Raw genomic sequence first — 144179 nt, 5'->3', positions numbered from 1 at the left:
TATGATAAAGTACAATGGCATGTTTCAAATGATAATATAAAACAACTGTAAAATTTGTACTATGATATTGGCACAAAAATCCAGGATAAGTATAAATTATAGTGTTTAAAAACAGATCTTGATCTTTATTTCTAGAAATACTCACTCATTAAAAACCTACTTTAGATCTAACTGAATTTAATGAATCTAATTAAAAATAGTAGATGTTTAAGTACTTAGATATGTAAAATTTTCTTGTATTTGACATCAATGAAAGTTTAATGTAAAAGGTTAAAATAGTAACTGAAACTTTATCAAAAATTAATCTTTGTGACTTCCCCCTCTTTCCACTTTCCTTCCTTTTTTTTTTCATTTGTCCTCACATTTTTCCCAATTTAACAGAATATGTTGTTTATTTTTTCATGAAATTTGCTTACATTCTTTTTATTTTTTGACTTTGACATTTTATAAAGATAAAGGGAAAGATATTTACATGTTAAATAATATGAAAAATACAATCAGAAGTGGATTTTAAAATGAATTATACATTTTGTTATGTATTAAAAGGCTATAGCTAGTAAGTAGATCCTAGGATATAAAATAATTACAATTTCCAAATGATATATGGCAAATTACAGTAACATGTGAATGAAAGGCGGGTAAATGATGGGACTTTGGCATTGAGGTAATAACATCCCAGAAGTATTTGGAAACTGCTCTTTAATTTTTTTAAGTGCTTGGGAAAGATGGGTATTATCTTGCCATATATATTGGGTCTGAGATGGAAGATTCAAAATCTGTTCATTAATAATTAGCTTCATTAGAGCTTTCACATGGCAAAGTAAAAATTAGTCAGACAGAGGCTCTACTGTTAGCATTCTTCTCCCACCAAATTCCCCAGTTCCTGAATTCTAAGTTGTCCATCCTGTTCAGTATAAGGACATGAATGCTCTTTTTAGCAATTTCCTTGTACCTATATTGCAAGGATATGATCTATTTCTAATATCTTATTCTTTATTTCTTACCAGGATTTTTTAAAACTCAGAGTTCTAGCTAAAGCAATGAAACAATAAAAGGAGATCAATAGGATACAAAGAAGAAATAAAGATATCACTATTTGTGGATAATATGATAGTATACATAAATAAGCCCAAAAAATTTACCTGAGAACTTCTACAGCTGATAAGCAAATTGATTGGATATAAAATTAACTCAAACAAATTAGTAGCCTTCCTTTTTACAAATGATAAATGACTGAGAAAGAAATTCTGGAAACAACACCCTTCATAATAGCCACCAATAGTATAAAATATCTTGATGTAACTCTTACCAAGCAAGTGAAAGATCTGTATGACAAGATCTTCAAATCACTGAAAACAAGATATCAAAGAAGACCTCAGAAGATTCAAAGATCTCTAACCTTTATGTATTGGTAGGATTACTTAGCAAAAGTGGCCACTCTACCAAAAGCAATCTACAGATTCAATTGAAATCCCGATTAAGATTCGAACACAGTTCTTTACAGACATGGAAAGAGCAATTCCCAATTTCATATGGAAAAACAGAAACCCCAGGATAGCAAAACCAGTTCTTAACAATAAAAGAACTTCTGGGTGAATCATCATCCCTGACCTCAAGCTGTACTACAAATCAATAGTGATAACAACTCCATGTTATTAGGATAGAAATAGACAGATTGTTCAACGGCATCAAATCAAAGACCCAGAAATAAACTCACACAGCTACGGACACTTGATTTTTGACAAAGAAGCCAAAACACACAATGGAAAAATGAAATTATCTTCATTAAATGGTACTTGTCTAACTGGCAGTCTGTATTGAAAAAAAATGAAAATAGATCCATATTTGTCACCTTGCACAAAGCTCAATTCCACATGGATCAAGGGCCTCAACATAAAACCAGTTCACTGAATCAAATAGAAGTAAGAGTGGGAAAGAGTCTCAGACTTATTGGAATGGGGAAATTTCCTAAACAGAAGTCCAGTGACTCAGGCTCTGAGATGAAAAATTGATAAATTAGACCTCATGAAACTGAAAAGCTTCTGCAAAGGAAAAGACACAATAATAGGACAAATTGGCAATCTACAGAATGGGAAAATATCTTCAATAATCCCACGACTGATAGAGTACTAACATACAAAATATATAAAGAGCTCAAGAACCTAACCTCCAAAAAAACCAAAATAACCCTATTAAAATCTGAGGTACAAAGCTAATCAGAGAGTTCACAACAGATGAATCTCAAGTGGCCAAGAAGCACTTGAAATGTTCAAAGTCCTCAGTGATCTGGGAAATGCAAATCAAAATGACCCTGAGATTCTACCTTACACCAATCAGAATGAGTGAAATAAAAAAATTCAGAGCAAATATGGAGACAAACTATGGAGCAGAGACTGAACAAAGGCAGTCCAGAGACTGCCCCACCTGGGGATCCATCCCATATACAGTCACCAAAACATAGACACTATTGTGGATGCCAATAAGTGCTTGCTGACAGGAGCCTGATATAGCTGTCTCCTGAGATGTTTTGTCAGAGTCTGACATATACAGAGGCAGATGCTCACAGCCAACTATTAAACTGGTCATAGGGTCCCCAATGGAGGAGTTAGAAAAAGGACTAAAGGAGCTAAAGGAGTTTGCAGACCCCTAGGAAGAACAACAATATCAATCCTACTATAGCTCCCAAGGTCTAAACCACAAACCAAGGAGTACACATGGAGGAACCCATGAATCCAGTTGCATATGTAGCATAGTATGACCTTGTTGGACATCAGTGAGAGAAGAAACCATTGGTCCCATGAAGGCTCAATGCTCCAGTATAGGGGAATTCGAGGGTGGGAAGGAAGGAACGAGTGGGTGGGTGGGGGCACAACCCTCATAGTAGTAAGAGAAGGGGGAATGGGTTAGGGAGTTCTTGGGGGGGGGATCGGGAAAGGGAATAACGTTTGAAATGTACATAAAAATATCCAATAAAAAGAATTTATTAAAAGAATAAAAAAATTAGTTGACAGCACATTTTGGTAAGGATGTAGACTAAGAGGAAATGAAAACTCCTCCATTGCTGGTAGGATTGCAGACTGGTACAACCACTCTGGAAATCAATCTGAAGTTTCCTCAGAAAAATTGAAATAGATCTACCTGAGCAACTAGCTATACTACTCTTGGGAATATACCCAAAAGTTGCTCCATGATTCCACAGGGGCACATGCTCCACTATGTTCACAGCAGCCTTATTTGTGATAGCCAGAAGGTGTAAACAACCCAGATGTCCACAATGGAAGAATGGATGCAGAAAATATGTACATTTACACAATGGAATAATACATAGTTATTAAGAATAAGGGCATCATAAGTTTTTCAAGCAAGGGGATGTAACTAGAAAATATCATCCTGAGTGAGGCAACCCAAACCCAAAAAGCATGGTACATACTCACTAATAAGTGCATATTAGCCAAAAAGTGCAGAATACCTAGGATACTCTGGGGCCATGAAAAGCATCCAATTTTGATTGAATGAGGCTTGCTCTGGTTACCCAGTAGAAAACTCTACAAGGTATGGAACAGTGAGCCATGTTCCCAGAGACAGGTGCCTGACACCACCGAGCCCCCAACTCCATAATTCTGTGACTATAAGTCACACAATGTCCCAAGCTCTTGGCATTCTGGCTAGACTCTATGACCATAGTTACCTGACTATAGCCAGGTGTGTTCCTTCCCATTGTTACTTGGCAACAGCAAGATAGTCGAGCCCACTATAAAAGGGATTGTTTGGCCCCTCCTCACTCTCTTTAGTATTCACCTTTCTTACTCCTCTCTCTCTCTCTCTCTCTCTCTCTCTCTCTCTCTCTCTCTCTCTCTCTCTCTCTCTCTCTCTCTCTCTCTCTTTCTCTCCCTGCATTCCTCCCTTCCCCACCTCTTCATGTAATCATTGCCAGCCTCTCTCCCTCTTTCTACCTTCCCTCTTTTTCCCTACCTGGTGCACCTATATTTTCTAAGCTCTTCTGTGATATCCATTGTGGGATGCCTGAGACTAAGAACCTATTATCTCTGCCCCTTATCCACTCTCTGAGCAGTGGCTTCCCACAGCCAGACACCTACCCAGAAAACATGTGCCAGTGCTCCTGAGACCGTCTGCCCAGAGCACCACAACTCTGATGGGACTCTGGTTTTCTTCCACTACTTCTTTCCCCCACACCCACTGCCCAACAGGATACAATCCTCAGAAGTAACAAGCAGAAAGGCTAAGTGAGGATACTTCAATCCCACTTAAAAGGGGGGAAGAAAATAATCATGGGAAACATAGGGAGGGGATGAGGAAGGGAAAGGGGGAACAGGATCATGTATGATGTGGGGAGACAGAAGAGAACCCCAGAGATCCAGCAGAATGAATGATAATATGCTGCCTCAGAAAGTGGGAGGTGTGGAGACCCTCTAGAAAGTACTAGAGACCTGGGAAGTGAGAGACTATCAGGACTCAATGAGCATGATCTTAGACGAAATGCCTATCAGTGGGGACAGGGAATTCAAAGACCACTTCCAGGAGATAAACAAAGCCTCAAGAGGAGGAATTGTGTTGTCAACCCACAGTCAATATTTCTGACCTAGAAGTGTTCCTGTCTAAAAGAAATACAAGGACAAAGATGGAGAAGACACTGAGGGAAAGGTGGTTCAGTGACTGGCCAAACTTGAGATCTACCTCATGGGGAGACACCAAGGCCTGACACTATTACTGATGCTATGATGTGCCTCAGACAGGGTCTAGCATGGATGTCCTCTGAGAGGCCCAACCAGCAGGTGACTGAGACAGACACAGATACACCCAACATTGGACTGAAGTCAGGGACCTCTATGCTTGAATTAGGGGAAGGATGAGAGAAGCAGAAGAGGGGGGCAAGTCCATAGGAAGACCTCAACTAATTAAAACCCCAGAGGGCTCCTGACACTGAGCCACCAACCAGACAGCATACATGTCTATATATTTTTCCAAGGCCTCTGACACATATACAGTAGAGGATTGCTTGGTCTGACCTCAGTGGGAGAAGTTGTGCTTAATTGCTAAGATAATTGAGGCCCCATGGATGGCCCATGCATGGTTGGGGGCGGGCATCTTCTTGGAGACAGAGGGTAGAAGAATTGGGATGAGAAACTGTGGGTGGGGGACCAGAAGGGGGGCAATGGCTAGATATAAAACAAAATAAAATAAAATAAAATAAAATAAAATAAAATAAAATAAAATAAAATAAAATAAAATAATGGCTATATTATGAATAAGGACCACTTAACCAATCCCTAAGAAATTTTGCTTACTCTTTTATTAAGTTAACACCATCGGAATCACCATCAATAATATAGGCTTTTTCTAGCTTTTTGTCCATCTCCCGTCTACTACCACCTTCCAAACCCATTTCTACATGTTCTTGAATTTGTTATAGAAAAAATTCCCACCTTTGACTTAGTCTGTTTTGTGTTAAACAAAAACACAGTGACTGGGACTGCATACTTTCCAATGAAATATATTAACATTCAGGGACTTCACATAGTGAAAATTTTTTTGTAAGTAGTTGATTGGAAGTGCACAAATTTAGGTCTCTCTTCTTGGGTTAACAAAGCATTAACCACATGGTGAAAAACAACATTTATGATCTAATCTAACCCTAAATGCCCCCTCCTAATTCAACAGTTGTAAAGCCAACCAGCATGCCATGCTGGCAATTTTGTTTTCAAACACTGGAGGTTTGCAGATACACATTCAAAACACATCATCCATTTTCATTATCACATCTGTCATTATGATGATGTGTAGGAACTATGGATATGAATCTTAATTTGATACTTCATTTTCAAATTAACACTGTTAGTTCTGAAAACTTTTCATGTTTTATTCCCTTCATCCTTCTTATCATTATATCTTATTAATGTATGAGGGTAGATTAATAATGCCAGATTCAAATTATTAGCTTTAACAATATTTACTGTATCTAGAAGTGAAGAGTATTTATTTTAAATTATAGATAAATGATATACAATGCATATAACTCCATATTTACTTGCTATAGGGTTATTTATTTTTTGCCACAGAGTTGAGTTACTGCCTGGTTTGCTTATCCTTTAATCAATGAAGATTTCTTTTAATATATTTTAAGATGCATATGCCATCAATATATTTTTCCCATATCTCTAAATATCTTCATTTCTCTTCATTTTGGGTACTTTTATTAGATAAACATTCTGAGTTGACAGACTTTCTTTTATTGTCTTCTATACAGTGAAAAAGACATTTCCCTTCTGTCTGGAATTTTGATATGTCTGATAAAAAAACAGCCATTAATCACACTGTTTTCTCTTGCATGATGAACCATTTTTTTTCTCTTCTTGCGTTCAAAAATTTTTCAACTTTATCTCATATATTGTTATTTATGACTTTCTATGTGTGTAAATGTATATCTCCCTTTGTGGCATGTTAGGTTTGTGGGGGTTTTTGGTTGTTGCCCATTTTAACCTGAAGTTTGGAGAGTTTTAAAACTTTTTACTAGTAAGTTTTTCTTTGCTCTCATTATGTTGCATCTCATATTACTTGTATATGTTATCGGTGATTGTCTTCATATACTTTTGAAAGGTACTTTGTATATTTATGTTCTTCTAAACCATCTTCAGAGCCTAGTTTCAAACACTTAGTTATAAAATATTACATTTTCATAATAAGATATAGTACTTTTCTCAACTGTGTACTTGAACTTTTACATATAATTTGATTGTATATTGAGATTCCTTATTTGTTATTTCTTGAACCACCCTTATTCTTATAATCTTTAACATGGCTTCTGAAAATTAATCAATCATATATAATTGTTTTATTGAGCTCTTGTTTGTATCCAGAATATGTAATTTGCTTGAATGGTTTCTGTTGACTGGTATAAAACACTGAATTAGAGGCAAAGCCACTCATTTTTGGGTCACTCTATAAGAAAGTCTAGATTTTGATGCCTTTCAAGTCTGTTTCTGTCTCCACACACCTCTTCATGGTTTCAGGCTATAAAAGCCTCCATTTTGTCTAGGTCCATACATAGATTAGGTATCAGGTCTTTGTAGTAGAATGGAGGGCAGTTTTCCTAAGGCACTTTCCCTTTCCTTTTGTCTTTATTTTCACTGTTCTCCCTTAGGCATGCTGTTCTGAAGGTTCTTCACTTGTGCCTATTCTTTTGCCTGTAACTTTTACATGAAATCCCACTAGTAATTTTTTATTTCCTTTTCAATTATTTCTTGTATTTCTTGTCATTGTTTTTAAATTAAAATCCCATCTTTGAGCTTCAAAATTAGAATTATGATTCCCCTTCCCAAAAGGGAGAATTTCACGGACTATTTCAACATGATAAGTGTCTATCATAACAAAGGAGATCTGTCATCACAGGAGAATAAGGTTTTTGAATTCTTTGTATAATCTGAGTATTACTATTCTGTTGATGAGCAGCTGGTAGGCATTTTCCCTCATTTTGCACTTTATTACATCTATCTTTTGTTACCTTCCCTTGCTGTGAAGAAGCCTTTAAATTTGTTATCAGCCTCTTTATTTGTACTTTGTTTCATTTGACTTCAGTAGCCTATCCAGATGAATTTGACCTGGAAACTAAGCCATTTTCATTGAATATTTTGCTGTTTTTAGCTTCCTTTTCAGCCCTTATTATTTAGGTACACTTTACCATGTCACAGTAATGAAATAGCATGTTTGCTAGTATCTGAATGCATAAGGAGCAGAGGTTCTCTCAGTGCATAGCCACTAGTTCCAAAATAGATGCCAACAGCTCACTTGAGTTATGTGTCAATCCCTAAACCATGTACTGAATCCAATCATAGGAAGTATTGCCATTGGTTCTTCCATTGTAGAAGGTTGAAAATATGTAATTGACAAATACTACATGTAGAGCCAGTGCAGATTTGAAAGCATAATGATCCTTTACCTAGAAAGGGGAGAGATGAAAGATAGGCACAGATAACAATTCCTTTAGGAGTCAAGATTGCATTAGGCCAGAAGTTTTACAGTCCTTCCTGTTCCAGTTTGATATCATAAAAATACAGAATCCTAACTCACTTTGACATAACTGTGCTAGTAGATGAATTTGAACGTTGTGTTACCTTGAAAAGTAAAATGTGCTTTGTGACCAGTGAGTCTGTACCAAGGTTTTAAAGATTTAGTTCTGAGAACACTCAGAGTTTATTTAGGAGGAAATGCTGTTCTTGAGTGAAATTAATTTTGTAATTTTTCATTAGTGAAAGGAATTATAGAGAACTAGTGTAATCACGAAGCAATTTTAAACTTGAATCATGATGAAATCATGACTTGTGCCCCTGTGTCTTTCTTTTTCCTTTTTCAAGGAGGCATTGTGAAACAGCACTCGGCTGAATTTGAAGCCATCACAGGACAGTTTAATCAAGTCTTTCCTTTCCTTTTCCAGGAAGCCATGTGGCTATGTGTCTTTTCTGCTGAAATTGTGTCCTGATCAGATTTGCATTTGTTATCCTGCTGAGAAACATTCTCTCCAGCATGGGACTAAACCTGAGCAGTGTACATTCTGCAAGCACTAAGAATGGAGTGTCATTTTATTTTTAAAGAACTCATTTTCTTAAGGATATGGAATGATTGGCAGTTCTTTCACATTCTTTGTGTATGTTGCACCCAATGCTTACTTCTTCTTTTGTTTTATCATGAACATTCAAAGGCAGACATTTCAGTTGGAATATACAAGCCTCTGAATGTAAGTATATGATCAAGTCAGTTAAGTTGACTTGGCCTGCACAAAAGAATAAACACATTAAAAAACAAAGGAACTATGACTCTCAGCATAGACATTCAAATGAAATCAATTTATTTAGAGATAATAATTTTGTAAAAATGAATGCTTTTTAAATATCTTTTATATGTTGCTCTTATATTATCCAAAAGTATAACCTAAAATTGATTCTTTAAAGAAAATGTACATGTATTTATCTTTCGGTATATGTGCATGTATGTGTGTGTGTAGCTGGGGGATGATAGTGCGTTAAAAGATGTTAAAGAACAACTTACAGGGCTTGGTTCTCTCCTCCTACCATGTGTGTTCTGAAATCAAAATCGGCTCATCAAGACCAACAAGTGCTTTTACCCTCTGAGCCTTTTCACTGACACAAACTAATATTGATTACTTTCTTCAAATTAAATGTCTTCTCATAAGTATATTTAGTTATAAAATGTATTTTTCTGACATTTTGAGTTCGGTGATATGAGATAGAGTGAGTAAACTCAACAAGAGAAGCAAAATTACTGATACTTAAATTCTCAGCAATCAAAACAATAGGTCAAAAACAAACAAACAAAAGACATGGAGGAAGCAAGGCACTTTGGCGATGGCTTTATTGCTGTTATGATTCTCAGTGGATTTTTCAATATATTATCTAATTTTTTAAGGCAAGCTGGAATCAAACTCACAGTACCCCTTCTTCATCAATCCTCCACGTGTTGAGATGACAGACCTGATTTTCCACTCCTAGCTTAGAAAATATATCAGAAGTTTGCAGTTCAGTGAATGAAACAGATACTAACATGTAGAAATCTCAGTGTGCCTAAATTTCCTCTTTTTCATTGTCTGACATGTTTCTGTACCTAATATCTAAATACCAATTCTCTGGAGGTGTACTTGTTCTACTCCTACCTACTGTGTTTATAACAGTTATATTAGAGTCTCATTATTATGTACATTGCTTGCTATGTCATACACAGCTCATCATGCGAGAGAGAGAGAGAGAGAGAGAGAGAGAGAGAGAGAGAGAGAGAGAGATCCAGCCATGTGAGATCTCTGGTAGAGTGGCCATTGGCTTCTTCCCTGACTGAGCCTCAAATAGCAGGTAGGAGATTAGAAATGCAACTAAACTGAGGGCAGATTTAGGGTGCTGAGCAAGAAGAATGTAACCAGCAACTAAGTTAAGGACAGATTTAGAAGTGTTGAGCTAGGACTAAAGATAACTGAGCAACTATGCTGAAGGAAGAATTAGAGGTGTGGAGCTGGGAGTGAAGATAAGGTCACATTAGCTATGGGAGGCTTAGAAGTGCCCAGGCATTGAGCTATAAAGCATATTAAGCATACGTGTGTATGTGTGTGTGTGTGTGTGTGTGTATGTGTGTGTCTTTCATCCACCCACCCAAGAGAACCAGGGCAGGTGCTGGTAGTGCAGTATGCCTGGAGCTTAAAGCAGGATAGTAGAAACTACATGCTATACTTCCTTATATGAAAGTCCTGAAGAATCTGTGGCACTTCTTAGTAAATAAATCAGGGCATCATGCCTACTAACTATCAGTTGTCAAAAAAATTATAAAAAAGTATTGAAAACCAATACTCACATTTGGGTTACTAAACAGGATGAAAAGTCAACAATTAAAATGGACATAACAGTGAAATCTGGAGGGAGAATGTTTTGAGAAGTTTTCAAGGATTATGAGGTATTAGATTAATATGATGGTGCAAAGCAAAATACAGACCCAGAGTCTGCCAGAATCTACTCAAATAGATTCTGGTTAATAGGTTTTTATTATTGCTCAAATGATGAGCTCTAGACTCAATTAGTAAACTCCCTCCCCATCCCAGCCCCCACAAAAGCAAGAAAGACAAAGCATGCCTCCAAACTGTTCCAAATCAATAATAATAATAATAATAATAATAATAATTAACAAAGAAAACTAAGAAAGGCTGTCAATTGTCAATTTTTGCCTCCTATGTGCCTTCACTGAAATACACATGGGGACAAGCAGACATGCACTAAACAGATGAAGATTTAGTTTGGAAAAAAAAGCACAAGTAGCTTTGAAACTCCTCCATTTGTCTATACAAAAAAGTTCAATCTCATACAAGTCAGTTTAGTTTTAAATTTCATTTCTTATTGTAATTGACAAGCCAGTGTGCTAATTCAACAGATATATACTTCCCTGTCCTCTAATTCTTTTTGGTGTGTGTGTGTGTGTGTGTTCCTACTTAGTTTAACTAGGACCACCTATGTAATGAAACTAGTTTAGGGAGTGGAGCCTGCCCTGGCAAACTGTAGACCAACCGGGCATCATGTTTTCTATTCACCTCTTTAAAACCCCACCTGTAAAATGTATTATTATAATCTAGCTAGTCTGTATAAAAGACACACAGTCATGATACTTTATTTACAATCTGCACATCTAGATTGGTTAGGTGTTGGAAATATTCTAACTTACATCCCAGCCATATGTCCCTTGTTCCTTGCTGTTTGTCCTGGTCACATTTTCATAGTCCATCTCCTCTTTTGGTATTCTCTCTTCTTCCACTTGTTCTCTCCAGAAATCCCTCAATTGATCTTCAAGCCCTGCTATTCTTTCCCTCCTGCCTAATCCCAACTTCTAGCCTTATATTAACCAATTAACTTTAAAGTGGGGAGCACCGTTTACATAGCATCACTAGCTGTATTTGAGGATCTCCTCATTGAGGCCAACAACATCTTAGAGGCCAGTATTTGGTATTTGGATACATTGTAGAATCAGACCAACCCCCAACATTTCCCACTTTTTGTCTAAATAAAAAGGCTCTTTCTCTTACAATACCAAACCATATACATTAAGAACAATCCCAAAACAATTATGAAAACTATTAGGTAGGCATTTCATTCATAAAGTCCAGTCCATCTATATTTGGCAACTTTGAGTGAAGTATTCTATAATCTCACTTATCTTGATTAGTTTAGGTTTCAGTGTGTAAACCATTTTTTATCATAACTTGTATTACTAATGCAAAAACAGATTTTGAGTCCTAAAACATTATATTAAATCCTAAAACAATTAAGCATAATTGTGAGAGTATATATATATCTAGTCTTCAATCCCATCAGAGACATGAGAAGGAATAAATATTACCTGATTAGGCAGAAAGCAGGCACACAGCTTTCAAAATTACAGAAATGACAGACATGGTTGGCTGCCTGGTGTTGGAGCATCTATCTTCAGTCTTCGGGCACAGTATGTTGGACGGACCTATTTGTGAAGTTGGAATTAGGAAGGACTTGCTTACCCTGAATTGGCAGAGCTTGGCAGTTGAATTTGCCTGTGTCTATGTTTTGTCCATTTTTTGACAGCATTCTGTCTGCAACTGAAGTTCAGGAATTTTCTCTGCTCAGTGACTATTTAACCTTCTTTAAATGGAGTTTTTTTAATGCTTATCATTAAAAATTGGGGGTATTACCAAGAACAAAACTGTTTCATTGTCAAAACCCATCTTTTAATAATGAAACAACTTTAAATGCCACATTTTGTGGATTTCTGAGATTTTTGAAGTCTGGCTTCTCTATTGATATTATATCTGAATTTTCAAACCCATTTATTCATAGCTATTTATTATCTGTATCACATCTTATTGTAATTAACTAAAGTAGTATGTAACATGATCATGAGTTTGATTGCCTGACTATTAGCTTGGATTTCTTATTTATCCTAAACAGTTTGTAAAGTGGCCTTAAAAAGGACTAGAGCTTTACATCTTCAAGTGAGCTGCATAGGTCCAATGTCTATATGAGTTGAAAATAAACAGTATGTTGTAAGAAAAATACTTCAAAATTTATATCAATATTAAATCTATACCAAAGTAACAAAATATACCAATGCAACAAAATATCACCTTAATATTGTATCAATATAAATATACAAAGATACAAAGATCTATACCAATGTAAAAATATAATGTTACTATGTATTAATATTCAAAGATCTTTATCAATATAAAATGACTTTTTTTTTACTTTAAAAGTAGCCTCAACAGAAGAATGGATACAGAAAATGTGGTACATTTACACAATGGAGTACTACTCAGCTATTAAAAACATTGGATTTATGAAATTCTTGGACAAATGGATGTATCTGGAGGATATCATCCTTAGTGAGGTAACCCAATCACAAAAGAAGTTATTAGATATGCACTCACAGATAAGTGGATATTAGCCCAGAAGCATAAAACACCCAAGATACAATTTGCAAAACACAAGAAAACCAAGAAGAGGAAAGATCAATGGGTGGATACTTCATTCCTCCTTAGAAGAGAGAACAAAATACCCATGGAAGGAGTTACAGAGACAAAGTTTGGAGCTAAGACAAAAGGATGGACTATTCAGAGACTACCCTACCCGGGATCCATCCCATAATCAGCCACCAAACCCAGACAGTTTTGCATATGTTAGAAAGATTTTGTTTAAGGGACCCTGTTATAGCTGTCTCGTATGAGGCTATTCCAGTGCCTGGCAAATACAGAAGTGGATGCTCACAGTCATCTATAAGATGGAACACAGGCTCCCAATGTAGAAGCTAGAGAAAGCACCAAAGAAACTGAAGGGGTCTGCAACCCTATAAGTGGAACAATATGAAGTAACCGGTACCCCCAGAGCTCATATCTCTACCCGCATATATAGCAGAAGAAGGCCTAGTTGGCCATCACTGGGAAGAGAGGCTCCTTGGTATTGCCAACTTGGTACAGGGGAATGTCAGGGCCAAGAAGTGGGAGTGGGTGGGTAGGAGAGCAGAGTGGAGGGAGGGTATAGGGAACTTTTGTGATAGCCTTTGAAATGTATATAAAGAAAATTTCTAATAAAAAATTAAAAAGTAGGTTCAATAATCTATCTCTCTTTTTTATTATTCCTATAATATTGCTATATCTCTCCTTTATCTTTTCAAGCCCTCTACTACATAATAACAATAAAAAATAATGGAGAAAAGAACAAGAAATGGAGAAATTCCTGAGTCTAATCACCTATACCTTTTAAGGTGACTTAAACCTTAAAAGGTATAGGTGGCCATTTAATAACTTGTAAGCTGTCTGTCCCTATATAATAACAAGCATCTTTCACCCAATAGAAGGACCAAAACTTATCCACTTGGCCTTAAGGGAATGGATATCATTTTCTTAAAATGGCTTCCTGTTTATTTGGGGCAAGTATTTCTTTTGGGTGGCCTAAAAGAAATTGGGAAAATGCGTAAGAAAGCTAGCTGTAACATTTGTTGTCTAGTTTCTTCATGCTGAGAAACTTGAGACTTAATTGAAATTCTGGCGTGATCACTCTGTAAGTCTGGATGAATTGAGATCATTCACAGTCAGCAGATTTCTTTGAAGCCATTCTGGAAGCAAGTCTTTTGAAAAAACAGTATTGAGGCAGTCTGTAGTAGGATTAGGCATATCACCATCCCCAAGGGTGAATCTTATAAGGACTATCTTTGGTTTTTGTTTGTTTGTTTTCTGTGAACATACACTTCTCTTAAGTAATACACAGTTCTGCATTAACATAAGTATGGAATAGTCAAGGTATATAGATTGATTAATGAAGGTTCTCTGTTCTTTGAGAAGGTGAAAGACATCTGTCTTAAATTTGGATTTCAACCTATTGCACTTAATCTATTGTAATGAGAGTTGCTGATACTAAGGTCTGGTTTCCTAATTGCTTCTTGATTTTATTAGTAATAAGGAAGGCCTGGAGCCAATTGCTGGATGGAAGGTACAGATGGGACTTAGTGGCCTAAGAAGAAAAGGGTGATGCAGAGGAGAGGGACATTTTTTGTCGTGCCTTGGAGGAAAGGGAGCATTGCAATCATGTAAGACTTCGGAGACAGCTAGGGACAGGGGTCTCGGCTACGTGACCAAGGGCAGGGGGCCAAAGATGTGGACCAGAGACAGGAATAATTAATTGATGAGGGCATGGCTTTCTAGGCAGGAGGTGTTTGAGCTCACCAATTGTGCTAGCAGGCAAATTCTAAAGTAATGAAGCTATCTGAGTGTTTTTATCTGGGAAGCACAGGTGTTTAGAGAGAGAAGCCTGATTGGAGGATGATTGTGATCTATCTTGGGCTTAGCTGGGTGGGAGAAAAGAGAAACCATGAAGGGTCAGTGTGTACCAGCTCCTGGACAAGCAGGATCTGTGATGGCAACCAACCCAAAGCTAAGCTGGAGAGGGGGACTGGTGGTGCTGTCATGGCTCCTGGGCTTAAGTCGTAAAGTGACTTTAAAACTACACACAAACATAGGTGACACTTGAAAAGATTGCATGTATTAATGAGTCTTTGAAGATCCTTCCCATCAACTACTGCATGACTTGTGCCAAGTTTGAGAAAATTAGCAGTGGTCTTTTCTTGTCATAAGCCCCAGTTGAGTCCTTGGGCCAAAGTTTCTGGAAGAATATTGAAAAACTGATGTCCAAGAGAAACCTGTTGGCTTTGTTGAGAGGTGAAGAAATTTTGTAATGGAGTACACATCTGGAGGCTAGAAACCATCTTTTACCATAAACTATGACTAGTAAATACATATGAAATGAAAAGATTTGTATTTCATCCCTTACATATTGAGCACTATCTGTAAAATAAATTATTATATCCTAGCTAGCCCATATAAAAGACATACATCGTGGAATTTTATTTACAAGCTGTAAGTCTAGATTTGGCAGGATTTTTAGCTATTCTAGCTTATATCCCTCCCAGCTGTATGTCCCTTGTTACTTGATGTTTATCCTAGCCACATGTTTGTGGTCCATCTCTTCTCAATGGTGGCCTCCTCTTCTCTTTGTCTCATCTCTTCTTCCTCTCATTTTCTCCTGAGACCACTTTAAGTGGTCCTCAAGGCCTGCTTTTCTCTCCCTACTGCCCAATGATAGGCTCTAGCCTTGTATTAACCAATTAACTTTAAATTGGGGAGCAGGATTTGTATAGCAGCATTGGTGCACATGTGCATCTCCTCATAGGGAGCACCCAGATCTTTGGGAAACTATTTAGTATCTGAATAAACAGTAGCACCAGACCAACTCCCAGCACACAGCTTTTAGTACTATTGTACTGTGTGTTAATTTATTAACATATACAATGTATGTAAAAGATAAACATTTAGCTTATAGTTGGCCCTGACTCTCTCAGCTAGCAAATATCCACAGTGACTTCTCTAGTGTTGGGATTTCATGCCCATCTTCCTCTTCTATGCTGGATTGTCTTGTGCTTAATCATACGCAGGTCTTGTGCATGTTGTCAACAAACTCTGTGAGTTACACTATGGCTCTGTCCCCTTTAGAAAGATAATTTGCTTGATATTACCCATCACTTCTCTTAGAATTTCTCTGTCCCCCTGTATCATGAAGATTCTGGAGACTTAAAAGGGAGATAATAATATGAAACATAATATTACAAAGTACTCTTCTAGAATCTATGACTTATCAAACCACAGGTGTTTGTCCCCTTTAATGAAGCAAAGTATGGGTTCAGTCTCATGTAGTGGGTTGGCCCCAGACACAGTCAATAAGTGCAGTAGATAGTAAGTTCTCATTATATAGCTTGTGAAAACTGCATTAATCTGAAAAGAAGTAGTGATTGGAATATTAAAAAATAAAAATTAACTAAATTACCCTGGTAACTTCAAATCTTACTAAGGATATTCAATGGAAGTTGCTTTAGCTGTCAATCTTCATATGCTAGGCCCCACAAGACAATCCTGTCTGTGTCAAAGTACATACCACACTGCCAGAAACTCAAAATTTGCTTCTTCCAGATCATCTTATAATACTTAACAGCCCCTAATTTTTCTTAAATGTATGATTTGCTTTGCTCTATATATCTGCTCTATACATCTTTATGCATTCTATGCACAGCTTTTCTTTTCTTTTCTTTTGGGGGGGGGCGGTTGAGACAGGGTTTCTCTGTATATCCCTGGCTGTCCTGGAACTCACTTTGTAGACCAGGCTGGCCTTGAACTCAGAAATCTGCCTGCCTCTGCCTCCCGAGTGCTGGGATTAAAGGCATGCGCCACCATGGCTGGCCTTAGTTATTATTTTCTAAATGAATATCCTTTTATTGATTTTTCCAATTAAAAATGAAGTTTAATTTTATATCTATAATTAGAAATGACACATACAATGGAAGTGTTCAAATTGAGGTCAAAATAAAAGTATTTGTATATTGTGGCTTCATAAATCATCATTTACTAAATATTTAAAGAAAGCAGACGTAACAGCAATATATATAAAAGTAATGATTTAATGGCTGTAAGCAACACAAAGCAATAGAATTGTGCTTCTTTGGCAGACTGCAGACAATGAAATGCTTAGCTAAAGTTTCTCAAACAAACATGAAACAATATTCATATGGAATAAACATCCTCACAAATAACTGATGACTGATAAACACATCAGGATGGTCTTTGAGACAATGATAAATGGGCATTTTTGAAGCATGATGACAGATTCTTTAAAACGAGCTATCTTATAAGATACGAAATTCACTTAGATAATAAAGGTTTCTTATTAAGCCTATTGGGGGTTAGTCTGTAGCATCCAATATATGCCATACTGCCCACAATTATTCACAAACTCAAAAAAATGTAATATATTTTCGCCCTACATGCTTATTCATTTTCAATGTTTCACATCACTACTCTGTGCTGAATAAAACTTTGATACATATTTAAATTCTCTTTTGATGCATTTTAGTCTGTCAAACTCTTAATAAGAAGCTTAAGTAATTCTTTACAATTTAGAGATCTTTACAATTGATCAACGCTTTACAAAAGTAAACCTTCCTTGGAAGATATGGTAACCTCAACATAAGAATTTTTTTAACATTTTAAGTTGGACATTCATTTTAGAACATTGTTTTAATGATAAGTCTGTGATTTGTACTGCAATATGAATCATTACTGTATTTGATTGAGAGATTACATTATTTGAAGTGTTTCCTTGTATGCCAAACAATGGGAATAGAAAAAATGGGTGATAGTCATAATCCAAGTTAAAAACTCAAAATAATAATATAACCAAAACCACGTGGTGACATTTAATTTCATATAACAATGGTAAGAGTAGTATCCGAGTATGTATGTATTACTTGCCTTTGCATTGAAGTAGACACTTTGCCTAGATATGAAAGCAGTGAATGTAACTAAAGTATATCTAGCATTTTTCATATTCATATTCTTCCAGTTTGTGAAATAAAGTTTACAGACAGGTTGCAGACAGTAGGAAAGCAGTATAATAAACACTCAACGTTCTTTTAATACTGCACAACTGCTATTTAGTAATAATAGAAGTCAAATTGTATATCAAAGAGTGAATAGGCTCAGCTGAGGGGTTGTTTTGTTTTGTTTTGTTTTGTTTTGTTTTGTATTAGCACCCACCTATGCACTAAGAAGTACTTCAGCTGAAACCAAATCAAACATTAACATGAAGTTATTTCTGTTTTGGATTTTCAATAATATTAATTTCATGAAGATGTTCTTTTATGTTTCACATAGACTAATGAATGATTTTTCAACACCAAGAAGTGTATTAATCCTTAATCACAGATGGATTTGTAAAACAAACACTTATAATCACTCAAAAACCATTGTTTCCCTAATTGAAAGCATAGATATTTATTTGAGAACCAATAAGCCACACAGAATGAAAAACATAAGCCTAATCTTCACTTACTTCATGTAATGAGATCATCTTGTATATTTGTCCCCCCAAAATTCTTATAGCAGGTAGTTCTATTTTTATAATCAATTAATTTAATATACATATGCTGTAATGAGTTTAGTGTTTAGCTAATTTATCACTAAACTAATTAATCCATTATTCAAACAAGTTTTATGTGCATACAGAGCATAAACACTGAGCAGACAGGACAGGGACCAGGGCATCTTTCAATTTACCAACCACTCTTCACCCTGCTTCTCTTCAAGTAGCTTAGATGAGAAAATTTGGCTTTACAGGTGAGAACATCTTGGTTTGTATGCTGGCATTATCCACATGCTCATAGTTCTTATGATTAACAAACTGCTTCCTCCTTTCTGATTGTGTCCTGTTACAAGAAGACTGACATGACCATAGCTCCTACCATAGCAGATATTAGGATTGTGAAATCCTCCGCCATAGACTTTATAACAAGTCAACTAATTTTATATGTTCTTTATATTTGCCTATAGAAAGAGATAGGTATTTTTAAAAATAGGAAAATTAATGCATCCTAGTACAAACAGTTGCAGATATTAGAGAATTTCAACCAGTCAGTGGTGGGACACAATGTCATTCCCACTACCCAGGAGGCAGAGGCAGGTGAATCTCTGAGCTCAAACCCAACTTGATCTGCTGAGCAAGTACTAGGATATCCAGGACTACACAGAAAAACCTGTCTCAAAAAACCAAAACAAACCAAAACCAAAACACACACACACACACACACACACACACACACACACAGACCACAAAAAACAACCAAACCAAATCAGAACAAGAAGAAAAGGAAGAGAAAATGAGAGATGAAAATAAGACACCAGACTAAAACTTCAACAAGTGTTCAAATGATTGTACTTTGCTTCTTTGCTTACAAAAGTGATATTCTGGTGTTTTACAAAAATTGGAGCTGGTTGTAAGTGACTGTTCTAAGAATTTGACAATAAAGTTTTTGGCTATTAATACCATTGTGTGATTTAAAAGTAACAATTTTTATAGGTAGAGATTGCAGTCTACAACAATTTTATCAGTAAAAGTTTAAAACCTCGTTGGTTTAGCAACATTATATTATCTGTGGTGAGTGCTAACACTAAGGAGAGAGCACATGACTCCTCTTCACACTGAAGAGACCAGTGAACTTAGGAAATTGTGTATGTATAATATCCCTGGCACTCAGTGTTTGTTGCTACTAAGACACTCTGTGCATACATGACACATGTTATGAAGAAACCAGAATGACTTCTTTAATTATAGTTTATATATCCTGTACTTCAACTCTTTTAAGACATAGATTATACACTTTGCATACATTTAAACCTATAAATGTAATTTACACTAGAGACAATGTAAATGTTGATGCTAATTTTTCTGTGACTTCTTACTTAGTGTAGGTAGTCATTGAAGTGATGGGTGCTTTGGAAGCAATCAATTTACTTATTATCACTCACATTCTGCTAGTTGACATGCTTGCATTATGTTAAATTGGCATTTACTTGCTTACAAAGTACAGTCATTTTATTGTATTTATCATGTAACAGTTTATAATACTTTAATAAAATAATCAGCCCAATCAAAACAATAAAAACTTAGTGGGAATTCTCAGAATGTTGAGAAGGGACTTGTGATCTTCACTTTCTCCTCAAGGATATCACCTTTTAGCTGAAATTCAGTCACTATTGCTTAATTTCTGTCTGCTTTTTTACTTAGTTATCATAAAAGTAACATTAACAATAATGTCTTAGTTAGGGTTTTACTGCTGTGAACAGACACCATGACCAAGGCAAGTCTCATAAAAAAAAACAACATTTAATTGGGGCTGGCTTACAGGTTCAGAGGTTCAGTCCATTATCATCAAGTGGGAGCATGGCAGTATCCAGGCAGGCATGGCACAGGAAGAGCTGAGAGTTCTACATCTTCATCCAAAGGCTGTTAGAGGAAGACTGACTTCCAGGCAAATGGGGTGAGAGTCTTAAGCCCACATCCACAGTGACACACCTACTCCAACCAGGTCACACCTATTCCAACAAGGCCACACTTCCAGATGGTGCCACTCCCTGGTCCAAGAATATTAAAATCATCACAAATAGTATTGTGTTTGGATTACTAACCTTTGGCTTTGCTTCAAATCGTGTTTCATTTAAGAAGATAAAAGAGATATTTTGTTACTTCTCCAATTGCTCATCTCCCATATTTAAGTAAAAAATACTTATGCAATGGACCATAAATACATATAAAACACACTGAATAAGCTAGTAGAAAATATAAATCATTCATTGTTGGAGAAGAGGACTCTCTTAGTGTATGAAATCCTCAGTAAATGTTGAAATGCAGCAACATTTCAAGGTCAAGTCAAGGGCCATAAGCTCAGACATTGGGGAAATAAGGTCTCCCATCAGAGGAGACCTCCCATCAGAGGATTGGGAAAGCTTTCCTCTGGACCAAGTGTCCATGTTGATAGCATATGCAGAAGATGTCAACCACAAATTTTTCCACCACCAACACTACTATATTTACAAACACTACCCCCATACAGCACTGTTCCTGCCAAAATTAGCTAAATTTGTCTCCTTGATCCAGAGGTATATTATAAAACCTGCCTCCTTGTTTATCTGTAATATCTTGACCACATTTGTCTTTGCCAGCCTTTCTATTTAATTGTATACAGTAAACATGTTGAGTTTCAAAGGTGCTACAGCTTTTCTATTAGACACCTATTGTCCTTAAAACAAGAATTTATGTGTATTCATGTATCTGTTTTTACTTCATTACATCACAGCCTCTAATCAGGTCGGTCATTGTAGCTGTGCAGGTACTCCAGCTACCAGGACTTTCCTTAAATGTTGTTTCAAATGGTCTGCCTAAGACCTCTGCAAACCCAATGCACTTGCCGTGGTCTTTAGGACTCTAGTCAATGTTACCCTTTACTCTGGTTGTAAGTTCACTTCCTTCCTGTGTATGAACACTTGCACTTCATCTACTATCTTTCTTACTGTTCCTTATGCAAACTTTTGCTCAGAGGCCTCCAATACTCTCTTTTTTGGACTCACGTCTGACTTAGCTTACTTCAGCACAACTTCCGGACATTTGCACAGAAGCCACCTTTACAATGAGACCTTCTTTAACTGACCTATTACAATGATACTTCTCTTTAATTCCCCTTCTACTGCTTTCTTTATTTTTGTTCATGGCACTTATCACTGTGAAATTTTTCTTACTAATTTATTTGCTTAGCTGTTTAGTGCCTTTGTTTTCTACAGGAGTTTGAGTTCCACATGGCAGGAAGCTGATGGACCACTGACATTTATCATTAGACTAGCAGTTGGAATAATCCATTCATGTTGTCCCTACTGACCAGAAGAAAGAAGGAGCTCTGCAAATTTTAAATCTAGTATGTTTACTACGCAGTATCTTTTCCAAGTTTTATACAATATCACAATTTTAAAATCAAGAACCCCTTTGGTGAAAAAAAAATTGATGTCACATTAACTACACAGCAAGATTGCCTTTCAAAAGAAGAAGTTGCAGTTAAACTTGAATTGACCTTGAAGTTATGGTTTTTGCGCAAAAACCATAACTTCATAGCTTCATTTTTGAAACACCCCACCCAATGAGCTTTTACTTTTATGTGGTTAAAATAAGTAAATGAATAAATAAATATATTAATCTATACTTTTCCACTAGTATTATTAAACAGTGAGGTGTCAGACAGGAGACATTGCACATGCTAGGTCAGAACTCCACCAATAAGCTACAATCCCAGCTTTCATTTTTATGGCAAATTAGAGAGTTTACTTGAAAATTTATCTGCAAGGGCACTCATGGTTTCATTCTTATTCCCTCACCATATTTTTCTTTTATTTCCAAGATTGGGCCTTGCTACTGCAGCCAATTTCTAAATAGTGGCGAATCTTAAACAAATTTCATTTAAATCCCTCATGCTCTTGTAAGATGAAGCACAGCCTGACTTGACCACATGTCTATGTGTGTCTAAATATACGTGACATATGAGTTAATAAAATCCCGATGAGTGATATTTTAGAGACTAAATATATTTAGCATGATGGATGCCTGTAAACCTGCCTATGAATCAGATAGCAGCATAATCTTAATATTGGCAAAGGTGAGAAGAAAAGTTATGGTCTTATGCTAATACTGTGTATTTGATGGCTCTTCTAGGAAATAACTATAGCAAGATTAATCTGAAGACTGCAGAAGCCAGTCCCTTACAATAAATGATTCCAAACATAAAAAACTCTTTCCTTTTAATTGATAAAGAGTATTAAAAAAGTCTCCAGAATGTGTAAAAGTTTCTTTTTTCATTTCAAAATTTATCTGATACAAAAGTAATGAATAATTAGCATAGAAATGTGAGAATTGGATTTATTTATTTATTTATTTATTTATTTATTTATTTATTTATTTTGGTTTTTTGAGACAGGGTTTCTCTGTGTAGCCCTGGCTGTCCTAGAACTCACTCTGTAGACCAGGCTGGCCTTGAACTCAGAAATCCACCTGCCTCTGCCTCCCAAGTGCTGGGATTAAAGGCATGCACCACCACTGCCCGGCTGGAACTGGACTTCTTTAGAGAACATGTAATTTATTCTTTATAGGATATTTTATGTTATTAAAAGTAACAATTTAAAATTTTCAAGCAGTCTAATTATGTAATTCTTATTTAGGAGCTAGCAGAACACAGACATCTTTGCTAGTAATAACACTACAAAACAATAAATACTATATGATGGTTACTTTCATACATGAGAATAGGGATAGTGCAGCAGTTTTTGGGGGGTAGTTAGAACACTGAATATAAAGAAATGGAAAAGGTAAATCTAGTCTTGTTCACTAAGATGCCACAAGATTTTAAAAATGGGCCACGGAATAAAAGAATGTATACATTTTTATCTGATCATAGTTGAAAGCCTAAGGATGTTGTTTACTGTAGCATTGGGCAATAAAAGTAGGAATTCCAAGGCTTAGTTTCATTATTTCATATTAAAAATCTAGGAGACATTTACTTTAACTCAGCCATGTTTATTCACGTTTTTAAAAAGGTTTATTGAATTTTTCTTATTTGTATATCTGTACAAGCACATGTGTCCTGGAATTGTTTCTTTCCCCCTTGGGGGTTCTGAGAACTCAAATCAGACCCTCAGGTTTGGAGATAGGTGCCTTTCCCACTAAGCAATCATTTTGTCTGCTGTGGGACACTTTTCCCCCTTTTATGTTGGCTTGTCCTGCCTTGATGTTCCTGCTCTTATTGTAGCTTGTTATGCTGTATTTGGTTGATATCCCTGGGAGGCTTGCTCTTTTCTGAGGGGAGGTGGGAAGGAAGGAATCTGGGGGAGAAGGGGCAGAAACTGTGCTCTGGATGTAATATAAGAAAAAAGGAATGGTGTCAGCGTTTGGAAGCTGATTATGGGATGGATCCCTGGATATGGCAGTCTTTAGATGGTCCATCCTTTCGTCACAGCTCCAAATTTTATCTCTGTAACTCCTTCCATGGGTGTTTTGTTCCCAATTTTAAGAAGGGGCACAGTGTCCACACTTTGGTCTTCGTTCTTCTTGAGTTTCATGCATTTAACAAGTTGTATCTTATATCTTGGGTATCCTAAGTTTTTGGGCTAATATCCACTTATCAGTGAGTACATATTGTGTGAGTTCCTTTGTGATTGTGTTACCTCACTCAGGATGATGCCCTGCAGGTCCATTCATTTGCCTATTGCTGAAAGGACCCAGATATAGCTGTCTCTTGTGAGACAATGCCGGGGCCTAGCAAACACAGAAGTGGATGTTCACAGTCAGCTATTGGATGGATCACAGGGCTCCCAATGGAGGAGCTAGAGAAAGTACCTAAGGAGCTAAAGGGATCTGCAACCCTATAGGTGGAACAACATTATCAACTAACCAGTACCCCAGAGCTCTTGACTCTAGCTGCATATGTATCAAAAGATGGCCTAGTCGGCTATCACTGGAAAGAGAGGCCCATTGGACTTGCAAACTTTATATGCCCCAGTACAGGTGAACGCCAGGGCCAAAAAGTGGGAGTGGGTGGGTATGGGAGTGTGCGTGTGGGGGGGAGTATATTGGGGACTTTTTGGATAGCAGTGGAAATGTAAATGAGGAAAATACCTAATAAAAAAAAATCATGGCACAAACTAATGATACAGAAACAATTTTTAAAAATTAAAAAAAGATAAAAGGAATTAAATAAAGGAAGTAAATACATCTGTTAAGCCCTGAAAATAGAGTAAATTTGTAACATTGTCCATGTAAATTCATTTTCGCATGCTTTCTCTCACCTTTTAATATTTTTTTATTAACTATTTTATTTATTTACATTTCAAATGTTGTACCCCTTCCGGGGCTCCCCTCCTTAAACTCCCAACCTAGTCTCCCTACCCTTTGCCTCTAAGAGAGTAATCCCAAACAAAACAATCAACTCCTGCCTGACACCTTTACCATCCTCTTTTTCTGAGGCAACAAGACTTCACAGGACCAAGCTTCTCCCTGTCCACCTATGCGAGAGGAGACAGTCCTCTGCTGCCTGTGTTAGAAAGAGCCATGAACTGGCTCATGAATACTTTCTGGTTGGTGGTTTAATCTCTGGGAGCTCCGAGGGTTCAGGTTAGTTGATAGCTTTGTTCTTCCTATGGGTTTGCAAACCCCTTCAACACCTTTAGTCGTTCCCCTAACTCTTCCATTGGTGTCCCAGCTGGCTGTGAATGTACACCTGTATTAGTCAGGTGCTGGCAGAGCCTCGAAGGAGACAGTTATACCAAGCCATATACCAAGACTTGTTTGTGAACACATCTTGCCACCAGCAATAGTTTCAGGTTTTGGTGTCTGCAGATGGGATGGATCCCAAGGTGGGATGATCTCTCACTGCTACTTTCCCCTCCCCCCGTTGTTTCCCTTAGACAGGGATGTTTCTGGGTTAAAGATTTTAAGATAGGTGGGTGACCCATCCTTCAATGGAGGTCATGTCTATCTACTGAAGGTGAACTCTTTCAGCTAATATCATCCCTATTGGGTCCTGGGAGCCACTCATGTCCCTGGTGCCTGGGACTTTCTAGTGGCTCTCATCATTCATCATTCGCTATTCTCCATGGCTACCTATTTCTGTTCATTCTCCTGGCCCTCTGGACTTCTCTCCTGTCCCTACCCATAGCTGATCTGGAGGGGGGTATATTTTTAATTTACGTTTATTTTTAATTTTTTTTATGTCATCTGATCTGTATGTATTATAGGTAGTTCCAATCACTACAAAGCGATTGTGGTGCTCTATGCTTGGGAATAAATAAAGTGCTATGGCATAGTCAGGTGAAGTTTGGATTTTTTTTCCAAGAAATACTTTGCCAAAGTATTTTTCAGATTAATTCATTACATTACAGTAAGATATATATATATATATATATATATATGTATATGAATATGTATATGTATATATGTGTGTATATATATATATATGAATGTAGATTTTTAGATGGTATTATTGGGGTATTTGGTAATAAATCATTTTAGAAATTAATTCATTGCATGTAATTTAGAAAATGTTGACATTTGAATGATAGTCCTTGAGTAATGTGCTTCTTAAATTCTATTTTCTTCTTCTCCTTCCTTCTTTCTTTTTTCTTTCCTCCTCCCCCTCCTCCTCCCCCTCCCCCTCCTCCTCCCCCTCCCCCTCCCCCTCCCCCTCCCCCTCTCCTTCTTCTTCTTCTTCCTGATACAGTTTTACTTTGTAATGCTGGCTATCCTAGAGCTCACTATGTAGACCAAAGTAGCCTTGAAAGCCAGGATAAGAAGATATCCCTATAAGTGTAGTTACAGGTGGTTGGGAATAGCCCAGTGTAGATGCTGACAACCAAAGTCTGGTCCTCTGCAAGATACACTCTTAACAACCTGGAATGCTCTCCAGCACTGTTTCAGTTATTGTTAAAAATGAAAATTCTAAAATTCATTATCATGACTTAATTATATTCATGTCTTTTTAAAAAGAAACACAAGATGTAAATAAAATATAAATTAAGAGATAAACAGTAAGATGTTTACATTTGATCAAGGTATTTTAGACACGTAACGTAACTAGATAAAAATCAGCCTATTAAAGTAAAAAACTAAAATATATTTTAATATTTTGTGACAAAAAAGTCCATTCTGATCATATTTAGTGAAAATAATATCATAAATCATTGTTTTAGAACTGAATTAAAATAGTGTCCCTGTCTCTAGAAATTTGCATAGATTTCTCTGGTGGCAAGGAAGAAAAGGGCTTCTTTGTAAAAAAAAATACATTTGTTACATGTTTATTATGTCTTTATTTTCCACTCTAGCGGTATGATATTTTAATTAGTCTTTATTTACCTACTTAGAAGCTCAATAATTTTTGGCTTATCAAAAATTCCTATAAGTATTGAAGACATACCGTGATATTATATAGATTCTTTGTTTTATCCTTTCCTACAATATCTCCAATAATTAGAATTATAAAACTATTTTTATAATCTTCTTAAGGAACATGATTCAGTCATTTCAGAACATGCTCAGAAAAACTATTTTTAAGGTATTTTCCTCATTTACATTTCCAATGCTATCCCAAAAGTCCCCCATACCCACTCCCCCACTCCCCTACCCACCCACCCCCCCTTTTTGGCCCTGGAGTTCCCCTGTTTGCAAGTTCAATGGGCCTCTCTTTCTGGTGATAGCTGACTAGGCCATCTTTTGATACATATGCAGCTAGAGTCAAGAGCTCCAGGGGGTACTGGTTAGTCCATATTGTTGTTCCACCTATAGGGTTGCATTTCTATTCTATACAACCTTATTTCAATGAGACTTCATTTTTATTTTATATACAAACACACACACACACACACACACACACTCACACACATACACACACGCAGTTCCTACATGAAGATTTAAGGGGCCAGGGTAACAGAGATTGATTTTATTTGCTTTGAAAACTATTTTTCTCCTCTCTCAATTCTCTACAAAGTACATTTCATGTACCTCTGTATGTTTCAGAAGCATTCAATAAAGTAAATATAAAGAGAACCAACAGAAAGTACAGGTTTTATTTTAAAATTATATATATATATATATATATATATATATATATATATATATATATATAAAATTTTACAAAGTATTAAGGACATTATTAGTCTGCTATATTTGCTATGAAACAACTTCATGAAAAAATTCAAACAAATTTTTACTGCAACCCCAAATCTCCCCTCCTCAGAGCTGCAGATGGGCTGCTATTTGTTGTTAGATTATTTTTGCTTCAGCCATCTGAGATCAAGCATTTCAATGCTATTTGCATTTTCAATCCTTTAAAAAATAATTAACAATTCTGTTCTACAATCAGCACTCCAACCTATTTAACAGCATCAACAATAATTTACAGCAAAGCTTGGGCTTAAGAGGGAACATTATTGGGAACCCCACTTAGCAAGAATGATTTTTTATGAATCCTTTTTAAAAAAAATAAAAATTAACTGTAATGATTTTAAAAGCATTTTTAAAACATTTTGAGTAAAATGATGATATAATTATTTGGAAATACATAATCTATATACTGTATAGAATTGTTTCTGAGCTACATTAATTGTGATTACCTGATAATATATAACAATTTTTTAAAGGTTTCTGTTTTTTTTTTTAATTTTATGTGTATAAGCATTGTGGCTGCTGTATGTCTGTGTATAACCAGGCCAAGACATGGACTTACTCCTAGCCAAGGAATTTACTCAGTTACATTGTTTCTCTAGCATAAGCCTGGCTGGCTTGATGGGCAGGCTTCTTTTCTGAATGTTCTACCCAATATATTTCAGCTAAGTGATAATTTTACTTTATATTTACAGATTCCATTGTTCTATATATTACTCTCTAAAGAAATGACATTAGGTACTGTGTGTGCAATATAGACTTGGCAAACATTGTAAGGCTTATGACAATTATGAACAGACCTAGTTCATATTTTATATTAATCCAGTGATTTTGGTAGAAACATTGGGAAATTTGTTAAAAGATTTTGGTTGTCAAAATGGAGAAGTGCTACTGGCATGAAGTGTCTTGAGTAGTAAAGGCCACGCCTGTTGTAACTACTGCGAGCACAGAAAGCTGCCACCAAAGAAACAGGACTTGGGCAGTTTGGAAACCATTCAGCTGCAGCTTCTCTCTTTGAAACACTTTTATCTTTCTGTCCCATGAGTACAACTTGCTCAGTTAAGTTTGTGTGGTGTCAGTTTCTAAGTAAAATGCTTCCTGTGAGTTTGAGAAAACCATTTCTCATTGGGGTTTCTCTAATTTGGGACATTATCACTCTAAATTTGACTATTATGTTTTCAGATCTAAATAAAAGTTATAGTGAATGAGGTTAAACTGACACTTTTATTCAAGACTGTTGCAATGTAGGAAACTAAACTCACTTGTCTGTCTGTCTATCTATCTATCTAGCTATCTACATATATACATATATATGTATACATGGCAGGAAATTTTTATAAGCTATAAGTGCTAGGGCAGTCACACGGGATAAAATTTTGGTGTGCATATTATGGGGAGAGTAGACAGGTGGAGGAGTAAGATGCTATATGAGTTGTCTCTGATTTTGTTAATATTTTTCTCTCTGAAATGGTCACTTTTTATTTCACAGAAGGAATTCCATTCCTCCATAGAGGTAGTGGAAGGAACATTTCTGCCTCAGTTGTTCATACTACAGGGAGTTTAACTCATATTCTTCTGAAAGGCATTGTCTGGATGTAAAGATATCCAGAGATGAGGCCAAGGATTTGCGTGTATGTTAAAGACATAAAACAATTATTTATAATAGTTAGTGTCTCTCCTAGAGTAAAATTCAAAATAAGTTCAGTTGAGGACTTATAATGAGGAAGAAACACATTTGTAGCCTAATCAAAGTGACATGGACACAGGTCTCCTCATCTTTCATCATATATTCAACTTCTCTTGCTCGTAATTATGCAACAGGTTCCAAAAAATAATCTTCATTTTTAAAGTAAAGAATCTCAGAAGTTGATCTTGTTTGGTGGTCAATCTGTAAAGGACAAAATAGAGATATTGAACAAACTCAGTTAATTTAATTAGTGGGGTATACATTGTGGCCACTAGTGATTTAACTGAAATAGACAAGGCTTCTCAGGTCAAATATTGAAGTATATAAAGCTGTACTTGGTTTTGTAATTACAGATTGATACTGAGCTCTCAGGAGAAGGCTCAGTACTTCAAATATTGTGCTGTGAAAATGAGGCCCTAAGTTGGACCCCCAAAACTGGATTGGGGGATGACAGAACATCAACAAACACAGTAAAATGGAAAGAAAATCACTAGCTATCTAGGACTTACAATGAAAACTGATAATGTCTCTAAACTAAAACCTAAGCAATGTATATTATATGTATAGTCTGAATCAAATATTTACCTTAATAAATTTCAGATGACAATTATTAACTCAAAAAACCTGGTCAGTTTTTGGTTTTGTCTATCACTAAAATGGGTTGGCTAAGTCTACATCTTAGGTTTCTTTACAAGGAGACATTGAATTCCATTTGTCTAATTATTCAGTTCTGATCTTCCTTCTTGTGTAGTTTCATCTATTATCATGATATAAAAGACGCTTATCAAATAACAAGATTTTTATCTCCGCTCCAGGTATATATCCTAAGATCACAACCTATATATCCTGCTGTCAACTGACTTTTGAGTTAGCTTTTCCATGAACTCTCAAATCTCAGGGTTTTAAAAGATGAAGTAATATCACCATCTATACAGCTGCTCAGAACAAAACCAAGGAGATATTTTACAGTTATGTTTCTCTTTAGGAGACTGTATCTCATTCATTAAACCATTTCAGGCTTACTATTTAGCCATCTTCCTAGTCATCTCTCTCTCTCTCTCTCTCTCTCTCTCTCTCTCTCTCTCTCTCTCTCTCTCTCTCTCTCTCTCTCTCTCTCTCTCTCTCTCTCTGTGTTTGACACTGTGTGTTTTTCTTCCCTTTCTCAATTTCTTTCTTTGTCTCTTGTCATCTTCCCAACTCTGGTACTATTTTGTCTGCTCTGATGGTAAAATGTCTTCATAGTATTTATCTCATACCAGCTTTTTTTTTTCACTCTGGTTACCACTAGAGCTTTTGGATGCACAATTATCATCCCTTAGATTCCTGCTAATTCTCAGAGTCTTCAATATAGCAATAAATATAGCACTTCAATATAGCATCCCAAAATTGTCAGGTTATGTTTAGATACCTTCTACTACTATTTTTATTGATAAAGTGGCATTGTTTTCCTTAGTAGTTGCTTTTCTATTGCTGGGATAAAACACCTACACCAAGAAAGTGTTTAATTAGACAAAAAGAAACAACTCCACATTAATAGAGTCCATGTTATCTGAATGAAGACATGGTTGAGGAGAAATAGCTAAACTTACACATATCTCAAGCCTCGAAAAGTAGGTAGAGAGGGCACAGTAAAAATGACACATATCTTTTGGAACCTCAAATATTTCCCTCAGTAATATACATCTTTCAACAAAGCCATTCATCATAATCACCAGAAATAGATCTACTCCCTGGTAAGTACTCAAACATGTGAACCTATGGCAGTCATTATTGTTCAAACTGACACAGATTTTTAATATATATCTGAATTTCCATATACCATGATTATTAAAAGCCTATGCATAGACAAAATTTTAGACTTATCCCCACCCTAGTTCTGTGCATTTTGCTTAGCTTTCCCCAACTTCTACTCAGACGTCCTATGTCTTCCACTTTGTTTATTCTGTGAACTCATGCTGAATATTGCAATTTTAATTCAGTTACTCATTATAGTTTCCCCAAAATTGTATGGAGATACCATTGCTGAATATTCCATTTCATGCCAGCCTTTGTGTGTTTGGTTTCCTGAATATTCAGTTTCTCATTTCTTTGTGTCACTTTGAGGACTGAGTGGGGAGGTGGTGGATCCATCTCTCTACTATCCCCATCAATGATACATTCTGCAATTGGTGGTCTGTTTCTTCAGCAATTGATCTTGTATATCACAGATAAATAATGCAAATATATCATCCCTAAGCCCAAGTATAGTATAATCCTCCTAGCCATGTTATGTAGAATAAAATTTCTGTACTACAACAGCAACTAAAATACTTAAATATCTTTAGCAGTTTAGTTCAGGTTTACATTTTTGACACTAGCTGGCTCCTTCATTTTGCTATGTGTTTGAAGTCCTTATTTTCAGCACAAATTGTGGTATTGAGTTCAAACACCTATTGTAGTTTGATACTTGTGATGTCACCTAGACTTTCATGCCTCAAAAATATGGTATCTATGTCAGGTACTTATACTAGTGTTTAGCCTTGGATGGCACTAAGGCCTGTAAACATTCTTCATATGCATGATCATTACAAATATATTTGATGGCAGATTACTAAGATGGAACATAAAATATCCCACATCACCAACAGATTTTAATACTTTCTTCAGTGTCATAAATGTATAGTTCTTTATATTATACAATGTATACTGGCCCAGTAACTGGTTTATTTGGGTACTCAGAATAAAGTTATGCAGAATATCACTCTTGTTCCAGTTGTTCTCTGGTGTAAACACATTAACTAGGTTGAAGGAGTCTGTTTTCACCAGGGAAGATGGCTGATATATCTGGCAGTACTATAACCAGCATGTCTAGTTGACAGCATCTCACTGTGATCCATTCATACCAGCTCCTAAGCAAAGAATTCTAGCCAAACCCACGGTTAGAAGTGCATCTTCTTAACTGATGCAACAATAATTATTGAAGAAATTTGATGGACTACAGAAATACTTATAAACAAATGTGATGTTGGTCCAAAGTGATGGGACAGTGTTTAAGAACATTTGCTGTTGCAGAGGACCTAACTTCATTTATCAGCACCCAAGTTACAGCTAACAACTATCTTTAAATACTGTCACAAGATATCCTTGTTGACATCTATGGGCCTCAGGCATGCATAATGTATATATATATATATATATATATATATATATATATATATATACATTATGAATGAACAAAACATTCATCTGCATAAAATGAAATACCTACATCTAAAATAATAATTTCAATAGTGTTTCAAAATATTTTGTATCATGTCTTTTCCAAATCCATGTGTTCACATAGAAGCTAAAAAATTGTGTATTGACATATGATGCTTATTATTTACAATTTGAAGTAACTAATACAGATCTAGAGAGTAGTCTTCCATAGTTTAAAAGACAGTCATTTCTGTATTCATGAATATTTTAACTTGCAGCGCAAATATCCTGTGCATTGTATGGATATATCATGTGTCAATTAAAAAAAAAAACCTATGGCCTATAGGAAAAATTGAATAGAAGGGAGGATATTTGATAGGCAGAATAATGCTAGGATAAAGTCAGTCACAGGAAGAATTGCTGGGGAAGATATGAGGAAGACAGACACATGGTAACTGTGCAGAGGTAACCAGCCATGCAGCAGAATGTAGATTAGTATAAATGAGTTATTTTAAGTTATTAAATGGTCAGAGAATAAGCATAGCTCTATAGCCTAGGTATTTGTAAATATATTTTGAGTCTGAGTTATTATTTCTGGAGTTTGGTGCCAAGAAGAAAAACAAATAAATACATTAATTTATTTGTCATCAATTCATATTTTAATTTATAGTGAAATGTAACTCTTTACCCACTATGTCTCATTTATTGCATAGTAAAAACCCTATATTAGCACCTACAACATTCTATTATTTTGATGTGTTTTGTATGTGTGTGTGTATATGTGTGTCTATAGAGGAAGACATGAATAAGAAAGAAACCAGAAAACAGAGCTATTATTCATTAGAGAATTTTCATGAGCATAGCTCAGAAATCCTAAACCCCTAATTTTCAACTTGATGTCCCAGAGATGCCCCTGCCCCAACCTCATGAGGATGCTTACCTTTGATCAACCATGAAATCTTTTATTCTTTTATTTCCATGAGCTTGATTTTCATATCAGAGATTGAATGACTGAAAACTTTGTGCCTTTGTCTCCAGGTGGTCCCTTTCATGTGTGCCTAGGCTACTGGAAATAGGCAAGAAAAGACCACTCAGGAAAACCTACACTGACCTTATTATTACAATGCACAGGAAGATAGTGAAGTAGATTATCTCTGACCAACAGACAAAATAAATGCAAAAGCTTGCTTATATATTCACAGTAATAATGCTTGTACCAACCAATGCAAACTGCACATGCAAAGGAAGGTTTGCTTGGACCAATCACAACAGTGTATCTTTAGCATCAATCACACTCAGACTCCTGCCAAGGCACCAGGAAGTCGTTCCCTTTCAATTCTTCAATAGAAATGTTGGAGGAACACGGAGCTTTATGAAACCAAAACATTAGACCCAAACCAACCAAAACAGTTCTGGCTTAGCCTGAATCAATCCCCAGCTCAGTCTGGGGAAATCAGCAGCAATCTGTGAGTAGTTTGTTTTGACGATTCAAAATGGTGAGTGTTGGCAAGGAGAGTTCAACTTGCTTACAGATTAACAGTCCTTTCTCTTAAGGCAGGCAGCACAAAAAAGGAGACAGTTGCTACTGCAGAATACCACTGGCCCCTTCTTTACTTATTTAGAAGAAAATGAGCATTAGAAGGAACACTTGTAATAAGAGCATATGGAATGTATCAGGAAACTAATATTGATTTCAATAAACTTTAAGTGTTTTAATTCTGCTTGGGAATGACTCAGTTCTTCAGAGGATAGGTATGTATTCTTGTCTGACTCCTTCTTCACATTTAGAGTAGCCCGATATTGCACTAAAGGCCCTTACATATACTTCTTTCTCATTATTTCCATATTAATTTAACTCTGAGGAGATATTCCTGAGTATTTTACTTTGGAGCAAAATATCTTCACTTCACCATGATTCTATTATATCTTAAACATTTTCAGAAGATACAATTTTTCTATGAACAATAGTTCTTGCCTGAGTAGCATCTATTTATGACTAGACATTGCCTCTGGGTAAATAGTAGGTAATGGGCTTTTTATATGAGAGCCCACAAATGGAAAATCTTTCCATCATGATTATGTTCTACTAATATTTAATTGTGTCAAGTATGTTATACTATATAGTCTCAGCAACTGTAGACTGATTGCTACTTATTTGTATTGGATGATAGCCATCTTAGTCCAATTGGGCATATACAAATACCTTTAGTAAGAAGCCTTTAGTTATTAGACTTCAGAGTTTTATTGAAACAATGTGACAAGGCATTTTTAACTAATCAATTCAGATTTTACTTATGTCAAAGGATTTTAGGAGTACATTTCCTGCCCATTTGTTATTATTATTATTATTATTGTTTCAAATAGAAAGGTGGTTGCTTTTATTAACAGTTATGTTTGTAGTTTTCCCAGAATTTTTAACTGTTTTGAGGACGTTTTTCACATCTCTAGATACACAAGCTGACATAATTTTCCTAACACATTTTTATTTAATACATAAAACATTAAGAATGCTACTTTTAATTTTATCTTTAAAAATAAGCATATTGCTTCTTTCAATGACTTATTCTTCTGAAAAATGTAATTTTTAATCACTAGAATAATTTTAATTGACTAGGAAGAGCTCGGCATATCTGATTATTTCGATTAGATTATTTTGAACAAGGCACTTACACGTTTGGCTCAGATACCAAGAGTTATACCTTTGTGCATCTTAGAAAATTTCTTTCAGTCTTTGAGATATGAGCATCACACACTCCATAGTGAAGGTGATTTTGTGAGCCAATAAAAATGCCCATGTAAGAGATGTCAATATTGGGATTCCAATTTAGGCCACAAAAACAATAATTGCCAGGAGAGGTGCCAAGTCAATATTACAAAGGAAATGGAAAGTTTTAGATCCAAGACACCCAGAACACTCTAGGCAACAGTCCAAAGAGGGTATCTGGTTTTATAAGATTTTGAAAAGCAAAAGATTTTCTAAACTTCATTTTAGAAACTTCAGTTTTCTACATGCGTATGGGAGATAGGTTTCATCAGTGGTTGTCTGTGTGTATGTGTGTGTTTGTGTTTTAACATCCTCTTAACGAAGATGAAATATTAATATTTGATATGGAATATTTTATATCTAAACTAAGACTGTTATTCTCTAGTTGGCCATATAAAATTGGGAAAGTGGAGCCTGTAAATGAAGCAGACTTGTCTCATGTGTTCAGGCCATCAGGCAGTTTATACTTTGAGGATATTCTGAGACTAAGCAAGGTCATGAACAAAGTTCATTTAAGTTTAGACTGTATAAAGTTACAAGGGCAAGTGGTGCTTGGAAGTATTTTTGAATAACAAAAGTAAGATGATGGGTAATCTGAAGCAAACCCACTCCTATTTTCTGCACCTGGGAGGGCAAGAAGTCACATTCCAAGGACATCCCATGTTAGGTGGAACAGAGGGTACAAGACTCTTGCTTTCTTTACTTGGAATACTCTCACAAGCTCTCAAAAATTCTCCTCAAACAGCTTCATTCATTGAGGCTGTTCTGACCTAAGACCTTTTTTTTTTTTTAATTTGTTTCTATGTTTGTTTATTAATTTTTTTAAACTCAAGTTAACTTAGCACCACTGGTTTGTGACCAGGTTTTAATTTTTTAATTTATGCCTTTTATATAAATAGAGTGAGAGGAAGATAACACATAAGCTGTAAATCTCCCACCAGCCAGTGGACAATCACTATTGCAATCGTCTATATATGAGCTTGAACAAAACAAAAGATAGACTTAGTATGGAGGTCACAATACCTGCCATTGTTTTATCCAGTGGGGAAAGACTTCCCATTTTAGATATGATTTAAAAGTATTTTTCCCACATTTACAGTTTTATTATCTCAACATATTCCTCACTTCAAGGTTTAAGTTTAATTTCTCAACACTATGATTAAATATCTGACCAGAAAAAACAAACAAACAAACAAACAAACAAACAAACAAAAACGTAAAAGAACAGGGATTTATTTTACCTTGAGGTTTGAGAGGACACAAGCCATGATGGGGAAACAGGAGGAAGCGCATCACATAGATTTTACATCCAAGAAGGCACAAGATGTGAACACTTATGATCAGATTTTCTTTTCTTCTTATTCAGCTTAAGACCCCCAGTCCATCAGATGGTGCCAATTGCTTTTAGAGTGGGTCCTTTATCTTCTACTAAATCTCTAGAAATGTTCCCTCAAATGAACACAAAGGCATGTTACTCAGGTGATTCTAGATCTAGCCAAGCTGACAAGATTAAACATCACAGTGAACTAGTTTTTATTTCATTTTATTTTATTTTATTTTATTTTATTTTATTTTACTGTTCAGATAATAACAAAAGTTTATTGAGAATATAATAAAACCCATTTAAAAGGACATTGTGTTAAAATGACAAATCTTCCTGGAAGGCACACCTTACCAGCATGTCCTGTTTTCTGTTTTGTAATTGAGAGATCAGTAAAATGTACTTCCTAAAAATCATTTGTTTGATTTTTCCTCCCAAAGTAGCTTGTAAAGCCTAAGTAGGTAGCAGAATGGATACAGAGAATTTTAATATGTTATGTTGGAATTTTGAACTAAAGTCATGTTGTTCTTCACATAAAATTGATAAGAAAAGTGTTCAGGTCAGATCATCTGAGATTTCACAACAAATCTAAGAAATAAGATAAAACTTGCATTCAACACTTCAGTTCTGTTATATATGAGCACACCATCTCAGTTAATCCTGAAGGCAATGTAATCCTTGCAGTTGATGAAATTTGTTGTCGGAGAGGGCATTTGTGTACATGACACATGCATAAAAATTGACTGGCTGGAAGTCAAGAAGAGAGCACACAGTAAATGGAAGAATTGTGGCCTTTTTATAAGTCCTCTGGAGGGCCAACAGGAGAGACTTTCCTATCTTTCCTATGTGCTATGTGCGCAAAGAACGAAAGTAAAGGCAAATAGTTTTACTTTGTGAGAAAAGAAACTGAGAAAGGACAAGAAATAAAAGCAAACACTGAGAGGTTATAAAGGAGGCCAGTGATTCAGATGAGTTAGTGACTGAAGGTATTGCCCTGAGTCCACACAGTAAAAGACAGCAGGAGGATGCATGAGGACCTGTTCTCCTGTCACTGATCTTGTCTCTCACTCAGAAGTCCTTTTAACAGCCTGCTGTGGGCTGTTATATGGGCCAGTGTTGTTCCTACTGAATTGATGCAAGGAGTACACCGTAATAAAAAACAGTATCCTTACACACGTCTGTGGTCATAATAACATCCCCACACAGAATGGTATTTAATTGATGGCAGGGATGTAGGAAGCTATGGAAAAGCAGGGCTCTGCCTAAGTAATAAAATGCAAATGAGTTATTGACATCTGCATAACATTACATTTGAGAAACAGCACCACATAAATTCAGGAAAATTAACATTTTCTATTGAACTCCAGGTTTTCACAGCTTGGTCATGTGGAAATGGAAATGCGTGCTTTATAGTTTGATCAAACTATAAAGGAGGAGCATGCCGAAGGGGCTGGGAAACTAGAGTGAGTAGTGCTTAGACAATTGCTGATCTCCTCAGTAAGAGGTTAGGCAGCACAAACAATGAGCACTAGTAGCTAACTTTACAGAGGGACTTATTTATGCTGTCTACATATGAGATTTTTCTCTCTTATTACCATATGTCAGTGAGTAGACACTCATAACAAGGTAATAATAAAACCTTGTCTTTTGTAAACAAATTTACTTCCTAGACCTATAACAGACATAGTTTGTAAAATTACCCATGTTCCACTACACTAGTGAATGTGTAAATGAAGGAAACACTTTTTATCCAGTCCCCTCTGTGTTTATTTTCAATATCAGACAATTGCCTTTCTAAAACCGATTTCTTATTAATATCACTTGCAAAAATATTTTACTTAGAAAAATTAAAACAACCCAGAAGCCTTGAGGGTAGTATACTTTTATGGTTATTGCTTCTGTATTTTTAAGTATAATACTTACAATCCAGTGTTCAATTTTACTTATTAAAATTGAAATCAAGATATGGCAGTCCCTAGATGGTAGGGATCCATCCCATAATCAGCCTCCAAATGATGACACCATTGCATACACTAGCAAGGGTTTGCTGAAAGGACCCTGATATAGCTGTCTCTTGTGAGACTAGGCTGGGGCCTAGCAAAATACATAAGTGGATGCTCACAGTCAGCTATTGGATAGATTACAGGGCCCTCAATGGAGAAGCTAGAGAAAATACCCAAGGAGCTAAAGAGATCTGCAACCCTATAGGTGCAAGAACATTATGAACTAACCAGTACCCCGGAGCTCTTGACTCTAGCTGCATATGTATCAAAAGATGGCCTAATTGGCCATCACTGGAAAGAGAGGCCCATTGGACATGCAAACTTTATATGCCCCAGTACAGGGGAACGCCAGGGCCAAGAAGTGGGAGTGGGTGGGTAGGGGAGTGGAGGGGAGGGTACGGGGGATTTTTGGATAGCATTGGAAATGTAATTGAGGAAAATACCTAATAAAAATATAAAAAAAAAATTGAAATCAGGATTTAAAGTTTCAATACATCGTTTTCAATAGTACTCTTTTCTTTAGCTTTCCTTATGCATATTATGTTTTGCTGTATTCATGGAGGCTTAAAGGAGGGAAATTTAAAGTTGGAACGTAGAAGAGATGTTGACGTGCTTAGTTCTCCCTGCTTACAACTCTCTTGATCTTGGCCCTGTGAGAACAGAGAAATGAAGAATAAAGTAAGGGATACATGTAAAATGTTTTATAAGTATTAGTATATTACATATAAATACATTTTATTTTACTAACATTATAATTAAACTTGCTCCTCTGGAAATGGTAAAATCCCTGGCTTTTTTTTTCTGTTTATGTCAGATTCTATTCACTGCCACTGGGCTCTATTAGTGAGGGACGTGTGACTTCACAGTCTATGTGATTCCTTGAGGTACAAACTCCTCATCCCAAGCTGTGTGATAAGCAGCCTTAAGCAAGCACACCCTATCTCTAGCTTGTCACTGACTAATATGAACCTGTGAATTTTTGTTTGTTTGTGTGTGTGTGTATGTATGTGTATGTGTGTGTGTATGTGTGTGTGTGTATGTATGTGTATATGTGTGTGTGTGTATGTGTGTGTGTGTGTGTGCTCCTGTGAGCCTGGATTTTTTGACATCTACAAGGCACCCAGCACAGGTTCTAAGAAACTAACTCAACCATCATGCTTTTCAAGAAGTTCAGAGATGGATTAAGGAGTCTTTCGCCTTTACCTTTAAAGCACACATTACCCCAAAGCTCTTTTCCTACTTGCTGAGGACCACTATTTAATGTTTTCACTTACTGAAACCACAAATACAGTGTTATCTTCAACCTCAAAATCCATATGTGGCTCCAACCTCTGGAAAATCATTCCAGACACTTTGGCACCTGATTTTCTCTTTCAATCTACAAATAGGCTTCATTTTCAGCAATGAAATATGAAGATAGGCTTAATTATTAGGTACTTTCTTTGAGGTTTTTCTTGATTTTCGTTTGGAAAGCATACTACTGAAGCTCTGTCCATGTGAGTAGGAGGAGTCTGTTCCTGTAATATTCACTACTGAGCAACCTCCCCCACTCAAACCATGATATCTCCTTTGCACTGCAGCCTTCCACAGCAAGCACGAAGATGTGCAAGGAAACTTTCTGCTATGAAAGTACAGAAAGTTCAGTTATTATTTTGCTTCTTTTTTCCCTTCAGAGAAATAATGTTGTCTTACATACCCTTTGAGGGTCAGCCAGAATAATGCTCAATATAATTTCCCTCGTATGTAAACAATCAAAGAACAGTAGCATACTACATACAACCCCCTCCTCATTCAACTTCATGTTATGTGCTTCACATTCACTGGCAAGGGGTTAGTAGATCCAATGTATGCCCTCTCTTTCACAGGGTATTTAGTGACTGCTGAAAGTTCCTGCAGATCTGTGACAATGAGGAGTAAGGAGATCTGAATACTGTAGGCGTTATGAAGAAAGAAACTAATTGATTAAGGTACTGAGATTGGGGATCTTTATAACTAGGGTACCACTCTGCCTCTCCATAGACAACACACTGTGAGCACTATGATACTGTCTATACAGATACTTCAAGTTGTGTTATTTCTTTCAAATTCTTGTCATATTATTTAATTGTTGTAATACGACTATACATATATTTCTACATATATGTGTGAATTGCAGAACCAAAGCTTTTAAACACTGAAAATACTATGCTTGTCCCTACAACACATGGTATTTTTACCTACAATATTTGAGTGATAACTGGATTCTTTCCACTACTCTTTGTTTGTTTCTCATTTTAGCTTATGTTTCTTAATGTTAATGAATCTGGATCCAATACATTTGTATTTCTTTTGTAAATATATTCATTATCCCACTTTTGTATTAAATTATTGTGTTAGTTACTTTTCTGTTGCTCAAATGAAATAACTGAGATTACATAACTAATAAAACAAAGAGGTTATTTATTGTTATCTTAGTAGCTGAAGGGTTCAAAATCCATGATACTGTACATTAGAAATTTACAACAGAATTTCTGGGGCATAAATTCACACTTGCCCAAACAGCAAGTAATTTCCTTTTATTATTATTTTTTCTTTAACATTCAAAGAAAATTTTTTTTAATTTTTGATTTTTTAAAACTTTTGATTTTTATTCCTTTAATGTACTTCTATAACTTAATAAGAGTATTCCCAGATTATGATAATGTAAAATTTAAAACTATTCATGTGATCCTCTCCTCCTTTTTCATTCTCTGCATGCTCGATTTCAGAAAACCAGCCTAGGAACAGTTTTTAAATTAATTTATGTTTACATGTCAGAAATAAGCACTGATGCTCTGACTGTATTTATCTTTTTCTCTCTCTTTCTATCATGTATTTATCTATTTATCATCTATATATTTATCTACCTATTTTCCTACCTACCTACCTACCTGTCTACCTTCCTACCAAACTACATACCTACCTACTTGTCTGAATTCCATGGGCCTAAGGTCACTCCAGCATCTTAATAAAGCTGGTGCCTCACTCATAACCATGTTTTCTCATGAACATGTTTTCCATGGCTGTATCTACTCTGACAGTTGTGGGGTTTGGAATTCCTCCCCCACCCATGGTTCTCTTTACTGGATCTTGTGCAGGTCTCTTGGAGGCAACCAAAACTATTAGTACACATGAGCATATTGTGTCCTGAAGATAACAATTAAAAGCTCTCCTTGCCATCTTTTGGCTCTTTATTTTTCTTCCACTTCCCCAACATTCCCTGCGACTGAGATGGGGTGGCTCATATAGATTATCCATATGTCTCAGGATTCAGTTATTTTTCTTAGTATTTGATCACTTATAGAAATCTTTATTATCTACTAAAAATACACAGGGAGTACCCATGGCTCCAGCTGGATATGTAGTAGAGATTGCCTTATCTGAAATCACTGGGAAGGGAGCCTCCTGATCCTGTGGAGGCTTGATGACCCAGGATAGGGAAACAGTAGTTCTCTGAGGCAAGAATGGTGGGTGGGTAGGGGGGCACCCTCATAGACGCAGCAGGGAGGGAAGAGAAGATAGGGGAGTTGTGGAAGGGAAATTGGGAAGGGGAAAAACATTTTTAATGTCAATAAATAAAATAACCAAAAAAATGAAAATAAAAAAAACATACACACACACACATAGGCACACACACAGAGACAAACATACAAACACATACACATACATACACATACACACCTAAAACAGCAGTAGAAAAACTGGCCAAGGTTGAGGGGACAACAATTCTATGGGCATAAAAAATACAAATTAAGAAAGTAGTTTGACAACTCAACCATTTAGTCAAATAACATGAATTAAGTCCTTCAGCAGAGAGTAAGACTTCTCATTAATTTATGTGTCTGTGTGTGCTTGTGTGTTGTTCTTGTGTATACACATATGTGGTACCTAGAAAGGTCAGAGGAGGGAACAAAATACCCTTTAGCAGCAGTTACAGTCAGTTGTGAACCACATGATATTGTTGCCTTGATCTGAACTCTAGCCTTCTATGAGAATAACAAGCATCCTTCAGCTTTTGACCCATCTCTCCAGTAACCATTTTTTCCAAATTAAGTAGCAATCCTCACTCAGTGTACAAACTTATCATGTACAAATTTTAAGACAAATACACTGTTTAAAAACCCTCTGTTCTCCATGAGCTATATTGCTATTACATTAAAAATTTAAAGAAGCAAGAAGTAAATGTCAGCATATCAGTGACTTAAAAATACCAGGTCTGAGGGTATAAAATTATCTGACAGCACCAGAGAATGTGAGAGATGATTGAACCTTTCTCTACATGATTATGATAGTATTTACAGGTTTGTCAGAACTAAATGAATTTCACAATTAAACTGTAATTTTGTTATGGTACATTAAATTTTTAATATATGTAAATTGTACATCAGAACAATCTCTTCAGTTAACATCTAAACTTGAATATCCACAATTTTAGAAGAAAGTAAAAATTGATTGATCAGCCATTTATATTTTGGTCTGTTATCAGTGGTCTTTTGAATTTAATTTTGAGATGATTGAAACAATACAGAAAAATTTTAAAAAATAACCTTTCACATTTAGTAAATGTGCCAAATAGTTATCAATTTTTTTTTACAATGGTATGCTTTAAAATCTAGGGCTTTCATAAAGGATTCTTTTCCTTCCTTTTATTTTTTAATATTTTTATTCATAAAATTTACCTGGTCACAAATATTCTTTTAAGGTTCTCAGATTTAGCAAATAAAATCAGGAAATCTTATTAAACATGGTTTGCAGGCAAATATGCACCAAGAATAGTTTGTTTCATGTTGCATGAATGTTTCTATCAAAGTTTTTCATTAAAAATTCTGATTTAACAGTATGTCATATTTATCAAGCCTCATTCTTTCTAATTCTGGCTTGTTGGCTAATGGTATTTTCCTGAAATTTCATTAAATGTGTTACTGATATTGATATTATTTTTTTTACTCATATAAAATTCAAATTTATCGAAAAGGAAATATTTGTTTCCTAATGCACTTGTGTTTTTATAGGCTCTCAGATTGCCTAATGACTTAATCAAGGTCTTCAAAATTCTTCACTTAATTTTCCTTTTCAGAAGAAATTCAGTTCTAAGATTTCAAAGCTAATTAAAACTGGGGTAGATTTTTATTATATCCATCAAAGGAAAATATTATTAATATTAAGTCATACATAAAAATTATGGATATTTTGCTCTGATATTTCTTTAGCTAAGATTATTTTCTATTTAATGGTTTTTAAGCAATGAAAAAAGTTGTTTCTACAGATGAGAAATTTAAACTGCTCATGGATAGAAACTATATAGAATCTGTTTAATTCCTGAGGAAATTAATCTGCTTTATTAATAGTTGCATAGATTTTCATTTCTTGCGTGGTTCTAGCTAATGTTGGGGCATTATTTTTTCATAGAAGCATCATTATATTTGAGATTTCACAATGCAGAATAGAATATAATCTTCATACTGTATAGCAAGGTCGATCCTATTTTGACTTATATGCACTGTTGTTAATCCTTCAACACAAGCTTTAATATTATTAGACTATTTTACTACCTGTGCAAAGCCCTTGGAACACTTAATCATCATGATTCTTGAAGCATTTATGATTCAGTATCTTATTTGTTTAATTAGATTACCTGTCTATGTTTTATACTATTATGTTTTCAGAGTTTCTGAATATATTGGTATCTTTTCCAAGGTCAGACATATGATCATTTATTTTTAATACTTAGTGAATGTTATTTTATAGAAAGTTCAAAACTTCGGCTTGCAATTGCTACATAGTCCTTAATATTTTGACTCAATCCAAGTATTTCAAGTACTATTTGTGATGGTTTGTATATACTTAGTTACTAAAGTTTCATGAAGACCTTTTAATAGTTTTAATCTTTACTGAGTTAGATCACTCAATTCATAGAATAATGACATATACTGATTCTCTTCTATAGTCTTTTAATTTACTAATTTATTTTATTTTTAATATGTATATTTTCTTTCACTGAAAATATTTTGATACAATATATTTCCCCTTATCCAGTTCTTCTCAAAAGTTCTCTCCTTTCCCCATGCACTATACTTCATGCCATTCTTTCTTTGTCTCTTTAGAAAACAAAAAGTAAAACAAACCAGAATGAGATCATTAGAGGCACACACATATGTTCAAAACCCATAAAGACACAAAGTACAAAAACATAATATACAAAAAAGAAACTCTAAAATAAAAAAATGTCCAAAGTATTATGACACAAAAAGTCTGTTAAAAAATACCATTGAATCTGTTTTGTATTGACCATCTAATGCTGAGTATAAGGTTTACCCTTAAGTGTGGTGAAAATATCCAGTGAGACTCCATTTAGAAACCTGATATTTTTTTTTCCAGTTGGAGATAGCTTCTTGTTTAGTGATGGGAATACATCTCCACTTCCCTTTGTCAATGAATGAGCCCCATATGTCTTGAATCTTTGCTTACCCTTTAAATGCTGCCACAGTCACAATTAATTCATATGTGGATCAGTTTAGTAGTGTTTTGAAGACACTGTTTCCTCAGTGTCATTCCCCATGCCCCTCTGGCTCTTACAATTATTCTACCTCTTCTTTCTCATAGCCCTCTGAGCTCTGAGGGGAGGTATGTGATGGAGACATCTCATTTAGCGTTGTGTATTCCAAAGTCTATCACTTTCTGCACATTGTCCAGTTTGATATCTCTGTGTAAGTTCCTATCTACTGTAAGAGGAATCTTATCTGATGATAGCTAAGCAAGACATTGCTCCACATGAATAGAAAACTGCTATTAGGAGTTATGGAATCACTATGTGCTTTTAGTGGAATATTAGTATTTGGTTTTCTCCAGGCACATAGTTTTTCAATCTTGTCTACAAAAGCAGTGTCAGGCACAGGATGGGCCTCATGGAATGGGCCTTATGCCTACTCAGACAGTAGCCAGCATACACCAGCTGTTATGAGGCCCCCAACACATACACAGCAGATAACTGCTGGGTTTGAACCCAGTGAGAGAAGATGCACCTAGCCCTCAAGAGTTTGGAGGCCCCAAGGGGTGGGGGGTGTGGGTGGGACATCCTCGTGGAGATGGGTGGAGGAAGTTTGGGATGTGGAAGATTAAATTTTTTAAAAAGTAGTTTAATTTCCTTTAGGTAACATCATTTTCATTGTTTATTGATTAAATTTGAATAGTTTTTCAAGAGGAGAGACAAAATTATGCTGCCAACAATTCATTTTATGTAAATGAAATGTTGTGCAAATATCTTTTAATGTTTTAATTAATAGTTATGGGCATAATATTATTGTTGTCAATGTATAGATTCCAGGATTTTCCCCTGGAAACAATAGCAATAATAGTAATGTTTTGTGTGATTCTAAGTAATATTATAGCTACTTGAACACTTCTAAAGATATCAAATATAAATATATACTTTATAAATATTCTAAAATTGACTAAAATTTATATATAAATATTTATATATACATTTACTTATATATTCATATATATGTATATGTGTGTGCATATATCTATATCTATATATCTATACATCTATATATATATATATATATTTCACATAGGGTTAGGTTTGTAACCCTGGCAAAGCCATGAATTCAGATTATATTCTTAATTCTCTCAGAAAGTACAAACAAGTGAGTTAACAAAGAAATTTAACCACTGAAAATGGTTACCATATTATTATTTGGTTCTCTCCTCACTTGATTTAAATTTAAGGTCTTTATAAACAAAATTCTGATTTTATTAACTGAGTGTATGTACTTTTTAAAAGAAATTTTAAGAATATAAATGTCTGTTTCCTGTTATTATTCATTCCATTTAAGTTAATAAATAAGATATAAAGGTCAAAATGAGGACTTTTGTTTTTATATTTCATTCATAATTTAAAATCTGTGTTAATAGAATTGTTTATATTGGTTTATTTTCCCCACATCAGCTTTCATTATTTTCCTTAGCTTAGAATTTAAGACCTATCTAGGTAAACTATGCCATATTGAGAGCTATTCATTTGGACTTTATAAATTATGTTGACATGTGACTTTTACATTGGTGGGAATTATTTGAACATATTTTAACATTGTTAGTGGATAGGAAATCCACTTCTTAAAGGTAACTGTGGTTTATGCTGCTGTACCCCTTAGTTACATGTATCTTCCAAGGAGTTTCTGCTGCTATACTTATGTCCATAAATCTATCTGAAATTTTCTGTATGTGAATTGCTGCCCAGTTCGATATAGAGGTAATGGGACATATTTCTGTTTTGCTCAAGACCTATAGCTTTCTCCTCATTTATCACCATAGTAGAATCAGGAGTTACTTTGATACAAAATTTTAACAATCTTTATTTCCTCTCCAAAATTACCTCTTTTTGATCTTCCTTGCCTGTTTCTAGGTAATTAATTAAATTGTACATTATATAAGTGGATAAACAGCTTGGAGTATTATTTATGTAAATTCCTTTTAATCAAATAAATTTGGTTATTTATATTTTAATTTTCAGGTAATTTATGTTTTCTGAAGTCTGGTAAAATCTCATCATGCACTCACCTTCTCTTACCCACCCAAGTCTTTGCTTCAGTTTATTAGTGAAACAGAATTAACTCATTTGTACAACTTAACCCATCCTATCTTCCTCTTTAACTTCACATCTCTTCTCACTTTCTGTTTTTAGAGTGCTAAGAGTCAAACACAGGGTTTCAAGCATTCAAAGCAGACACTCAATGTCTAAGCCAGTCATCAACAGCTTATTATTGATTTTAACTATACAGTCTACTTTTTACAGTGTGTTTTTCCCCTGCAACCATAAGGATTATTATGTTATCTTGTATTTTTTTCTGTTGCATAAGCTTATATAATTTTCTTTACAGTCTTACAGTTGACAGAGCAGGGGCAACTCCACACATTCTTGTTCTTAATAATGATCAAGATATTATCTATATTCTTTTCTTGTGAAGACACTTCAGTGTTTCATGATATAGAATTTGATTAAAATATTATGTTAATTATTAATCCAATGTTTCTTCAACTAAACTGAAAATAGCAATTTTCTTTGGCAAATAGGAAATCTGGCAGGACTTTTCCTAAGCAATGCTCCACTGTTCAAAATTTCTATAAAACCAAGCAAATAAGGGATGAAATCCACTCTTTTGGGTATAAAATTGATTACAAATCATTTTATTGTAATTTTTAAAAATAGAAACTTGTAAAATATACCCTGGAATCCTTTCAATCAGTATATAAATGAAGACTGTTTTAGAACTTGATGTTTATAGGTAGTCCCACTTAGTCACATATTCAGGCATCCCATAAAAACACAAAAGTATAAGATGTGTGAGTGTGTGTGTGTGTGTGTGTGTGTGTGTATATAAAACCTGTAGGTAACAAAATAATAAATTAAAAAAATAAATTAAAAAGAAAAAGTATACATATTCGTGATCACTGAAATATTTTGTCAAAAATCAATTGACAACATGATAATTTAAAAGAGATTATATTTTTTGCCCAATTATGTGTGCGCCATCTGTTTTACATTCTAATTACCAACAACAGAAAGACATTATTCATGACTGCACTATAAAAATGTTAAATGTGCTTTAAATGTATTTTTTTAAGGATTTCAGATTATCTTAAAAAAGGGGTGAATTTGAAAATTACTGTATTTTCTTAGAGATCAGTTAAGGTTTCTTCAATAAATTCATCTTTGTTAAGTAAGTAATGATGTAGTATGACACAGGGCAGAGAATGATGCTGACTTCCACAAGGATTCCCATTTAAAGTAGTTATAATTGGATGATGAAAGTAAAGTTCAGAAAAATTTCTTAATTTTTGAATGTAGTGATATTGATGACTAAGGCATACTATAAAAGGAAACATGAGTTAGAATACTGTTGACCATCTAATATCAGTAGCATCTGCTTTGGTGTTAGTATTATTCCTCTTGTGAACTGTCTTTTTTTTTTCTTCTGTTGGCAGCTAGGTATACATGTCAATCATAATGTCAAATCTACCCACCATCAATTGCTAGCAGGAAACCTGCAGCCAACCGTCAGTTTTCTTTTGGAAGAACAGGAGAAAAGAATGTCTTTGGATTGGTTTTGCTTGTCATAGAATAAATGCTTCAGCTGTCTGGAGCACTGTGACTTCCACCATGTGGTGAAGAGATTCAAAGTTCTGACACTGCTTGAACTCTTAGGCCACATTGTACTTGAAGCCAAATCTCCCCGGGATTTACAAACAATATTTAAAAGCAGTGAATTATTCAGATTCAGATACATTATTTTTTAATTTTATTTTTTAATTGGACATTTATTTTATTTACATTTCAATTGTTATCTGCTTTCTCGGTTTTCCCCCTGGAAATCCTCTATTCCATACCACCTCTCCCTGCTTCTATGAGGCTGTTCCCCCATCTACCCACCAACTACACCTCCTGCCCTGGTATTCCCCTACACTGGAGTATGGAAAGCTTCCGAGCACCAAGGGTCTCCTCCCATTGATGCCCAAAAGGGGCATCCTCTGATACATATGCTGCTAGAGCCATCGATCCCTCCATGTGTACCCTTTGGTTGGTGGTTTAGTCCCTGGGAGCTCTGGGAGGTCTGGTTGTTTGTTAGTGTTATTCTTCCTATGGCTTGCAAACCCCTTCAGCTCCTTCAGTTCTTTCTCTAACTCCTCCACTAGGACCCTGTAATCAATCTGATGGTTGGCTGAGAGCATCTGCCCCTGTGTTTGTCAGGCTCTGGCAGAGTCTCTCAGGAGAGAGCTATATCAGGCTCCTTCCAGCAAGCACTTCTTGCCATCCGCAATAGTGTCTGGATTTGGTGACTGTATATGGGATGGATCCCCAGGTGGTGCAGTCTCTGGATAGCCTTTCCTTCAGTCTCTGCTCTACACTTTCTCTCCGTATTTTCTCCCATGAGTATTTTGTTCCCCCTTCTAAGAAGGACTAATATGTATTCTCATTAATACTTGATTAAGTAACAGCACATCTGTACAGAAGCAAAACACTGATTAATATAAAGCTGGCTTTATATCATTATGAATTTAAAGTGAAATTCAAAATGATTCTCATGTGAAAACTTTATGTGAGAATAATATCCCCATTGGAAACCTTCATATGTTCTTATGCCAGGCTTTCAATAAAGTGCTTTATATGCAGTATTTACTTAACCACTTTCATAAGTTGAATGTCTAGATTTTACTTTTTATTAATTTAGCTTATTATTTCCAAATATTTCAAATATAGATCTTAATATGAGAAAATAGTATATTTAACTGAAATTATTTTATACATAAACAGGTATGTTATAGGAAAGTTGCAGATTTTCTCTTAAACACTTATATTTAAGCCTGCCCAGAAGTAGAACATTTTATTTCTTTTCTTTTCTTTTTTTATTTTTTTTTTTGGTTTTTTCAAGACAGGGTTTCTCTGTGTAGCCTTGGCTGTCCTGGAACTCACTTTGTAGACCAGGTTGGCCTCGAACTCAGAGATCCGCCTGCCTCTGCCTTCCAAGTACTGGGACTAAAGGCGTGCGCCACCACGCCCGGCTATTTTCTTAAATGCTTGTAGCAATTGTATATGCTTGTTACAGTGAGTGCCTGCTTACATAAATGAAAATGTGAATGACTTTTAATTTTGAGTACAACAAATCCAAGTATATTTAAAGTTTTAAAATTACAAATTAAGGCTATGTATATATAAGGATGGCAAAGATAAATTACTCCTATTAATATCTAGGGGTAATTCTTTAGAAGCTTCTGACTTATTAAAATTACAAATTGGTTATGTTATTTTTAAATTTTATAAAACTGTGGTTCACAATTGTATTTCCTTGGGAAATAAATGTCAATATTTTAGAAGGTATATTTTACGGTTAGAATCATAAATGAGTTGTTGGTGTATGGCTTACTTATTGAGCTGCCTTGTCACTTAGCACTCTAAAAATAGTGAGAGGAGATATGAAGGGAAAGAGGAACAGTGGATGGGTTAAGTTGTCCAAATGAATCAATTCTGTACTCTTAATAAACTTAAGCAAAGACTTGGGTGGGGTAAGAGAAGGTGAGTGCATGATCAGATGACAAGAACTAATAAGAAGCCCATGAACAGGTAATGATCCTCACAGTCTGCTCAGCATACATTTATTTTATTTTATTTATTTATTTATTTTTAATTAGATATTTTCTTTATTTACATTTCAAATGTTATCCCCTTTCCTAATTTCCTCTCCGAAAATCCCCTCCCCCCTCCCCCTGCTCCCCAACTCACTTACTCCCACCTCCTAGCCTACTTTCTTACACAATCCTGATCCATAAATCCAGGGGTGGCATGATTAATAATGGACTTGGCTCTCCCCCACCAATCACTATGTAAGAAAATGCCCTATCTTAGGAAGATATTTTCTCAATTGAGCTTTCTTCCTCTCTGACATAAAACTATCCAGTAGAATTATGAATCTTTATTAAATGCATAAGCTGTCAATAAGAAAAACAAAGTGGTTTTTGCCTATTAAAATAAGAAACATATTGCTAACTAGAGGTAGGAGATAATAGTGATGGTGTGATTACTGAAAAAAAAAAACAGAGAAAATATGTAGAACTAGAAACAGGCATGTGGGACTTCTTTTCTCTTTCACCTATAAAGTAATGTTCTGGAACAAATCAATAGAATTTATAAAACTCAACCATCACCACTCAGGAGAATGAGGTAGGAGGGTTCTGAAAAGTTTAAAATGTATTAACAGATTATTTCTTTAAGGACTGTAATTTATAATTAACATGTTTATGTTTGGAAATACTAATTTCTACAATCAAATTGTCAACAGAGATGGCATTTTCATGGATCTCACTTCAGATATTCTCTAGGCAGAGCCTTGAGACTTATTTTTTAAAAATTTCTCATCTTTGAACACAACATATCTGAATGGAATTAGTTTATTACTTCTGCTATTTAAAAAACATAATTTTTCTAGATGCGAAATTCTCAACATACAGAGGGAAGTAGAAGAGAAGGTGTATATAGTGAAGCTTTCCCAGACTTGTGCAAAAATATAAATAAATAAATAAAATTTAAAAATAAAGGAAGTACCATAAAACCACAGGTATGACTATGAGCTGTATATAATGAAAAGGACATGTAAAAACACCCATAAGGAAAATTACAGAGAATACATAGCATACATACATACATACATACATACATATGATGATTATCATGTATGATTCCCATAGGATCTTGATAGGCAGTCTGGTCCCTGGTTGAGCACAGACTTGAATCCCCGGGTACCCTGCAGGGGATAACCCTGCAAGGAACTGTAAGCATTTTGCCATACTCCTGGGCCCTTGGTTCCTGGCACAAGGCCACAGTTCTCCATGGTTTTGTATCCATCAGTCATGTAAGGGCAACACCCTAAGCCTCTCCACAGGTAGATGACATAGCCTCAAGACAGTTCTCCAATTTAATGAGCTACCTGAAGTCCTGAGGGGATTAACAAATTAAGCTGTCCTTCACAGACATTGCTCTCTGCAAAAAGTATTTAACCTCAGGCCTACGCTGAGAAAGTGGGGTATGGTTTTACTAGTCACAACTCTCTGCCATGACAATAGATGCCTTAAAACCACGGACTGTATCTTTTTATCAGGATATGCCTTGAGGAGCAACGGAACAGACCTTAGCCTAAAAAGCCACATCTAATCTCCAGCAGAAAGCTACCTAGAGCTCCCAGCCATGGCCTCCACCAAGGCCAGCTGCCAGCCAACAAGCCAAGGATTCTCCTTCCTGCAGGACCTAGCAGGAAGTCCCCCTTCATTTCCCCTTCGCACAGGTTAGATCCAGCTTGGGTTGGGGGGGCACTTGATTCTCAGCTTTTCTGCAGAATCTGGTGTCTCCTGGGTGCCCAAGAGCCTGAGAACCAGATGGTCCCGAATTCCACAGGCCCTCAGGCTGACTGCACTCTCTGACCCCTAGAGCAATGTGCAGCAGCTTAGCATAGCCTAACACCTACCTGGTGCCTGTGTGGAGTAAGCAGAGTCAAAACTTCCTGCTTCCCATCTCCCTGAGTGACCGAACACCCATAACCCAAAAGATTCCCGAACATTGTTCTCTGACTTCCATATACATACTATGTCACACACATGTACATCACACACACACACACACACACAAACACACGTAGACAAAATATAAAAATAAAAATGTAATAAAAGATAAAAATACAGCAAAATTTAGAAGAATCCTCAATATAATGAAGTTGAATGTCTATAGTTGAAAGATATGACAACTATTTGAAATATGTTATAAAGATTTAACATCAAAATCAACACAGATAAGTAAAGAAGTAACTAGATGGTTAAGTAAAAATATAAAAATGGATAACTTACATTTAAATATTGAGAAGGAAAGAAACACTTGGAGGTGACAGAGAAAGGCTTCAGTAAATGTATTTATGATGAATCACAATGTCTTTATCAGAAGTGTACCGATGTAAGAGAATAAGAGACATAGAAATATCACACAAAGTAACAACTATCTAATTCTCAACAAAGTTCCCCCAAACAAATCTTGCTCTGGATGCTCTAGGGAAGAGCATCATGTTTCATACTCCTAAAATCCAATAAGGTAAAAAGTATACTGAAATCAATATGAGGCATTTCAGAGTGAAATCAGTAACTTAGGATAAAAAGCAAAGAGAAAGATGATTTAAAACAAAACAAAAAAGTAGACACACGATTTACTAATCACTAGAAATATTAACCACACCAAACCAAACCAAACCATACCAAACCAAACCAAACCACACCAAACCAAACCAAACCAAAACAAAACAAAACAAAACAAAACAAATGACTTTGAGAACAAAGGGATGTAAAGACATGTTGTTAGGAATTTTAAAAAATTACTGAGAGAAACTAAGTATGAAAACTCTAATTTAAGGATATATTTTGAAGGAAAATATGAATGTTCATATGGACAGCAGAGAAATATGTAATAATAAAATAGTGAAATCATTCAAAGAAATGTGTAATTTCATACATTCATATATATATATACATATATATATCAACTATATAGATGAATATAGTATATTAAAACAACTGTATTTGTTTAGTTGCAGCATAATAACATTTGTAGAAAGAATTTACAAATTTTAATAATTTATTTTGTGTTATCAGACACTCAAAGTATATAATATTTAGTTTAGATTAAATCATAATTTGAATTAAATCAAGGATGCTCATAGTAACAACTTTAATAAATAAATTATTTAAAATGTTAACCATTGAAATAAAAGAAAAAAGAAATACTGAAGATATGAACAGAAAGGGCAAAAATTAAATCTTTCCTGTTTTCAAATGACATGATCTTGTACTTAAAAGACCATAAAAATCTTTAAAATAGTTTTTAATTGATAAAAAAATTCACCACAGCTGCCGAATATAAGTTCAACATTCAAACAGAAGCATAGTTTCTATGTACTCATAGTACAAAATGAAGTCAAGAAATCTTCCATCCACAAAAGCTTCAGAATAAATAGAATTCCTAGGAACGCATCTAAATAAGAAGATGGAAGTTGCCTATAGTGAAAATTATAAAGAAACTAATGATCATCATGTGGAGGCAGACTAAGAGAGAAAATCACTGCATGTCCTCTTCAGTATATAGATTCTAAGATACACTAAGACACACACTGCAGCAATTAAGAAAGAAAGATATGGAAGCAAAAGCAAAAAGACACAGTGAAGGGGAATAATTATGATTAATCATACTTATTAGTACAGACAAAAGCCAAAGGAAGCACTTATTTCCTAATTAATTTATGCTAATATGAAAATATACTTAATAAAGATATATAGTCTGAATGAAAAGCATCAAGGACTATTAAAAATGTAGCAAATTAAATATATGATGAATAAATGGAAGAAAATACCCAAAATATCAAAATTGAAAGTGTTACTTCCAAACTATAGTTGAAATTCAACACACACTAGAAAAGCAACGGGGCAGCTAGGGCGCAGGGTCGGCTGACACTTGCCAGCTACCCACAACACCCGCCACAGGATCTTAAGACTTCTGGTGAGTGGAACACAGCTTCTGCTCCAATCCAATTGCACACGGGACCTGAGACTGCATTAGTTAGGGAAGCAGAAACCGGCCTGAGTAGGGCCACAGGCCTCATCCGGCCAGATCAGCACAGGGGTAGTTTGAGCGCAGGGTTGCCTGACACCCGCCAGCTACCCACGACCCCCGCCACAGGATTTTGAGACTGCTGGTGAGTGGAACACAGCTTCTGCTCCAGTCCAATCACGCGGGACCTGAGACTGCTTCGGTTGGGGAGGCAGAAATCCGGCCTACGTAGGGCCACAAGCCTCTTCCGGTCAGAAAAGCACTGGGGTAGCTAGGGTGCAGGGTCGGCTGACACTCGCCAGCTACCCACAACACCCTCCAAAGGATCTTGAGACTTCTGGTGAGTGGAACACAGCTTCTGCTCCAATCCAATTGCACACGGGACCAGAGACTGCATTAGTTAGGGAAGCAGAAAACCAGCCTGAGTAGGACCACAGGCCTCTTCCGGCTGGACCAGCACCGGGGTACTGCCAGCTACCCACGACCCCCGCCACAGGATTTTGAGACTGCTGGTGAGTGGAACACAGCTTCTGCTCCAATCTTTAAACAGTGACAACGATAACAACTAACCCCAGAGATTACCAGATGGCGAAAGGTAAACGTAATAATCTTACTAACAGAAACCAAGACCACTCACCATCATCAGAACCCAGCACCCCCACTTCGCCCAGTTCAGGGCACCCCAACACACCAGAAAAGCTAGACACGGATCTAAAAGCATATCTCATGATGATGGTAGAGGACATCAAGAAGGACTTTAATAACTCACTTAAAGAATTACAGGAGAACATGGCTAAAGAGTTACAAGTCCTTAAAGAAAAACAGGATAACACAATCAAACAGGTAGAAGTCCTTAAAGAAAAACAGGATAACACAATCAAACAGGTAGAAGTCCTTAAAGAAAAACAGGAAAACACATCCAAACAGATGATGGAAATGAACAAAACCATACTAGACCTAAAAAGGGAAGTAGACACAATAAAGAAAACCCAAAATGAGGCAACACTGGAGATAGAAACCCTAGGAAAGAAATCTGGAACCATAGATATGAGCATCAGCAACAGAATACAAGAGATGGAAGAGAAAATCTCAGGTGCAGAAGATTCCATAGAGAACATCTGCACAACAATCAAGGAAAATTTAAAATGCAAAAAGATCCTAACTCAAAACATCCAAGAAATACAGGACACAATGAGAAGACCAAACCTACGGATAACAGGAGTGGATGAGAATGAAGATTTTCAACTCAAAGGACCAGCAAACATCTTCAACAAAATTATAGAAGAAAACTTCCCAAATCTAAAGAAAGAGATGCCCATGAACATACAAGAAGCCTACAGAACTCCAAATAGACTGGAGCAGAGAAGAAATACCTCCCGACACATAATAATCAGAACAACAAATGCTCTAAATAAAGATAGAATACTAAAAGCAGTAAGAGAAAAAGACCAAGTAACATATAAAGGCAAGCCTATCAGAATTACACCAGATTTTTCGCCAGAGACTATGAAAGCCAGAAGATCCTGGACGGATGTTATACAGACACTAAAAGAACACAAATTCCAGCCCAGGCTACTATACCCAGCCAAACTCTCAATTAACATAGATGGAGAAACCAAAGTATTCCACTACAAAACCAAATTCACACATTATCTCTCCACGAATCCAGCCCTTCAAAGGATAATAACAGAAAAAAAACAATACAAGGACAGGAACCACGCCCTAGAATCAACAAGAAGATAATCCCTCAACAAACCTAAAAGAAGACAGCCACAAGAACAGAATGCCAACTTTAACAACAAAAATAACAGGAAACAACAATTACTTTTCCTTAATATCTCTTAATATCAATGGACTCAACTCCCCGATAAAAAGACATAGACTAACAAACTGGCTACACAAACAAGACCCAACATTTTGCTGCTTACAGGAAACTCATCTCAGAGAAAAAGATAGACACTACCTCAGAATGAAAGGCTGGAAAACAATTTTCCAAGCAAATGGTATGAAGAAACAAGCTGGAGTAGCCATTCTAATATCTGATAAGATTGACTTCCAACCCAAAGTCATTAAAAAAGACAGGGAGGGACACTTCATACTCATCAAAGGTAAAATCCTCCAAGAGGAAATATCAATCCTGAATATCTATGCTCCAAATACAAAGGCAGCCACATTCATTAAAGAAACTTTAGTAAATCTCAAAGCACACATTGCACCTCATACAATAATAGTGGGAGACTTCAACACACCACTTTCACCAATGGACAGATCATGGAAACAGAAATTAAACAGGGACACAGAGAAACTAAGAGAAATTATGAATCAAATGGATCTGGCAGATATCTACAGAACATTCTATCCTAAAACAAAAGGATATACCTTCTTCTCAGCACCTCATGACACCTTCTCCAAAATTGACCACGTAATTGGTCACAAAACAGGCCTCAACAGATACAAAAATATTGAAATTGTCCCATGCATCCTATCAGATCACCATAGAATAAAGCTGATCTTCAATAACAAAATAAATAATAGAAAGCCAACCTTCACGTGGAAACTGAACAACACTCTTCTCAATGATACCTTGGTCAAGGAAGGAATAAAGAAAGAAATTAAGGACTTTTTAGAGTTCAATGAAAATGAAACCACAACATACCCAAACTTATGGGACGCAATGAAAGCATTTCTAAGAGGAAAACTCATAGCTCTGAGTGCCTCCAAAAGGAAACTAGAGAGAGCACACATTAGCAGCTTGACAACACACCTAAAAGCACTAGAACAAAAGGAAGCAAATTCACCCAAGAGGAGTAGACGGCAGGAAATAATCAAACTCAGGGGTGAAATCAACCAAGTGGAAACAAGAAAAACTATTCAAAGAATCAACCAATCAAGGAGCTGGTTCTTTGAGAAAATCAACAAGATAGATAAACCCTTAGCCAGACTCACTAGAGGGCACAGGGAAAGCATCCTAATTAACAAAATCAGAAATGAAAAAGGAGACATAACAACAGATCCTGAAGACATCCAAAACACCATCAGATCCTTCTACCAAAGGCTATACTCAACAAAACTGGAGAACCTGGATGAAATGGAGAAGTTCCTAGACAGATACCAGGTACCAAAGTTGAATCAAGATCAGGTTAATGATCTAAACAGCCCTATAACCCCCAAAGAAATAGAAGCAGTCATTAATAGTCTCCCAACTAAAAAAAGCCCAGGACCAGATGGGTTTAGTGCAGAGTTCTATTAGACCTTCAAAGAAGATCTAATCCCAGTTCTTCACAAACTATTCCACAAAATAGAAACAGAAGGTACTCTACCCAACTCATTCTATGAAGCCACAATTACTCTGATACCTAAACCACAAAAAGACCCAACAAAGTTAGAAAACTTCAGACCAATATCCCTTATGAATATTGATGCAAAAATCCTCAATAAAGTTCTTGCTAACCGAATCCAAGAACACATCAAAACAATCATCCATCCTGACCAAGTAGGTTTCATCCCAGGGATGCAGGGATGGTTCAATATAAGGAAATCCATCAACGTAATCCAGTATATAAACAAACTCAAAGACAAAAACCACATGGTCATCTCGTTAGATGCGGAAAAAGCATTTGACAAGATCCAACACCCATTCATGATAAAAGACTTGGAAAGATCAGGAATTCAAGGCCCATACCTAAACATGATAAAAGCAATCTACAGCAAACCAGTAGCCAACATCAAAGTAAATGGTGAGAAGCTTGAAGCAATCCCTCTAAAATCAGGGACTAGACAAGGCTGTCCACTTTCTCCATACCTATTCAACATTGTACTTGAAGTCCTAGCCAGAGCAATTCGACAACAAAAGGATGTCAAAGGGATACAAATTGGAAAAGATGAAGTCAAAATATCACTTTTTGCAGATGATATGATAGTATATATAAGTGACCCTAAAAATTCCACCAGAGAACTCCTAAGCCTGATAAACAGCTTCGGTGAAGTAGCTGGATATAAAATTAACTCAAACAAATCAATGGCCTTTCTCTACACAAAGAATAAACAGGCTGAGAAAGAAATTAGGGAAACAACACCCTTCTCAGTAGTCACAAATAATATAAAATATCTTGGCGTGATTCTAACTAAGGAAGTGAAAGATCTGTATAATAAAAACTTCAAGACTCTGAAGAAAGAAATTATAGAAGATCTCAGAAGATGGAAAGATCTCCCATGCTCATGGATCGGCAGGATCAACATTGTAAAAATGGCTATCTTGCCAAAAGCAATCTACAGATTCAATGCAATCCCCATCAAAATTCCAAATCAATTCTTCAACGAATTAGAAAGTGCAATCTGCAAATTCATCTGGAATAACAAAAAACCTAGGATAGCAAAAACTCTTCTCAAGGATAAAAGAACCTCTGGTGGAATCACCATGCCGGACCTAAAGCTCTACTACAGAGCAATTGTGATAAAAACTGCATGGTACTGGTATAGTGACAGACAAATAGACCAATGGAATAGAATTGAAGACCCAGAAATGAACCCACACACCTACGGTCACTTGATCTTTGACAAGGGAGCTAAAAATATCCAGTGGAAGAAAGACAGCATTTTCAACAAATGGTGCTGGCACAACTGTTAACATGTAGAAGAATGCGAATCGATCCATTCCTATCTCCTTGTACTAAGGTCAAGTCTAAGTGGATCAAGGAACTTCACATAAAACCAGAGACACTGAAACTTATAGAGGAGAAAGTGGGGAAAAGCCTTGAAGATATGGGCACAGGGGAAAAATTCCTGAATAGAACAGTAATGGCTTGTGCTGTAAGATTGAGAATTGACAAGTGGGACCTCATGAAACTACAAAGCTTCTGCAAGGCTAAAGACACCATCAATAAGACAAAAAAACCACCAACAGATTGGGAAAGGATCTTCACCTACCCTAAATCAGATAAGGGACTAATATCCAATATATATAAAGAACTCAATAAGGTGGACTCCAGAAAGTCAAATAACCCCATTAAAAAATGGGGCTCAAAACTGAACAAAGAATTCTCACCAGAGGAATACCGAATGGCAGAGAAACACCTGAAAAAATGTTCAACATCCTTAATCATCAGGGAAATGCAAATCAAAACAACCCTGAGATTCCACCTCACACCAGTCAGAATGGCTAAGATCAAAAATTCAGGTGACAGCAGATGCTGGCGAGGATGTGGAGAAAGAGGAACACTCCTCCATTGTTGGTGGGATTGCAAGCTTGTACAACCACTCTGGAAATCAGTCTGGCGGTTCCTCAGAAAATTGGACATAGTACTACCGGAGGATCCAGCAATACCTCTCCTGGGCATATATCCAGAAGATGTCCCAACCGGTAAAAAGGACACATGCTCCACTATGTTCATAGCAGCCCTATTTATAATAGCCAGAAGCTGGAAAGAACCCAGATGTCCCTCAACAGAGGAATGGATACAGAAATTATGGTACATTTACACAATGGAGTACTACTCAGCTATTAAAAAGAATGAATTTATGAAATTCCTAGCCAAATGGATGGACCTGGAGGGCATCATCTTGAGTGAAGTAACACAATCACAAAAGAACTCACCAATATGTATTCACTGATAAGTGGATATTAGCCCAAAACTTAGGATACCCAAGATATAAGATACAATTTGCTAAACGCATGAAACTCAAGAAGAATGAAGACCAAAGTGTGGACACTGTGCACCTTCTTAGAATTGGGAACAAAACACCCAGGGAAGGAGTTACAGAGACAAAGTTCGTAGCTGTGATGAAAGGATGGACCATTTAGAGACTGCCGTATCCAGGGATCCATCCCATAATCAGCTTCTAAACGCTGACACCATTGCATACACTAGCAAGATTTTGCTGAAAGGACCCAAATATAGCTGTCTCTTGTGAGATGATGCCGGGGCCTAGCAAACACAGGAGTGGATGTTCACAGTCAGCTATTGGATGTATCACAGGGCTCCCAATGGAGAAGCTAGAGAAAGTACCCAAGGAGCTAAAGGGATCTGCAACCCTATTGTTGGAACAACATGATGTACTAACCAGAAACCCGGAGCTTTTGTCTCTAGCTGCATATGTATAGAAAGATGGCCTAGTCGGCCATCAATGGAAAGAGAGGCCCGTTGGACTTGCAAACTTTATATGCCCCAATATAGGGGAATGCCAGGGCCAAAAGAATGGGAATGGGTGGGTAGGGAAGTGGGGGGCGCTATGGGGGACTTTTGGGATAGCATTGGAAATGTAATTGAGGAAAATATGTAATAAAAATATTAAAAATCAAAAAAAAAAGAAATTCAACACACCAAGTGAATGAATGAATGAATGAATGAATGTACTCTTAATGTTGTGCATGGAAACTTTTCTAGGGATACTGACTCATATCTCATCACAACATTACTGAGAACATCAGTGTGAAGGTGTGTACATGTGAGAAAACAGCTCAGAGAAAACAACTGATTTCCTTTTTATCTCATGGATACTGAGGCAATTTCAGTGAGCTAGCTAGTATTATAATATCATATATATAGATATAAAATATTAAAATCATGAAAACAAAAGACAGAGGTTTCCACCATGGAAATGGAGGCTGCTCTGCTGGAGTGGATGGTGAGTGGAGAGTGAAGAAGACCTACCAGGAGCTAACTGTGGAAGAAAAGGTGGAAATGTGAATACACAGTGCTGGATAGCTTCATAAACAATAAAGATCATAACTAAACAACTAATACAAAAGCCTGCATAAAGACAATCTGATAGAACTGCATGAACAAAGAAGGGATAAATGCTTATATAAAATAAATGTTCCATCATTTGATTCAAGGACATTATTATTATTATTATTAGTCATAGACTGATTTCTTCTCTTGATCTTAGCCAAAAGGCCGAGAAGTGATACAGACTGGTTTCTTATGGTAAAATAAATTGGATTGAAAACACCATAGAAGTGAACAGATGACTTAAACCATATTTGATGTGGACCACACTTGACCTAAGAACTTATTTTCTATATAAGAATGAAAATAATATGAAAAAAGATGAAATGTACTATAATACAGTTATACTTACATCCACTATATCAAAAAGAAATATTACTACTACTACTACTTGATTCATTAATAATTACAAATTAGGAGGCCAAGTCCCCTGGCCAATATGTACATAAAAATAATTATAGGAAAAATCTATCTACTCAATAGAGGGCTGTTCATATTCATTGGTGAGGGTTAAATGGAAGGAATTGATGAACAATAGGAGTAATTAAAGTAAGAATACTAAAAATTCTATGAGTTTGAATTCAGAAAAAATAAATTCCCTATTAAGTTTCTCATGTTTATAGAGTCTGCTTGTAATTCTGTATGTGAAGGAGAAAAGCTAATAGCTTTCACACACACACACACACACACACACATGTGCACATGCACACGTACACACACATGACAAGAGGGCCTTTTTGTTCATTGTTTGCTGTGGTCAATAAATGTGAATATATATTTATACCCTTCAAAGTTTAATATTTCATTGAAATTCCTCTACAGCAGTCACAAGAACAGCTGAAAAAATGATGACTGTATGAGGAGTAGGAAGTATGGTTTAACATGGCAGGCTCATGGGAAGTACTACTCCGAAGGAAAAATGTATGCCATTTCTACTGTGCTTGAAGTTTACAAGTTTTGTGAAACAAAATCAGTATTCACAGATAGAGATCCAAGAGCAGTCCATGTGTAACCCTCCAAGAGTGACTCATTGCTACAATGTGTGTAACAGTCATAAACTGAATTGTCTGTCCACATTCAAACAGATGCTGGGATTGTGTTTTGTTTAATGAAGTGAAGTAATATGCAATGAAATGAGAAAACAAGTATTGTAACACACAATTCCATCGCTGAACCTCACAAAGTCACCGCTGAGCAAGAGTATCTGGAACATACACATATTATGTGAATACAATGATCGACTTGAGTGTGGTTTTTAAACACACACAGAAACACTAGGATGACTGAAGTGATAGTCTAAATGTCCCTCTCATTTACAACTTGTTAATGACCTGCTGAGCAGCAGCCTCAGGCGATCCTTCACTTTTACTAAGTCAGTCATTAAGAAAAGAAACTGTAAATGACCAGCAGGAAGTAAATTGCCCTTAGTTAAAAATGAAAATGTGTTAACTTCTCTTGACTAATAAATTTACTTTTGGCACTAAGCCACACAATAGAAAACAGCTACAATCCCTGCCGAGCAGCTTAAGGGGGAAGGCAAGTGCTTTGTATGGTGATGCTTCTACATGTGAAATGTCTCAACTCTGACAACCTTACATTGCAAATGGCTAGAAAGTGCTTTATCATTGATACATTAAATAGTTTTTTTGTTTGCTTGTTGTTTATTTTTTTTTCCCTCAAAAGACCTCTCTAATGGTATCAGTATGCCAAGACTGTTTGACATTTTCCCCAAGGCCACAAAATCCCATGCTAAATGCATATGTTAGGACCATATTCACTACAGTTGATATATATGTGAGAGTGCTCTTTTTTTCCTTCCTCTGTATTTTTGAATCTGATTTGATCTGGGAAGACATATCTCACACTTTTGTTTTTCTACTTTCTTACCTACTCATTGAGTGTCCCATCTCTAATACTACTTATTCCAGCAGTCCTTCTCCAATTTAACTTATACATAAAATGTAATGGTAATCTATTTCATAATCATCTACCCATGCTTTTGTAACCGTATGTTAGAAAAACATCTTTAAGGTATGATCACATTTGTATGCGTCTGGGACAATCTGTTGTCTTAGAAGGATGGGAGCCAATATATACAATATTGAGTGCAAACTTCATGTGTTCTCTGCTCAAAGTAATTTTCTGATCATTTTTATAGCTGTTTAGCAGTCTGTGTTTACATTGGCTCATGTTTATCTCATTTCTTCTTTGTGAATATCTGCATGGTTGAGGGGGATTAATATATGTGTAGATATGTGTAAACCTGTATTTATAGGGGTCACAGAATAACCTAAAGTGTTTTTTTTTTCCAAGAACCTTTCAGCTTGTTTTAAATTTAGTTCCTCTTTGTTCTGGTGCTTTCCAATTTGGCAGGTCCTCAAGCCCTAGGGATCCTCCTGTGCTTCTCCAGTGTTGGAATTACAAACACATGCCTGGGATTTTATACACATTGGTACTGGTAATTGAACTTAGCTGTCATTCCTGGGTGTCAAACAGTTTCCCAACTGAGCCATCTCTCCAGCCTTACAGTTCGATGGTAATAGTCCATATTGCAAGATTGATGAATGGGATGGCATTAATTTAACAGTTGCAGTTTAAGGAGCCACTTTCCAAAGGTATATGATTAACCTGTGATTTGTTCTTTCATAGATTCCTCTCCTCCTTAAATAGAATTTTTTAAGTAACATGTACTAGGCAGCCTACTCAGTGTGTAGTTAATTTATTTATGGTCAATGTCATCACAGACATTAAGTTGTACTCTTTTCTCTGTATGTTGTAGATGGAGACCTGGAAACATAGAGGGAAAGTAGCTGAGCAACAAAGAAGGAAGAAGTAACAGTGAGCAACAGCAAACTTCTTACATCATATGTTATGGACACATCTATTGTCAGTACTGTGGGTGGTATCACAGTCAATACTTTAACACATTATGACAGATTCATCTGACAAACTCCGTGTGTGAAGACCTCCAAATGACTTTCCCAGACATCAAAATTTCTACATTGTCCTTCACACATCATTCATATTTAGAGGTTGTATTTAATGACATAGAGGTGGCACTTCAAATATATGAAGGAAAATAAATTGCTCAGAAAATCATAAATATTGATAGTTTGAGATACTTTACAATCACGAATGAAATCATATTAGAAATTTATAGTATAATACAATATGTTCAATGTTAAGTTTTTTGATACCCTTTAACAAATTGCTTAATAGATAAGCTTGAGATTATGATATTGTGCGTCAGAGTTAAAGGATTTATAAGCTAGTATTTGAAAAATAGGGCCTTAATAAAACCTTGACTTTAGAAAACATGGACTTTTATTTTTATTATAATTCTTAAAACAAATCTGTGATTATAAAATATAATATGTGTACGTTGGAGTGGAATATCATTAAAATACCAGATAAACAAAGACTGAGCATACTCTGTGTTCTCCATTATTTTGTCTTTAATTATAGTTATCTAAACCAGAACATTGTTCAGTGCTTTTGGAACTCTAAGTAACACTGTAAGTTTAAATTATGCCATTATCAGTTGTGGTTTTGAAGAATTGGCACATCTCTTTGGTGTTAATGTTCACAAACAGGAAATAGCGTAGAGTCAGATGGTAGCCCACGTATTTCCAACCCCATCTGCAGATATCCATGTGATGATGTAAGTCAATTTATATTTTTCAGCATCAGAAAAATTCCATGGGATGTAATGGCACAAATTCTTTGTTGCACTTATGCCAATCATAGCATGTCCTCCTCTGTACACTGAAGGATTTATACAATTCAGGAAAGATTAATTAGATCATAACAGCATTTGAGTACTCTGTCCAAATTTCTCAGTAAGATACAATGAGAATACAGACCATGATTTTAAAATGTCACGAATTGACAAAATAAAACTCATGTTTTAGAAATTGAGTAGAATTTACTCTGATTGCAAACAGCAATTTTTGCCTTTAATTTCAGCATTGATTTTTTTTCCTTTTTATCATTTCCTTGGAGGTACATGAACTTTTAGTTGGATTCAGTTCCAGTTGTTGGTTTTAGTTTAGGAGCCATGTCTAAGCAGACTCAGGAGACTACCATCAGACTACAAGCTTTTCATGTGTACTTTGTTCAAGCAGATTTTCAGTTTCTGGTGTTATGCAGAAACTTCTCATCCATAGTATAACAAATGAAACAAAAGTTCAACATCTCTCCAGAATTTTGGAACTTTGAAAGAGATAATTTATCCAAAATATATGGATTTATTTCTGAGTTTCAGGATCTGTTGCATTAGAGGCATGATTTTTGAATCACTATGATATGATAATATGAATCTTATAGTCTTTTGTTTGTCTTGTTTTGTTATTTTTCTGTTAGCTTTTTGTTTTTTTAAATTTTTTGTCATTTATTTGTTTGTTTACACTCCAGAATTTTACTCCCTCCTGATCCACCCTCCCACTGTACCAAATCTCATACCTCCTCTCCACTCCTCTGTCTTCATGAGGATGTCCCCACCCGACACCCCATCTGACCTCTAAACTCCCTGGGAACTTCAGTCTCTCAAGGGTTAGGTGCATTATCTCTGAATGAATACAGATCTGGCAGTTTTCTGCTGTATATGTGTTGGAGGTCTAATATCAGCTGATATATGCAGCCTGGATGGTGTACCAGGTACATTGAGACTGCTTGTCCTCCTACAGGGTTGGTTGCCCTCCCCCTCAGCTTCTTCTAGCCTTTTCCTAATTTAACCACAGGGGTCAGAAGATTATGTTCATTGGTTGGGTACAAATATCTGCATCTGACTCTTTCAGCTGCTTGTTGGGTCTTCTGGAGGGCAGTCATGATAGGTCCCTTGTTGTGAGCACTCAATAACCTTAGTAACAGTGTCAGGCCTTGGGACCCTCCCCTTGAGCTGGATCCTACTTTGGGCCTGTCACTGGACCTTCTTTTCCTCAGGTTCCTCACCATTTCCATCCCTGAAGTTCTTTCAGACAGAAACAAATATGGGTCAGAGTTGGAGAAGACAAACAGAAGGAAAAGAGTAATTGAAGGCACAACAATCAGAAAGCCATTCTTTCTCACAATCAAGAATCCCATAAAAAAAATTAAGAAGGATATCTCTCTCTCTCTCTCTCTCTCTCTCTCTCTCTCTCTCTCTCTCTCTCTCTCTCTCTCTACCTCTACCTCTCTCTCTCTCTTTCTCTGTGTGTGTGTGTGTTTATGTGTAGACAAATAGATGATAGATAGATAGATAGATAGATAGATAGATAGGTAGATAGATTAGATAAATGATTGATAATAGATACATATATACATACAAACATTAATACATAGATGATAGACATACAGAGGCACTGCTACATACCTCTGCATGCACATGCTGCCTCAGTGTCTGTGAGTTCATATGATCTTTCATCATTTTGATTTAGAGAGTTTTGTTTTCTTGGAGTCCTCCCTAGCTGCTTAGCATATCTTGAGGGCCAGACACCAGTATAGATTACAGGGTTTATACCTGACTTAATTTTTAGCTTTCTATTTTGGTAGCAGGCAGAGTACCTTCCTGTAACAAGGTAGAATGTAGAAGTGAAGGTTCCACACATATTTCAGAATTTATTTTGTTGTTGTTGTTTTTTTGAGACAGGGTTTCTCTGTATAGCCCTGGCTGTCCTGGAACTCACTTTGTAGACCAGGCTGGCCTAGAACTCAGAAATCCGCCTGCCTCTGCCTCCTGAGTGCTGGGATTAAAGGCATGCACCACCACGCCCAGCTCAGAATATTTTTATAAACAAAATTAAACTACAATATTTAATTGAACCTAAAGATCTCTTTGAGTGCTATAGTCATTTAAGAAATCCATCTAACCAAATTAATAAATTAAAACAAGATTCCATGAATTATATTCCATTTGTTATTCATATTGCAATCTGCTTCATTTATGAAATCCCAAATATAATTTTTACACATTGCTTAATCATAAGCTAAAAGATTATTGATTGTTCAGTATGTATATGTCAGTACGATGAAACATACTCAAGACAATCAGAAAATAGCTTTCTTTTTTTTCTGTACCCATTTTTTTGGGGGTTATTTTATTTATTTACATTTCACAGGTTATCCCCCTTCCTGCTTTCCGCTTTGCGAACCCCTTATCTCATCCTCCCTACTCCCTGCTTTTATGAGGGTGCTCCAGCCTTTTTTATTTGTTTGTTTCTTTGTTTTTTTTCTGTTTTTTGAGGCAGGGTTTTTCTGTGTAGCCCTGGCTGTCCTGTAACTCACTCCGTAGACCAGGATGGCCTTGAACTCAGAAATTTGCCTGTCTCTGCCTCCCAAGTGCTGGGATTAAAGGCATGTGCCTCCACTGCCTGGCTCTCCAGCCTTCTTATTTTCCATTTTGTTAAAATAACTAGTTACAGGAAACAGAATGCATTGTCAAACATAAGTTTGAGTGACCAGGTAAGGTTTATAAAATATCTGGAGAGTTTGAAAACCATTGAGGCATGGGGCACATACCAGGAATATCAAAAGTGGAACTATATCATTATTCATGTCTAACTTATGAAAGAAAAAGCAGTTGTATAAGAAAATGGAAAACATGTTTTTAATTTCTCTTATATCCCAGTCTTCTGCACTAACTACTAATGACTGAACACGGTAGGGTACCAGAGAGCAATGGAGCCCATTGTCACAGCCCACAACAGGCAGACTGTCAAAGAGTAAGGCAGTGTTGGTAGAATAAAAAGGAACCTGGAATGGACACATATAACTCCAATGTATATCCCCAAATTACCTTCACAAAATACATCACACATTACTCCTAGGCCCATTAACAAAATGCAGGAGTTACATATATATATGTTTTAGTCTCATGGTTATTGTTTTATGGAAGCCTCACAGTTCCAGATCTTTAAAATCTATGATGTTAAAGAGCAGGAACATCTTAGCGCTAATGTATTAATCCAAAATCAGGAGATAGAAAGATAAATAGATAGATAGATAGATAGATAGATAGATAGATAGATAGATAGATAGATAGATAGATAGATAGACAGATAGACAGATAGATAGATATGTAGATAGATTGACAGACTTATGGATAGATTGATAGACAAACTAGGAAACTGTGAAATCATGGAAGTCTTTTCAAACATCAAAACCTGTCTCAATTGTTGACATACCTCTGTCAACACAGACACACCTCCAAATCCATTCATAGTAGTTCCTCATATTGGGGACAACACATTCAATAATATGAGCCTATTAACAGTCATCCTCATTCCAACCAACACGTTTCTGGAATAGGACGAGTTTTATACATTGTTCTTTTATATGTTTTCATTCTTATTACCAGTGTATCTTTTTACTGTGTTGTCTTTTAAAATTTGTTACCTGTCAGTTCTTTCAGATGTATCTCAGAGTCTTGAGGTCAAAATACATCATGTGCATGCACCAATGTTACAGTCCAGTGTTTTACGATAATTTAAAGTTAAAGATGGTTTATAACTTTTGAAAATTGAAAGTAAAGATTATAAAGGAAACTGCTTGTATCTAATTTCTTTTCAGAGACACAGGAGTTAAGGTTGACATTGCTGCAAATTTGAAGTCATCATCTATCTATGAACAGATTTAGCTAAATTTGGCCCTTTAAGGCATAACCTAATCTCACAAAAATTATATATATAAACATTGTATCCATAGTGCCTTCTGCAGTGCATTTTTCATTCATAAAACTCCAGTGAAAATCATAAGAAATCTCTGATCTAGATGCTAGTCAGGAGAGTTTAAGACACTATTAAAACAATATAGGATATTACTATTTACCTTAGATTCACTCTGAAAGTTGATGGTAAGTTCCTGTAGCTGAAGACACCATTCACTTGGATATACAACTCAGAGGATTTGAGCTGGATTTGACCTGAAACTTTCCTTCCTCATGATTAGATTTCATGGCATCAGAAGGTGTGAGGCAAGCCTCAAAGAGAGGAAGGCAATCAATCATTCCCCTAAGCATGGCATAATAACTCAAAGAGTACAATACTGTCACTCATGTCTTGACAAGTACAAACAGCTGTATAAATGAATTCAAGGGACATTCAATGGAAGAGAATTCATGTGTGGTACTAGAAACATAGACATCTAAGAAAATCATGGATATTAGAGTACTTTACCTTCCTAACAGCATTTTAAATACTGACACGTAAGAATGGGAATAAGATTATTCACTATGAAGATGACGGAGACAAATATAGAAATCTAAATGAAGAAAACAACTGATCATGGTGTATGCAGTCCCAAATGATGCATCTGCAAGACAACACACAGACCTAAGGCCCAGGGAACATTGGTGAAGAGGAGCTGGAGAGATTTCAAGGATTTAAAAGATGGCCTAGTCAGCCATCACTGGAAAGAGAGGCCCACTGGACACGCAAACTTTATATGCCCCAGTATAGGGGAATGCCAGGGCCAAAAAAATGGAAATGGGTGGGTAAGGAAGTGGGTGGGGGAGGGTATGGGTGACTTTAGGGATAGCATTGGAAATATAATTGAGGAAAATACGTAATAAAAAATATTAAAAAAAAGAAAAAAAAAAGATCAGGAAGTCTGCTCTGTGAGATTGTGTCTTCAAGAAATAGAAGAGGAGCAATATACATGAGACCTCACCAATATGGCTGCCTAAACATGACATAAACAATAACATCAGTTGACATGCTACATAGATGGGGAAAATATCATAAGACACAATTCCTAGAAAGATAAGTTTAAGCAACTAATAACTGCTGAGGGTAAAATAATTTGTTTTTTTTCCAGGGATATGCCTCTAAAAGGTATATAACACAGACCTCAAATCAAGCAGCAATAAATGGGTTAGGCAATATCAATATCTGTATCTGAATCTATATTGATATAAATAAGTATCAATATATATGACTTAATGTATATTAATATATTGCATGCATATATATGTAGATATGTAATAAATGTAACAGATACATGTATTATCTGTTTGTAACAAGAAATGAATAAAGAAAGGTATGTTTGCATTTACATGATTTCAGGACCGAACACTTTGCCTCTTTTTTGAGAGAGGTTAAATCTTTGTTTCTCTGTGGTCATTGGTTGTCTGTAGTTCTTTCCTATGACAGTGACTTTCCTCTATCCTGTTAAATATCTTTTGATATTATCATTGTCTGGTCTTGTACAGGAAGCCGTATTATTGAGGTATCACCGATTTCATGCTGTTAAGAGTCTTCCTTTTCTTTAACCTCATTTCACTGAGATGTACCCTGAGCTTTAGGAGGAGATGTGTTGTGCATGTATTTGTTGGGGTTCGGCATCATTCTGTACCATGATCTTTGCATTATAAGTCATTGTGTTTTTTTTGTGATGGTCATCAATTGCTGTAAAGCAAAACTTCTTTGACTAGTGGTGATGCATAAGTTTAAGCTCTATAATGGAGATACAAATTATTCTTATGTAGTAAAGATTTCTCCTATGATCTATATCATTGTTACCCTAGTTGGCTAGGTTTCTAGTACCAGGTATGATTTCCTTCCTACTGAGAGTGTCTTAATTCCAATTAGACAGTTGTTGTCTACCTACAAGATAATTCAGCAGGTATTATTTCTATTTTATCCATCATATATATATGTGTACATATATATATATATATATATATATATATATATATATATATATATATATATACATATATATATATATTCTGTGCTCCCAATAGATCTTTCAGTGAGCCAGTTTCTGACTTTATTAGGCAACCTGGGGCAGGTAAATTGTAACCAAATACAGTTCTCTATCTTCATGGATAACATTTTATCCATGAAGTAACATGAGTACTGTCCTCGTTTCCTCAATGTCTGTGGCTTTTATTCAATAACAACTGAATGCTACTATCAGGGAGTGTAGAACCATCTTTTTTGAGAAATTATTTTCATTAACTTAATGTAGGCATAGAAAAAATTTGTATTGAATAATTACTGATCCATTGGATATTTGTTCCAATACTAAGTTTAGATTCTATGATTTTTATTTTTGTTCACGATTACTTTTTCTATTCCTTTATTTTATGATTATTTGCTGAAATCTGTATATTTGAATTTGGAACACAGGTAAACATTGATATAATATTTTTTTTAGTTAGGTATTTTCTTCATTTACAATTCCAATGCTATCCCAAAAGTCCCCTATACCTTCCCCCCACTCCCCTACCCATCAACTCCCAATTTTTGGCCCTGGCATTCCCCTGTACTGGGGCATATAAAGTTTGCAACTCCAATGGGCCTCTCTTTCCAGTAAATCGGTGTTGGATTTTGTCCAATGCTTTCTCAGCATCTAACTAGAAGATCATGGTTTTTTGTCTTTGAGTTTGTTTATATAGTGGATTACGTTGATGAATTTTCATATATTAAACCATCCCTGCATACCTGGAATGAAACCTACCAGCTCAGGATGGATGATTGTTTTGATGTATTCTTGGATTTGGTTAGTGAGAATTTTATTAAGTATTTTTGCATCGATATTCATAAGGGAAATTGGTCTGAAGTTCTCTATCTTTGTTGGGTCTTTCTGTGGTTTAGGTATCAGCATTATTGTGGCTTCATAGAATGAATTGGGTAGAGTACCTTTAGTTTCCATTTTGTGGAAGAGTTTGTGAAGAACTGGAATTCGATTTTTGAAGGTCTGATAGAACTCTGCACAAAACCCATCTGGTCCTGAGCTTTTTTTGGTTGGGAGACTTTTAATGACTGCTTCTATTTTTTCAGGGGTTATAGGACTGTTTAGATCATTAACCCGATCCTGATTTAACTTTGGTATCTGGTATCTGTCTAGAAATTTGCCGTTTCATCCAGGTTTTCCAGTTTTGTTTTGTATAACCTTTTGTAGAAGGATCTGATGGTGTTTTGGATTTCTTCAGGATCTGTTGTTATGTCTCCCTTTTCATTTCTCATTTTGTTAACTCGGATGCTGCCCCTGCGCCCTCTAGTGAGTCTGGCTAAGGGGTTATCTATCGAGTCGATTTTCTCAAAGAACCAGCTCCTAGTTTGGTTGATTCTTTGAATAGTTTTTCTTATTTCCCCTTGTATGATTTCTCTCCTGAGTTTATTTCCTGCAGTCTACTCCTCTTGGGTGAATTTGCTTCCTTTTGTTCTTGAGGTTTTAGATGTGTTCTCAAGCTACTAGTGTGTGCTCTCTCTAGTTTCTTTTTGGAGGCACTCAGAACTATGAGTTTTCCTCCTAGAAATGCTTTGATTGTGTCCCAAAAGTTTGGGTATGTTGTGGCTTCATTTTCATTAAACTCTAAAAAGTCTTTAATGCCTTTATTTCTTACATGTCCAAGGCATCGTTGAGAAGAGTGTTGTTCAGTTTCCACGTGAACGTTGGCTTTCTATTATTTATGTTGTTACTGAAGATCAGCCTTAGTCCATGGTGATCTGATAGAATGCATGGGACAATTTCAATACTTTTGTATCTGTTGAGGCCTGTTTTGTGACCAATTATATGGTCAATTTTGGAGAATGTACCATGAGGTGCTGAGAAGGTATATCCTTTTGTTTTAGGATAAAATGTTCTGTAGATATCTGTTAGAACCTTTTGTTTCATAACTTCTGTTAGTTTCACTGTGTCCCTGTTTAGCTTCTGTTTCCATGATCTGTCCATTGATGAAAGTGGTGTGTTGAAGTCTCCCATTATTATTGTGTGAGGTGCAATGTGTGCTTTGAGCTTTACTAAAGTTTCTTTAATGAATGTGGCTGTCCTTGCACTTGGAGCATAGATATTCTGAATTGAGAGTTATTCTTGGAAGATTTTACCTTTGATGAGTATGAAGTGCCCTTCCTTATCTTTTTTTAAATTTAGGTATTTTCCTCATTTACATTTCCAATGCTATCCCAAAAGTCCCCTATACCCTCACTAGACTCACCTACCCACCAACTCCGACTTTTTGGCCCTGGCGTTCCCCTATACTGGGGCATAAAAAGTTTGCAAGTCCAATGGGCCTCTCTTTCCAGTGATAGCTGACTAGGCAATCTTTTGATACATGTGCAGCTAGAGTCAAGAGCTCCGGGGTACTGGTTAGTTCATAATGTTGTTCCACCTATAGAGTTGCAGATTCCTTTAGCTCCTTGGGTACTTTCTCTAGCTACTCCATTGGGCACCCTGTGATCCATCCAATAGCTGACTGTGAGCATCCACTTCTGTGTTTGCTAGGACCCGGTATAGTCTCACAAGAGACAGCTATATCTGGGTCCTTTCAGCAAAATCTAGCTAGTGTATGTAATGGTGTCAGCATTTGGAAACTAATTATGGGATGGATCCTCGGATATGGCAGTCTCTAGATGGTCCATTCTTTCGTCACAGCTCCAAATATTGTCTCTGTAACTCCTTCTATGGGTGTTTTGATCCCAATTCTAAGAAGGGACAAAGTGTCCACACTTTGGTCTTCGTTTTTCTTGAGTTTCATGCGTTTAGCACATTGTAACTTATATTTTGGGTATCCTAAGTTTCTGGGCTACTATCCACTTATCAGTGAGTACATATTGTGTGAGTTCCTTTGTGACTGATTTACCTCACACAGGATGATGCCCTCATCCAATCATTTGCCTAGGAATTTCATAAATTCATTCTTTTTAATAGCTGAGTAGTACTCCTTTGTGTAAATGTACCACATTTTCTGTATCCATTCCTCTGTTGAGGGTCATCTGGGTTCTTTCCAGCTTCTGGCTATTATAAATAAGGCTGCAATGAACATAGTGGAACATGTATCCTTCCTACCAGTTGGAACATCTTCTGGATACATGCCTAGATGTGGTATTGCTGGATCCTCCAATAGTATTATGTCATATTTTCTGAGGAAAAGCCAGACTGATTTCCAGAGTGGTTTTACAAGCTTGCAATCCTACCAACAATGGAGGAGTGTTCCTCTTTCTCCACATCCTCACCAGCATCTGCTGCCACCTGAATTTTTGATCTTAGCCATTCTGACTGGTGGAATCTCAGGGTTGTTTTGATTTGCATTTCACTGATGATTAAGGATGTTGAACATTTTTTTCAGGTGCTTCTCTGCCATTCGGTATTCCTCAGGTGAGAATTCTTTGTTCAGCACTGAGCCCCATTTTTTAATGGGGTTATTTGTTTTTCTGGAGTCTACCTTCTTGATTTCTTTATATATATATTGGATATTAGTTCCCTATCTGATTTAGGATAGGTAAAGTTCCTTTCCCAATCTGTTGGTGGTCTTTTTGTCTTATTGAATGTGTCTTTTGCCTTGCAGAAGCTTTGTAACTTTATGAGGTCTCATTTATCAATTCTCGAACTTACAGCACATGCCATTGCTCTTCTATTCAGGAATGTTTTCCCTGTACCCATATCTTCGAGACTTTTCCCTGCTTTCTCCTCTATAAGTTTCATTGTCTCTGGTTTTATGTGGACTTCCTTAATCCATATAGATTTGACCTTAGTACAAGTAGATAGGAATGAATCAATTCACATTCTTCTACATGATAACTGCCAGTTCTGCCAGCACAATTGTTGAAAATGCTGTCTTTTTTTCCACTGGATGGTTTTAGCTCCCTCATCAAAGATCAAGTGACCATAGGTTTGTGGGTTCTTCTCTGGGTCTTCAATTCTGTACCAATGATCTACGTGTCTGTTGCTATACTAGTACCATGCAGTTTTTATCACAATTGCTCTGTAGTACAGCTTTAGGTCAGGCATGGTTATTCCACCAAAGGTTTATTTTATCCTTGAGAAGAGTTTTTGCTATCCTAGGTGTTTATTTTTTTATTCCAGATGAATTTGCAGATTGCCCTTTCTAATTCTTTGAAAAATTGAGTTGGGATTTTGATGGGGATTGCATTGAATCTGTAGATTGCTTTTGGCAAGATAGCCATTTTTACTATATTGATCCTGCTAATCCATGAGCATGGGAGATCTTTCCATCTTCTGAGATCTTCTTTAATTTCTTTCTTCAGAGGCTTGAAGTTCTTATCATACAGATCTTTCACTTCCTTAGTTAGAATCACACCAAGGTATTTTATATTATTTGTGACAATTGAGAAGGGTGTTGTTTCCCTAATTTCTTTCTCAGCCTGTTTATCCCTTGTGTTCAGAAAGGCCATTGACTTGTTTGAGTTAATTTTATATTCAGCTACTTCATTGAAGCTGTTTATGAGGTTTAGAAGTTCTCTGGTGGAATTTTTAGGGTTACTTATATATACTATCATATCATCTCCAAATAGTGATATTTTAACTTCTTCCTTTCCAATTTGTATTTCCTTGATCTCCTTTTGTTGTCAAATTGCTCTGGCTAGGACTTCAAGTACTACGTTGAATAGGTAGGGAGAGAGTTGACAGCCTTGTCTAGTTCCTGATTTTAGTGGGATTGCTTCCAGCTTCTCACCATTTACTTTGATGTTGACTACTGGTTTGCTGAAGATTGCTTTTATCATGGTTAGGTATGGGCCTTGAATTCCTGATATTTCCAAGACTTTTATCATGAATGGGTGTTGGATTTTGTCAAATGTTTTCTCCACATCTAAGGAGATGATCATGTCATTTTTGTCTTTGGGTTTGTTTATGTACTGGATTACGTTGATGGATTTCCATATATTGAATCATCCCTGCATCCCTGGGATGAAACCTCCTTGGTCAAGATGGATGATTGTTTTGATATGTTCTTGGATTTGGTTAGTGAGAATTTTATTGAGTATTTTTGCATTGATATTCATAAGGGAAATTGGTCTGAAGTTTTCTATCTTTGTTGGGTCTTTTTGTGGTTTAGGTATCAGAGTAATTGTGGCTTAATAGAATGAGTTGGGTAGAGTATCTTCTGTTTCTATTTTGTGGAATAGATTGTGAAGAACTGGGATTAGATCTTCTTCGAAGGTCTGATAGAACTCTTCACTAAACCCATCTGGTCATGGGATTTTTTTGGTTGGGAGACTTTTAAAGACTGCTTCTATTTCTTTAGGGGATATCGGACTGTTTAGATCATTAACCTGATCTTGATTTAACTTTGGTACCTGGTATCTGTCTAGAAACTTTTCCATTTCATCCAGGTTCTCCAGTTTTGTTGAGTATAGCCTTTTGAAGAAGGATCTGATGGTGTTTTGGATTTCTTCAGGATCTGTTGTTATGTCTCGCTTTTCATTTCTGATTTTCTTAATTCGGATGCTGCCCCTGTGCCCTCTAGTGAGTCTGGCTAAGGGGTTATATATAGAGTTGATTTTCTCAAAGAACCAGCTCCTTGTTTGATTGATTCTTTGAATAGTTCTTCTTGTTTCCACTTGGTTGATTTTGCCCCTGAGTTTGATTATTTCCTGCTGTCTACTCCTCTTGGCTGAATTTGCTTCCTTTTTTTTCTAGAGCGTTTAGGTGTGTTGTCAAGCTGCTAGTGTGCGCTCTCTCTAGTTTCTTTTTGGAGGCACTCAGAGCTATGAGTTTTCCTCTTAGAAATGCTTTCATTGTGTCCCATAAGTTTGGGTATGTTGTGGCTTCATTTTCATTAAACTCTAAAAAGTCTTTAATTTCTTTCTTTACTTCTTACTTGACCAAGGCATCATTGAGAAGAGTATTGTTCAGTTTCCACATGAATGTTGGCTCTCTATTATTTATGTTGTTATTGAAGATCAGTCTCAGTTCAAGGTGATCAGATAGGATGCATGGGACAATTTCAATATTTTTGTATCTGTGGAGGCCTGTTTTGTGACCAATTATATGGTCAATTTTGGAGAATGTAAAATGAGGTACTAAGAAGAAGGTATATTCTTTTGCTTTAGGATAAAATGTTCTGTAGATATCTGTTAGATCCATTTGTTTCATAACTTCTGTTAGTTTCATTGTGTCCCTGTTTACTTTCTGTTTCCATGATCTGTCCATTGGTGAAAGTGATGTGTTGAAGTCTCCCACTATTATTGTGTGAGGTGCAATGTGTGCTTTGAGCTTTACTAAAGTTTCTTTAATGAATGTGGATGCTCTTGTATTTGGAGCATATATATTCAGAACTGATAGTTCCTCTTGGAGGATTTTACCTTTGATGAGTATAAAGTGCCCCTCCTTGTCTTTTTTGGTGACTTTGGGTTGGAAGTCAATTTTATTAGATATTAGAATGGGTACTCCAGCTTGCTTATTCAGACCATTTGCTTGGAAAATTGTTTTCCAGCCTTTCATTCTGAGGTAGTGTCTATCTTTTTCTCTGAGATGAGTTTCCTGTAAGCAGCAAAATGTTGGGTCCTGTTTGTGTAGCCAGTCTGCTAGTCTATGTCTTTTTATTGGGGGAATTGAGTCATTTGATATTAAGAGGTACTAAGGAAAATTAATTATTTCTTCCTAATATTTTTGTTGTTAGAGTTGGCATTCTGTTCTTGTGTCTGTCTTCTTTTTGGTTTGATGAAGGGTTATTTTCTTGATTTTTCTAGGTCGTGGTTTCTATTCTTGTAATGTTTTATTTTTTCTCTTATTATCCTTTGAATGGCTGGATTTGTGGAAAGATAATGTGTGAATTTGGTTTTGTAGTGGAATACTTGGTTTCTCTATCTATGGTTATTGAAAGTTTGGCTGGGTATAGTAGCCTGGGCTGGCATTTGTGTTCTCTTAGTGTCTGTATAACATCTGCCCAGGATCTTCTGGTTTTCATAGTCTCTAGTGAAATGTCTGGTGTAATTCTGATAAGCCTGCCTTTCTATGTTACTTGACCCTTTTCCCTTACTGCTTTTAATATTCTATCTTTACTTAGTGCATTTTTTTTGTGAATTTTATGTGTTGGTAGGAATTTCTTTTCTGGTCCAGTCTATTTGGAGTTCTGTAGGCTTCTTGTATGTTCACGGGCATTTCTTTCTTTAGTTTTGGGAAGTTTTCTTCTATAATTTTGTTGAAGATATTTGCTGGCCTTTTAAATTGAAAATCTTCATTCTAGTCTACTCCTATTATCCATTGGTTTGGTCTTCTCATTGTGTCCTGGATTTCCTGGATGTTTTGAGGTATGATCTTTTTGCATTTTCCATTTTCTTTGATTGTTGTGCAGATGTTCTCTATGGAATCTTCTGCACCTGAGATTCTCTCTTCCATCTATTGTATTCTGTTGCTGATGCTCGCATCTATGATTCCAGATTTCTTTACTAGGGTTTCTATCTCCAGAGTTGCCTCACTTTGTTTTTTTCGTTATTGTATATACTTTCCTTTTTAGGTCTAGTATTATTTTGTTCATTTCCATCACCTGTTTGGATGTGTTTTCCTCTTTTTTTAAAAGACTTCTACCTGTTTGGTTGTGTTTTCCTGTTTTTCTTTAAGGACTTGTATCTCTTTAGCAGTGTTCTCCTGTATTTCTTTAAGTGAGTTATTTAAGTCCTTCTTGATGTCCTCTACCATCATCATGAGATATGCTTTTAAATCTGGGTCTAGCTTTTCGGGTGATTTGGGGTGCCCTGGACTGGGCGAGGTGGAAGTGCTGCGTTCTGATGATGGTGAGTGGTCTTGGTTTCTGTTAGTAAGATTCTTAGGTTTGCTTTTTGCCATCTGGTAATCTCTGGAGTTAGTTGTTATAGTTGTCTCTGGTTAGAGATTGTTCCTCTCGTGATTCTGTTAGCCTCTATCAGCAGACCTGGGAGACTAGCTCTCTCCTCTGAGTTTCAGTGGTCAGAGAACTCTCTGCAGGCAAGCTCTCTTCTTACAGGGAAGGTATATAGATATCTGGCATTTGAACCTCCCTCGTGGCAGTAGATGAAGGCCAGAAACAGGACCTGTCCCAGAAGCTGTGTTGCTTCAGCCTGTCACAGAAACTGTTAGCTTCTGTAGTCCACACTTTAACCTGCACAGACTAGTCTCAGAGGGATCCTGGAACCAAGATGGCTCCCCCAGGTGCCCTGGCAAAGCCCTCCCTGGCAGTGCAGACACCTCTCCTCTTGCAGGGAAGGTGCCCAGATGTCTGGAGCCTGAAATGGGGTCTGTCTCAGAAGCTGTCCTCTAGGGACTTTGGGAGTGTCAAATGACTCTGTGCCCAACTGACCCAGTGCTGGTGCTGACCAGAATGGTCTTGTCACCCTGGTCAGGCTGGGTTTCCTGTTTTCCTAATGCTGTCTCAGGTCCCGCACAATTGGATTGGAACAGAAGTTGTGTTCCACTCACTGGTGGTCCTATGATCATGTGGAGAGTCCTCTAGGGGACTTTGGGGGTGTCCACAGACTCTGTGCCCAAGGTGACCTGGTGCTGGCCCTGTGATATAAGATTTATTATCATCTTTAGAATAGTTTTTTGGTATGTCATGGAAATATTGAAACAAATATTCATGGAACAAGATAAAAGAAATCTAAATGTTAAAAATTACAAACAAGGATGAACTTTCTTAACTTTGCAAATATTATCTTAGGAGTTTAGGGAGACATGTTCAATCATTAGAGAACTTTTATTGGTAGATATAATCACTAATTATATTCTGAAATTTAAAACGGAATAAACTGAGCTTCAAAATGCCTTAGTTCAAGTTATAAATAGTTAAAAGATTATCTGCTAATAAAAGAAATTATAATGTTATTATAATTATCTAGAAAAATTATGTTTCCTTTGCAACATTCATATAAATAGACTCAATAAACTTTTAATTTGTATTAAAAATAAAATTATTTTCATAAAAAGAGAAAAAGGACTGTAAGAGAGAGGATCACTGGAAAAATGAAACTAATTTTAGGAAGATTATTAAAAAAAAAAAACAACAGGTGTTGATACAGCCTACCTATTTTACTGACCTGTGTCAGATGTTCAAGTATTTGAAACACACTAGTGTTTGTCACTTTTCAGCATAACATACAATTAAAACTGTTAATTTAAACCAGATGTTTTATTATTTTGAAGGTCTGGTATTAACCAGAATAAAAACAGTGCACAAAACACAATAATTTTCCAGATTGCTAATTGGTTATAAATATTCTACCTCAGTAATGACCTGAATATGAAAACAGCAATTACGGTAGCTATTTTAAATAAAATGTGCCATTGTCATAAGACAACTGCCCAACTCTTTTTAAAGAATGCTTACTATAATCAAAATACAATTATCTTTAGAATATAATTTAGAGGAAGAAATGCAATTTTAGAAAACATATACATCATAATTACATTTGTGCAAATTAAATGACACTAGACTAGAAGCAAAGATGTAGGCCTATAATCCAATCACCTAATAGGTAGAGGCAGGAGAAAAAAAGTTCAAGAATGTTATTTTAGAAGCATATGATGCTATTTAAATATGTGTCATGGACACATACTGAATTTGTATTCATTATGGTCTCAAGGTAAGCATGGATAGCTTAATAGTAGGAAAATTTGAAGGTTATTTTCCTCAATCTTTCATACAATCAAAGTTAATGCAATTAAACACATGAAAATATTTGCTTACATTTTTGTTAATTATATAAAAACAAGTTTGCCTTAAAAAAATCATCAAATGGAAAGTGTTGGGAGAAGAGAGGGAAAGAATATATGAGATAAGTACTTATTTTCAGAAAAATTAAAAACATGCCTATTGCAATGAAAGCCTGTACTCATAAATTTCTTATACTAACCTTCCCTTACTTCCTCACAGCCCATAGTTTGCTTCTTGAATGCTGTCTATTCTTTTTTTATTGGATATTTTCTTCATTTACATTTCAAATATTATCCACATTCCCTGCCCCCTCCATCCCTACAACAACCTATTCCATCCCTGCTTCATCCGGCTTCTATAAGTGTGTTCCCCACACACCCACCAACTACCACCCTATACTGGGGCATTGAGCCTTCACAGAACCAAGGGCCTGTCTTTTCCTGTTGATGCCCAATAAGGCCATCCTCTGCTACATATGCAGCTGGGGCCATGGGTCCCTCCATGTGTACTCTTTGGTTGATGGTTTAGTCCCTAGGAGTTCTGGGGGTCTGGTTGGTTGATATTGTTGTTCTTCCTATGGAGTGGCAAAGCCCTTCAACTCCTTCAGGACTTTCTCTAACTCCTCCACTGGGGACACTGTGCTTAGTCCAATGTTTGTCTGTGAGCAGAGCATCAGCCTCTGTATTTGTCAGACTCTGGCAGAGCCTCTCAGGAGACAGCTTTATTAGGTTCTGGTCAGCAAGCATTTTTTGGCATCCACAACAGTGTCTGGGTTTGGTGACTGTATATGGGATGGATCCCCAGGTGTGGCAGTCTCTGGATGGCCTTTCCTTCAGTCTCTGCTCTACACTTTGTCTCCATATTTCCTCAGATGTGTATTTCATTCCCCCTTTTAAGAAGGACCAAAGCATCCACACTTTGGTCTTCCTTCTTCTTGAGCTTCATGTGGTCTGTGAATTGAATCTTGGATATTATGAGCTTTGGGGCTATTGTCAACTTCTCAGTGAGTGCATACTATATATGTTCTTTTGTGATTGGATAACCTCACTCAGGATTATATTTTCTAGTTCCATCCATTTGCCTAAGAATTTCATGAAGTTGTTGTTTTTAATAGCTTAGTAGTACTCCATTGTGTAAATGTACCACATTTTCTATATCAATTCCTTTATTGAAGGACATATAGTTACTCTTAACCTTTTAAATATGGAAAATAAAATAATAACTTTTGTGGGAAGGGTGTGTTGCTGTTTTCACATACCAAAAAGTTGTCAATGTTTATGAGTTAGGTAGCATATAAGGAAACTTTCCCATTTTATGAGCAGCTGTAATATCCTTATCCACTCAGAGTTTTGGTATATCAACTTTACCTATAATTAGTAAGGTTTTCACATGGAGTAAGTAATGGAGAAATGTTTTGTGCATATATTTTTTTGGTTCTCACATGTGCATTCTAAGAATTAAGTTGCTAAGATCAATGGTAACTGTGATAAATATCTTGTACAATTACTAACTATTATCCAAGGTGTGGCATCATCATACACTTTAGCCTGGAGTAAATGAAGGTTTCAACTCCTATATGACACAATTTGTTATTGTTCAGCACTGTAGCTATATTAATGTACGATTACATACTATGTCATTGAAATGTTGATTTTAATTCTTTCAGAGCATTTTGCCTATTTGTGTATGTATTTTAAGCAAATGCCTGTTCTAATCTGAGTCTTTCTAAAATATTTTTCCATTTAGGGCTTTTTTCCAGACTGGAATATTTTTCCAGTCACTGACCCTCCCTTTATTCATATGTATACTGGGTGACATTTGTCTAGTTATTTCCCATTGCTGTGGCAAAATATACCAATAAAAGCAAATTGAGGAAAGAACATTTAATTTTGATTCCTGGCTCAAGGCACAGTCATTTTTGGGAAGCCAAGGCAGCAGAGACTTTCATCAGTTTCATTTGTATTCAGAAGAAGAAAGTAATAGCTACTAGTACAGAGTTCACTCTCTCCCTCTCATACAGTACAGGATTCCAGTCCAGGGAATTCCCTCTTCAATTAACTATTCAGATACTCGTGATTACACAGTGCAAGATGGCTGGGAAAGAAAAAGCACCTGCTACAATCTGTGTTGGTCTAAGATCAATCTGCAAAAAGCATTGTAACCTGACACAACCCACTCCTAAAATTTCTCTGAGTTCCACACATATTTCCTCATATGTGTAGTCAATGTAATAAAACAATATGTTACTACTACTAGTACTACTACTACTATTATTATTATCATTATTATTATATATTTAAAAGTTTTCTCTCAATCATGTACAAAAGTCCATCTCCTCTGTATATTCTGGATCTCACTAACTTGCACAGAAGTTAATTTCCAAGATGACAAGGTGATTCTAGATTTCATCAAATTGACAAGTCAGGTTATTCATATTGATATCCAAAAGATATTTCAGTCTCTATTTCATATTTCAAAATAAAATGAGTCATTAGTTAGCATTGTCTCTATTTGTTGTAAAATAGTATGTAATGTCTGAAAGAATGGTGGAAGAAATATGGTCGCCACATGGGCATGAGAAAGAAGAAAGCAGATAGGAGGAAAGGATTAGGAACAAGGTACCATTTAAAATCATGTTCTAGTGAATTATTTTTTATTGTAAGAACTAAACTACTGAAGTCCCCAATATAGTGCCACCAACTGAGGGCCACATGTTCAACATAAAAGCATGTGGGGGCATTTCATATTCCAACAATGGCAAACTTTATCACTTATATTCTCCTCTATGGATTCTTCAGTTTTTCTATGTTACATTTTAATTCTCTTTAGTTTTCAGTTTATTTGTTATGTATATAATATATGTACATGTTCACTTGGGTGTTGATATGTATGCATGTGTTTGTGTGTATGTGTGTGTGAGAAAGATATAATTTAATGTTAGATTTCTGTGTACCATTCTCTACCTTGTTTTATGAGACAATATCTCTCCCTAATTTTGGACCTCCACAATTAGCTTAAAATGGCTGGTCAAGGAATTCTGGAGACTCATTTGTATCTATATTGCCCTCCTCAGTGTGGGAGTTACATATATGTGAAATTTGCCACATAGATACTATGAGTCACATTTTGAGTTATTAGATTTATTTTTACAATCTGTTTTAAGTACAGAAAAACTGATTAGAAAAAGGGACTTGTTATTATATTCTCTAGACATATATGAACAACAGCCTTTCCAAATGACATTATCCCCACTCAGCAGTACATGCTGTATAATAATGAACTTCCACTGAAGCATCAATTGCTGGGGACCTGCCCCAGTCTTTGGAGGTACTGAGGTAGAACACAGTGTTGGGTGAAGACTGAAGGCTGTTGATCTCTTGTGATTCACTCTTACTGTTCTGAGAGCCAGAAGCTGATGGCCACTGGGAATTTAATTCTCTCGTGCTGTTCTGTGGCTAAAATCCATTGGTTTCTGGCAACTTGACTCCCAATGTTAGCCACAGGAGATTAGGGGAAATCGGTTACTTGGCACTTTTCTCTCAGACTCAAGGACCTATCACTGACCAGGTAAGAGGCTTAGAGTTTATGATCTCTTTGTGAATCAGAGAGCAAAGCAAAGAAAAGAATAAAGAAAACACTAACAGAGACCACATACTGGATGAATCTGAAGAATGTTGCACCATCATTTTATTGTGGTTCTTAGCTTTTATACTTGCTCTAAAACATTACCTCATACAGCTGTCAGGTGAGTCATTATAGCAATATAATTAACTACATGATTTTCTAAATGTTTTTACATTCCAACAAGTTCATATTAAATTTAAAGCAATAATTCATGTTATAAATCACTAAGGTTTTAGGAATTATAACAGAATTGTTTACATGTCTTTCCAATAAAGTAGTATCTGACTAAATAATCATTATCTGTTAATAGCCCCTCCCCCCACATATAAGTTCATTATAAGTTTAAAGTAGTAATCTTATGTCACAGGTTAGCATAGTTTCGTCAGAACACAAATCATTTGCCTGTGTCTTATTATTTTAAGCTTTGTATAGATAAACTATTCAACACAACACTTTAATGTTTTGTCCTTGTACCTACAGTAAATTTTCCATTCCCAGTTTATGACTTTAGTTACTATATAATAGCCTAGTTCCTAGCCTAGAAAGAATGTTTTTCTTGATCAAGCCTGCTTTCTTTTCCCAGTGAAATTAGCCCTTAAAACATAAGGTTTGCAGAGTTCTATTTGCTGCTTTCATTCTGCTGGGGGTTGAAATTACTTGTATCAGTTTAGGAATTCTATAAAATCATAATCAGGAATTATGAAATCATCAATTTTTCTACACAAAATTACTATATTAAAGTGCATCTTCATGTTGATATGTAGAAAGTATGCAGATCAGAGTGCCTAGGAATCATTAGACTATGTATAGTAGTGATAGGAAAGGCGTATCAGCATCAAGAAATAATCTTGGGATGAAGTCTTTAAGGACCTTGTGTCTCAGACTCACCATTGCAGGTCATGCAAAATGGTTAGGCATCTCCACTTGCATGCCTAAGTCTTTCCCAGATGTTTTCTGACAATCAATGTTTCTGAAATGTCATCATTTTTCTGAGTGTTCACTTTTGATTTCTTTGTTCTTGTTTCTCCCAAATTTACAACTCCAGGTAGTTACCATGATAGCACCATATAGAATTTGTCTACTTTACACATTCTCTGCATTTCACCTTTGTCTTTTGTTCTCTCAGCTTTTTTTTTTTCAAATATACCTTCTGTTTCTTTTAATATGTACATGTTAGGATAAAATTTTTATTCATTTTTATGTAAGATTTTAAACCAAGTTTATCATATTTGTCTTATAATGAAACCTTTATTGCATCTTTTTAAAATATATTTTATTATGTATTTTCCTCAATTACATTTCCAATGCTATCCCAAAACTCCCCCATACCCTCCCCCCTCTCCCCCATTTCCTACCCACCCATTCCCATTTTTTTTTTTTTTTTTTTGGCCCTGGCCTTCCCCTGTACTGGGGCATATAAAGTTTGTGTGTCCAGTGGGCCTCTTTTTCCAGTGATGGCCGACTAGGCCATCTTTTGATACATATGCAGCTAGAGTCAAGAGCTCCGGGGTACTGGTTAGTTCATAATGTAGCCCAAAACTTAGGATACCCAAGATATATAATACAATCTGCTAAGCACATGAAACTCAAGAAGAATGAAGACCAAAGTGGGGTCACTGTACCCCTTCTGAGAATTGTGAACAAAACATCCATGGAAGGAGTTAAAGAAACAAAGATTGGAGCTGTGACGAAAGGATGGACCATCTAGAGACTGCCATACCCAGGGATCAATCCCATAATCAGCTTCCAACCGCTGACACCATTGCATACACTAGCAAGATTTTGCTGAAAGGACCCTGATATAGCTGTCTCTTGTGAGACTATGCCTGGGCCTAGCAAACACAGAAGTGGATGCTCACAGTCAGCTAGTGGATGGATCACAGGCCTCCCAATGGAGGAGCTGGAGAAAGTACCCAAGGAGCTAAAGGGACCTGCAACCCTATAGGTGGTACAACATTATGAACTAACCAGTACCCCAGAGCTCTTGACTCTAGCTGCATATGTATCAAAAGATGGCCTAGTCGGCCATCACGGAAAGAGAGGCCCATTGGACACACAAATTTTATATGCCCCAGTACAGGGGAACGCCAGGGCAAAAAAGAAAAAAAAAAAAAAGAAAAAAATGGGAATGGGTGGGTAGGGAAATGGGGGAGAGGGGGGAGGGTATGTGGGGCTTTTGGGATAGCATTGGAAATGTAATTGAGGAAAATACGTAATAAAATATATTAAAAAAAAAAAAGAAAAGCCAAAAAACTAGCCAATGAACAGTTCAAATTCAAATCCTACTAAATTTGTGCATTATGGTCCAAGCAAACACTCAGATTCTTTCTCATTTCTCATGATCCCAGGATGTCATTATTTGTATCTATTTTAAGTATGTGAAGACTGTATGGAAATATAACTAGAAGGAATGAGATATGAGAAATCTATATAAGAGAGCTGGCATGTCAGTGACCATAAAATTATTTTACTCTAGTCCCATCTGCAGGAATCCTCTCCTTAGCTTCTTCCTTATAAACCTTCTACTTGATCATTTGCTTTCTTAGTAGAATGCTTTCTCCTTCTTTATTCCTTAAGTTTATAGGCTTTACGACTACCATTTTCACTTAGTAATGCTATTTTAAAAATCTTTATTAGTTATTGAAGATCTTTATTTTTTCTGATAGCATTACAGTGCTATCCCTTTTCATATAGTCCAGTTATAGCATTTTCACATTAATTCTAAGTCTTTCTTTTCCAGTTCTGTCTTTCTTGACAACAACTTTTTCATCCTTTGTCCTATGACATATGTACTTTAAAACATCAATCTTGAAAATAAACCAACAAATTACATTGTCTTACTAGTTTATTATTTTATTTTTACTTTATTTTATTTTATTATTATTTTATGTCCCTGTCCTTCCTCACAAAAATTAGAGATCTTCGTTTTTCTCATTTTCTTAATAGTCCAATTTTGAATGCTTACAGTCAGGCTGTTTTCTCACTTTCAGTTTGCTTTCACCAACAGAGTGAAATCAAGCTTCCCTCACACATATCCATAGTGTCCATCCCTTGCCGGAAAATCAAGGACTAACTTCCTTTGACTTGTATGTGAATAAAATACCAGTTTCATTGTATGATTTCTTCTTGATGTAACTTGCTAACAAACATTTTTCTTCTCTTCATATTATTCAATATAGTGCTAAAGAGAAAGACACCACTATAAACAGTGTCCTTTAATAATCACATTTAAACCTGATACATGTGTTATAGTACAACCTCCAAATATCCTGTGCTTTGCATGAGACATTATAACTAAGACATGTACACATAGAAATTATGTCTTTGCTTTTCATGTATGGAAAATAAAAGCAAGATACCTATACACACAAGTTTTAGCTCACAAAATAGTGTGTAGATTATGAAATGTGTTAGTTATAGGTCTCATTTTATACAGGTCTCTATACTTGAATAAATACCATTTGTATATGAATATATGAGTGTTTTTCCTGAATATATGTCAGTACACCAATTGTATACATTGCTCACAGAGGCCAGAAGAGGGCATTGAATTTCCTTGCAGTTGGTGGTATAGACAGCTGTGAGCCATTATGTAGATGCTAGGAATCAAAGCCTGTTATTACAAACAACATCCAGAGTAATTCACCACTATGTCAGTCATTGCTACAGTCAATATATATATATACATATATATAGTTATGGTTTGGCTTGTTTTGTTTTGTTTATACAAAGTATTTTGCTGTATTTCTGGAAGCATTCTTTATTATTGGATATTTTATTTATTTCCATTTCAAATGCTATCCCCTTTCCTGATTTCTACACACCCCAGAAACCCCTATCCTATCTCCCTTCCTCCTGCTTTTATGAGGGTTTGCTCCCAACTACCCACCCACTCCTATCTCCCCACCCTCGCATTACCCTACTTTGGGGCATTGAGCCTTCACAGGACCAAGGGCTTCTTCTCCCACTGATGCCTGGCAAGTCCATCCTCTTGAAATTTCCTCAGAAAATTAGAAATAGTACAACTAAGGATGCAGCTATATCACTCCTGGGCACATAACCAAAAGATTCTCCAACATACAACAAGGACACATGCTCCACTATGTTCCTAACAGCCTTATTTATATTAGTCAGAAGCTGAAAAGAACTCAGATGCCCTTCAACAGAGGAATGGATACAGAAAATGTGGTACATTTACACAATGGAGTAGTACTAAGCTATTAATAACAATGAATTTACGAAATTCTTAGACAAATGGATGGATCTGAAGGGTGTCATCCTGAGTAAGGTAACCCAGTCACAAAAGAACACACATGATATGTACTCACTGATCAGTGAATATTTTCCCAGAAGCCCAGAATCTTGGAATATCCAAGATACAATTCACAAACCACATGAAACTCAAGAAGGAAGACCATAGTTTGGATACTTCTATCCATTTTAGAAGGTGGGAACAAAACACCCATGGAAGGAGTTACAGAGACAAAGTGTGGAGTAGAGCCTGATGAAATGATGATCTAGAGACTGACTCACCTGGGGATCCATCTCATTTACAATCACCAAACCCAGACACTGTTATGGATGAGAAGAAGTGCTTGTTGACAGGAGCCTGATATAGTTGTCTCCTAAGAGGTTCTGCCAGAGCCTGACAAATACAGAGGCAGATGCTCTGCATTCAGCCAACCACTGGACTGAGCACAGGGTCCCCAAGAGAAAGGACTGAAGGAACTGAAGGGCGTTGCAACCCCATAGGAAGAACAACAATATCAACCAGCCAGAGCTCCTAGAGTCTAAACCACCAACCAAAGAGTATAAATGGAGGGATGCATGACACCAGCAATATCTGAAAGCATTTTAAAACATACAGTGGTGGATACAACAATTATGTCTATACATGTTCTTTCTAATATTTATCTGAATACTTCTGGACATACTCAATACATTTCCTTTACTAAAAACCATAAAGATTCAGTGCTGGTACTATTTTAACAAAATGTTCCCTGCCTTAATGTTGTTTGCTACCTAGAATACAAGGAAACTATAAGTAAATAACTACACATATAATATATACACAATAATCACCTGATATAGGGGACTACAAGATATTTTCTTTAATTTTGAAGTTGATTTTATCAACTTACTTTATGTCCTATGGATACTGTAACGTGACATAATAATTTCCCATGCTTAGACTATCTTTTCTGGACAAACTGCTAGGTATATAACTGTGAGGTAATAAAATTTTAATGAACGACTTGATAAATCATTTGAAGATCTATCTCTGAAAATTAAAAAAAAAGACAATAAAAGTAAAGTACTGTTTTCAAATAATGATGTCACACTAACAATTATGTTCATTTGATTAGAAGAAGTAAATAAGAATGAGTAAGCAATGCCTGCTGACCTCAAGGAAGCCACATGAAAAATAATGGTACCAAATTACCACACGCACATGCACACACAAATGAACGCAATTACAAGATGCACGTATTAAAAATAATACTTCAAAATAATGTGTTTGATGATAATTATGCTGCTTTACTATCTTTATTTTATGTACATGAATTGCTTGAAATCATAAAGCAATTCTAAAGCATTGTAAAACCACTACACAGACTCCACTAGCTTTAAAAGAGCATGATTTATGTGGTCAGGTAGCTTTTCTAGGGACTCTATACATAACTTGTATGTTCAATGATACAATTCTTAGTTTATTTATCTAACATTTATGTGTATAGTATAACTATTATATTGACATGGTATTTGTAAGGTCTGGGCATTTAATTGTAATTCATAAACAACACCTCCCCCCGCAAAAAAAAATATAATAATTCTATTTGACTGTGATCACAGGAATAGGAAACTGTACAAACAATTGCTAGGAAACTGGAGACATGTATTTGGATAGAAAGATAAGGAAATATCTTAAAAACAAACAATAAAAATTAAAAAAAATCATTGATTCAAAACAAAATCTAGAAATGGAATTATACTTTCATTTTAGGTTTTTGCTGTTTATATGTGGGTATTCTAAAAACTGACATTTTGAATTACTGAAAAATAAAACAGTTTCGCTATAGAAAGTGTTAGCCATTATCATATTTTGCAAAGGCACCAGGTAGATATAGGTGAAAGATGCCTTTTGAAATTGGCAATACCATCTGGCTATAGGAGGTGACCTCTTCAGGTTCCATATCCTCACTGCTGTGGGTCTCAGCTAAGGTCATTCCCAAAGGAATGGGAGCCTCCTTTCTAGGATCCTCATTCCTCTCAGTCTCTGGCACCTGTAAGCGATTTTCTCTACACTCCACACCCGAGGATAAAGCACCAACCCACCAACAAAACATTCCCAAATTTGTCCTGTCTAAAAAAAAAGGCAGGGGAAAAGATGGAGCAGAGACTGAAGGAATGGCAAACTAATAACCTGCCCAACCTTCAGACCCATCCATCCCATGGGCAAGCACCTAACCCCGACACTACTGTGCTTGCAGACAGGAGCCTAGCATAACTGTCCTCTGAGATCCTCTTCTGAGAAGTTGACTGAAGCAGATTCAGCTACCTACGGCTAAGTATTGAACAGAGGTCTGGGACTCTTATAAAAGAGTTGGGAGAAGGATTGAAGGCCCTGAAGGGGAGAGGAACTACACAGGAGGGCCATTAGAGTCAAATAACTTGGACCCTTGTGAGCTCCCAGACACCAATCTGAGAGCACACCTGAGCTGGATTGAGGCCCAAGGCACATATGTAGCAGTTGAGTTGCTCTGTTTCCAGGTGGGTCCCTCAACAACTGGGGCAGAAGCTGTCTGTCCCTGAATCTGTTGTCTGAATGTGAAATCTGTTCCCCAGCAGGTTTGCATTGTCTAGGTTCAGTGGGAGAGGATGCACCTAATCCTGCAGAGACTTGATGTGTCAGGGTTGGAGGATACCCAGGGGGCTTGGTCTTGGAATGAAACAAAAATAAGTTAGTTAAAATTTTAAAAAGAAACTGGCAATTCTAAAGTCAGAGACAATCACAAGGGTGACTTTCCATAAGACAATGGAATGAAGAATTGGCAGGCAAGTTTTGCACACTAGTGTTAGTGACAGCTCTTCTCTTATAAAACAGAAACACGACAGAGGCCAGCAGTCTCTGGGACAGGCGAGAGCCACAGAGCCTCTGAGGCAGCGCCATTTTCGGCTCCAGACAACTGGCCACCTTCCTGGTCAGAGCACAGGTGTCCGTACTGTCCAAGAGGCTTCTGACTCAGGTTCCGCGGGAGCCACCTTGGTTCTGGGACTCTGCTGAAAGTAGTCTACACAGGTGAGAGTGTGGACTACTGAAACAACAGCTTCTGTGACAGGCCAAAGCAACACAGCTTCTGGGAAAGATCCTGTTTTGGGCCTTCATCTTCGGCCAGGAGGAGGTCCAAACACCAGATAACTGTGCACCTTCCCAGAAAGAGGAGACCTTGCCTGCAGAGACTGCTCTGACCACTGAAACTCAGAGGAGAGAGCTAGTCTCCCAGGGCTGCTCATAGAGGGTAACAAAATCACCAGAGGAACAATCTCTAAACAGAGACAACTATAACAACTAACTCCAGAGATTACCAGATGGCGAAAGGTAAATGTAAGAATCTTACTAACAGAAACCAGGAACACTCACCATCATCAGAACCCAGCACTCCCACTTCGCCCAGTCCAGGGCACCCCAACACACCTGAAAAGCTAGACCTGGATTTAAAAGCATATCTCATGATGATAGTAGAGGACATCAAGAAGGACTTAAATAACTCACTTAAAGAAATACAGGAGAACACTGCTAAACAAGTAGAAGACATTAAAGAGGAAACACAAAAATCCCTTAAAGAATTGCAGGAAAACACAACAAAACAGGTGATGGAATTGAATAAAACCATTCAAGACCTAAAAAGGGAAGTAGACACAATAAAGAAAACCCAAAGTGAGGCAACGCTGGAGATAGAAACCCTAGGAAAGAAATCTGGAACCATAGATGCAAGCATCAGCAACAGAATACAAGAGATGGAAGAGAGAATCTCAGGTGCAGAAGATTCCATAGAGAACATCGGCACAACAATCAAAGAAAATGGAAAATGCAAAAAAGATCCTAACTCAAAACATCCAGGAAATCCAGGACACAATGAGAAGACCAAACCTACGGATGATAGGAGTGGATGAGAATGAAGATTTTCAACTCAAAGGACCAGCAAACATCGTCAACAAAATTATTGAAGAAAACTTCCCAAATCTAAAGAAAGAGATGCCCATGAACATACAAGAAGCCTACAGAACTCCAAATAGACTGGACCAGAAAAGAAATTCCTCCCGACACATAATAATCAGAACAACAAATGCACTAAATAAAGATAGAATACTAAAAGCAGTAAGGGATAAAGGTCAAGTAACATATAAAGGCAAGCCTATCAGAATTACACCAGATTTTTCACCAGAGACTATGAAAGCCAGAAGAGCCTGGACAGATGTTATACAGACACTAAGAGAACACATATTCCAGCCCAGGCTACTATACCCAGCCAAACTCTCAATTACCATAGATGGGGAAAACAAAGTATTCCACGACAAAACCAAATTCACCCATTCACCCTTCAAAGGATAATAACAGAAAAAAAAAAAAAAACAATACAAGGACGGGAACCATGCCCTAGAAAAAACAAGAAGGTAACCCCTCAACAAACCTAAAAGAAGACAGCCACAAGAACAGAATGCCAACTTTATCAACAAAAATAACAGGAAGCAACCATTACTTTTCCTTAATATCTCTTAATATCAATGGACTCAACTCCCCAATAAGAACACATAGACTAATAAACTGGCTATACAAACAAGACCCAACATTTTGCTGCTTACAGGAAACTCATCTCAGAGAAAAAGATAGACACTACCTCAGAATGAAAGGCTGGAAAACAATTTTCCAAGCAAATGGTATGAAGAAACAAGCTGCAGTAGCCATTTTAATATCTAACAAAATCGACTTCCAACCCAAAATAATCAAAAAAGACAAGGAGGGACACTTCATACTCATCAAAGGTAAAATCCTCCAAGAGGAACTCTCAATTCTGAATATCTATGCTCCAAATACAAGGGCAGCCACATTCATTAAAGAAACTTTAGTAAAGCTCAAAGCACACATTGCACCTCACACAATAATAGTGGGAGACTTCAACACACCACTTTCACCAACGGACAGATCATGGAAACAGAAACACATATATGGCCACTTCTTATAATGAATCTATCAAATACACATAGCTTTGTATCATTCCATACAAAATTTCTAAGTATTGATAGTCTTTATGATAGGATATGAAGACCAAGAATGTTATGATCAAATTACATTATACACATACATATACAGGAATGTCACAGTGAAACACATTAAAGTATGTTAACAAGAATGCAAAGAAGAGCCAGGAAGTGATGTCACAAGCCTTTAATCCCAGCACTTGAGAGGCAGAGGCAGGCAGATTTCTGAGTTCGAGGCCAGCCTGGTCTACAAAATGAGTTCCAGGACAGCCAGGCTCTACAGAGAAACCCTGTCTTGAAAAACAACAACAACACAACAACAAAAAACAAACAAACAAACAAACAAAAAGAATGCAAAGAAGAAATCAGAGACTAGCATAATAAGTATGTCTTAGATATTTCCTCATGATGTGGTCCAGTTCATCTAATAAGGTACAACACTGAAGACTGTCTATGGTTAGAAGTTCAGGCCCAGAATTAAAGTTAATTTTAGAACATTTAAAAACAATTACTTTTATAAATATATGTCTGGTTAAAGGAACCAAAATCAAATATCATAAAAGCATAAACAAAAATAAAAGCAATGTACTCAAATGCTGTAACACTGTGAAGTCAATACTGCATGTGGGGTTGGGTGGCAAGGGGAGAGAATCTTAATATTAGCCAGTATGAGCAGCAGTGAAGGAGAGGGAAGGAGACATAGCCTTTAACCAGAAGATCCACAAGGAGGATCCAGTGGATCACTGTGAACCCTGTTGCTTCCAAATGGCTCAACTGCATAGTGGCCCCTTAGTAAAGGCTGCAGAGATATAATCTTTAGGACATCCAAAACATGGCCTAAAGCATTTTATGATGATAATAGACTTAACCACCACAGAGAATAAGGATTGTTTTCTGAAGATATGAAATAAAATTTGACTCACTGGTGTAGGTGTGTATTACTCTGCCTCAACATTTGTATGCTATATTTTAGAATTTTTTTAAAAAAGGACCTGTTGTTCTTTCGTTAATATTTAATATGTTGAATGTGCTAACTCTGGTTTACTATTGACATTCTGAATGCTGTATATATACTCTGCTCTGTGTTAGCAATATACTTCCTCCTACTCAGTATAGCCAGAATAGCCTCAAAAGCCAGGTGAAGAATGGATCAGCATTAGTATAGCCACAGCATGGTATCTAATGCTTGCTGTGTGAATTGACTTATATTCATTTATTCGAACTGTGAAACCATATTTCTTCATATAGATTTGTTAATAGAAGATTGGTACTCTTCTCGAAATGAGCTACGGGTTGCTAATTTAACTCACAAGCTTCAAGAAGTTTAATCTATAGATAGTGCTAATGTTTGTGAACAAAAGTCATAGAAATAAAGTGATTTAGGATTTTCCCTCAGAAACATAAATAAATGGCTATTGGCATTGGTAATATATGCTTTTATATGCCAATATAAAATAGCTCTGTGGAATGTAGTTTTAGTTTCAATGTCAAAATTGAATTCCATAATATAGTTCATTTTGGAACTTTATTTTCTGTAGTTTACTACAATAAATGATTTCCCCCCGGAGATCATGTGAAAAGTACCACTTGCTCTCACAGGTACAAAAATCAACACATACATTGTGATAGAAAGCAACAGAAATCACGAGTCTTCCCAATTCTACAGACCAGAAAAAGAAATGGAAAATGCATTTTCAGACTCTTAGTAAGAATCTTGTCTCGTTTCTCCTTACCTTTTGCTAGGGTGCCAAGACTTTTGCTTTTCTTCACAAGTGATTCACTCCAGTATTTACCATCTTTCACATCATCTTCTCCTTATGGGTGTCCACTTTCAGATACTGCTTCAGGAAGACATTTGTCATATCGGGTTAGGCATCATGACTTCATTCTAAATAATGGCATTGATAACCACCCAGATTGTCTTATGTCTTGTGCTCCTATAATAAATATTGAAGTCTGGGTAATTTATAACAAGTAAAGATTTACTTGTATGTGATTTGCAGGTATCTGGCCAATGGCATCTTGTGTCACTATAATGATGAAAGTTTCATAAGAAAGAAAATCAAAACAAAGAAGAAAGCAGAAGGGTGAAACTAACCAGTCCACTCTGGTCCCACAGCCTTCTTGACCTAATACTTCTTAGCACACACATCCCATGATCAAAGGCCATTAAAAGGCAAGTCATTGTTAACCTAAGGTTTTATGGACATGTGCTCAAAGCATATCAGGAGATATTTCGAGTGAGGTCATCTTTTCAGTAACTAAAGTTTTAGGCTTCAGCCTACTTATGGAGCAAATGCACACAAATAATTCCATAGAGAAGTATATGCAGCACATTAAAAAAGAGCTCATGAATGTGAGAGAGGGAGAACACAATTTCATGGGAGCGGTTTGAGGAAGGAAAGTGAGAAGTCAAAAGATGTGATTTTTATATTTTAATTTAAAAAATACACAATACAAAAACTAATACAATTTAACAAAAAGCTTAGGTTTATTTATTCTCTTTTTGTGAGTGAATGTTTTCCGTGTGTGTATGTGTGTGTGTGTGCTATATGCATGCATTATGCCACAAATATAAAAAGAATGTGTTGGATCCCCTGAAACTGGAGTTACAGATGCTTCTGAACCATCAAGTATGTGCTGGGAACTAAATCCAGGTCCAGTAAAGGAGTAGCAATTTCTTAACCATGGAGCCTTGCTTTAGCTGCCAAGCAACACATTTTAAAATACTTATGTAGAAACAGGACCATAACAGGTTCTAATTAGTTTCCTTCTCTAATTTTTCTGTTGTCAACTGGGATATGCTTTATTGTATTTAAATGATTAGAATACAACGTGTTAAATTGTAAACAATTTATGTCTTTTGTGTTCAGTAACCCAAAAGAATATTAATTTTTTTTTTTTACTACTCATTCATGCTGGTGGTAAGTTGTCATGAATTAGAAATGTCAGAGTCAGGATTGCCAAAAGATACACCAGAATAGGATAATACTGAGACAAGAGGTTGAAAATGTTACTGTAGCTCATGAAGCAAGTAGAAAGCATCTGTAGATGTTAAAAGTAGAGATCTAAAGATAGCAGCCTGGCAAGATATGGGGTGCTGTGGTGCTGGTAAGTACCACTTATACCAGAGACTTCATTAAAATAGAAATATGTGAAATGTTTGAATAGCATATTGATAGGAAAGCATAAATAAATTCTCTACTATATTCATATACTCTCTAAAAAGAGTAGTGGTGTAAATCTGACATGGAATGTGAAGTGTGGGAAAATTTGCTCAGTAACTCCACAGTCTGTTGGAAGAAAATGTCTAAAGTCAAACAGACAATTCTTTTACGTGACATTATACTTGAAGATATACTTATTTTTATTTTATGTATGAATGTTTTGCCTGAATGCATGCATGCGTGTGTAGCACATGTGTGCAAGATTATATGCCCCAGTACAGGGAAATGCCAGGGCCAGGAAGCAGGAGTGGGTGGATTGGGGAGCAGGGCAGGGGGAGGGTATAGGGGACATTTGGGATAGCATTTGAAATGTAAATGAAGAAAATATCCAATAAAAATGAAATAGAAATATATATAAAAAAAGAAATCTAGAAAAGTAAATGGACACAGAACAGAATTTACAGATGGTTATGAGCTGCCATGTGGCCATTGGAAACTGAATTAGGGCTTTTGTAAGAACAATTAACTTTGAAGGCAATTTTTCAATCCCCCCAATATTATATAGTAATAGCAAAAGACAAAGGACATATATCCATGATAGATAACTTTGCATCTTTAAATATACAGGATAAAGTAATGCCACACAGAATTCATAGGACTTGCCCCTCTGTTTATGGTCTAGAAAATTTCTTTTCAGTGTTTAAGCTTTGAACTAAGTATATTTTCCAGTAAAATTCTGCATAATTGAAAGGAATAAAGAAAGCAATCACAGGGGAGGCAGAGGGAGGATGGGAGGGACCTGGGTGGCAGAGGGGACAAGGAGTGAAAAGGGAACATGACGAGGTGTTAGGGGGACAGGGCTGAAACTCTGAGGGCCAACAGAAGAATGGAAATGGCAACTTAGGGAGATAGGAGATGAGGGTACCCTCTGGAATGTACCAGCGACCTGGGAGATGAGAGAATCTCAAGATGCAAAGGGAAGAACCATAGATGAAATGCTCTATAGGGTGGAGAGAGATCTTGTAGAGTTCACCTCCAGCAGAAAGACAGGGCATTAAGTTGAGGGATGGGGTTGCCATTACGCAGTCAAAAACTCTGAACCAGCATTGTTTCTGTCTAAATGAACTGCAGGTACAACATGAAGAAGAGACTGAGGGAAAGGAGGTCCTGTATCAAGCCCAAATTGAGATCTAGTTCAAGGGGAAGCTGCAAGGCCTGACACAATTACTGATGCTATGCTGTGCTTACAGACAGGATCCTAGCATGGCTGTCCTCTGAGTGCCCCAACAAGCAGCTGAAAGAATCAGATGCAGATACTTACACCCAATGAATGGACAGAAGCTGGGGAGCCCTGTGGTTGAATTAAGGAGAAACTAGAAGAAGCTGAGGAGGAAGGTGACCGCATAGAAAAATCTGCAGTCTCAACCGACACTGAGCCACCAATCAAGCAGCACACACCAGCTGAAATGAGGCCTCCAACACATATACAGCAGAGGACTTCCTGGTCTGGCCTCAGTGAGAGAAGATTCATCTAACCCTTGAGAGACTTTAGGCCTCAGGGGGTGGGGAGATCTTGTGTGGTGGGGGTGTGTGGGGAGGAGATATCCTCTTGGATACAAGGGAAGGCAATATGAGATGAGAAACCATCAGAGGGTGAACTTGGAGGGGGATAACAACTGGAGTGTAAACAAAGATTTAATAATAATGATAATAATAGTAATAATAATAATAATAAACAGATAAATATTCTGATGTAATTTTGTTAGTTTTGTAATGATAACTAAGGATTGACTTATGATATGTCTATAACACCTCTGTGAAACAAGTCATGGAAGCCATGTGTTTACTGTGCACAGAAACATAGTTCAGTAGAAGGAAGCAGTGTGTGACAGGACACAGACACACAGCTCAGTAGAAGGAACAGGGAAGCCAGAGAAGGGCAAACATAGCCTGTCTTCACAATGAGTCAAAGGCAAGAAAATGAAAAAGGAGCAGGTATTTGCATTACTGTATAAAATTGGTACGAGGATGGAGGGAGGAACCTCCTTTGATTATTATGCCTTGGGGTATCAATTCAAAAGAGAACCTAGGAGAGTATGCAATACAGTGGAAAATAATAGAGAAGAGAATGATCATAACCCAAGGTTTGGCAGAGTGCTTAGGCATGGCAAACACAAACACACAAACACATAAACATGATTTAAAACATTTAAAAACTCAATTCGACTTAATTAAAATTAAAAATCTTGATCAATACAAATCAAAAAATAGGTAAAGACTAGAAGAAAATATATACAAAGACATCTACCCAGGTTTCATATGTAAATGTGTTTTAAAATCTTAAAACATTACAAAAGCAAAGAAGTCAAATAAAATTTGGCTAAAGATTTAAGCAGATATTTTGAAATGAAGCTCTATGGGTCGAAAATGAGCATATAATATATAGTCCCAATCACTAATTATAAGGAAAATCCCTCCCAGATTCATAATGAGGTACTACAATTTTATTAGGAGAGCATAAATTAAAATTAAAATTTGATGAAAATACAACCAAGAACATCTCCTTTAAGGCTGCAAAACAATTGGACTCACAGAAAGGTGGTGTTCAAATAGGAAGAATGTCTAAAGCATAATATTGCTCACTAGGTCACTTGCAAATCATTCCTGTTTGATACGGAACTTTAACTTTTCACCTGACATGATTCCCTGAAGATATTACAGTTCCTGATGTAAGGAGATATGATTTATAACTCTTACTTTATTTTTTTTTAACCTAGACATTTATTTGTTGAACCCTGGAGTCATTCAAAAAGTTTTGCTGTGCAATATAATTGTAAAGTTTTATGTGATATAAGTTGATGATAATTAATTTCCCTTTAAGCTAAGTAGGACTTGTTTACATCAAAAGTAAGTGAAAAATCTTAAAGATAGAGTAGAATTGGTTGAATTTGCTGACCCACGCAACAACTCCTTTTCTGGACATTAAAGTGCATAAACTGAAAGCCACAATCTATGCTAGAATACTGTATCTGAAATATTCAGAGCACAATAGGAGTGGCTTTAGTATCAGTCAGGTAGATGATAGATTAGGTTGTTTAATTCACCAGGTATCATATCACTTGGGGCAGCAAAGGAAACACCAGACTGATTACTTTTGTCACTTCTAGCTCAATGGATTCATGGGGAGGCCTCCAGAGAAGAACTGCCCAGATGATGAATTGAGAGCTCTATGCTTAGTGATACCTATGGAGTCCAGAAATCTAGCCATCTCTAATTATCCCCCTTTCTTCTATGTTCATTTATAAATTTCTTAGAAAGAAGTTAAGAGACAATTTCCTTTGTGAAGTTACAAAAAAAAAAAAAAAAAAGAAATTAACAAAGCAGATACAACTAACTTTTTATTAAGTTGCTGATAGCATCAAGAATAAGTACAAGCTTTACAGCTCGTCTATCAAGGAATTATACCGAGGAGCAGGCAGGAGAGTGCCTGGGAACCACCACATTCCAGACAATTTTAATGTTCTCAAATGGCAGAAATGTAAAATATAAAAATGCTAGATTCCATTTCTTAAAACATTTATCAAATCTTAGAGTATTTGGTCAGATTTTTTTTTCATAATCAGCATGCAAAAAAAGTCCAAATTTTATAATTTGTTCCATTGTATGCATACGTTACTGTCAATAACATTTTCTATCAACTGGAGCATTTATCTTCAAGGAAAAAATATATTTTGATGAATATCTGCAAAATAGAAGAGTATAAAAATTCTGTTATGGATCAAGATTGTAAATAAAACCTGGTGTAGTCTGTATCAAATAGAAGGTAAATGTTTTTAAATAAGGTACACTTCTAACCTTCAGCAGTACAGACCACTGAAAACTTACCTTCAATGGATTGGCAAGGCTTGAGATAATAGTGTATTTTGGTATTCAAGTTATAGTAATGAAACATGAAGGCCATCCAAGAAACATTAGTCTAAATGATGAGAAAGCAAACCCATATAGCCTATCTCTTTTCTTGTTTACAACAAAAAACATGAAAAAATTAAAAATTTGCTGTTACAGAACTTTAAGAATAATCTGTATTTTACTGAAGAAAATAGTAATTAGAGAAGTGATTATGGCTTGGATATGGTTTATCTCTTGGTTTCATGTGTTGAAATTTGATCACCATTATTCATTATTAAAAGGGTGAAATTTTAATGCAGTATAGTATTTAGAGATAGTGCCTTTGGGAACTTACTAGAATTCCACTAAGACATTAGAGTAGAAACTTTATGACTGAATACAAATGGCTTTGTAGGAAGAGAGCAGAAGATAGGCAGGTGAACACACACACACACACATACACACACACATACATGAGAAATGTAATATTCATCAATAGATTAAATAGAATTTAATATTTCTCAACTAATAAATTGAAATTATATATGCGAATAAGTAGAAATATTAAAAATAAAAATTAGGATAATTCATAAATATCAAAAGATAGATGCAACTATAGAATGAAGATGATAGAAGAGTCAAAGACATTGAACTCTGATTATTGGATAGATTGATTTTCCTATCGTAGTGACCAGACAATAAGAAGGTAACTGGAAGATGTATTTATTTGACTCATGATTTTAGAGGATTCGGTCCATTATAGAGGGGCCTGTGTTAGAGTTTGTGGCTTCTTGTCAGAAGCAATGAGTATCAGCCTGCTCATGTCTGAGCAGACTATGGAGCAGACACAGACTATGAGGGAAGCAGATATACATTAAGTTTGTTTTCCTTGTCAATGATCCACTTCCCTCATTTCCTAATGGTTCCAAATTACCCCCAAATATCCCAAACCACTGGAGAAGAAGGGTTCAGACATACAATCCTTTAGAAAATAATTTCCACCCAATCCATAATACATATCAACAGATTTTAGTCATTTATTATACATCTGAGATTAATACATGCAAGCTCTGAATTTCTACCTAGGATACCTATCTGGTATTCATCCTAGGTATCAAAGGCATTCCAAAGAGTCATCATAAGTAGCATGAAATAAGTAGGTATTCATCTCTACAAATGCCAGGGATGAATATATTTATATAGTGATTAATTGTGTTTGTATCTAAATGGTTGCTCTATTTCTTCTCTATACCATGCTATATATCGCAAACCAAACAGACCAAAATAAAATTTATCCACATATTCCATGCAACTGGGAACATCTTTGTCTTATACAAAACCCTGTTTTTTTGGAATGACATTACTGTCTGGTTTATCTGTGTGGTGGAAGAATAAATCATCAGAGTCACCATAGGACTGATTTGGCAGCGACTATTATCCTCATGCCCAGCTGGCAGAACCTTGTCTAATTTGTAAACTTCAGGATGGATTGCTGTCCTTTAGAAGAAGTCATATTATTTATTTTCTATAGACATTAATTTTATTTCAGTTTTTCTTCACTAGGTAATTAGGGTGTCTTGAAGCCTAACCCATTATTCACCTAGGACACATAAATCCTTCCACTGTTTGACCTGCCTTTCTAAATTGGATCCTACTCTCAGGGGGTTTTATTCTCCCTCTCCACACCTTTTAAGATATGTGGATGAAAGAGACAGCACCTTTATCTATGAATATATGAATCATAGTTTTAACTGATGAGTGAAAGAATGTGAGTGTTTTTAATAATATAGAGCTATACATATACTACAGCTCTTATATGTTCACAGCATTACATATGCAAGTACATATAAGATCTGACATGTAAAAACTGTATTCTAAGTGGTCATAGCATATACTTTTGTTTTTACAACCATGTACTATGTTTAGCTTGATTTTTGCTGGATCACCCTAGAATTTAATGATTACATTTTATTTGCTAATTTTGTAAAGATTCTACATTGCTATATACTGTATGTTGAACACATTCCTCCTATATCTGCTGTTCTTTTTTGCTTTTCCATTTTACCTCCTGTTAGCTCCCTCTGTTCCCATAGCCAGTTTTATGTCTATTTTCCTGATATACGTACATATTTGAATTTAGATATTCTTAAACATTTTTAATCTAATTCTTATATTAATATCCTCTAGTGTTTAGGAAATGTTGACAATGTCTATTTTTATTATTTTCTAATAATATTACACAGTTATTGGTGTCCAGTTGGCCTAGAAAGTAATTCATTGTAGAAGCATTTTCTCTCAGTGGTTGGTCTCAAAGCCATGGCAGATCCCAATGTTTATAGTTCTTTTCTGTCTTTCTTCAGTCCTGTTAACATCAGTTCTCTGCAACATACACTGTTTTTAAAACAAAACCCTAAATTTTACTAAAGGAAGACTCAGGACCCATTCACTGTGGTGAAAACCTTCTAGTTTGGAGAGGCAGAGGAAGTGCCCAGCTGAGAGCTGATCTTCCTCCTCAGTGATCTCCCAGCAGGGAAAACAGACAGAACAAAACAAAACAAAATGAAATGAAAACAACACAAAACAAAGCAAAGCAGTCCTCCTTTTGCATGCTGTCTTAAAAAAAAAAAAACCTCCAACTGAATGTTCATCCTTATCTATCCTGACTTCCTCTCATTCTCCCCCTTTCTTCCCTAAGTTGTTCACTCCCTTTAAACTAGGTGCTTGCTCAGTCTATTGACCTATGGTTGTCCTGATTCAATTTTGTTTACAATAAACAAAAATCTCGAGGATTAAAGTTGTGTGCTACTATGGCTGACCCACACCACAACTTGAAACAGATGTTTCCAATGTGCAATCTCACAGTGTGATCAACTATCCTGCAAAAAAGATATCTCAGACTCAGGAACAGGCAGACATCTTAAGTTTAAGGCTAGCTTGGTCTACAATGAGAGTTCCAGGACAGCTAGGGCTGGCTTCTCAGTGAAATTCTATTGCTAAAAACAAACAAAAAATTAAAAACAAACAAGAAATGTATTCTGGACAGCTAGAGCTGGCTTTCCAGTGAAACACTGTCTTAGTCAGGGTTTCTATTCCTGCACAAACATCATGACCAAGAAGAAAGTTGCGGGGGAAAGGGTTTATTCAGCTTACACTTTCCACATTGCTGTTGATCACCAAAGGATGTCAGGACTGGAACTCAAGCAGGTCAGAAAGCAGGAGCCAATATAGAGGCCATGGAGGGATGTTACTTACTGCCTTACTTCCCCTGACTTGCTCAGCCTGCTCTCTTATAGAACCAAGACTACCAGCCCAGAGATGGCACCACCCACAAGGGGACCTCCGACCTTGATCACTAATTGAGAAAATGCCTTACAGCTAAATCTCATGGAGACATTTCCTCAACTGAAGCTCCTTTCTCTGTGATAACTCCAGCCTGTGTCAAGTTGACACAAAAATAGCCAGTACAAACCCTATTGCTAAAATTAAACAAACAATTAAAAACAAAGAAGAAATGTATTCTTGGGATGGTATTTGAAGAGGTATCAGAAAATTAATATTTCAAGCATTATAATTGTCCTTTGATTTGTTGAAAAAGTGCTTTTGTAGAAAACAGTTGTGTTTATATTTCCTAAGCTTTTATTTTCATACTAAATTCCTAGTAAGTACAATATATTTTTGATAGGCAGATCCTGTGATTGTGAATGCTACATTTTTTGAACTGGAAAATGGTCCACCTTAATTAGCTCCTCAATAAGAATTGTATTGTTTGCTGGGCGTGGTGGCATTTTGCCTTTAATCCCAGCACTTGGGAGGCAGAGGCAGGCAGATTTCTGAGTTTGAGGCCAGCCTGGTCTATGGAGTAAGTTCTAAGACAGCCAGGGCTGCACACAGAAACCAGTCTCAAAAAAAAAAAAAAAAAAAAAAAGGAAAGGAAAAGAAAGAAAGAAAAGAATTGTATTAATTGTTAAATATTCAAACACACATTCATATTTCCTTTCTTATATGCCTTTTTACTTGGAAGTGTTGATGGGTTTTTAAGATGACATACCTTTATTGGCAGATATTTTGAGTGTGGAACCAAGGCATGAATTTAGAATGATATGCTGTGCTGGCTTCATATTGAGCCATAGAATCAAGAGTGTCATGGTTATTGATCCATAATATCATAATATCTATAGTGTCATGGCAATTGGGCCATTGAATCTATGGTTTCATGGCTACTGGGCCAAAGAATTTACAGTGCTATGACTACTGGGTCATAGAATCTATTGTGCTATCACTATTGGACCATAGATTCTAATGTCATTATTACTGGGCTACTGAATCTTCAGTGCCATGTGACTAATGCATGCTCTGTGATCAGTACCCAGTGAATAGTAATAAATTTAAAAGTATATGTCTAAAGAAATACATTTTGATATGAGTTAACTATAGCCTTTATTCATAAATGGAAATACTAGAATCATTGACCAATAAGAAGGTTAATTAGTTATCAAAAGCAAACAAATTATTATATATTTACAATCCATTTCTTTGTGTGTGTGTTTGTGTGTGTGTGTGTGTATATGTGTGCTTTTTAATTTGGAAATAGATTTTCTTTGTATAATATATGCTGATCAGGTTATCTTTTTTTTCTTCTCTGAGGTCTTCCCCACTTATAAAACTTCAAGCCTTCTTTTTCTCTCTCTTTAAAAATCAAACAGGAAAATACGAGGAAAAAAGCTAAACACAGCATAATAGAACAAAATAAACAAAAAAAAATTAAAAAGAAAGTAAAGCCTAAGAAGCACATGCATGCAGAGAGACATAATGTGTGCCAAAAATTCCAGTGAGTTCATTTTTGAGTTGTTTATCTACTGCTGACATAGGACCTGCCCTTGAGTGTGGTTTCTATACACAGTGAGATAACATTCAAAAAAACTAATATGTCCTTGTGTGTGGTTGTCAGTCAGCAATAGTTTCTAATTAAGGATGGGAGATCATGTGCAATTCTCCCTCTCAGTTCTTAGACTCCATCGAGCTTAGACCTAGGTAGATCCTGTTCATGCTTCCATAGTCTCTGTGAGTTTGTGTTTCCTACAGCCGTATTGTCTCTAGAAGACCTTGCTTTCTTTGTTTCTTTCATCATCACTGACTCCTACAAACTTTTTATTTCTTCTTCTTCTTCTTCTTCTTCTTCTTCTTCTTCTTCTTCTTCTTCTTCTTCTTCTTCTTCTTCTTCAGGCTTAAGAGATAAATTTGTTGGAGACATCCCACTTAGGACTGAGTATTTCAAGATCCTTTACTCTCTTATTGTACAGTAGTATGTCTCTTAGTTGTTCCCATCTTCTGCAGGTAGAAGATTCTTTTAAGATGGCTAAGAAAGATACTGATCTATGAGTATAGCAGAATGCCATTATAAGTCATTATATTTCTAGATTCCTTAATCAGAACAATATTATTTGGTTTTCCCAATGCCAATGGTCTATAAAGTTCAGTTCATTGACCACATGAGCAGTATCTGTAATGGATTTTATATCATGGAGTGAGGATTAAATACAACCCAAAGGTGGTTTATTACACCCACAACTATTATGCCACTGTTGCACAAATAAGTCATCTAGTCAGGTTACCATTATATATCTATATCTATCTATATATGCACATCTATATATGTATATCTATATGTATATATTTCTATATCTATATACCATTATATATCAAAGAAGCTATCTGTGAGTTGGTGATTACCTTTCTCCTCTGGTAGCATGCAGAGTATTTTTCAGGAATGTAAACACTATTTAGTAGGGGTGAAGCTCGAGTTATGTATTATCTTAACTTCTCCATATTCTTTGATGTAGAAGCCAAAAGTACACTGGAGAAAATAGCATCTTCAACAAATTATTCTGATTAGGCTGGATGCCTATGTGCAGAAGAATCAAAATAGGTATGCACTTATCACCCTGCACAAAATGGATCAAAGACCTCAACATTAAGGCACATAATCTGAACATGATAGAACAACAAATCGCAAATAGCCTTGAAATTGTTGGCACAAGAAGAACTTTCTGAACATCCACTAAGAAGAATAATTAATAGATGAAATCTACTAAACTTAAAACCTTCGGAAGTCAGAGGTCTTCATTCAATCTTCATTCAAGTCTGTACACAAAACCATCATTTGGTCAAAGTGTCAGGCTGCTGAATATGAAAGAATCCATTCAATACAGGTATAATGTCTAAAATATATGAATAAAAAATTTAAAATATATAAAACTCTATATACAGGTATATATAGTTATATCTATACACACACACACATGCATGCACGCACGCATGCCCACACACACTCACACACGCATGCACGCACGCACGCACACACACACATATACACACACACAGTAGCTAAATAGAATCACCAAGCAATGGGGAAACAAAGCCTCAATTAGGCATCTCTTGCCACCAAAAGAAAGCCAGGAGTGTGTTGCAACTAAGTGAGTTCTTGGCAAAAGATGCTTCATGGAATCCTCCAAACAGCGCAGGATATAGCTAAGGATATTTATTCTTTCTGTAAACTTTTGATAATGACATTCCTATTTGCATTCCCTTAATCTACTTCTGTTATCTTACTTCTCAAGTTGTGGCTTTAAGTACTATATTGAACTGGTCTGAAAATAGTGGACATCCTCCTCTTGTTCTTGATTTGAGTGGAAATTCATTTAATTTATTTCTGTTTATGTTGATGTTGACTGAGAGTTTGCTCTAAATGACATTATATTGAGCTATGCCCCTAGTATTCCTAATATTTTCAGAACATTCATCGTGAAGGGGTATTTAGTTTTGTCAAAGGCCTTTCTGTTTCTCATAATTTGATAGTATGGTTTTGTCTTTCATTATGATTATGTGGAGGATTATTATCAATTTGTGTATGCTGAGTCATCCCCGCATCTCTGGGATGAAGTTTACTTGGTTATCCTGGATAATCATTTTGTGTGTGTGTGTGTGTTCTTGATTTGGTTTGCATGCATTTTATTGGGAAATTTTATAGGAAAAATTGGTCTATAAATATCTTTCCATCTTGGATCTTTGTGTGTTATAGGTATTAGGGCAATTGTAGCCTTTCAAAAGAAAACACCCATGGAAGGAATTACAGAGACAAAGTTTGGAGCTGTGATGAAAGGATGGACCATCTAGAGACTGCCATATCCAGGGATCCACCCCATAATCAGCTTCCAAAAGCTGACACCATTGCATACACTAGCAAGATTTTGCTGAAAGGACCCAGATATAGCTGTCTCTTGTGAGACTATGCCGGGGCCTAGCAAACACAGAAGTGGATGCTCACAGTCAGCTATTGGATGGATCACAGGGCCCCCAATGGAGGAGCTAGAGAAAGTACCTAAGGAGCTAAAGGGATCTGCAACCCTATAGGTGGAACAACATTATGAACTAACCAGTACCCCGGAGCTCTTGACTCTAGCTGCATATGTATCAAAAGATGGCCTAGTCGGCCATCACTGGAAAGAGAGGCCCATTGGACATGCAAACTTTATATGCCCCAGTACATGGGAACTTCAGGGCCAAAAAAATGGGAATGGGTGGGTAGGAAAGTGGGGGGGAGGGTATGGGGGACTTTTGGGATAGCATTAGAAATATACTTGAGAAAAATATGTAATAAAAATAAAAAAATGAATTAGGCAATGTTCCTTCTGTTTTTATTTTGCAGAATTTTTCCTTTGCATAACTTTTCTTTGAATGTCTAGTAGATTGCTATGCTGAGTCCTTCTGTGCCTATGCTTTTTTTTTTTAAATCAGGAGAGTTTATTATTGCTTCTATTTCACTAGAATCTACAGGCTTGTTTAAATTGCTTATCTGGTCTCCATTTTACTTTGCTATGTCATATAAACAAGGAAATTAGTGCATTCCTTTTAGGTTTCGCAATTTGGTTGAATACAGTGTGGATTTCCTCAATGTCTGGTCTTAATGCTACAATTTTCAACTCTAATTTAATTTATTTGGATCAATATCAATTTTATTTCTCAATTTTATTTATTTTCTCAAACAATCATCTTATTTCATTTACTTTTTATATCATTTTTTCTTTATATTTTATAGATTGCAACCCTGCATTTGATTATTTCTTTCCATCTTCTCCTTTTGAATACCAGTTCTTATCTTTATTTTAGAACAGTGGTTCTTAACCTTCTAATGCAGACAACCCTTTAATACAGTTCCTCATGTTGTGGTGATGCCCTATCATAAAATTATTCTACTTCATAACTGTAATTTTGACTCTTTTATAAATTATAATAAAATATTTGATATACAGGATATCTGATATATAACTCCTGTGAAAGGGCAGTTCAACCCTATAGGACTTGAGACAATGTTGAGAGTTATTTATAATCGGTACTTATTGATATCTGTTATTTTGGTGTTATAGTGTGTATTATCCTTCCCCCCTTTGATTTTGTGGTTTGAGATTATTTGTTTCTTAGATATTTTTAGGTAAGTTTAACCTTTTCAGATTAAAGTTTCTCTCCTAAGCCTTCTATAGAACCAGACTTGAAGAAAGATACTACATTAAATTTTTATCATGGTATAGTATTCTTTATTGGTTTAATTGCTTAGGCATCTGGGATGGGGTGATTGTGATTCTAGGTGTTTATACTGCATTCTCCTTGTTGGGTGAGTATTTCATTCCTAAGCTTATGTTGCACTTTGGATTTTCGTGAAATGGGGAGGATATAGGTTGCCTCGTATGGAATACTTCTACAGGCTCATGGGTGGCAGAGAAGAAGGAGAGGTAGTCTAGGAGAAAAGGCTGAGATAGACTTCAGGGAAAGCTAAGGTTAATACTGTTCACAGCTACAGGTAGGGTCTACAGAGATTTGTGGGTGTAGTGGCCAGAGGAAATCCTACAAGTCAATTGAAGTAAGACAAATAATTATCTATAGAGACAGGAATGAAAGGGCTGTAGGTATCCTTGGTCTCCAGGTAATAGAATTGAGTTGGGAGTAAGGGTGCCTCTAAGAAGGTTGTTACAAGGGTGAGAGTGGTAATGGTGATATCCTAAGAGAAGACAGGATGAACGGTGTGATTAAGTTACCTGAGTCCATGCCAAGTGTGGCTATTAGGGATCCCTGGAAGAAAGCAGTTTTAATGTTAGAGGATGACACTGAGGAAAGGGGATAGACTAGACAGAGGGCTGGGGGTCCACAGGAAGCACGAAAGCACAGATGACCATGGAGATTCTAAGGAGAAGAGATTGCCTACACTTGTTGTTAGCTAACACAAAGGAATATGGATAAGAAGGAAAACTGGATCTTCAACAAGGTCCAAAAGGGTCTGTGGGAATGGAGGCCGAGCCCTTCAAGCAGTCTACTACAGAGCTGAGGATAAAAGTGGAGATATTGTCATTTAAGAAAAGGAGATTAAGGATTACCATTGGGTTCCCAGATATAACCATTTATTTTTCATTTATATCTTTCATTCACTTCATTATAAACAACAAATAAGTTTCTTTTATGTGGTCAAAACTTCTCAGAGCACTGAGAAAACCAAAGTGAAAATAGCCACCTGTATGTGATATCCTATGCCTGGGAAACTGAGACAAAATCAGTCATATGTAGTTCCAGAAAAGAGTATACTGTATAACCAGACCATATCAGATATAAGAAAGAAAAAGGAAGGAAGGAAGGAAGGAAGGAAGGAAGGAAGGAAGAAAGAAAGAAAGAAAGAAAGAAAGAAAGAAAGAAAGAAAGAAAGAAAGAAAGAAAGAGAGAGAGAGAGAGAAAGGAAAAAAAGAAGGAAGGAAATAAGAATACGAAAAGAGAATCCTTTAAATGTTCTAACAATAGTCAGAGATGAATGAGGCTTAGAAAAAGGCAGCATAATGAGACACTGAATAGAAAATGGAGAAAAGCAAGAAAAGAGCTCTTTAGCATAGTACATGGCTTTGTTGTTGCTTGTTTGTTTGTTTGGTTTTTTTTTTTTACCATACAAAGTGATATAGAATACTTTATAGTTATCAAAACAAGCTGATCATTTCCTGCCATAGAGTGACTTCATGGAAGGTTCTTTATGTTTGAAAGCTTTTGGCCTCTGTTTTCTTGAAGTATTTACTTTGCAAGAAATGATGGACCACCTAGAGAGTACCCCACCTGGGGATCCATCCTATAATCATCCACCAAACACAGACATTATTGCACATTCCGGCAAGATTTTGCTGAAAGAACCCTGATATAACTGTCTCTTGTGAGGCTATGCCAGTGCCTGGCAAATACAGTAGTTGCTCACAGTCAGCTATTAAATGGAACACAGGGCCCCCAATGGAGGAGCTATAAAAGTTTCCAAGGAGCTAAGGGGTCTGAAACCCTATAGGTGAAACAACAATATGAACTAACCAATACCCCCAGAACTCATGTCTCTAGCTGCATATGTATTAGAAGATGGCCTAGTTGGTCATCATTGGGAAGAGAGGCCCCTTGGTCTTGCAAACTTTATATGCCACAGTACTGGGGAGCACCAGGGCCAAGAAGTGTGAGTGGGTGGGTAGGGGAGCAGAGCAGGGAGTGGGAGGGTATAGAGGACTTTCGGGATAGCATTTGAGATGTAAATGAAGAAAATATCTAATAAAAAATTGAAAAACGATTGTAAGTATAAATTATTTTCCTGTCCCTCCAATACACAAGGCCTTACAGAAAAAGCCTACTATAATCCAGGCCGATCTGCCTCAGGGAACTAGCAGCTATCCTTTTAGAATACAAAGAAAGATTTTATGGGATGGTATAAGAAACGTAACTTCAACAAGATCACATTCCAAATTATCAGAATGCTTCCTGCCACAAAAATATGATAATGTTGACCTTCCCTTTAGACAAAAGCATTAGCAAACACAAGTGACCTAAGATTTTCCTCTTCTGTTCTGAAACACTCTGTAGAACATTGATTTGGGCACAGGTTCTTCTTGGCATCTTGTTTCAGTCTCATTGGATAAAGTCACCATTACCTTTTCTCTCTGTCAGTGTGGGTTTTCACTCCAATGCTTAATTATTATGGTTAACATAGAAGAGGAATTTACTGTTATTAGAAATTAAAATAGAAGGAATGAACCTGGAATAGTCCTTTAAGGAAAGAATACTGACAGGAAGTTTCATCTGAGATGTAAGGTATAGTGATAAATTACAAGAGAATATGTGGGTCCTGAAGAAGAAGGTGATTCATGAATAATTGTAACAAAAAAGGAGAATCCCAGTGAAGCTAGAATGAGAAGATGCTGTGTCACTTCTAGGATAATGCTAAACATCTAGCTTTATTTAAAATTAAATGAAGTGTTTAGGTAAATAGAAATGTTTGCTTTATAGTAGTGGGATAATTAATTACCTTAGGAGTAAATGTGACAACTGGATGAAAGTATTCCTGGGAATTCAGTATAGAAAAACCAGATGGTTACAGGAGAGGGCACTGCAGATTGATATGGGTAGGAGTAGAGATAATGAAAAAATGAAGGGTATGGGAATTGATGAGCCCAAATAGAAGAATTTGAATAAAGGTAATGGAAGAAATGCTACAGGAGCAAGAGATCTGTCCAGAACTTGCAATGAATATGAGCAAAGCTTCTATTCTGTGAGCAGAACTCTGTAGGAATTTGAGCAGAAAGAGAGGCTGCAGAAGGGAGGCCTTATAGAGACAAAGGGTCAGAAGAAAGCCACTAAACAAAAGAGAGTAAGTAGGTTTGGTGGGGCATACCTATTAATCAGTCCTAAAAAGGCAGAGGCACTTCAAGCCTATTCTTAGCTGCCTGGAGACTTAAGACCACTATTTTCTATAGGAAACCAAGTCTCTAAAAAAAAGGTCTAATTGATCCCCTTCATGACATTACCACAAGAGTGGTTAGTGGGAGGTACATGTCAAAATACAGTAAAAATAAACCATTGACTCCAAAATGCATATACTGCAATCAGAGTATCTTCGTCTCTTTATTCATACATGCATACATTAAAAAAAGTCCATCTATTGAGAATCAACTGTTAGGAAGATTAACTTAAAAATGTAAGAGTCATGTAATAGGATTGTCTGGTAATATATCTACCTCTGTCATCTATCTATCTTATCTATCTATCTGTCTATCTATCTATCTATCTATCTATCTATCTATCTATCTATCTATCTATCATGTATGTATGTATGCATCTATCTATGTTTAAAATTAATTTAAAAATGGCTGACTCTAGGACATGGATATACAGAAGATACCTAACATATAAAATTCCATTGCAGCATAATTAATTTGTGCATATATATATATATATATATATATATATATATATATATATATATACTTAACTTAGAAAGAACATGAAGAGGATTTTATCACTTCAGAGTGTGCTTAAACTCCTTTGCATTGGCCAGCTCCAAAAAATGTTCATGTACTTGTTACATCTTATATCTTGAATGGAAAGCTAGCTTAACTTAGAATTAGAACTCTTGTGCCCCTACAAATATGCTCAAGGTAACATTTTTGGACCATTCCATACTTACGTTATTTTTAAAGCATGGGAAATAGTTCACTTTTCTATGAATACCATTTAGCATTATTGGAATTAACTCTTACCCTTTTAGATCTTATAGCTCCTAACATTTAACTACTTGGTGATTGGCTAATTCATCTTTCAGTAATGTTGCCAGCATGCAGACTTGACAGACTATTACCTTATTTGTAAACAGATTGCTTGATGTTTTAAAGTCAGTTGTGATTTGACAGAACATGACCTATAACTAAAGAAACAATTAAAAAGCTATATGCCAATCCACTCTACTAGTCTATTGATTTCCAGTTAGTGCCTGGTGATATGTAATACGAGTTATAGAAGTAGCTGCTTTCACCCTAATGAAGTTTGGTGTTGTTCTGAAAACTTAGAAATATATTTGTCAGGCAGACTGTGGATTCACTCACCTATTTTTTTCATGAACGTCTCTCTACATTCTTGCTGATGCTCACACTGTAGGGTTATTGTTGGTTTTGACATAAAATTTGTAAAATTTCTATAATGATCTAGAAGAAAGGAGATTTCAATGAGTGGATGAGAATCAATAATAAAACTAGACCTGACAATTGGCATTGGCATTTGCAGAAGCAATAGTTTCTTAATGAATGTCTAACAAAAAGAGATGAGTTTCTTTTTTTTTTTATAATTGGGTATTTATTTCATTTACATTTCCAGTGCTATCCCAAAAGTCCCCCACACGCTCCCCCACCCACTCCCCTACCCTCCCACTCCCACTTCTTGGCCCTGGCATTGCCCTGCACGGAGGTATATAAATTTTGCATGAACAATGGGCCTCTCTTTCCACTGATGGCCAATTAGGCCATTTTCTGATATATATGCAGCTAGAGGCAGGAGCTCCGGGGGGTACTGGTTAGTTCATAATGTTGTTCCACCTATAGGGTTGCAGATCCCTTTAGCTCCTTGGTTACTTTCTCTAGTTCCTCCATTGGGGGCCCTGTGATCCATCCAATAGCTGACTGTGAACATCCACTTATGTGTTTGTTAGGCCCCAGCATAGTCTCACAAGAGGCAGCTATATCTGGGTCCTTTCAGCAAAATCTTGCTAGTGTATGCAATGGTGTCATCGTTTGGAGGCTGATTATGGGTTGGATCCCCAGATATGGCAGTTTATAAATGGTTCATCCTTTTTTCTCAGCTCCAAACTTTGTCTCTGTAACTCCTTCCATGGGTGTTTTGTTCCCAATTCTAAGAAGGGGCAAAGTGTCCACACTTTAGTCTTCGTTCTTCTTGAGTTTCATGTGTTTTGCAAATTGTATCTTATATCTTGAGTATTCTAAGTTTCTGGGCTAATATCCACTTATCAGTGAGTGCATATCATGTGAGTTCTTTTGGGATTGGGTTTCCTCACTCAGGATGATGCCCTCCAGGTCCATCCATTTGCCTAGGAATTTCATAAATTAATTCTTCTTAATAGCTGAGTAGTACTCCATTGTGTAAATGTACCACATTTTCTGTATCCATTCCTCTGTTGAGGGGCATTTGGGTTCTTTCCAGCTTCTGGCTATTATAAATAAGGCTGCTATGAACATAGTGGAGCATGTGTCCTTCTTACTGGTTGGGACATCTTCTGGATATATGCCCAGGAGGGGTATTGCGGGATCCTCAGGTAGTACTATGTCCAATTTTCTGAGGAACCGCCAGACTGATTTCCACAGTGATTGTACAAGCTTGCAATCCCACCAATAGTAGAGGAGTGTTCCTCTTTCTCCAAATCCTCGCCAGCATCTATTGTCACCTGAATTTTTTATCTTAGCCATTCTGACTGGTGTGAGGTGGAATCTCAGGGCAAGTCTGTACCATAATGGTGACTAATTTAGTTTTCCAGTATGTGCGGAAAAGAACTACCTCCCAGAATGATGTGTCAAACAGAACTACATCTCAGGATTTCATTTCTCCAAAGATGTCAAAACTTCTTCTTATCTGTCTGCCTTTTTTAAATGAAAATTTGATACAACGGTTTGTCCATGAGCTTTGCTTGGCCTTTCCTTACCATGCTCCTAACTCAGCCTCTAACGCGCAAGCATTACACGAGGATGCCACCATGGTAAATTTAACTGCCTTTACTTAAATTAGTAAAACATTGTTGGATTGAAGGGCTTTTTTACCTTTATCATTACGGATACCTATGGAGATAAGTCTGAAACTTTCAGCATATATTCACTAATAAATATTAAAAAGAAATCAGATATAAAACCACTCCTGAGAACATTTTAGTTTGTACCTGAGTATACTGTAAAGAATTATTTCAAATTTCAGTTAAACTCAGTTTAATGGAAAAAAAAATTGTTTTGACTCTAACATTCTTTCTACCTCCTCTTCTATTATGTTCCCAGAGTCATAGAGTGGGTAGTACAAGATGTGATCATAGGGCTGAGGCCTCAATAGTCATCAGCCTCAGTACATAAAGAGCCATGAGTTTCTGAACCCACTCTGAATCATTGCCAGAGGAAGCTTCTCTGATTAAAGCTGAAAGCAGCCTTTGTTATGTTATATACAAACATAAACATCAAAGCAGTAGTTTAGCATCACTTCAATTAGTGAATCAAGCATAGTAAGTTCTCTCCTAGGCCCTAAGCCCTCTTTAGCCACAGGCTTTTTTGACTGGGTTTACCATACCAGGCATGAGTCTTCTCCTCTGGAGTGGTCCTCAAATGAAACTAGAGAGCAATTAGTTATGCCCATAATAGTTACTCCACTGCATTATTGCAACAGTTGCATCCGAGTGTCCCTCTTTTCTGGCAGGTTAGTCTAGTTCCTAGGGCTTCTGGCTGGGTAAGACTCCCCGTGCACTGTACACAGCTAAAGTTATGAAGGCTGGGCCATAGAGAAGCTCATACCTCCACTGCCCCTGGATTTTTCTATACATTGTAAGCATGGTCTTTAGCAAGAGGGTCTCATCAACTGGCTTTAGTAGGCTACCAGAAAAAAGGCAAGGCCTTATGTTTTTGCAGGGAGCCTCTGTAGCCAGGCAATCTGACAGTCAGGTTATGAAGCATTTCACACATGTCATTTCATTTGAAAATTCTTGGCTTGCAGCAGCAGTGCTATACAGTTATGCAGAATATCTCCCCTTTCAATGTTTTTGTTCAATGTACATTTTTATTTTAGGCTTACAAAATAATGGGTTTCCAAATATCTTTTTCATAGACTTTTTGCTTTTGCTATTCTCTCTTCTCTGTTCTCTCTTCATATTCCACATCATCCCTCATTTTTCTTTTTGTTTTCCTTTTTCTTGACATGGATGTTTAACCTTTACTCATTATTGATATGAGTTGTTTACACTACTCTATTGACTTTGGGATTACATTTGAAAATGTCACCAAAAATAATAACAAAACTGTTTTATATCCCAGTTATATCTCTCCCAAGCATGTTCTTAAATGACTCTATTTATTTATTTATTTGAATGTGCACCTTCTTTACTTCCAAAGAGTAGAAAAAAATATAAGAGCTGGAACATGTGATGAGAGCTGTGAAATGACGTTTTCTGGGCATGCCGCTGTAGCTGTGATTGCCTTCACTGGACCTGTATAAGACTAGAACTGTCAGTTGTCAATTATGGTTCTAGGAGGGGTTCAAGGATCCTTACCTGTCCCTGTTCTGTAGCTCACTTCTTGATTATTGATGGATATTGAGGAGAATCAGTAATTGTCTTCTGTTGTATAGCTACTAGTATATCCAATATATTGCAGTAGAGTGTTCCAAATACATGTTCACACATAAAGCCCTGATCAAATCCATTTGATTGTGGAGCAAAGCAAAAAGAAATGAAAGGGTGACATGCATTTGTAGGAAGACGGGTGTTATTAAGAACTGGGTAATTATAAAAGTCTGAGTGTTGACAGGAATCAGAATGCATTATATGTATATATCAAATTGTTAATGAAAAAAGAAATAAAACTTATTTTTAAAATATTTTGAGCCAAATAAACCAAACCAGGAGCTAAGAATATGTCTTAAAGGATGAGTTGTTTTTGGCATTGGTAGGTGAGATAAACCGCTAACTACTGCTTCTCCAGTAGCTAGAGGACCATTTCCAACCCCACAAAAGGATAGCTGCTACAACTTTAAAATGTTCTATACAGTACATCACAGAATAACATCGGTTTGTTCAATAGTACTAATGAATGCTGTAAAATGTTGGCTTAGGGCAATCATATTAAAACATCTAAAATGCTTGTTTTTTAAGGTAAAGTAGACACTATCATGCAATGTACAGCTATGTCTACACACAGGATGAGGAAACTGCTTTTCACAAAACCCAATGTTCCTCAACTCATATGTGGCAGAAAATAATTCAACCTTACTATTCCAGTTTCCTGTGTTCTCAGAAAATAGATATTTTTATCTTTTTGTCAAAGCAGTCATGCCTCCCTGATTATTTCTGGTCTTCTCTCATCACTGAAGATAAGTTGACATGAGTTTTAAAGGTGTTTATTGTATCCAGTATTCAGAAACTAATGTATAGTCACATCTTTGTAAATCAGATCCCTAGAATGAAACTATCCCATTTACAGAGAAATAAGTTATCTGGATTTTTAAGCCACTTTCTCATAGAAAAAAATGATTGAAAATTTAAGCAAACATGTATGGCTACAAAGTGGACACTGTCTCAAAGGAAAAAAAAAGAATGAAAAAGGAAATGCTGGGGCCTAGCAAACAGAAGTAGATGCTCACAGTCAGCTATTGGATGGATCACAGAGTCCCCAATGGAGGAGCTAGAGAAAGTACCCAAGGAGCTGGGGGTATCTGCAACCCTATAGGTGAAACAACAATATGAACTAACCAGTAACCCCGGAGCTCACATCTCTAGCTGCATATGTATCAGAAGATGGCCTAGTTGGCCATCAGTGGAAAGAGAGGCCTATTGGTCGTGCAAACTTTATATGACTCAGTACAGGGGAATGCCAGGGCCAAGAAGTGGGAGTGGGTGGGAGAGTGTGTGAAGGACTTTTGGGATAGCATTGGAAATGTAAATGAAATAAATACCTAATTAAAAAAATAAATAGAAAGAAAGAAAGAAAGAAAGAAAGAAAGAAAGAAAGAAAGAAAGAAAGAAAGAAAGAAAGAAAGAAAGAAAGAAAGGAGCAAAGGGAAAATGAAATTCAATATCTGAAAATGAATGCAATTTGGTAGTCAAGTTTTCTTAGACAAAATTTTTTTGTTTTTTGTTTTCTGTTTGTTTGTTTATTGTTTGTTTATTTTCTAAGATTTTTATAAATTATTTAATAAATTAAATAAATTGTGTGTTAATTGTCCTAAGTATCAACTGGCTTATTTAAATTAATCAGTATTATTAATTCTCCCAAAACATGTAAGTATAGCACACTAGCTAAACAAATTTCTGTTCTAGTTTCATCTCTGTTGTTAAGATAAATGCCATGAAGAAAAACAGCAGCAGAAGGAAAGTGTTATTAGTTTATTAGTTTACATATTATAGTTTGTTAGCAAGGAAACCAAGGCAGAAATTCAAGTAGAAACCATGGAGGAATCCACGCCTTAGCCCTCCATGTTCAGCAATCCTTCTTATGCTACCCAGAACCATCTGCCCAGGGTGATCCCTCCCAATAGTTTCTAATCTACTAATATGCTACTTTCCTTTCTCCATACTTAGCCCTTTAGCTGGAATTTAATTCTATAAATACTGAAATACTTAATCCCCTACCTAACTATGGGAAACAGAAAACATTCCTAATAGAGAATTTTTGTTCATGGTTTGTTTCAAGTAGAAACTAGGAATCAAAAGAGATGATATGCAAATAAAGAGAAAATATTATTGCTAATATTTTATTATGATTGCAAGGGGAACTAAAAATTACCAATGAATGGTGAGCATACTCAGTAAGAGAAAACATTCACAAAGAATCCCTGATCTCTACCAAAGGAACTCTCAAAGAGAAGGTAAATAGGAAGGCAGAAGTCAGAAGGGATGCAATGGGTGGCTGTTACCAGAGCAGACAATGGAAATAATTGCCCTTGCTTTGGGAACTCTCTCACTGGAGGTGGAACTAGAAAATTAACAGTATTTTCTCTGTCTGAGAAAACAACCACCACAACAAACAACTGCAAATAATGATATCATAAAGTTCAGATTTTTAAAGTAGTTTTTACTACAAGGTATAAGATATCCTTATAAAAAGTATTTAATTTTCCTCTGAGAATGAATCATTGAGCTCTCAACTCCTCCATGTGCAGAAGAAGTGATTGACAAAAAAAAGGGGGGGAAAGAGAGGCCCCTTGGTCTTGCAAACTTTATTTGCCTAAGTATGGGGGAACGCCAGGTCCAAGAAGTGGGAGTGGGTGGGTAGGGGAGTTGGGGGGGAGGGTCTGAGGGACTTTTGGGATAGCTTTTAAATAATAGTAAATGAAGAAAATACCTAATTAAAACAAATAAATTAAAAAAAAAAGACTCCATGACTGACTTAACTCACTTAATATGGTTATTTCCATTTGAATCCATTTCTTTGCAAATGATAACTCATTCTTTTCCATAGCTGATACAATTCTATATTCTGTATGCAACACATTTCATTACCTAGCAATCTCTTTCATATATACATATATACCTAAAAATAGAAATGAAATTATCTAGGGAAATGGTGGACAATTGGGAAGACAGAGGGAATAGCAATAAAAGACAAAGTGAAGTGATATGCTGACCTTCCTATATAGATTCATGTAAATTTTTCAACCAATATTTTTTAAAGTACCAGTTTAAAGCATTCTCAGACCTCAAATGTTACTTTCTCAAGTCTCTGATGAATGCCAGTGCAACAGCAGTGACCCAGACAATTGGTTTGTATCACTCTGTGGAATAGCTAAACCTACACTCTGTTTATTAAATTCTTTGTTTGATCTGACTGTCAAGTAGGTTTTAATTTTGAGTCATTAATATAATATAATGAAAGTGCATTAATTTTAATTTCAACTCTTGATATCTTGACAATTCTGAAAAAGAATATGCAACACATCTTTTACAGTATCAAAATAGAAAGTACTAAGTAAATAAATAACAAATGTAGCTTGCTAGAGGCCATCTTAAAATACTTCTTAGGAAGACTTCCAATCAACTTTAAATACCTTATCATTGTATATCCTTCCAGAAGGAGGCTAGACTGAAGAGAAAGGAATATATCTTAACTTTAAAGATTCCTCACATGACCAATTCAAAGGTAGCCAATTGTAGAATCTTTACTTACCACACATATAATAACACATAGAACACACCCACACACCCATACACACACATTATAGATGGTTTTAAAATTTTAAAACACATTTAAATTTCTTTTCTTACCTTTTTATAAAATTGAAAATAAATTATTTTCTCATATAGTATATCATGATTATAATTTTCCATCCTTCTACTCCTTCCAGTTGCTGCTTCTCTCACCTCCCTTCCTCTCAGGATTCACTTCAATTTTGTCTCTAATTAGATAAAAATAGGCTTCTAAGAGATAAAACTAAACATGGCAAAATAAAATATAATCAGATGAAACAAAAACTTTCACATCAAAGATGAATATGGCAATCCAGCAGGAAGAAAAGTGTCCCATGTGTAGGGAAATGAGTCAAAGATGAAATCTTTCTTATAGTTAAGAGTCCCATAAAAAAATCCTAAGATAATAGCTATAACATATACAAAGAGGACCTAATGTAAACATCTGTAGACCCTGTGCTTGTTGGTTTAGTCTCTGTGAACGCATGCATATCATGCCTATTTGATTCAGAGGATGCTATCTTGGCATCATCTAACCCCTTGGACTATTACAATCTTTGTACCTCTTCTTCTGCAGGATTCTCTGGGATCTGAGGTAAGAGATTTGATGGAGTCTTCCAGTTTAGACTCTTTATCTCTCCACATAATGTCTGGCTGTGGGTCTTTTCTTTCTTTTCTTTTTCTTTTTTTTTAATTATGTATTTTCTTAATTTACATTTCAAATGCTAGCCCCTTTCCTAGTTTCCTCTCCCTGACAGTTCCTCCTCCCATGCCCACTTCTCTTCTTCTCTGAGATAGTGGAGATCCACTACCACCGTCCCAGTAGTGGGGAATAATCTTACATTCATTGGTACAGGAGACAAATTTCTGAACAGAACAACGTTATCTTATGCTCTATTCATCAACATTTGTCAATGTATTAATTTATCAACAATTAATTTAACAATAATTGATAAATGGTACCTCATAAAACTTAAAGCTTCTGCAAAGCAAAGGACACTGTCGTTAGTACAAAACTATCACTGACCCTACATCTGACAGAAGACTAAAATGCAAAACTTATAAAGTACTCAAGACGTTAGACACCAACAAACCAAATAACCCAAGTGAAAATAAAATGAGGTACAGAGCTACACAGAGAATTCTCAACAGATGAATCTCCAATAATCAAGAAACACTTAAAAGAAATATTTAAAGTCCTTATTCATCAGGGAAATGGAAATCAAAACTCCTCTGAGATTCCACCTTATACCTGTCAGACACCCCACTTGCTTAACTATGTTCATAGCAGCTTTATTTGTAGTAGCCAGAAATTGGAAACAACTTAGATGTCCCTCAACTGAAATGGATAAAGAAAATATGGTTCATCTATGCAATACTAATATTCTAATAGTATTCTAATACTAGAATACTATTCAGCTATTAAAAACAAAGACATCATGAATTTGGCAAGCAAATGGATTGAACTTGAGAATATCATCTTGAGTGAAGTGACCCAGATCCAAAGCACATGCATGGGTATACACTCATTTATAAGTAAATATGAGCCATAAAATGCAGGATAACCATGATACACTCCACACACCCAAAGAAGCTAAAGAAGGAAGGCCCAAGAGAGGAAACATGAATCTCACTTAGAAGGTGAAATAAAGTAGTTGTAGGAGGCATATGAAGGAAGATAACTGCGGAGGAGATGGGCAAAGAGGGGAATGAGGACTACAGGATCAGATGTGGGGAGAGATAAGAGAAATGGTCAGATGTCTTGGAGTTTAACCAAGAGCAAGCCAAGTTTTGAACTCTTTACTTCATGCTCCCTTCCCTCCATGTTTTCCTTCCTCTATTTACTGTATGAGTCTGAATCTATACCTGTCTATATACTGTTGTATGAATCTGTCTTGGTGTTTCTGTTTTGTGACTCCCTTTCTCTAACAAAGATCTTCACTTTTTATTGAGCAGCACAGAATTACATGAGGAAAGAATGGAATTCTTTACAGAAATATTTAAGAAAATTTGAAAGGAATTAAGACACTGATTACAACTGATCCCAAATGACTGACAGCAGCAAACACTACAACAAATATCTTCATCAATATCCATAAATGTTGCATTCCATCTATATGGTGGATTTTAGAATGTTTCTTTCAGCCTTTGTATTTGCTGCCTTCAGCAAATGATATGCATGCGTTGTTCTGAGTTGAGGGCATGGAAGAGCACATAATTTAGGCTTACAGCTATGTATTAATTTAGGTTGTAAAATTTGATAGCATAGGAAATTCAAAGAGATTAAAGTTGATTGTTACACTGTTCTCTTAAAAGCAGGTTAAACCAACAGCCTGAGTAGTCAGTAAAATAGAAAGCTGTCTTAATATCTCCAAGTGTGATATTAGTTCTGGCTCTGAGATCAAACAAAATTTCCAGTCTGTTTGATTATAAGGGGTAATTTCATCATCTTGTATTGTCACATTTGTGTGTGTGTGCTTTCTCCCGTGTTAACCTGGCCTTCTCTTTGTCTCTTTATCATGTATATTCCATGATATAACATGCCTCTGTGCTATTATCCCTTGTTGATAGTTTGGTAGCATGCTGTGAGATGCCTTAGTATGTCTGCTCTGGTTACATGCAGAATCTGCTCCTAAACTCTGCCCTTGTCTCTAGGAGATTATGGCAAAGACAAATCTCTACATCTCTTAAATGCATTAGTGAGGCTAATATTTATCCAGTCTAACAAACTAGATATGTTAACTCAGTGTAGGAGCTGATATTTCAAAATCAGTTTGATAAATATTATTATTTGCATTTGATTGTTTTTCTTTTATTTTTTTTTTTTGTTTTGGTATTTATTTATTTATTTATTTATTTTGGTTTGTGTATTTCTGTCTGATCTCGAAATCCTTCTGAAACCTAGACTAACCTCCGGCACTCTGCCATCCTTCTGACTCCACATCTCAGGTACCAGATTCCTAGGATTTCGTAAAAGGTTTTTATTTTTATTTTTATTTTTTTTAATAAAGCTTATTTGTTCTTGAAACTACCACTAATTCCTATAATTATGTTTTCCTATTGAAATGTTCATGGTTCCATAAATGAAAAAAAAATTTCAAAATTTATACCAATCCTTCTTCTACCTATTGCTTACAGGTCTTTTCTCTTTGTGGAAATTTTAAATATATGTGAAGGGAAATCAGGCAGAAATATCTTGTTTTCTTTCAAAATCAGGGCACTTATAACCTTAACATTCCAATTTACATTTTAAATAAGGTTTCAGAACATTTATCACAGGAGACAAGTGTATATTTCATTATTATGAATTTAATTTTTCAAACAGAACTTACAGAAATGAAAAAGCACCCAGACCAGACCAAATAATCTGAGTAAATGTGTCTCCTCCCATAGAATGCATAGATGTACTACATTGTGTTTCTCAGGACACTCCATAGCCCAGTATCTGGAATGGACACAGTCAGTGTATCTTCCATATGTTCTTTCTCATTCCTTTAACCCACATGTGCAAGTAGACACATATTTGTGAAGAAAGGTGTGCCAAATGGAATGAGCAAATTTTGTTTTATTGTAAAATAAAGAATATACCTGCTTTTGTTGCCAATATTGCCTGTATATGTCTAATGTCAAAAACAGGCTTTAGTTTTTGAATGCATCTTGGAAAACATGATTGCTATTATATTATCTCAAAAGTATTGTGGGCAATTTGGGGTCTATGGTGAAAAAAACAAACAAACAAAAAACAAAACAAACAAACAAAACAGCAAGAATTCTTTGTAGGGGGAGGTGCTGATTCCCTAATTGGTTCATAATTGTGTCAATATAGAAGGCAGGAGCCAATTCCTGTTGAAAGGTGAAGGTAGGATTTCCACTTGCCAGGAGGAAAGAGATGGAAGGAAATGGAAGGGGCTTTTTCCACCAGGCTTGGAACAAGAAGCATGCAACAACCATATAAGATCTTGAGGTAGGTAGAAACAGTGGCCTCTGCATCCAAAGGAGGCTGGCTGATATAGATTAGCTGACAAGGTTGAGGCAGAATAATCTGTGCCCAACTGGACTGACAAGTTCAAAATTAATTATGCTGACTAGTGTTTTTCTTCAGTAGAGCAAAGCGGGCAGAGATAGAGAGAAGCTGTTTCCTTGAAGGTCGTTTGGCAAAGCTAATCCAGGTGGAGCTTGGGAGTGTGATTGCAGCCATCTTGGGAAAGGTGGTAGGAGGCCATTTTTGGAGCTAGCCTGGAGGAACAAAAGAGGAATCTGGGAGTGGCCAGAGTGCAGGCAACAGTTCTAGGGTCCCAACTCTCAGGAAAGCCAAGAGGGGGGTTTGCAACAGCCATTCTCAGGCTGCAGTCATGGAAACTTGTTTTCAGAGCACAAGCTACAGTCCAAAGCACAGTCAAAGGCAGACTTTTTTTTTTTTTTAATTACACGCAACAATCATTTCTTCCTTGTCTTAAAATGCCTTAGTGTGCTGTTTGCAATGACTTAACATATTTTTAAATCATGCAATGACAAGAATCTTCCCTAAGTAGTGTTTCTGAGTCAATTTTTCTTGAACGTACATAGTTAACTTTTATTTTAATAACATGCCAAAGCAAAGACTTTGTAAATATTTTTATAAATGGAAATAAAATATAGTACTGAAGAACAAAAGAAAATAGCCATGAGTTACAGATATTATCCCAGTCCTTTGAAACGTCATAACAATTAAGAACACCCTGTCATTTAGTGAGTCTTCATAATTTTTTTTAAAGTATGAGCTGTGCTTACATAGCTGTATGTCAAGATATAAAGATACACAAGCATACTATTTCTTTGTCTTACTGGTCCATTTCTAACCTGGGGGAGGCATATTTATGATCTACTTTCACAACATTCAATTTAAGTGCTCACTGCTTTATTGACTGTTGCATCCCCTCCTTGCCATAATGTTGACAATTGTGTGGTGCAAGCAAAATCACAGCAGATGAGTAGGCTGGACTTCAATTTTCTGGTGATTAACTTTCCTCTGTGCAATTTGCATGGATGTGGACTGTCTTCACTGGTCAGAGAATTTCAGGCTGTTAAAGTTGTCACTTTTGTTTAGCTTTTACCTCCTCTGTTTTAGTTCTTTTGCAACCCAACAAATACATTATTATCATTAATAATAGAAGCAACATATGGAGCACTTGGAAGTCAAAGTCCTCCAGACAGTGTGGATTCACATAAGTTCACATTAATTGTTAGATCTGACTCTCCTCAACCTGTTCGTACATTGGGTCACAGGTCCAAGTTATATTTTTTCAAGATTGTGATATGCTGCAGTAGATTTAAGAAAGGCTGCAAAGGACAATTGGCACCTCAGGTGAATTTCACAGCTTAGACTCCAGCACTTCTTGACGGTGGCATTCATATACTCTATGGACCTTGACACTCAGCCTGGGTCAGAACACTAAGCCCCTTTAACCATGCTAGTAAATAATGATTCATAGTTCCTTAGTTCATGCTCTTTGACTCCTTTCCCTCTCATGCTTTCTCTTCCCATCTGTACTTTGTGTTCACCCTTTTCAGTAAGCTGTAGCTTCGCTATCAGAGTTTACATGTGTCTTCTTACCTCCAACAGTTGTACTGAAGTCTTTATTCCCAGTTTGGTACTGTCAGGAGGTTTTGTTGTGATTTAGCCTTTAAATGATGGCTAGGGGGACGTAAGTCATTGAGCAAACTGCTCTGAAAAAAGTGAGCGTTCATGAGACTGAGGATAGTGGTTAGGGTGGTTAATTTTAACTGTAAACTTGAGCATATTAAGATACATTTAGGATATTAGTAATGTACACCCATGGGTGTGTCTGAGAGGACATTGACAGAGGTGATGGTTCTAATGAGCACATTAATATTCTTGATAAATGAGAGTTTCAGTAATTGGGATAGCAGTAATTGGGAGGTAGTGAAACTATTACAGTAGAGACTAGTTAGTTACTGGGATAACTCAAGGGAGTTGTTTCTTGTTCTGATTGCTTCTTGTTATGGTTCCTCTCCAGTTTCTGGTTGCTATAATGAGAATTACTTTTCTTTACCAGAAACCTGTACCCATTATTACAAAAAGCTCTGAAAACATAAAGTATAGGAAATTTCCCCCTTAAGTAGTTTATGTCATGTATTATAGTGATTCAAATTTTCTGAAGAGAAGTTAAGAAGGGCAAACCTAGACTCTTCTCATCTAGGGTACCTACCTTGCCTTGTGATCTCTTTCTCTTATACATAGTCAAGGTATTGTGATGTCTTCAGCAATCTCTGATGCTTAGCCAAGAAGAAAAGAAGTCTGTAACTTTGTGTCTCTAGCTCTGTGAACTGAAACAAAATAAAATTAAAAGCCAAACAAACAAACAGATACTCCAACCCTTCTTTTTAATGTATAAAATATGTAGCCTTACAATTTTCTCACAGTACTAGAATAGAGAATCCATACAGTTTGGAAAGTGATTTTCACTGCTATAATTTTGTTTTGGTTTCTTAACAGCCAAGGCTGTCTTTCAAATAACATCACAGAGATACTTTTCTTAATTTTAACCAAGTTAAAGTTTGTGTCAAATTAAAATTATAATATATTTGTCTGATTAGTGTTAATAAAATATTCATTTCTCTAGTACAACAAACACCTACATTAACGTTTAGAGGAATGGATTTAAATTGTGCTTATATCTTCAAAGAAATATTTCCCTCTATATCAGGTATGGAATAAATTGCTCAGAAATCAGAAACAAGAAAATGTTTCTCAATTTATACTTAATTATGTCTTGCCATGGAACTCTTAGACAGTATTATACTGAAATAAGTTGTAAAACATAGATACTAATATTAACTGAACCACTGGTCATTCAAAGTGGATGATGCTCATCAGCCAGCAAGGAAGAACCCTAGGCTGGAGAATAATAGCCTAAAAATTTGCTCTCAGGCAGCTCTTGAAGTCATACTCCCATTCATTTCACATTATTTTTTATTTAAAATTTTCCCCGAAAAATAATTTAAAAACATGAACAAAATAAGAATAAAATAAACAGAATACTTTAACTTTATTATTGTATTTTTTATTGTATAATTTCTTTATTTAACTTTCAAATATTATCCCCCTTTCCACTCCCCCCCCCGAAATACCCTATCCCATATCCCCTCACCCATGCTTCTATGAGGGTGTTCTCCACCCACCCACATACCCACTCCTGCCTCACTGCCCTGGCATTCCCCTACACTGGGGCATAGAGCCTTCACAGGACCAAGGACCTCCCCTCTCACTGATGTACAATAAGGCCATTCTCTGTTACATATGCAGCTGGAGCCATGGATCCCTCCATGAAAACTCTTTGGTTGCTGGTTTAGTCCCTGGGCAAATGCTCACAGCCAAACATTGGACTGAGCACTGCATCCCCAATGGAGGAGTTAGAGGAAGGACTGAAGAAGCTGAAAGGGTTTGCAAACCGTAGGAAGAACAACAGTATCAGCAAAACACTTTTTTGTTTTGATTTTTTGAGGAAGGAGAGGGAGAAACAATATACACTAGGATAAAGAGATGGAGAAGACAGGCCTCATCCAGCCGGATCAGCACCTGGGTAGCGGGAGCGCAGGGTTGCCTGACACCCGCCAGCTACCCACGACCCCTGCCTCAGGATTTTGGGACTGCTGGTGAGTGGAACACAGCTTCTGCTCCAGTCCAATCACGCAGGACCTGAGACTGCTCTGGTTGGGGAGAGAGAAATCCGGCCTACATAGGGCCACAACCCTCTTCCGGTCAGAAAAGCACCTGGGCAGCTGGGGCGCAGGGTAGGCTGACACTCACCAGCTACCCACAACACCCACCACAGGATCTTAAGACTTCTGGAGAGTGGAACACAGCTTCTGCTCCAATCCAATTGCACGCGGGACCAGAGACTGCATTAGTTAGGGAAGCAGAAAAACGGCCTGAGTAGGACCACAGGCCTCTTCCGGCTGGACCAGCACCGGGGTACCATCAGCTACCCACGACCCCCGCCACAGGATTTAGAGACTGCTGGTGAGTGGAACACAGCTTCTGCTCCAATCTTTAAACAGTGACAACGATAACAACTAAACCCAGAGATTACCAGATGGCGAAAGGTAAACGTAATAATCTTACTAACAGAAACCAAGACCACTCACCATCATCAGAACCCAGCACCCCCACTTCGCCCAGTTCAGGGCACCCCAACACACCGGAAAAGCTAGACACGGATTTAAAAGCATATCTCCTGATGATGATAGAGGACTTCAAGAAGGACTTTAATAACACACTTAAAGAAATGCAGGAGAACACTGCTAAACAGGCAGAAGACAATAAAGAGGAAGCACAAAAATCCCTTAAAGAATTGCAGGAGAACACTGCTAAAGAGTTACAAATCCTTAAAGAAAAACAGGATAACATAATCAAACAGGTAGAAGTCCTTACAGAAAAACAGGAAAACACATCCAAACAGATGATGGAAATGAACAAAACCATACTAGACCTAAAAAGGGAAGTAGACACAATAAAGAAAACCCAAAATGAGGCAACACTGGAGATAGAAACCCTAGGAAAGAAATCTGGAACCATAGATACCAGCATCAGCAACAGAATACAAGAGATGGAAGAGAGAATCTCAGGTGCAGAAGATTCCATAGAGAACATCGGCACAACAATCAAGGAAAATGTAAAATGCAAAAAGATCCTAACTCAAAACATCCAAGAAATACAGGACACAATGAGAAGACCAAACCTACGGATAATAGGAGTGGATGAGAATGAAGATTTTCAACTGAAAGGACCAGCAAACATCTTCAACAAAATTATAGAAGAAAACTTCCCAAATCTAAAGAAAGAGATGCCCATGAACATACAAGAAGCCTACAGAACTCCAAATAGACTGGACCAGAAAAGAAATACCTCCCGACACATAATAATCAGTCAACAAATGCTCTAAATAAAGATAGAATACTAAAAGCAGTAAGAGAAAAAGGCCAAGTAACATATAAAGGCAAGCCTATCAGAATTACACCAGATTTTTCACCAGAGACTATGAAAGCCAGAAGATCCTGGACAGATGTTATACAGACACTAAAAGAACACAAATTCCAGCCCAGGCTACTATACCCAGCCAAACTCTCAATTAACATAGATGGAGAAACCAAAGTATTCCATGACAAAACCAAATTCACACATTATCTCTCCACGAATCCAGCCCTTCAAAGGATAATAACAGAAAAAAAACAATACAAGGACAGGAACCACGCCCTAGAAACAACAAGAAGGTAATCCCTCAACAAACCTAAAAGAAGACAGCCACAAGAACAAAATGCCAACTTTAACAACAAAAATAACAGGAAACAACAAGTACTTTTCCTTAATATCTCTTAATATCAATGGACTCAACTCCCCGATAAAAAGACATAGACTAACAAACTGGCTACACAAACAAGACCCAACATTTTGCTGCTTACAGGAAACTCATCTCAGAGAAAAGGATAGACACTACCTCAGAATGAAAGGCTGGAGTACAATTTTCCAAGCAAATGGCATGAAGAAACAAGCTGGAGTAGCCATTCTAATATCTGATAAGATTGACTTCAAACCCAAAGTCATTAAAAAAGACGGGGAGGGACACTTCATACTCATCAAAGGTAAAATCCTCCAAGAGGAACTATCAATCCTGAATATCTATGCTCCAAATACAAAGGCAGCCACATTCATTAAAGAAACTTTAGTAAAGCTCAAAGCACACATTGCACCTCATACAATAATAGTGGGAGACTTCAACACACCACTTTCACCAATGGACAGATCATGGAAACAGAAATTAAACAGGGACACAGTGAAACTAAGAGAAATTATGAATCAAATGGATCTGGCAGATATCTACAGAACATTCTATCCTAAAACAAAAGGATATACCTTCTTCTCAGCACCTCATGGTACCTTCTCCAAAATTGACCACATAATTGGTCACAAAGCAGGCCTCAACAGATATAAAAATATTGAAATTGTCCCATGCATCCTATCAGATCACCATGGACTAAGGCTGATCTTCAATAACAAAATAAATAATAGAAAGCCAACCTTCACGTGGAAACTGAACAACACTCTTCTCAATGATACCTTGGTCAAGGAAGGAATAAAGAAAGAAATTAAGGACTTTTTAGAGTTCAATGAAAATGAAGCCACAACATACCCAAACTTATGGGACGCAATGAAAGCATTTCTAAGAGGAAAACTCATAGCTCTGAGTGCCTCCAAAAGGAAACTAGAGAGAGCACACATTAGCAGCTTGACAACACACCTAAAAGCACTAGAACAAAAGGAAGCAAATTCACCCAAGAGGAGTAGACGACAGGAAATAATCAAACTCAGGGGTGAAATCAACCAAGTGGAAACAAGAAAAACTATTCAAAGAATCAACCAATCAAGGAGCTGGTTCTTTGAGAAAATCAACAAGATAGATAAACCCTTAGCCAGACTCACTAGAGGGCACAGGGAAAGCATCCTAATTAACAAAATCAGAAATGAAAAAGGAGACATAACAACAGATCCTGAAGACATCCAAAACACCATCAGATCCTTCTACCAAAGGCTATACTCAACAAAACTGGAGAACCTGGATGAAATGGAGAAGTTCCTAGACAGATACCAGGTACCAAAGTTGAATCAAGATCAGGTTAATGATCTAAACAGCCCTATATCCCCCAAAGAAATAGAAGCAGTCATTAATAGTCTCCCAACTAAAAAAAGCCCAGGACCAGATGAGTTTAGTGCAGAGTTCTATCAGACCTTCAAAGAAGATCTAATCCCAGTTCTTCACAAACTATTCCACAAAATAGAAACAGAAGGTACTCTACCCAACTCATTCTATGAAGCCACAATTACTCTGATACCTAAACCACAAAAAGACCCAACAAAGATAGAAAACTTCAGACCAATATCCCTTATGAATATTGATGCAAAAATCCTCAATAAAGTTCTTGCTAACCGAATCCAAGAACAAATCAAAACAATCATCCATCCTGACCAAGTAGGTTTCATCCCAGGGATGCAGGGATGGTTCAATATACGGAAATCCATCAACGTAATCCAGTATATAAACAAACTCAAAGACAAAAACCACATGGTCATCTCGTTAGATGCGGAAAAAGCATTTGACAAGATCCAACACCCATTCATGATAAAAGTCTTGGAAAGATCAGGAATTCAAGGCCCATACCTAAACATGATAAAAGCAATCTACAGCAAACCAGTAGCCAACATCAAAGTAAATGGTGAGAAGCTTGAAGCAATCCCTCTAAAATCAGGGACTAGACAAGGCTGTCCACTTTCTCCATACCTATTCAACATTGTACTTGAAGTCCTAGCCAGAGCAATTCGACAACAAAAGGAGATCAAAGGGATACAAATTGGAAAAGATGAAGTCAAAATATCACTTTTTGCAGATGATATGATAGTATATATAAGTGACCCTAAAAATTCCACCAGAGAACTCCTAAGCCTGATAAACAGCTTCGGTGAAGTAGCTGGATATAAAATTAACTCAAACAAATCAATGGCCTTTCTCTACACAAAGAATAAACAGGCTGAGAAAGAAATTAGGGAAACAACACCCTTCTCAATAGTCACAAATAATATAAAATATCTTGGCGTGACTCTAACTAAGGAAGTGAAAGATCTGTATAATAAAAACTTCAAGTCTCTGAAGAAAGAAATTATAGAAGATCTCAGAAGATGGAAAGATCTCCCATGCTCATGGATTGGCAGGATCAACATTGTAAAAATGGCTATCTTGCCAAAAGAAATCTACAGATTCAATGCAATCCCCATCAAAATTCCAAATCAATTCTTCAACGAATTAGAAAGGGCAATCTGCAAATTCATCTGGAATAACAAAAAACCTAGGATAGCAAAAACTCTTCTCAAGGATAAAAGAACCTCTGGTGGAATCACCATGCCGGACCTAAAGCTCTACTACAGAGCAATTGTGATAAAAACTGCATGGTACTGGTATAGTGACAGACAAATAGACCAATGGAATAGAATTGAAGACCCAGAAATGAACCCACACACCTATGGTCACTTGATCTTCGACAAGGGTGCTAAAAACATCCAGTGGAAGAAAGACAGCATTTTCAACAAATGGTGCTGGCACAACTGGTTGTTAACATGTAGAAGAATGCGAATCGATCCATTCCTATCTCCTTGTACTAAGGTCAAGTCTAAGTGGATCAAGGAACTTCACATAAAACCAGAGACACTGAAACTTATAGAGGAGAAAGTGGGGAAAAGCCTTGAAGATATGGGCACAGGGGAAAAATTCCTGAATAGAACAGTAATGGCTTGTGCTGTAAGATCGAGAATTGACAAATGGGACCTCATGAAACTACAAAGCTTCTGCAAGGCTAAAGACACCATCAATAAGACAAAAATCCACCAACAGATTGGGAAAGGATCTTCACCTATCCTAAATCAGATAAGGGACTAATATCCAATATATATAAAGAACTCAAGAAGGTGGACTCCAGAAAGTCAAATAACCCCATTAAAAAATGGGGCTCAGAACTGAACAAAGAATTCTCACCTGAGGAATACCGAATGGCAGAGAAGCACCTGAAAAAATGTTCAACATCCTTAATCATCAGGGAAATGCAAATCAAAACAACCCTGAGATTCAACCTCACACCAGTCAGAATGGCTAAGATCAAAAAATCAGGTGACAGCAGATGCTGGCGAGGATGTGGAGAAAGTGGAACACTCCTCCATTGTTGGTGGGATTGCAAGCTTGTACAACCACTCTGGAAATCAGTCTGGCGGTTCCTCAGAAAATTGGACATAGTACTACCGGAGGATCCAGCAATACCTCTCCTGGGCATATATCCAGAAGATGTCCCAACCGGTAAAAAGGACACATGCTCCACTATGTTCATAGCAGCCCTATTTATAATAGCCAGAAGCTGGAAAGAACCCAGATGTCCCTCAACAGAGGAATGGATACAGAAATTATGGTACATTTACACAATGGAGTACTACTCAGCTATTAAAAAGAATGAATTTATGAAATTCCTAGCCAAATGGATGGACCTGGAGGGCATCATCTTGAGTGAAGTAACACAATCACAAAAGAACTCACACAATATGTATTCTTTGATAAGTGGATATTAGCCCAAAACTTAGGATACCCAAGATATAAGATACAATTTGATAAACGCATGAAACTCAAGAAGAATGAAGACCAAAGTGTGGACACTGTGCACCTTCTTAGAATTGGGAACAAAACACCCAGGGAAGGAGTTACAGAGACAAAGTTCGTAGCTGTGATGAAAGGATGGACCATTTAGAGACTGCTGTATCCAGGGATCCGTCCCATAATCAGCGTCTAAATGCTGACACCATTGCATACACTAGCAAGATTTTGCTGAAAGGACCCAAATATAGCTGTCTCTTGTGAGACGATGCCGGGGCCTAGCAAACACAGGAGTGGATGTTCACAGTCAGCTATTGGATGTATCACAGGGCTCCCAATGGAGAAGCTAGAGAAAGTACCCAAGGAGCTAAAGGGATCTGCAACCCTATTGTTGGAACAACATGATGTACTAACCAGAACCCCGGAGCTCTTGTCTCTAGCTGCATATGTATCGAAAGATGGCCTAGTCGGCCATCAATGGAAAGAGAGGCCCATTGGACTTGCAAACTTTATATGCCCCAATATAGGGGAATGCCAGGGCCAAAAGAATGGGAATGGGTGGGTAGGGAAGTGGGGGGCGCTATGGGGGACTTTTGGGATAGTATTGGAAATGTAATTGAGGAAAATATGTAATAAAAATATTAAAAAAAAAAGAGATGGAGAAGATTCTAGGAGGAATTGGAGGAAAGGAAAAAATATAATCAAAATATAATTTATGAAAAACATTTAGTAAAGTCATTAAAAATGGTTTCCCACTGTTAATAAAACTGTTTTAATAAAATCCTCCTTGATCGAATACATGTGAATCCAATATCAATCTCTAGAAATAGTAATTAGTTCTTTAACTTTTTTAAAATAGTGATTTTAGTAATTAAGAATTTCACTCAATATATATTGATCTTAGCAATACCCCTTTCTCCATCTCATCCTGGATCCTCCCGCACTTCTGTACCAACTCAGTTTCATGTTTCCTCTCCTATCCCTCCTCATTTTAGAAATGGGACAATTCTAGCTTTTAGTTGGCAACTCCCCCTGGACATTGTACTTTTACTGGAGTTTTTCATGTATCATATCATGGAAGGAAATTGACTTACCCTCCCATATAGCAATCAAATGTCAGTAACTCTTGACCTTGGAAGAGGGACTTCCTGGACACCTTACCTCCCCCATGTTGGGATTCTCTAGGTAAATATTAGCTGCCAAGGGAAGGAATATTGCTTTTCCCAGGGGATAGATTTCTTGCTGGTTGTTCAATACAGAGTGATCAGCATTGGCGCCAAATACACATATTCAACAAAAATGGACTTAGAGGGTTCTGTTAATAGATATTTGTGCATGCTAGAGCAACTGTGAAGGGGGGAAGAGAGGAAATGGGTCATAGGATGTTGTAATTTTATTTCCATTAAAAACATTTAAAAGGAATTACTATTTTTTCACTGACATAGTAGGCTAGAGAAATTGCTCTGGCTGTTTTATACATATGTTGTATAGACATATTAGATAGGTTTTCATGTGTTTATTCTTATTTATCATCAAATTACTTGTTATTCCTCAAGCCATTTCTCTTTCTTTAAACACTTTTAATATATTATTAAATGAATTATATCTTTATTCTGTTGTCATTTAAATCAGTGGCTTATTATGTTTTCTATTTGTTTTAAAATCAAGTGTCCATAGGTGTGTGAGTTTCTTTCTGGGTCTTTAATTTAATTCCATTGATCAGCTTGTCTGTTTCTATACAAATACTATGCAGTTTTTGTTACTGTTGCTCTGTAGTATAACTTAAAATCAGAGATGAGTATACCACCAGAAGTTCTATATTTATCACTCTGAACAAAACCAGTCCAAGTTGATCAACCTTAACATAAAACCAGAAACACTAAACTAATAGAAGCAATAGTGGGCAATAGCCTTGAGTGCATTGGTATATGAGACAATTTTCTAAACAGAACACCAATATCTCAAGTACTAAGATGAACAATTGATAAATAGAATCTCATTAAACTGAATATCTTCTGTAAGGCAAAGGACACCATCAATAGGACAAAATAGCAGCCCGAAGGATAGGAAAAGATCTTTCCCAGCCCTACATCGGACAGAGAAATAATATGCAAAATACATAAAGAACTCAAGAAAATAGACACCAACAAATTGAATAACCAAAGTAAAAAATGGGATAAAGAGCTAAACAGAATTTTTAACAGGAACCTTGAATGCCCAAGAAACACTGAAAGAAAATTTCAACATCCTTAGGCAGCAAGGAAATGCTAATCAAAACAACTCTGATATTCCATGTTACACCCATCAGAATGACTAAGACCAAAAAAATCAAGCAACAGCACATATTGTTAAGGATGTGAAGCAAGGAAAACACTTCTCCATTGCTTGTGGAAGTGCAAACTCGTACAGTTCTAGAAATCAATGTGGCAGTTTCTCAAAGAAAGAAAAATTAAATAGGTCTACCTGAAGACCCAGCTATACCACTCCTGGGTATATAAACAGGGCAGGGAGCATAGAGAAGGTCTTTATCTCCAGAGTCTAGAGCCGGATCTGGAGTTTCCCATACCTACCCCCAACACACTGACACACACACACACACACACACACACACACACACACACACACACACACGCATGTGCACGCGCGCACCTGCGTCTCAGCCCTCAGGCCCCTTCTAGTCCCAACTATGTGTAACCCAGCAGCATCTGGATGTCCGGGAGCTTGGGACCCCATGGCCCTAGGCTCCTTATCACAGGGCTGTGAACCTTGACCCTCTGGTCCCAACTCCTCTGTGAGGTTTCCAGTAGCAATTGGATACCCAGGAGTCAGGGAACCCCTGCTTCAGCGTCCCACATCTTAAGCTCCATTTTCCACCCCCTGAGCTTCCCCAGAGCCTAACACTGCACAGGGTAAATGCAGTCTAGGTCATTTTGACAGCTCAGCAGCTTTCCCACATCCCAGCAGTGGGTGAGGCAGAATGTAAAACCACAAGGAAGAGGGGTTCTCCATAACTTACTAGAGGTTTGGGATGGGGGAAGCTACAGGAAGTCTATGCGGTTAAATTGAGCTGAGACTCCTAGCAATGGGGAATGTGGAGCCTGAAGTGACCACCTCCTGTAGGCAGGCAGGACTTCCAGTGGAGGGATAAGAACACCAACCCGCCCACAAAACCTAAACCAGAAACTTGTCCTGCTGCCAAAAACTTCTGGGACAAAGATGGAAAAGAGATTAGGGAATGGCCAACTAATTACTGCCCTATTTGAGAGCTCTCTCATGGGCAAGAACCAACCTCTAACACTATTAATGATACTCTGTTATACTTGAAGACAGAATCCTAGAATCACTGACCTCTTAGAGGCTCTACCCAGCAGCAAACTTGAACAGATGGAGAGACCCACATGCAAACATCAGACAGAGTACAGGGAGTCTAATGGAATACTGGGGGAAGGATTGAGGGGCCCAAATGGCCTAAAAACTCCACAAGAGGACCAACAGAGTAAACTAACCTGGACCCTTGGGAGCTCCCAGAGACTGAATTGCCAATCAAAGAGCATATGTGGGTTGCATCTAGGTTCTTGCACCTATGTAACAGATGGGCAGCTTGGTCTTCATGCAGTTTCCCCAAAAACTAGAGCAGGGCTTCTCTCTGAGTCTATTGCCTGTTTGTGTAATCTGTTCCCTTAACTGAGCTTTCTTCTTTGGCCTCAGTAGGAGAGGATCTGGAGGATAGAGGGGCTTTTGAGGGCAGGGGGACAAGGAGGAGAGGAGGGCTGCAATAGGGCTGTAAAGTAAGTAAGTAAATAAATAAACACAGGAAATTACCTTTAAAATTCTTTCATGATGGATTTTATCATCATTTTTATTTTTTGCATGATATTCATAAAATTATTTTATTCAATATCATCTGAATTTCTTATAAATTGAAATATTTCTGATAATGTTTGGAACTTTAATTTATTCATTAAGCTTAATAAACTGTCATGCTATAATTCAACAAATTTCTTCTATTGAGGCTAGGCGTCAAGATCATCCAGTTAGGGGAATGGGATCAAAACTCAGTCAACAAATTCATATACAGACCCTGCTCATGCAGTTAGAGGTCAGTGCCACATGAAAGCGAAGCTCTACATCTGTTTCATATGTGTAGGGTGACCAGGCATTTTCCATGCATGCTCTTTGGTTAGGAGTTGTCTCTGTGAGCCCTTATGTGCCTAGGCTAGCTGTTTCTATAGGCTTTCCTGTAGTGTCCTTGACCTCTCTGGCTCTTTTAATCTTTTCTCCCCCTTTTTCATAAGATGCCCAAGCTTTAAGATAGAAAAATAGAAACTTCGAGGAATCATTGTGGGTGACTCTAGCTGAGACTCTTAGCAATAGGTGTTATTGAACATGAAACAGTTACTTCCTATAATCAGGCAAGACTTTGAATGAAGGGGTGAAAATACCAAACCAGCCACAAAACTTTTGACCTACATTTTTTTTCTGCCTATAAGAGATGCAGGCATAAAGAGGGGAAAGAAAGTGGGGAAATGGGCAACTACATTAATAGTTGGGACTTGAGTTCCATCCCATGAGAGAAAGCTCATCCCTAACACTATTAATAATATTCTGCTATACTTCCAGACAGGAGGCTAGCATAACATTTATCTGAGTGGCTTCACCCAGCAGTCAATGAAACAGATGTAGAGAACCAAAGTACCTCTAGATTTGTACTCACAGTTACAATGTGAACTAATAGAGACATTCAGGAATATTTTCTCACCCTTTGAACATTATTTATTAAATGACTAAAAATATATTACAGGGACATTATGAAATAGCAATCTAATTTTCTTTTCCCAAATGTCTACTAAGTTTTCCCAATACCACTCTCTGAGCCATCCTTCTACATTTAGTAATATTTTTCTACCATGCTACATTTGTAAGTTATGTTGGTCACTCCTTAAATTCTGTTACATGTGTTGTCTATCTATCATATATTGCATTATTAAGAGAATGTGGTAATTTATATCAGTGGTTCTCAACCTTCCTAATGCCGTGACCCTTTAATATATTTCCTCATGTTGTAGTGACACCGAAACATAAAATTATTTTTGTTGTTAATTCAAAACTGCAAATTTGCTAGTTGTGAATTTTAATGTAATTATTTGTGTTTTAAGATAGTCTTAGCCAAGCCCTGGGAAAAGATCTTGGGCCTGCCAAGGAGGCAACAACCAACAGGTTGCACACTACTGCACTGTTATCTCCATGGATTATTCCATCTCTATTTCCCCAGTTTGATGTAGACTTTCTGATTTTTTCCTAGATACTCTCCTGGCTTTTCTTCCTTATATATGTGCATTAATTTGTCTTCCTACCTAATATTTGTACTTATGTTGTATACAATATACATTGGGGTAAACATGTTCATAATATTAAGCCATCTAAGTAAGGGAATAGTTTTTCACTTGTTTAAATCATTTGCAACTCTTATGAACATGGTCAGTATTTTCATTTTTACTTTGTATGTCGGTTTGCATGTGTATTTGCATGCACAGCTGAACAAGTATGTTCAAGTATTTACAATCCAGGGGTAATTTTGACTGTCATTCCTCAGGCGGTATGGCAATGACTTTAACAATTTCACTGTCATCTCAGCCTTTAAACTATTTGAACATGTTTGGTACACTCCAAAATATTTTATCTTCTTTTATAAAATTATAAATGAACCTTTCTATATAATTATTTGAAAATGTTATTTGTGGATAGTATGTTGTTGTTACTAATTAGCACAAGTTTTAGATTTCTTTAAAAATTATAATGTCAAAGTTTATTATCTTCTTAGCACGACATACTATTTAAGATTCAATATTAATAAGTTAACTTGTCTCCAATTTATAAATTCCACTCACCTGCTTTTTCTTTATTATTTGTATCATTAGTAAAAGGGTTACTTTCATTTTCATCTCTACAGCATTGAAATCTAGTTTTGAATGGCACATGCACTGTTTTGAACATATACTTTAGGCTGAAGATTTGGGGAGGTGGTTCTTTAATGCATTTTACTATTTCATAAAATTTATTACTTGAACATTCTATTTCTAACAGAGATTAACTTAAGCAAAAGTATTATATAACCCCATGTAGTCATTAATTTTTATAGACTTTTCAATTTTTTGCAGTGTATAGCATTATTCCCATTCTCAATAAAATTTTTGATGATTTAAAGGTTCTTTCACTCATGTACTTTGTTTGTGTGTGTGTTCTTACTAATCATCCAATGTCTGGTTTTCATAATTTTTATTTTAAAAAATGCAGCAGACTATTGAGTTATTCATTAAACATATGGCTTTGTATTCTCTATCCTGTAAATCCATTTTTGAACAATGTGATTTTGGAAAAAATAACACCATATTTTCATAAAAACTAAAGTGTTCAATTGTCCTAAAGAATAGCTCATTCTATTTTCTATCCTGTGGAGATGTTAAAGGCACCGAATAGAAATTGGTTTCCATTTGAAGAATTATTTTTAGTCCCAATACATATGATTTACTGAAGAGTTGACAAATAAATCAAGAGTTTGTTTATGCTTTTGTGATGTATTTTACATATTTGTTTTACACAAATTCTTATCAAGCCAAGAGATGCTGTGACTTACATTAGTATGGCTGGAGAAGAAGACGGCCTCATAACTACTTTAAAAACTGCATACTCTGTTCTGGCTGCTTTTGATGGAAAGGTAAATGAATACATAATCAAACAAACCTCCCAACAAAAACACTAATCAAACAGAATCTTTAGGGCTAAAATACTTTATCCAAACTCCCCAAAGTTTGTCACAGTAGCTTGCCACATGTATCATTCAGAGAACCTAGGAAGTTGGCTATCACACACACACACACACACACACACACACACACACACACACACACATGAGAGAGAGACAGAGACAGAGACAGAGAGACAGAGGAGACAGAGAGACAGAGAGAGAGACAGAGAGACTCTTCTCTCCTCCCTCCCCCTCTCTCTCTATACACAGACACTCATGCATGCATGCGTACATATATACATACAATAAGTGTATATGTAGGGAACATTGGGAGAGAACTACATGGTTAGTGAGACTACTGTCTGCAAGTTGGAGGACATGGAAAGTAGGGATTGCCATTTTCTTTCTGGCCCCAAATGAACAGAAATTTATGTTTTAGGGAATGTGCTGTTTTAATATTGATGGTCAAATCTGAAATATCTAGCAAAGGCAAGACATAACTTGTAGAAACTATCTTCAGTAGATAGGCACAGCCTCCAGTTGAGGAATGGGGCTGCCCATCGATCTCAAAAATTTTAACCCAAAACTGTTCCTATCTAAAGGAAACCCAGGGACAAAAAAAAATGGAACACATACTGACTAGAGACCACACCACCTAGGTACCATCTGATCTGTAGACACCAAACCCTGATACTATTGCTGATGACAGGAAGTGCTTGCTGACAGGAGCCTGCTTGCTATCTGTCCCCTGAGAGGTTCTGCCAACACATGACCAATACAGACACAGATACACACAGCTGACTGAGAATGGGGACCCCAATGGAAGACCTAGGGGAAGGACTGAAGGAGATAAAGGGGATTGCAACCCTGTAAGAACAACAATATCAACGAATCAGACCACCCAGAATTCCCAGGGACTAAACCACCAACCAAAGAATACACATGGAGGGACACATGGCTCCAGCTACATATGTAGCAGGGGGATTGTCTTAAATGGCATCAATAGGAGGAGGAGAGGCCTTAAGTCATGTGGAGTATCAATACCCCAGGATAAAGGGGTGCTAGAGCAGTCAGGCCGGGATGGGTGGGTGGGTGGGAGTGCACACTCATAAAGGCAAAATGGAGGGTGGGTGGGATGAAAGATTTTTAGAGGGGAAACATCAAAGGGGGTTAACATTGAAATGTATATAAATAAAATAACCAATTAAAAATAAAGTGAATGAATGCATGAATAAACAAACAAACAAACAAACAAGAAGTTAAGAAACGCTGACACCATTGCATACACTAGCAAGATTTTGCTGAAAGGACCCAAATATAGCTGTCTCTTGTGAGACGATGCCGGGGCCTAGCAAACACAGGAGTGGATGTTCACAGTCAGCTATTGGATGTATCACAGGGCTCCCAATGGAGAAGCTAGAGGAAGTACCCAAGGAGCTAAAGGGATCTGCAACCCTATTGTTGGAACAACATGATGTACTAACCAGAACCCCGGAGCTCTTGTCTCTAGCTGCATATGTATCGAAAGATGGCCTAGTCGGCCATCAATGGAAAGAGAGGCCCATTGGACTTGCAAACTTTATATGCCCCAATATAGGGGAATGCCAGGGCCAAAAGAATGGGAATGGGTGGGTAGGGAAGTGGGGGGCGCTATGGGAGACTTTTGGGATAGCATTGGAAATGTAATTGAGGAAAATAGGTAATAAAAATATTAAAAATCAAAAAAAATAAAATAAAATCACTTATTCTTTAAAAAAAAAAAAAAAAGAAAGAAAAAAAAAAAAAGAAATTGTACCAGCTATGATATACCAGGGTACTAGAAACTGGATGAACTAACACATATCATTCAGAGAAACTAGGAAGTTGTTTTATCTCCCTTTGCTATATAATCATTTGATTCACAATTTGTGTGTGTGAGCACACACACATACACACACACACACACACACACACACTCATATATATAATAATCTATACAAATATAATAATATGTACAAATATAATGTAGATAACATTTGCTTTTCCTTTACCTATTTGTTCTATTGAGACTAGTGGATTCAATGGATTGTATAATACTCTCCAACATGATGAGTAAGTAACTGTCCCTTACTCTCAAAGACCTTCATAGCTTCACAAGCATATTCAGAAGCAATGTCTTTATCAGTTCTCTCTGCATCATGCTCAGTCAAGTTGGCACATAAAATTAAACATCAGATACATCACATGCATCAGATACCTCTCAAGATTCTGAATTCTTGTACTACTAGTGTGTACCATATACAATTCAATAATATTGAAAATTAAGAATATAGTTATATTCGATGAGTTCAAACTAATAAATAGCTTTCAAACAGAAAACGAGTACAGAGTCTATGAAATAAGAAGGAAATGTCTGGGGAGTTTTATTCTACCCTGTACTGGTAACAATCTTGAAATGTGTTTTATGGCACATCTATATAATTATACTTCACAGCCATTTCATTTTTTGGCCTGTGTTCAGGTAATAAAGACTTTTGCTGTTTATGGGCCCAGAGACTCATTTTCAAAATAGAATTGACTCTTTCAAATGAAAAGTTCTTTAAATTGAAACAGAAAAAAAAGTATAGAAATTTGGAACACAGGAAACAAATACATACAGTCGAATTTCATTTACAAAGCTCCACATTTTATTTTCAATGTTTCTTTCTTTCCACTAAAAAGAAAATAATTTACAGTTCTCAATTTGATCCAGTGTGGTCCACTGCATAAACAGAAGTACATAGTAATTGTCCTTGGAAGTTGGAAAGGAAATGCATCATAACAAAGAAAAATTCATTGTCCTTTCTACAGTCTGAATAGTGTTAATATATCTCATTGTGCTTAAACTGTAAGTAAAGTCTCATTCAGCTGGGTTAACATCTTTATGCTTAAGTAAATGATTCAGGACCTAAAACAGATTTAATTAGACAGTACTTTATAATTACACAATATAGCAGTGATGCTTTAAATTTTTTTAACTAAAAGTTGGTTTTCACATGTTTAAGAATCTAGTATAAAACAAATCAAATTGACAATTTTTTAAAAAGAAATAAATATCAGAAAATACCAAAACACCCTATCATATATAGTATAAAATATTATCCTGATAAGTATACATGCTTACATTATATTTTCCCCCATTTTTCATGTCTGTCTGTCTGTCTGTCTGTCTGTCTGTCTGTCTCTCTCTCTCTCTGTGTGTATGTGTGTGTGTGTGTTCTGTGCATGGGTGTGTACATATTTTTGCATGAATGTGGGAATTTGTATGCATGCATACATGAGAGCACAAACACATATGACACGGAAGTTGCATTGGGAATCATCCTCACAGCTGTCTCATATTTTTTTGTGTTTGGGCCTCTGAGTCAAGTCAAGAGTTTGCAGATATAATTAGCATTACTAGCCTGGTTATTCTGAGTAACCCTCTGTCTTCAGTTTCCAAGATTAAAATTACAGGTGGAAAATATAATTTCTGCTAGTTTCTGGAATGCGAAGCATAGTTGCCATGTGAGCATGGCAAGGGCCTTAATTGCTGAGCCACTTTGAACTACTTCGAAATGCATTCTCTGCTCATGTTGTTGTAGAATACAGTTTTACAGAGTTATTTATGCAATTAAGCTAACAGTAACATTGAATTTCTACTTCCTTTTTAACAATTACTTCAATATTTTTATGGTTTCA

This window comes from Mus caroli, unplaced genomic scaffold (assembly GCF_978045245.1).
Source record: "Mus caroli unplaced genomic scaffold, Mus_caroli_1 scaffold_14, whole genome shotgun sequence".
Lineage (NCBI taxonomy): Eukaryota > Metazoa > Chordata > Mammalia > Rodentia > Muridae > Mus > Mus caroli.
Note: the sequence above shows the minus strand (reverse complement) of the source record.